Genomic DNA, 144,179 nt, shown 5'->3' on the forward strand with positions numbered 1-144,179 from the left:
ACTACACCACACTGGCTTCTTTGCTCAGTGCAGTGGCAGCGCCACAAGATCTTCCCTACTTTTTAGTCTCGACTTCTTTTTTTCCCACCCTCAGAGAAACAGGTCAATCACGTCTCTCGCTTGTTTTCTGAGTGGGCCAACAGGTTGCAAAGAGACAGGTGGTCTAGATCCCAAAAGTTTTTGGTCCCCTGCCCCCTTGGTTTCATAAGCTCCTCTCCAGAGGGCCCCCCCCCCATAAAAAGCATTGCTAACGGTAGTGGTTTACACAATCCTAAGGAAGGTGACAACACAATAAAATTCAAAGCTAACAATACAGGCTGGGATAACTCGGTCGGTAGAACATGAGACTCACTCTCAAGAAGTGTGCATGCACACGAAAGCTCATACCAAGAACAAACTTAGTTGGTCTCTAAGGTGCTACTGGAAGGAATTTTTATTATTATTATTTTTCGACTATGGCAGACGAACACGGCTACCTACCTGTAACTCAATCTCAAGGGTTCAAGCTCCATGCATGGAGGTAGCCAGGGGGTGCAGCTGCTCCCCTCACTAAATCAAGCAAATAAATAAAAACTGACCAATTGCATCATAGATAACTCTGTTCTGCCCCCCCAATAAATCCTGTGGGAGGGCAGCCTTCATTTTTTTTTGGGGGGGGAGAAACTCAGTTAAGTATTTTTACTGATTTACTTGGTGGGGGGCAGCTGCTGCCCTCCCCCTTGGATACACCCAGGGCCCCATGTTGGGCAAAATATTCCTGCACTGTAAGGGGTTTGGTCTAGAATTCAGTGTTTCCTAAACTTGGGTCTCCAGCCTTTTTTGGACTACAGTTCCCATCATCCCTGACTAGTAGCTAGGGATGGTGGGAGTTGTCAGAAAACACATGGAGACCCAAGTTTGGGAAACGCCAGACTAGATTATCCTAGTGGTCCCTTGCATCTCTACAGTTCTATGAATTAATTGCACGTTTAATTCAAAATCCAATTCAAACTATTTAAACCGGCTCCATGTCCCTGCCTGATTTCATTCATAAGAACATGAGAAGAATCTTCTGGGTCACAGCGGCCAACCAGGTGCCGAAATAAGAAACCAGGGATACAGAACATGAGCCCAAGAGCCACTCGCCTGGTTTCAAACAACTGGTACCCAAAATCATCACCGCCTCCAGCTGTAGAGCCACGGCACCATAGCCATCATGAAGCCGTCTAAGCTGGCGGCCACCCCTGCCCAAGGCGTGCGTCTTTGGTGCTTTAGCGGCGGCGCACTCTGCACGCCCTCAGAGGCGCTCTCGCGTAGGGAGACTCCTGGGTCTAAGGCAGGCAGCACCCTCCGTTCCCCCGAAGCGCCTCGCCGTCCGCAGCACGGAAGGCGAGGCGCACGTGCCGGAGGCGCCCCCACCCCGGGGCTGCGCGGCGCGGCGCGTGCGTAATTGCGCCCGCCCGCCCTTCCTACCTCTCCCGGGACGCGCGCTGCATGCAGGTACCGGCCGAAGGAAGCGGCTGCCTCTCCGCCCTCCGGTCCGACGGACAGCCAGGCAGCCGCTGCAAGGTGGAAGACCGCGAGGCCCAGGAGGGCCTGCCGCCCGCTTGCAAAAGCGAGCATCTCTTGCTGGCCGCTGCAAGGATGGCGACCGACAGTAAGTGCGCTCCCTGCAAAACGGGGGGGGGGGGAAGAGCTCTTGTTTTTGCAAGCTTGGGGACCCGGGATCCCTGCTCCCTTGCTTGCTAGACGTGCGGGTATCTCTCTGTTATCTCCCCCTCCTCCAATTTCTTTGCGAGATGCACGAGCCTCGCGCGCTTCCGCGGAACCTTCCTCCCCCTATCCCCAATCCCCATCCTCCTCTTCTGCTTGCTTCGCTGCGAGGCCCACCTGAGCCGTCGCTCTCGCCTGCCCTCTTCCCCGTTGCCTGCGCCTCTCTGCAGTGAGCCGAGCGGGGCTGCTGCCGTTGCTGCATCGGGAGCCTTCCTCGAGGAGCTCTCGGCCCGGCAGCTGAATCCAGAGGCTTTAGCCAACGTCCCCGCCCCCATCCCAAATCCTTATCCCCTATGTTGCTGTGTGGGGCTCTGGCATGATATGTGCCGAGGTCTGTGGGGCCATGGGCTGGGGGTGTGACTGCAAGGAGCTGGGGCGAGGCAGTGGGTCCACCCCCCCTCCCGCCCCCAGGGTTTTGTGCACCTTGTATATTGGGTGTTTATATACTTAAAGGATGCACACAAAGTAATTTATGTATTGGAGCCTTGTGTATTTAAGAGGTCACCAGTTATGACCAAGAGGGAGGCGTTGACCTGATCAAGGGATCCCTGAGATTTGGGAGAGCTGCAGCACATCTTTAAGGGGCGCAGAAAGAGAATGTAATAGAGAAGCCTTCTACAAAACCCCAGTGGGGACAGAGCATGTTGGTTGGTTGTTGGGGGGGGGGGCAAGAAAAAGGAAAACTGGAGGAGGGGAATGGAATCTCCTGGAATTGGGACATCATGGCTGGCCGGCTGGCCAGCTTGGACCCTGAACAGGAGCTGGCCACAGTGCAAAAGCTTTGCTTAAAATCCCAACTTCTTGATGTCCAAAATACTTGCACAGCTGGCTGTGTGTGGTCGCAGCCACTAAGGTGGGATAGAAGTCCCTTTGTTAGCATTGGATGTGTGTGCATATTATGCGTGTCCTTTTTTGTGGTGGTGGAAGAATTGCATTTGTTACCCTGTAACTACTTTGTTTGTGTCTGTCAATTTCGTGTTTGCATAGGGATGTAATAGTACCACCCTATTATGCCTTGGTCAAACCACACCTGTAGTAGTAGTAGTAGTAGTTGTTGTTCAGTCGTTCAGTCGTGTCTGACTCTTCGTGACCCCATAGACCAGAGCACGCCAGGCACCCCTATCCTCCACTGCCTCCCGCAGTTCAGCCAAACTCATGCCAGTCGCTTCGAGAACACTGTCCAACCATCTCATCCTCTGTCGTCCCCTTCTCCTTGTGCCCTCCATTTTTCTCAGCATCAGGGTCTTTTCCAGTTCTGGGTGCCACAATTTAAGAAGGATGTTGACAAGCTAGAATGTGTGCAGAAGAGGGTGACCAAGATGATCAAGGGTCAGGAAACTGAGCCTTATGAGGAACGGTTGAAGGGGCTGGGTATGTTTAGCCTGAAAAAGAGGAGACTGAGAGGAGATAGGAGAGCCATCTTCAAATATCTCAAGGGCTGTCACATGGAAGATGGAGCAAGTTTGTTTTCTGCTGCGGAGGGTAGGACCTGAACCAATAGCTTCAAGTTACAAGAAAGACGACTGCAACTAAACATTAGGAAGAACTTTCTGAGAGGAAGTGCTGTTTGACAGTGAAACCTGCATCAGAAGGTGGACACTCCTTCACTGGAGGTTTTATTTTGAAACAGATCATCTGGGTGATCATCTGTCTAGCTGTGATCACCATAGATAGTTCAGTCGGTAGAGCACGAGACTCTTAATCTCACGGTTGTGGGTTCAAGCCCCCCATGTTGGGAAAAAGATTCTTGCATTGCACAGGGTTAGACTAGATGACCCTCATAGCCTCTTCCAACTCTACAAATCTGTGATTCTATTATTTCCTGCATTATAGCTGGATGAACTAGATGAGCCTTGGAATCTCTCCCAAATCTACAGTTCTGTGCTTCTAATTAGCTGGTGAAGTTGGGTCGCCCAAGACAAGTGGACTTTGTGTTTTTGTTTATGGCATTTATAGACCATCTTGTCTTCCATCGCACATAGGCTTCTCTCATCCAGGCACTGAACAGACCCTGATCTGATTTGCTCCATTAGATATGAAAATTTGCCACCAACTCTTAACCCATTTTTTGTTTCTATGAAAGCAGAAGTGGCGGCAGTCAGATCCTAGTTAACATGACCACATTCATTTCATTTCATTTCATTTCGCTTTTAATTTTTATACCCTCAGGGAGATGTTCTCCAGGGTTTCAGGCAGGGTGCTCCCCAGTCACACCTGGAGATGGGCGAGAATTGAACCTGGGACCCTCAGCATGCAAGGCTCCACCACTGTCAGGAGCCAGCCAGCCATAAATCACACGGAGTTAGTGAAGTTAACTGTTTATTAGAAGAAACAAGATCAGCTCAGGAGTGCCGGGCCTAATGAACACAACAGCGCTTCTTTGGTAGGTCTTGCCCCTGTGAGGCAGCTGCCTAAGGCTCCTCCTCTCGGGGGTCCTTCCCAAGCAATCTGAGACTGCGCCGGTGTGCCTGCCTTTGCTCCTTCTTCATGCCTCTCCTGGTCCTGGGAGGCCAGGGAGGAGGGGAGCTTGCTGTAGCAGGAGCGGGAGGCAACCTGACTTCTTCAGCAGCCTGACTTATCTCTGTCTCCTGACCTCCTTCCTCTCCTGCTTCAGCTTCTGCCTCTGATTCTGGACTGCTCTCTGCCTCAGCCTCTTCCTGCTCACTAAGCCCTGTTGCCTCTTCAGCTTCCAACACCTCCTCTTCCCAGTCTCCCCCCTCTTCTCCCCCTTACCACTCACCTTCATCCCACCACCAACCCCCGGGTTCTGAGCCTTCTTCCCCTGAGGGTTCCCCAGCTGGTGTCTCCCACCCCCACCCCCCTGCATCCAGCCAGTCCAAGACAACCACTGAGCTGTGGCTTATGAGCAGGAGAATCGCCCTCCTTTGGCCGAGTCAATGCACACATCTGAACCCTCGCTGCAGCTTGCAAAGAGCTTTTACCGTATTTTTCGCTCCATAGGGCACACCGGACTATAGGGCGCACCTCATTTTTAGAGGAGGAAACAAGAAAAAAATATTTTTCTGGTTTTCCTCCTCTAAAAGCCGTGGTTTTTTTTTTAGGATCAGCTAAAAGTTTTGCAGCTTTTTTTTGCAAAGGGAAAAGCCCTGGTTTTTTTGAGGATCAACTAAATGTTTTGCAGCTTTTTTGCAAAGGGAAAAACCTTGTTTTTTTGAGGATCAGCTAAAAGTTTTGCAGTTTTTTTGCAAAGGGGGAAAAGCAAAGATCCTTTTGCAAAGGGGGGAAATCTAAGAGGAAAAGCTCTGTTTTTATGGGGTTCAGCTCACATTTCTGCAGCTTCTAAAGGAAAGGGAGCCTTTTCTATAGTTTCCAGACAGATAATCTAATCAGCCAGTCACATGTAGCTGGGGAAACAAACAACCTCCCTCTGCAGCGCATTCAACAAAGGAGGGCGGGGTTGAAAGGGAGCCGGGGACTCTTATCTCTCTCCCGATCTCTTGCAACACCCCCTTTTCTCTTTGTAAAATAAAAAGCATGATCCTCTTTTGGCCCCTGGGCAATTCAACTCCAGGGACCACCATTTGCTCCATAAGACGCACAGATATTTCCCCTTACTTTTTAGGAGGAAAAAAGTGCGCCTTATGGAGTGAAAAAATGCGGTACTTTCCTTTAGATATGGGGAAAGGCCCCTGTTGCCACTGGAGGGTGGGGGGCTTGTGGAAGTAGGTGGGGCGGTGAGTTGTGCAAAAGCCCTGGCAAAATTCTCTTGGCAGCATGAGCCGTTTCACTGTTTTTTGAGCCCTTGCATCTTGGTAGCTAGGCAGGCCAAGGGGGGGCATAGTGGCACAGCACACTCGAATTTAAGCCATAATTTGGTGTTCAGATGTAATTACATACGGCAGTTATTGTAAGCCAAGATTCACTTGTGGTTTCAGATTATGGTTTCCTGGCTGCAAACTGACCATCGTTTTGGGAGCTCGGTTGGGTTTGTATATGCAAGGAAGGCAGAGTTAAGCTAAACAGGCTGTGGTATCATATTACGCCTAATCCAGCCTCTGTATGAATATTATGGAAAATTTTAATTCACAATTATTGCATTCCATGCTGAGTGTATTTAAGCGCAGTAGGGGGTCCTGACCTTATCATTTTTGGTGCCTACAGCTAGTTGCAGCTAATAATTTTGCTGCAGCTAATAATTTTTGGATCAACTTTTTATTTTCTAATACTGTTTTCATTCCCGATGTCAAGGCTACCACATGGGTTCCAATTTAAATCGTGCCGTGTGCTTTCTGTAATAGTGGCCTGTCTCATTTCTAAGCTAACTTAGATGCGACTTGGATGCGAGGACCCGTCCATCAAAAAAATGGAAATGCCTGCCTGCCTCTAAATACAATTTCTAACAATTTCTGTTTCCAGAAGAAGTGTATCTGAAGAAGTGTGCATGCACACGAAAGCTCATACCAAGAACAAACGTAGTTGGTCTCTAAGGTGCTACTGGAAACAATTTTTTATTTTATTTTGTTTCCAGAATGTTATGGCCTAGTCAGGATCATAGCTGTCAAGTTCTCCCTTTTTTAAGGGAAATTCCATTATGCCGAATAGGATTCCTTGCAAGAAAAGGGAAAACTTGACAGCTATGGTCAGGATCCACAATCATTCCTCTCCTCTTGACAAATGCTGGGTTCACTGCAAAGCCATAGGCCTGTGTAAAGTCATAAGAATTTAGGAAGATCCCATGCTGGATCAGGCAAGGGGCATCATCTGGTACGGCATCCTGGTCCAGCGGCCGACCAGATGCCTCCAAGGGGAGCACACAAGCTGGACCTGAGCTCAAGAGCATTCTGCCCCCCCTGTGATTCCTAGCAACTGCCACTAGGAGGCATACAACCTCCGGCAGTGGGGATAGAACAGCAGGGGGTCGGTCCACTGTCCCTCAGACCATGGGGGGGGGGAGGCAGACTATATTTTTTTTTGGGGGGGAGAAAGAACGAATTCCTACGCCCGACAAATAAGCCAGAGATGCATTTTAAATAAAAGGACACATCCTACTCATGTAAACACGTGCTGATTCCTGGACCGTCCACGGGCCGGATTGAGAAGGTGATTGGGCCGGATCTGGCTCCCGGGCTTTAGTTTGCCTACCCACGAGATAGAACATGGACATCCCTGGTTGGACTGAATTCATCCAATCCACTTTGAAGGCCATCCGCACTGGGAATTCCGGCTTTGATGTTGGTTAATGTAAATTGGGTTTGTAAAGCCTGGAATGATAATCTGAACTGGCCTGCTAAATGTGCATGTTTGCATAAGTGTAACACACACACACACACACACACACACACGTATAAATGGAATTCTAATTCTAATAATGATAAATTAACCAATTAACCAAGCAGAGGGACTTCTCGGTAGTGGCACCCACCCTGTGGAACGCCCTCCTATCAGATGTCAAGGAAATAAACAACTATCTGACTTTTAGAAGACATCTGAAGGCAGCCCTTTTTAGGGAAGTTTTAAATGTTTGATGTTTTATCATTTTTTTAATGTTATGTTGGGAGCTGCCCAGAGTGGCTGGGAAAACCCAGCCAGATGGGCGGGGTATAAATAACAAATTATTATTATTATTATTATTATTATTATTATTATTATTATTATTATTTAATTAACTAATTACATTTTTATACCTCCCTATACCTGCAGGTCTCAGGGTGGTTCACGGGATAAAATTGCAATATAAAATCACAACATACATAATCAAAGTCAAAACAAAAACAACCCAATAATACCCCCAACCCATTTTAAAATGGCATTGGATGTTAATCGACCAAAGGCTTGGTTAAAGAGGAATGTTTTTGCCTGGTGCCGAAAGGTGTATAATGAAGGTGCCAGGCAAGCCTCCCTGGAGAGAGCATTTTTCAAATGGGGAGCTGTCGGGGTTTGGGTGCTGGAGCTCCTCGTGCACGGCCTTAGACTGGTTATGCACGAGGTACCAGTTGCGGGGAAAGCGGCCAGCGTTCCGCGTGCTTTTGGGCACGGTCGCCGGCCAAGCCTCACAGTCTGAAGGATGTTGAGTAAGCCAATTGACGACTCCGATGAAGTGTGAGTTCCTAATTGCCTTCTTTAATGAACGGTTGCCTCGTGAAATAAAATATATACCCTGACTCTGAATAGACGGACCAGTTTAAAGAAATTAAAATTTTTACTTTACTCCCCCCTTTTAACCCCAAAGGAAGACAGACACCGGTTGTATCTTTAGTGGCTTCGGCAGAACCCGCATAGGCTCGTCCCCTAAGCTAAGTTCTCCTAAGCTTAAAGTCCCTGCGCGCCCAATCTTCCGCGAGGCTAACTAAATAAACTAAAACCGAAATATCTTCCGTGGGCCTAACCCTAGGCTAACCTAAAAGAACCTATCTAAAACTAAAACCGAATGATCTTCCGCGATCTAACTCTAACTAAAGAAAACCCATCCAACCCATCCAGCCCGCTCCTGGTCCCTTAAACTAAACTTGACTTCAACTAAAACCCAACTAAAAGAACATAAGAAGAACGTGCGGTCTCTCTCTCGCCTAAGCGGGGTGCCTCTGCCTTTTATTAGGGAACAAACGTGACATCATCAATAATGCCTTAACCAATAAAATCACTGTTGCTGCCCTCCAAAAGGGCGGGAAGCAAGTTTAACGCTCATTAACAACTTTGAACATGGCCGGATCTATAAAATAAAGGCGGATTAATCTCGTAAGTGAACCACACTATTCATTCATGCTTTCACTTTCACTTTTGCGCGCAATTATACCAAAAGTAGACCTCGAAAAACTCATAAAATAACCAAATAAATATGAATCCATGGCGGATCCGTGAAACGTATTCCGACATATCATCTTTCTTTTTTTGTTTTAAATTAAATTAATTTTGTTTTAGTTATATAAAAAAGAAGAAGGTTAGAGATATCACAAGTATTTATCTGACACAAACATTACCATTTGCTTCGATATAGACCTCGACATGAAAAGGCAAACGTCAACAATGCCGACAGTGTCCACATCAAAGTCTACATCAAAACTGCAATATAAACACCAGCAAAACCATTAACATCCACCCCCTTCATAAGAGGAAATACTTGTACAATAATGTAGCAATAAAGTCATGAAAATAACAAACCACTAGCCGAACATAAAAAGTGATCGATCCGATACACTGTAAACCTTTTAGGCATATATAAATACTTCAATATGTAGTGTAACACAACAAATCACCTCATAAGCATGTATACTTTCGCGTGCAGCGTAAAACAACAAATTACTCCCCAAACGCAAGAGAGGACCTGATACAGGTCCAAAATTAAAAATAACGGATAACGACTGCCCAAACATAAGAGAGGTCCCGATCCGGGACCCAAAATTAAAATATAACTAGAGCTGGGGCTACATGGCCTACCCAAACCCCTCCCCCATTTTTTTTATTTTTTATTTGGAAAACTGAGGAAAAATGGATAAGGTAACAGAAAAGGGTTGTGGCTCTGAGGCTACAGAATCAAGGGAACTTTAGATTCTGGACTTACCACAGCGACCACAGGTAACGGGGAACTAGGGTCCGATTCCAGAGAGGGGATTTAAGGCACCTAAGTACAAGTGGTTTTCGCCACAAGAGGGGATTTAAGCTACCTATATAAAGGTGTCCCAGCCAGGATGAGGATTTAAACCATCTACGCAAGGGTTTCCAGCGAAACGAGATGGGATTTAAACCAGCTACATAAGGGTCTCCCATCAACAGCAGGAAACAGCGTGAAGGGAAAAGCTGGGAACCTGGTTTACTGCCAAAAGGTAGCATATAGAGGGGGATTCTTCAAAGAAAATAGGGGTACCAAAAGGGTAGGACGCCACCAGACTTGACATATATATCTAGAACAAATCCGAGAATGACCAATTCTTTGACCAAGGAAATATTTCAAATAAGGCATATAAGTGTTACCACATTTTGAACTACAACTTTTGCAAGCACAACGTGGAGATTTAGGATTATTGAAATAAAACATATATATATAAATATGTCTATGACTAGAACTGCACAAAGACGATGCTTTGACCTTACATAAACATTTCCATATCATCAAAATTGTGACGCTCTAAATGGAAACCATTTCAGAAAAGTTTCATATATATATAAACACCCATATCATTAATTACCAAGCTATATGGAAAACACATGTAATATGCGAGGCGGATATTTCAAGAAGCATACAAAGGTAAATATGCAATTTTTACAAATACGATATAAAGTACAAGACAGGTTTAGAACTGCAAAATGGTGTTGGAGAGGAGGATGAAGACGATGAATGAGTTGCCGGTCGTCTTCTTCTCCGATTACACACGACCATGTAGAAGAAATAGTCCTGGAGCTCAGGAATAGTTCATAGAGCTCAGGAAAGTACTGAAACATCGAGTTCTGAAGAAACAACGATACCTGTAGAAGAAAGGAGGTTAAGCAAGCAAATCAAGGTGATCTGCTAGTGAATGCAGGTATGGGAGTAACTGGAACAAATCTAGGCAGCCAGGGACCAAGGGGCTGCCCAGAGACAAACAAAAGGCCTAGGCAGTAGGAGGGTAAGGCAAACTGCCTAGAACTCAACTGGTGCTGTTAGTTGAGCACTTTTGAAAAGTTGCTGCATTTGACACTGGAAACTGGTGCAGTCAAACAACGAGATGGATATTCTCAACTTGGTTCCTTAGCTCTCCAAGGGCGCACACACCTGGCAGGCACCCAAACAGCCTTTTCTTCAAGGGCAACTGCAGCGTAACCACGACCCCAAGTGATGAGTGGAACTGGTCCTCGCCATTCGATGTCAGGCAAGAGGCGATAAGAGACCAAAGGTCGAGGAAGCTGTTCTTCTTTCTTGAAGTGGAGATCCACTGGGGAATGAGGCTTGTTATGTGGAAAGAGAAGAAAATTTAAGGTGAACAGCACCTTTGCAACTGCCAAAGGGATCTCCGAGGCTGGAAGGTGACGTCCTGCGGTCTGTTTGTGGAGCAGAGTTTTGAAAGTGAGGTGTGTCCTTTCAATGAGAGCTTGGCCTGTCGAATTAAACGGAATCCCGTGAGATAGGGAAATGTTCCATTGCACACAAAAGTCATTAAAGGCCTGAGAAGCATAGGCCGGGCCATTATCTGTTTTAATGGCTTGAGGTTTTCCCATAACTGAAAAGGTTCTCATGCAGTGTTGTATGACGTGCCTCGTAGTTTCTCCCTTCAGTGCTGTAGCCCAAATGAAACCTGAAAAGGTGTCCACTGTGACATGCAACTTAGACATTGGAGCAAGCGCTGGGACATGTGTCACATCCATCTGCCACAGCTGATTCGCCTCCGTGCCTCGAGGATTTACAGCATCAAATGGCAAGCAGATAGGAGACTTGGAGCACGAAGGGCAGCATGAAATAATGTCCCTTGCCTGTGACATCGGAATGTTGAAGGTCTTGTGTAGAACCTTTGCTGATTGGTGGAAAGTTTCATGGCTTGTCACAGGATTGTCGAACAAGGAGAAAGCTAGAGTCCTGAGGGCAGCGTCTGCTACTGCATTTCCTTCCACCAGGAATCCTGGAAGGTTAGAATGAGAGCGCAAGTGTGCAGCAAAAAAAGGAAATGAACGTCTCTGTAATAGTTCTTGAAGCTGCGCGAACAAATTAAAGAGATTTTCATCCATGGATGGAGACAGATAAGCAACTGGAAGCGATGATAACAGTCTATATACATACTGAGAATCTACAACGAGGTTGAATGCTTCTGCAGTGAAAGTCTGAAAAGCGAGAATCACTGCTGCCAGTTCCGATCTTTGTGCTGAAAGTTGTTTCTCTGTAAACACAGTCTTCCATTGTCCATCCTCCTTCCATGCAAGGACACCATAGGAAGAGGAGCCATCTGTGAACAGAGTTTTTGCAGTGGGGATAGGCTGAAGCACCAACATGGATGAAAGATGATAGTTTACTTGCTGCAACAAAGTGAATCTTTTGTCCTTAGGGGGATTATACAAAAATGAACCGACAAAATCTGCAATAGCAATCTGGAAACTATCCGAAAACTGAATCAAAGTCAGCACTTGTTCTTGAGAGAAAGGAAGGTAGATGGAAAGCAGATCATTTCCACTCAGGCGAATTGCACGGCCTCTGCACTTAACAAGGAGATCAGCAACAGCGTCCATACTGGGGTACACATTCCTTTGAGGCGTGTGTGAAAGATGAATCCACTCCACGATTGCCACTTTTGAGGAAGTATCCGGAACATATAAAGCTGCCGTAGGCAATCTTGGTGTAGTGAAAATGGCACATGAAAGAGTGCAGTTAGCTGTTGGCACACGATCTACAGCTATCTGGTGCAACTTTGTGTTTACTCCTTGTAAAGCAAGACGCATCTCAGAGGTGCATGGAATAACATCCGAAGGAGATGTATGTCTCTTAAGAGCAGAAAACAATGGTGAGAGTTCAGATGTTGGAACTGCTAGAGACTTTCGAGCCCAATTTATCTGTCCCAAGAGATGCTGCAGTTGTGTCAAGGTAAAGGACTCTGGGATGACTATGCTTGGCATCTCTGGCAGGGCTGTGTCTTGAAGCAGTTTGTGACCCAAGTAATGAAATGGAGCAGTGCGCTGTACCTTTTCTGGGGCAATACAAAGCCCAAAAGAATTCAGGATGCGCGTAAGATGCTCGATATGATGCTCTGAGACCTTTTCTCCATGGATCAAGATGTCATCCATGTAATGGCAAACCTCTAAGGCTGGATATTGTGCTCTGAAAGGCTGTAATGCTTTATCCACAAAGTTCTGGCAGAGAGTCGGTGAATTCACCATTCCTTGAGGGAGTACTTTCCAAGAGTATCTGGAAGCTGGTCTGGTGTTATTGAGCACAGGTAGAGTGAAAGCGAACTTTTCTTGATCTGCAGGTGCTAGCGGGATAGTAAAGAAACAATCTTTGAGATCGATGATTGCAAGCTGATGGTTTCTAGGAATGAGGTTAGGGTTAGGAAGTCCACATTGAAGGGGACCCATTGGAACAATTCTCTCGTTGATCTTTCTCAGGTCTTGAAGTAAACGCCATTTTCCACTTTTCTTCTTGATGACGAAGATTGGAGTGTTCCAAGGGCTATTAGAGGGTTGCACACGATCCTGGTGTAGTAGCCCTTTGATTAGGGCCTCTGCTGCAGCGAGCTTTTCTGACGTCAGCGCCCATTGGTCGACCCATACAGGGGGTCCTTCCTTCCATGTGAGTGGAAGAGCATGTACTGGCGCTGATGCAAAGGCCCACATCAAAAATGTGTATGGACAACAGTTCTTGCTTTAGACAATAAGTCTCTACCCCAAAGGGTGATAGGCACATCCATAACAAGTGGACGGAGCTGCACCATGGAGCCTGAGTCTGACTGGAAGGTAATCGGATGCACGCTCTGGTGGGCGGGTTCGAAACCTCCGACTCCGAAGACTTCCTGGGTGACAGTCGTTGCCCACTGGTCAGGCCAATCCTTTCTGGCGATCACTGTGACATCTGCGCCTGTATCAAGAAGACCCTTGATCTTTCGTCCACCCATTTCTAAGACGAGATGAGGGCGTTCTTCTGTAATCTTGATTAGCGCCATTGCTGCCTGAGGAGGCAAAGAGTCTACAGGAGCTGTAGGTGTGGAAGTAAGCAAATAGAGTCTGGCAATTTCCAAACCTTTTGTTAGGACACAAGGAACAGTTGAAAATCCTGGAATCAGCAACTGCGATGAATCCGTAATTCGAACTAGGCCTGCAGTCAGTGTGACTGTGGCAGGGAGGCGATCCATCCTAGGCAGGATAAGGCAAATCGAAGTGTCTGGGAATGGACCACGAATGGATGTTGGCAATTGCTGAGCAAACCATGGATTTGAAAAGTAACAGTCCTCTGTTAAGAAGAGTGGTATACCTGGGACAGAAGATTCTTCTTGTTCTTCGTTGGCAGTGTCTGAAGACATCTTTTTGGCTTCGGGTTTTTTGCACTGCTGAAGTTGGCAACTCTGAAGCTGCTTGGCGTTGAGTTGGCAAACTTGAGGTTCTTCCGTTGGCAAAAGTTGCTGATGCTGTTGAACCTGCTGGCATTCAGTCAGTTGTGCATCAAAGTGACAGGATGGAACTTCTTCTTTGACACGAGGCAATCGAAGTTGTTGTTCCTGATAATTGTTTGATTGCGGCGGGCTGAGCTTAAAAGCTGGAGGTGACACAAAGGTGTGGACATTGTTAACTGGAGTGATGTTTAAACTTCCACAAGAGGGAGCTGGCTCACTCACTTGTATTCTTTGGCCACATGGAAAGTGATCATCAGCTGGGTTGTCACCTGGATATTGCTGTTTCATCAAGGGCAAATGTCCTTCAGCGATAGGTTGACCTTGATTTGAAGGTGAATAAAGCTCAGGTGCTGCAAGGTTGACCTCAGTAGGATGTCTTCTCAACGTTGAAGGTAATTCTGCGATCAGAGACTTGACTGTGATTGCTTGCTGTGAAGCGGGGTTAACATCAGCAGGAACTGAAGGGCGGTTAGCAGAAGGTGAACTGAATGCTGTATTCTCTACTGGAACCCTTTGAATAGGTAAGGCAGATGATGAAACCTCTGGAACCTGAATGCTTGATGAGGTCACATCTTTTCTCTGGACATCTGGAGAGTAGATATCTCTCTGGATCACTCTTTTTTCCTGATGACTTGGATAAGGAGTAGCGTTGTTCACCTTTCTGGGATGGTTGACCTTCATGATGTTCTTGAACTTGCACCCTATTGTTTTACCGGGGCCGGGGCGCGGCCCGCAGAACCGTTTCCCTGAACTGGAGATGAGGTAGGTGATGTGTTTTGTGGATTCAAGCGACAATCATTCGCCCAATGAAATCCTTTCTGACAGATGGGACATCTCTCTGGCGGCTTGGCAGAAGGCCTTGGCGTTGTTGTGCACTGCGACCGGAAATGCCCATCGCCTCCACACCCATAGCACTTCTTGACTGGCGTAGAGCTGTCTTGACGTGGCATCTGTACCGCAGCTGCCAAGAGTTGTGCTTTGTAGGAGTGGGTACCAACATTCTGGCAGACGCGTAGCATCTCAGTCAATGTGGCATCTGGACGAGCTGCAACTGCTGTTAGGGCATTCTTGCAGTCATCATTGGCATTCTCAAAGGCGAGTTGTTTTGTCAGCATGTTTCTGGCATGACGATCTTCTATCTGGCGTTCCACTGCAACAATCAGGCGATCCACGAAGTCCCCATAAGGCTCCTTTGGACCTTGCCTAACTGCAGCGAATCCTGATACTGAGCTGGCATCTGTGCGATTGGGTAATCTGCGCCAAGCTTTGACTACGATGTCTGCTATGGTGACGAGTGCAGCATCAGGTATGGCTAGCTGTTGATTGAGGTTGGAGTAATGTCCTGATCCTGTGAGCATATCTTCTGTGGCGAGTGGCGTTGCACGTCTGGCTGCTACTTCTTTCCACTCTTGCAGGCACAGAAGAGCATCTGTAGGCGACAGGAAGGTGCGAAGAATCAACTTCCAATCAGATGGCAGAAGTCTACTAGTGGACAGTCCTTCAAGTAAACTTCTAGTATAAGGAGCTTGAAGTCCATTTTCGCGTATGGCTTTTCGTAGTTCACGTAGTGTTTCAAAAGGAATGGCTTGATATCTTGCAGGTTGTCCTCCATTGGCACGAATCACTGGAAAGATGTGCATTGGATCAGCACTAAAGTCTATTTGTCCCAAAGCTGCTTCCAAAGCTTGAGTTCTGCAAATGGGTTGCATTGCTGTTGGATCTGTAGGTGGCATCAGTGAGTTTAAATCTTCTTGATGCTTTCCAAATGATGAGCCACTAGATGGTGCTAAAGAGTCTTTGACATCTGGATGCCTTGAAGATGGCTGACTATGAAGACAAGATGGCTGACTTGAAGTTGGATGAAGACAAGATGGCTGACTTGAAGTTGGATGAAGACAAGATGGCTGACTTGAACTTGGAGCATAAGGTTGTTGGCTCTGTACTGCAAGTCCTGGCATCTGGATCATCATTGTTTGGCTTTGCTCTTGTCTTGGAATCTGCATTGGCATTGGAGGTGCTGAAGGGTTGATAAATTGCTGTTGTGCTGCTTGCATTGAAGCTTGGATTGCTGTTGATTGGAAATCAGCTTGCTGCAAAACTGGAGCTGCTGGCTTGAGCACGGCCTGCAGGGCAGCAGGGTTTGCTGGCAAAAAGGCTGCTTGCTGCTGCTGCTGCTGGATCGCTGGCAAAAGCGCGGCTTGCGATGGAGGAAGCGGGACCGTTGCTTGGAGCGAGGTCCGCGGCTGTTGCTGACTTGAGATCGCTGGCTGGTAAAAGGCCTGCGATGACTGCTGAGCGACTGGCGGTGGGGCAGTCCGCGGCGGGGCTTGAAAGGCCGACGGCGTCTGCTGCACCGGCACAGGCGGCAATGAATCTGGCAATGACAAATTGGACAAGGGCGAGTGCGTGTACGACAACGGGGCCTGAACTGGCTGCTGCGAGGGGGCCGAAAATGGCACAACCGCAAGCGGCAGCACAGGGGCACTATTAAAAGCAGTATTTCCCAAATTCACTGTTCCATTAAGCAAAACATTTCTTGGAGCGATTTGTTGAAAGCAGTTTCTTACTTTGCTCCATACTAATTGTACAGGAATTCCGATTTTCGGGTTGGCCATAAATTCTAACCCGATCCTTTCCCATGAAGCGAGATCTTTCGTTCCCTCCCTAGGGACCCAAGGGCAAACTTCCCCAATAGTTTTAACTAAAAGCTCTACTTCTGATTCAGAGACAGGGTGACCATTTCTTTTCAAAAGGTACAATAAATCTTCACAAAATTTAACTTGAGCAGTTGAGAGTGAGGAGCCCATTTTTTAACACTTTTCCAAAACTTTTCCTCCCCCACCCGTAGGCTTCTACTAGGGGACACCGGTTCTACCCGTAGGCTTTAACCGAAAAACCTGGCACCCGTAGGCTTTAGCCAGAAAACCTCCGCCCCCACCCGTGGGCTTCTACTAGGGGCTACCGGCCCTACCCGTAGGCTTTGACCGAAAAACCTGGCACCCGTAGGCTTTAGCCAGAAAACCTTTCCCTCCCACCCGTAGGCTTTTTCGGGAGACACCGGCCCTACCCGTAGGCTTTGACCGAAAACCCTGGCACCCGTAGGCTTTTGCCAGAACCCTTCCCACCCGTAGGCTTTAGGGAAGACCTTACTCTGCCCGTAGGCTTACACTAAACTCCTTGCCGCTCTACCCGGGGACCCCTTGGGGCAAAATATACGCGCGCAACTTCTATTTACAATACTTTGGGCAAGCGGTGGATTCGCGCTGCTGCAGCGAAATCCTGGATAAACCGGGCCGTTATACCTCACCTCTCAATGTCTGTTTCCGAGCCACTTCCGATATGTTGCCTTTAACCGGAGTCTTCGTGGAAGCGATTTTCGACTGCGCTTTGCCTCAGAGAGGGCACCACTTGTCGGGGTTTGGGTGCTGGAGCTCCTCGTGCACGGCCTTAGACTGGTTATGCACGAGGTACCAGTTGCGGGGAAAGCGGCCAGCGTTCCGCGTGCTTTTGGGCACGGTCGCCGGCCAAGCCTCACAGTCTGAAGGATGTTGAGTAAGCCAATTGACGACTCCGATGAAGTGTGAGTTCCTAATTGCCTTCTTTAATGAACGGTTGCCTCGTGAAATAAAATATATACCCTGACTCTGAATAGACGGACCAGTTTAAAGAAATTAAAATTTTTACTTTACTCCCCCCTTTTAACCCCAAAGGAAGACAGACACCGGTTGTATCTTTAGTGGCTTCGGCAGAACCCGCATAGGCTCGTCCCCTAAGCTAAGTTCTCCTAAGCTTAAAGTCCCTGCGCGCCCAATCTTCCGCGAGGCTAACTAAATAAACTAAAACCGAAATATCTTCCGCGGGCCTAACCCTAGGCTAACCTAAAAGAACCTATCTAAAACTAAAACCGAATGATCTTCCGCGATCTAACTCTAACTAAAGAAAACCCATCCAACCCATCCAGCCCGCTCCTAGTCCCTTAAACTAAACTTGACTTCAACTAAAACCCAACTAAAAGAACATAAGAAGAACGTGCGGTCTCTCTCTCGCCTAAGCGGGGTGCCTCTGCCTTTTATTAGGGAACAAACGTGACATCATCAATAATGCCTTAACCAATAAAATCACTGTTGCTGCCCTCCAAAAGGGCGGGAAGCAAGTTTAACGCTCATTAACAACTTTGAACATGACCGGATCTATAAAATAAAGGCGGATTAATCTCGTAAGTGAACCACACTATTCATTCATGCTTTCACTTTCACTTTTGCGCGCAATTATACCAAAAGTAGACCTCGAAAAACTCATAAAATAACCAAATAAATATGAATCCATGGCGGATCCGTGAAACGTATTCCGACAGGGAGCCACTGCGGAAAAGGCCCGTTTTTGTGTTGCCACCCTCTAGACCTCTTGTGGAGAAGGCACACAAAAGAGGGCCTCAGATGATCTCAGGGTAAGTTCATATAGAATGAGGCGGTCCTTGAGGTACTGTGGCCCTGAACCATTTAAATTTCTAGAAAGTAGATTCTGACTGAACATCAGGAATAGCTTTCTGATGGTAAGAGCAGTTCAACAGTGGAACAGACTCCCTTGGAAGGTTGAATGGCCACCTGTCCTGCATGATCTAGTTGAGATTCCTGCATTGCAGGAGGTTGGACTAGATGACCCTCGGGGTCCCTTTCAACTCTGCAATTCTCTAATATATATTATTGTATGTTTGGCAACTTTTAAAAAAAATAATTTTTATTGAATTTATTTTCCCAAAACAAATATCCAATATCATTGCTAAGCATACATTTCCCAATTCCCCCCTCCCTGTTGACAGATGGCTGTGAAGCCTCTGCTTAAAGACCTCCAAAGAGGGAGACTCCACCACACGCCATGGCAGCAAATTCCACTGTCCAACAGCTCTTACTGTCAGGAAGTTCTTCCTAATGTTTAGGTGGAATCTTCTTTCTTGTAGTTTGAACCCATTGCCCCGTGTCCGCTTCTCTGGAGCAGCAGAAAACAACCTTTCTCCCTCCTCTATATGACATCCTTTTATATATTTGAACATGGCTATCATATCCCCCCTTAACCTTCTCTTCTCCAGGCTAAACATACACAGCTCCCTAAGCCGTTCCTCATCAGGCATCGTTTCCAGGCCTTTGACCATTTTGGTTGCCCTCCTCTGGACACGTTCCAGCTTGTCAGTATCCTTCTTGAACTGTGGTGCCCAGAACTGGACACAGTATTCCAGGTGAGGTCTGACCAGAGCGGAATACAGTGGTACTATTACTTCCCTTGATCTAGATGCTATACTCCTGTTGATGCAGCCCATAATTGCATTGGCTTTTTTAGCTGCTGCATCACACTGTTGACTCATGTCAAGTTTATGGTCTACCAAGATTCCTAGATCCTTAAGTCCTTAAGTCGACCCTCTGCTTCTCTTTGGAGCCCAGCCGAGGGCAGGATTGTCCCCAGGTGTATGGAAGAGCTGCAGCTCGGTAGGAGAGCATTTGCTCAGCATGTAAATAGCCCTTGGTTCAATCCCCAGCATCTCCAGGTAAAGGCTGGGATGTCCTCTGTCTGAACTCTGGACAGCTGCTGCCACTTAGTGCAGACAGTAAGCGCAAATGCCATCCTTAGGCTTTTCAGAAGGAAAGGCGCCAGCTTCCACCCGATGGCCCTAAAAGTCTTCCAGGCAAAATCTCTAGCCCAACTCTTGTATGGCTCTCAAATTAACCCTTCTGCTAATTTCAAGATCCTCGAAATCGTACAATCAAAATTCTTAAGATCTTTATTTGGTACCCCAAAGAGTACACCTAATTCAGTGTTAAGGCAAGAGGCAGGACTCCCCAGAGTGGAATTAAAGGTATGGGAACAAGCAATATCCCTCTGGTTGAAAATCCATTACAACCCAAAGGGATTGTTACCTCACTTCCTGGCCACAGTCCCCTACCCCCCTGGCTTATGCAAATAACCAATAAGATCAAACAAATTGGCCTAAACCCAGAATATCTTCTTAACGGAACTTTAAATAAGGCAAAAATTACTATTACTCAGAGACTTCATGATGTCGAATTACAACAAGAAACTGCCTTACTCCCGGAGAAGTATAGATGTTTAAAATCTTGGCCTAACTTTGCAGCGGCCCCTTATTTAACTAATATCACTAATGAAGCCTATAGATGGGCCTTCTCTAGAGCGTGTTTCAAGACAATGCCCTCAGCAGTGCTGTATGGCAAATTTATGAAGGTCCCAATGCATGTGTGTCTCTGCCCCTGCGTGTCTAACAAGGTAGAATCCGTTACTCACATCCTTTTATTTTGCGAATTCTATAGCGAAGAACGCGCTCGATATATTTTACCCCTTTTAACAAAGTTTACACCCTTACAACACTATTTGGAATCCTCCCCCCGAAATTTTACGAAAATATCTTCTGGAGGATTCTTCAAGTCTAGTATCATATGATGTAGCTAAATTCTGCACTTTAACTATTGAGAAGCGTAAATCTCTTTTATTGAACAACACATTGTAAAGTTCCTTTGTGTAATTGTTTTATCTCTGGTGATGTTGTAGCCGATTTTTCTGTTTGGATTTATGATTTTCTGTACTGTTGGCTTTTGCCGTAATAAAACTGACTGACTGAGTGCAGACAGTATTGAGCTTACAGGGTCTGTCAGCTTTCTGCGTTGCTATTTATCCTCCCAATTCAGCTGGGAGGTGGGGATGGAGAGGCCTGTCTCCTTTAGCCAACGTCCGGAAAGATCTTCGGCTAGTTGTTTTCTGGGGCGACCGGTCAACCCGGCGTAAATTTATCTAGAGGCGTAACTTAGCAAAGAGACTGCTTTGAGCTCTTTAGCAGGGTTTTCTGTATAATCCCATTTTGCGGATAAAACCACAGGCTTTGGGGAGATTCTGCTTATAATATCCAGACTCACTACCCGTCCACCCCCGGTTGGCATCTGTCCATCTCGGGAGACAATGGAAGAATGTGTCTTCGGGGATGAAGTCAAATCGATGGAGAGTTATAGCCCCTGCTGCGACTATAGAGATCCTATAACACTATTGCTCCATCTTAGAAATCAACAATTGAGGTGGGGGTGACGTGGGCGGGAAGTGACTTGCCTAGAAGCCGCCTACTTAATCGTATCTTTCAGCAGAGATTTGAATGGAAATCGTTTGATAGTGCTTAAAATCCAGCATTACTGGTTGTTGGTTCGCATTAGGTTTCACGTGCTACAAATGGGTTTGGGTGTTGTCAGACTACAGATCCCATCTTCCTGAGTCAGCTTAGCCAGTTGTCGGGGATGATGGGTGTTGTAGTCTGACAAATCTTCGGAGACCCAAGAGCGCTGATCGTAAGGCTGAGCTGTGACGGGATGGGAGGAAACCACTTTTAGGGTTAAATGCCCCCCACAAGGTGGAACCTCAAGAGAGATGGTTCGTGAGGCTATCCAGTGAAATAGTGAGGGATATTTACTTCTCCTGAAATTAAAATATTGAAATGGCTTTGTTCCTCTATTTTGGCTCTGGCTGTGGTTGCTTAGTTACAGAAATTGTTCTGCTTTCAGGGCCTTGGATGAATATATATGCAAATATGCAAGAGACAACTTCTGTTGCCAATTTGGGTCCTTCTGGTGTACCATCCAAATGTTGCATGAATGAGAAACATTCTGCTTATGTCTTGTTTTCATCTTCTGCAGCCCTCTGCATGCTGTTACACACTGTAGTTGCCACTGTTTTTTTTGAGTACTGTACAATATTTCAGGTGGCATTGATCTGAATTTGCGACATATCAGAGATGGGCCTAGGAGAAATATCGCCCAATATGCAAACAGGAACGGAAGAGAGTCTGGCACGCAGATCTTGTTGCTCTCGCGTTTGACCCGCAACATCCGTCCACCACATTCAGATGTGATCCTTTAGAGCAGTGTTTCTCAAACTTAGGTTCCCCAGACGTTGTTGGACTACAACTCCCATCATCCCCAGCTGGCAGAACCAGTGGACGGGGATGATGGGTGTTGTAGTCCAACATCAGATTTGGGACCCAGATTTGAGAAACACTGCTTTATAGAGACTCGTTCAAAGGTGTGCATGCAGTTGGGAGGAGGCAAAATGAAACTCGAGTAAACTGTGAGTTTTGGAGAAAGGTTGCATGGACCCTGCAAATGCTGGGGATTTCATATAAGCAGAAGGTTTTTTTTTAAAGGATTGAACAAATGGCGCTGGCTTTATAATAAAGGTGGCACGTTATTTCTTTAGAATGCTTCAGCGGTGTCCTGCTGACATTGACTATGTTTGCATGTAAGCCAGATTTTGCCCACTGAGTGCCCTGCATATGTTTTGCACTACAACTCCTATGTGGTCCAAAACGTCTGGAAGGCACCGGGTGGGCAAATGCAAACCATGGTTTACTGTGTGTGGGTAGCACGCTGTCGAGTGGTCCCCGTTTCACTCCTCCGTTCCTCAAGCTGGTGGCAACAAACCCTGGTTTTTCATGCCGGGCAAACCAGCGTTCATGGTTTGTTTCTGCCGAACAAACCGGGACATGAAGCCAAGGTTTTGTTCTTGGTAAATCAGTATACAATAAGCAGCACAAAAACGGCGCACACAAATCTACCAAACCACTCCACATTCTGAATTCTATATTGGTAGTCCAACCAAAGAGATAACAATGCAAAAAGTCTAACAAAGAAGCCACAAACAGAAAACTCATTCAAGTTAGTGCAACAGGATTCAGAATGAGGAGTGGTTTGGTAGATTTGTGTGCGCTGTTTTTGTGCTGCTTATTGTATACTGATTTACCATGAGTATTGGCAGCATAGGTTTATTTTTTAAGGTTTTGTTCTTGGCTGACCGATCATTTTGAACAAATGAGAGCTACATTCTACCCCCACTATTGGAGGCAGAAAATGCTTCTGAATACCAGTTGCTGGAAATTGCAGGAGGGGAGAGGGCTCTTGTGCTCGGTTCCCGGTTGCGGGATTTCCGGTGTGGCTGGCCACTGTGAGAAGAGGATGCTGGATAAGATCAGGCTGTTCTGATGTCATTTTTGTTGCATCACAGACAAAAAGAACTTGGCATCAAAAAGGTTGATGTTGGTGGCTAGAAATTGAGGGCAGGGGGAAGTATTATCCCTCTTGGAACAAAATAGAAAATTCTTTCCAGTAGCACCTTAGAGACCAACTGAGTTTGTTCTTGGTATGAGCTTTCGTGTGCATGCACACGAAAGCTCATACCAAGAACAAACTCAGTTGGTCTCTAAGGTGCTACTGGAAAGAATTTTCTATTTTGTTTTGACTATGGCAGACCAACACGGCTACCCACCTGTGTATCCCTCTTGGGTTAGGAAAGAGAAAAATGCCAAGTGTCTTTGTACCTGTGGAACGTTTCTGCTTTCTCATCCTTTTCTCTGTGGCACTTTGAAAACGTCTCTTGCCTTTTTATTACTTTTTTTTTTTTTGCTTCAGACAGGCTAGAGCAGGTCCCTAAGGAAAGATGAATGCACATATGGCAAAATCCCAAAAGGCACCGGATATGCAGAGCTTTTATCAGAGCTGTGGGCAAATTAGGCCAGGACTTGAATTATTGAACATTCTCACAATTCTTGAAGTTGACTTAATGGAGCATTATCTCAAGTGTAGCCGGAGAGCTGCATGAATCAAGCTTGAGATGCTTTTACGACCCACCCCGTGCCACGCAGATCTGTAAGTAAGTTCTGTTCTGTTGCAACAGGAGGGACTTTCAAGTATGCATACTTAGGATTTCAGCCCTGCAGCTCTGTTCTCGCCATATTTTTGTTGGCATCTGCCTGCCTCGTGAGACAAATGGAGCGTGTCTCCGGGGGTGAAGTCAAACCGCTGTGTTAGCGGCAGCGAAGTGAACCCCCCCCCCCCAAACCGGGTGTGCAAGCTGTGGCGGAATAATGCCTGCTGATGATTCTGGTTCATCATGGGTTAACCTATCACTCCCATGTTAGGTAGGTGTTCCCTGGGAGGCGGAGCTAGTGGGCATTCTAAAAGGAGGGGGAACAACCTTGAAAGGCAGTTGGGGGTTTGGCAGTTGGGGGAGGAGGGTTAGAGAGAGAGAAAATGGGAGGTTAGGCTTTGGGGAATGGGAGGAAAGGTCATTACCATTGCTAAAGGGAGGCAGGAAATATTATAACAAAGCTGAATTACATGAGAAGAAGATTTGTACCAGTAATAACCCGAGACATCCATGTTTTCAAGTTACCTAATAAAGTTAAATGTGCTTAAACGTTCGCTGACTGTGGCAGTGTATCAGTACCTTAAGAGGTGTGACTAAGAGGAGAGAACAAAGCTTTCCTGTGGAAGAGGAAACCGTTTGCTTATTCTCCTGTCATACAGAGGGCTGGACAGTGAAGCCCAGTGTGCCATTTATTTGCCTAAAGGGGAGGCAAACTGCAGTAGTTGGGAACCCTGGTAGGGAGATCCCATAGGTGGCAAGAGGTTTTCAAACGTAGAGCCCTGAGGTACCCCCAGAGACAACTCCCATATGAACACTGAAGGATTCATCCTAGTTGTCAGTGAAACTTAGGGAGAGTCACTGTTGGGGAAGTATCGAAAGGGGAGGGAATTGGATCCCTCACACAAGCCTGGGCATCACCTCCCTCATGTGGTCCAAAGGAAAGCAGAGCTAGCTAGATGTTTGGCCCCAGCTTGGCTGCAGGAGTTGCCGGAAGGAGGCGTACAAAGCGCCAGCCGACCACCTTAGAGACTCCACTGTCTTCTTTTTATTTTATTTTATTTTTTCCCATGCTCATTTCCATGCTTATTACATACAAGAAAAACAAAACCGAAACGGGGTACAACTTAAGAGGGGAGGGAAAAGGAAAGAAAATAAAATTCACGCAATCTGTTAATAAGATAAAAATTGCCACAAAAATTTGTGATTGCAATTTCATGTTACAATAAAAATCTCATTATCTTTTACACCCAACCTCCCATTTATTCCTTAATTCTTTTTCATAGATTTACTGCCATATCAAAATACTATTTTTATATTAATATTTTCACACTTTATAAATGTTTATATTATATAAGCAATTAATAAAAACTGCTGGGATCACTCAAAAGCTGCTACAGATGTTAACATGGTATAATTTTGTTTAAGGTTTGTTCTGAAGGCCTCCCTTTTTGATACAAATTCAATTCTCAGTTTATTTTTTATTTTTTTCAGATAGACTATCTAATTCAGCATATTTAGTCAATTTTCGTATCCGCTCTTGTCTAGAAGGAATTATGTAGAGACTCCACTCTGGATTTGTGTAGGGCAGGCTTCCTCAACCTCGGCCCTCCAGATGTTTTTGGCCTACAACTCCCATGATCCCTAGCTAGCAGGACCAGTGGTCAGGGATGATGGGAATTGTAGTCTCAAAACATCTGGAGGGCCGAGGTTGAGGAAGCCTGGTGTAGGACACAGGTAGGCAAACTAAGGCCTGGGGGTTGGATCTGGCCCAATCACCTTCTAAATCCGGCCTGCGGACAGTCCGGGAATCAGCATGTTTTTACATGAGTAGAATGTGTTCTTTTATTTAAAATGCATCTCTGGCTTATTTGGGGGGCCTGCCTGGTGGTTTTACATGAGTAGAATGTGTGCTTTTATTTAAAACGCGTCTCTGGGTTATTTATGGGGCACAGGAATTCATTCATTTATTTTTTCAAAATATAGTCCGGCCCCCCACAAGGTCTGCGGGACAGTGGACTGGCCCCCTTCTGAAAAAGGTTGCTGACCCCTGGTGTAGGCTTTACTTCTGAGGCTCTTCTTCTCCTGTCCCACATGGCAGCTGAGGTTTAGGATCAGTTTTTGTTCTCCTAGGTGAATTGCCTTCCCAGGTGGATGACCCCCACCTGGCCCTCACTTCCCTCCACAGCATATGCAGAAAACACCTTCTTGACCATTGGGCCCAATGAGAGCTGAGTGCAGGGTGGGGACCAAGGGTGGACAAATTACCCAAGAAATAGCACTGGATGCACTGCCCCTCCCCTGACACCCCATTAATTGAGTGATTTATTAATTAATGATTCACGTAGGTAGCTGTGTTGGTCTGACGCAGTTGAAATAAATAAAAAATAAAATAAAAAATTGTCCAGTAGCACCTTAGAGACCAACTAAGTTTGTTCTGGGTATCAAGAAGTGTGCATGCACACGAAAGCTTATACCCAGAACAAACTTGGCCTCTAAGGTGCTACTGGACAATTTTTTTAAAATTTTGAAATTAATATTTACATCCCACCTTTCCTTCCAAAGAGGAACCTGGGGAAGCAAGCACGTCTGTAATGCAATTGAAAATAGCAACGAAAGCCCAATTTGAAAATTTCAAAAACGATCTAAAACTGTGAAACAGCTGTAACAAATTTAAGAACAGGTGTAACCAAATCCTGGGTCTGGATAGGCCCTCTGGACCAGAGAAGTCTTCAGTGGGCATCTAAAAGATGCAGTTGTAGCAGTAGCACTTGTGGCTTGTGCAACAGAACCACTCGGTGGATTGTGCCCCAAGTTCACCTGGGTCAGCATAGCAATGCTATTGAATTCTCTGGATATCTCTTTCAATGCAGGTGGAGAATCCACTTGCTATTAACCTCTCAGAGCTGGGTTAAATGCACTGCTTTCTAACAAGGAATCTCTCTCTTTTTTCTCTCTCTCTCCATCATCGCTGATAATGCTAAAAAGCTGAAAAGCACTGCAGATTTATTATTATTATTATTATTATTATTATTATTATTATTATTATTATTATTATTATTATTACATCCTGGGTTTGTATGCGAGCTCCTGTTGGAATACGTAACAATTGATTAAAACCCCTGAGCTACATTGTGTCTTAATTATTGGGCTGTTTCTGCAGGGTTTTTTTTTTTAAAGAATTTCTGACAGCAAGGAGTCAAATGTTTTAATAACGTTTGGGTTTTCCTTTTGTCTTTCCGGTTGGAGTCTGCTCCTCTCTAATTGCAGTTTTTGCATTGTATAGTAATCAGATTTTTGAACAAGGGGAGGACAGCTTGTCCTCTGGAATAGTTTTCTGAGTGATTTGGGGGGGGGGGCATGCCTTTGAAACGAATTGACTGAGGAAATAGTTGGCAAAATTACAAATTTGTGACTTTGGGAGCTGTAATTATTTCACATTTGTCCCCTCCGGCAGCTTCTGATATTTATAGCGGTATGCAAATGAGCAGTGCAATCCGAACCATGTTTACTGAGAAGCAAAGAAAGCTATGCTGTTTTGCTTGAACTATGAGTTCCATCAGCTGGAACCGGGTGCAGATCAGGGGGGGTGAAGGTGTGGCCCTTAATTTTCCCCAGTTGTGGGTGAGGGCTGTGAGTAACCCGATGTAACCAGAGACTGAACTCATTTTGCAAAAGCAGGTTTCAAATATGTTAGCAGGACAACCAGCGGACACATTTTAGTTTAGGAAAAAAAGTAACATCAGCCACAAAGATTTCAAAGGATGGTTGTGGTACGGTTCACACATTGTTTCAAAAAGTTTGACAGATTCCTCTTTAAATGCAAATGGAATTGGTGACAACAGCTGTAAGGATGTTATTAGCCCAGGGCTGGATCTACACAGATATAAAAAAACGCTATTAAAAAACCTTGTAAGAGTCCCTACCAGAGAGGAATGGCAAATCAAGCTGTTGGAGTAGTTGGAGTATGCCGAAATGGCAAAATTGACCAGAAAGCTCAGGAACCAAGATGACAAAAACTTTTAATAAAGAATGGGAAAAAGAGACCGCTGTAAACAGATGAAAACATTAGAAGGATTCCAATAACACTTGTAATGTAGCAGATACTATGGACAATATGGAGAGATATAAAATATGGATTATGAAATAATATGCAGTAGAAAAGGTTGGCAGTAGGACCCAAGGATGGGAGGGCGGGAAGTCGGGAGATTGTGAGAAATCTCTAACTATGGATATGTATTTTAAATTGTTATAATACTACACTTGTAAAATCAAGTGAAAATCACTTCAAATAAAATTGAAATAAATGCAAACGGAATCGAATTGCAACCCCAGCCCTAGCTACCTATGAGTATTCAACACTCTCTGCACGGGGCTTTTCAGATCCCAACGCCACCCTTCTGTGTGCAAAGAGAAGAACAGATTTTGAAACCCCGCACCCATCTGTCTCTGTTGAGTAAAAAGTATTTTTGTCCTTCATCCTTAATCCATTCAATTCTAGCGCAAGCCAGGGTTTTTTTTTGGAATAAAAAGAACCTTGCAAGTATCAGTTTTGTTTGCTCTCCTTTCGGGAGGGTTGCAAGATTGCAAATGCTCGCATTTGATGGAAGGCGGTTTCTCAATCTCCAGGGGCACCTGCAGCTTCTGAGAAGTCAGGCAACCTGGAACGTGTGCCCAGATGATGCAGCCCAGATGATGGAGGGTCTGATAGCCAAAATGTATAAGGAAAGATTGTGGGAGCTGAGTATGTTTCGCCCAGAGAGTCCAGCAGCGTCTGGGCATGGAAGTAGTCGGGATTTATGTAATGGGGGTGGAGAGCAGGGCAAGCACCTGTCATCCTCTGTCTGGCTCTGTCTAGCAGATTTGGAATGAAGTGTCTCAGCAACAGTTGTTTGGAATTACTGCTCAGAAAAAAGAATCTTTCAAAATCCCCAGCCATTTGAAAACTAGGAAGCTCAATAAAACATGAACACCAGGGAGTGCCTTTCATGCGGTTATTGAGTATATTTTGCAAAACTACAAAGAACACACCCTTTTCCATCTTGTTTTTTTTTTTTTTTTTACAAAATCTAAACTAAAGCAAGTTGCCTTGGATTTGCTGAAAGCTTTTCGCAACATCGTCCGAGTGACCTCAGCGAGTGTTTCAATTTCAAATACTCTGATTAGTTCTTGTTCAGTCGTTCAGTTGTGTCCGACTCTTCGTGACCCCATGGACCAGAGCACACCAGGCACACGTATCTTTCACTGCCTCCCGCAGTTTGGCCAAACTCATGTTAGTAGCTTCGAGAACACTGTCCAACCATCTCATCCTCTGTCGTCCCCTTCTCCTTGTGCCCACCATCTTTCCCAACACCAGGGTCTTTTCCAGGGAGTCTTCTCTTCTCATGAGGTGGCCAAAGTACTGGAGCCTCAGCTTCAGGATCTGTCCTTCCAGTGAGCACTCTGGGCTGATTTCCTTGAGAATGGATAGGTTTGATCTTCTTGCAGTCCATGGGACTCTCAAGAGTCTCCTCCAGCACCATAATTAAAAAGCATCAATTCTTCGGCGATCAGCCTTCTTTATGGTCCAGCTCTCACTTCCATACATTACCTGATACATTATCTGATTAGTTCTACTTTTAGTTAAGTATTTTTATTTATTGGCTTAATGGGGGGGGGCTGCTGCCCCCACCCCCCGACTACACACGTGCGTCTGGAAAGCCAAAAATTATCCAGCTACTTTCCGTGTTCAGTTCAAAGTGCTCAGCTCAAAGTTTTCTGAGGCTCAACACCCCCAAGGACTGCCTCTCCCCACAGAAACCAACCGAATCACTGTATTCATCATCCCAGGCCATAAATTGCATGCCATCTATAAGTGGGGTGCAGACACGAGAAGAGGCCTTTTCAGTGGTGGCTCCTGGTTTTTGAAATGTTCTTAACAAGGAAGCACACCTGGAATCTCTGTTTTTAGGCTCATCTTTATTTCCCCCAGGCTTTCAGATTTTAATTGAGAAGAGCAGCTTGAATAGCTCGGTCGGTACAGCATGAGACTCTTAATCCCAGGGTCATGAGTTTGAGCCCCACGTTGAACAAAATATTCCTGCATTGCAGGGGGTTGGACTAGATGACCCTCGCGGTCCCTTCCAACTCTACAAATTCCATGATTCTATGTTAGTTATGACAGTGGCCTTTGGTGCTCATCGTTTAAGTGGGGTGGGTAGGGCTTGCCCCTTTTAATTGTGTTTTAGATTCTGTTACTTGTTGCTGCTACATCTGAATATAGTGCCTTTCATAGTTCTGTTTTTAATGTTTTGAGTTGCTCTGAGATATATCTAAGTGCAAAAACGCAACTAGTAATAATAATATTAATGAATAATCCCTGAATGGCAGAATTTTGATTTTTTTTTTTTAAGAAAAACTCCGGCAAGTTACACAATCGTGCCACTAGAGGGGGATGCAGTCCTTCTTTTCCGAGCCTTCCGAAACCAGAACGGTGGGCGATTTGATATTAGGCTCTCTATATGGTACTGTTTTGTACTGAACAGATTTGGAAGGCAGTCAGCAGGAATCGAGGCACTTTACTCCTGGTCCTCTGGGGATCCTAGACCTCCCTCTCTTGATGTACTTGGAGGTTATGCCGTAGCAGCCTGTCTGGTCAAGGCTGCCTGGCCCTTCCCGTAAATTGCAAGGATATTGAAGAATAAATGAATAATCTCATGGTGCAGGCAATTGCGGGCGAGTTCCTTGCTGAGAGCAATCGTCTCCCTCTGCAGCAGCAAAAGGCTTTACGTTCCCAGCATAAGCATCTTTGCATTGATTGGAAGCGGCAAAACAACCACTTTGCGTCGTTTGAAAGGAAAACCGCCCGGCTGCGGCTCTGGAAAGCCCCAAGCGCAACATTAAATTGACTCAACGGGCGTAATGCTCACTGAAGGTTTAAGAGAAAGGGTGGGGAGCTCTTTGCCCCAGAGCTACAGGAAGGGTGGGGGCGGGGGCTCAAGGTCTGTTTTTTTTTTTTTTAAATTGCATCTGCAACAGCTTCTTTTGCACCATCTCTTGCATTTTATCGTGAAAATCTGTGGCGCAATTGGTCAGTGCGCATGGCTGTCAGCCAGAAGGTTGGTGGTTCAAGTCTGGTCCACGCAGGGACGGCAGGATTCCTGCTTTGCAGGGGTGGGTGGGTGAGTGGGTGGGTGGGCTCGATGATCCTCGGGCCGCCTTCCAACTCTACAATTCTACGATTCTGTGAATTGAAATGGCAATACAGCAAAAGCCCTAAACGGCCTCGGTCCTGTATACCTGAAGGAGCGTCTCCACCCCCATCATTCAGCCCGGACACTGAGATCCAGCGCCGAGGGCCTTCTGGCGGTTCCCTCACTGCGAGAAGCAAAACTACAGGGAACCAGGCAGAGGGCCTTCTCGGTAGTGGCGCCCGCCCTGTGGAACGCCCTCCCATCACAGGTCAAGGAGATAAACAACTACCTGACATTCAGAAAAAAACCTGAAGGCAGCCCTTTTCAGGGAAGTTTTTAATGTGTGATATTTTTGTATCTGATTTTTGTTGGAAGCCGCCCAGAGTGGCTGGGGAAATCCAGGCAGATGGGCGGGGTACAAATAATAAATATTATTATTATTATTATTAAAACACAATGCATATAAAATAATAATAATAAAGGAATAAAAATGCAGCCGAAAGCTGTTTAGCATCTAGCACAGTTGCTGCAGCGGGCAGAGAAATCACCAGCAGTTTCCAAGTAACCACTGGGGGTCAAAAAAGTTTGGAGACGGCTGTGTTTCGGCAGTCCTTGAAACTGACAAGCATTTCCTCTGCCCTTGATCGTTTCAGAAGAGCGTGGGGAGAGTAAGAAGCCCGGATAGTTCAGTTGGTTAGAGCGTGGTGCTGATAACACCGAGGTTGCCGGTTCGATCCCCATAAGGGACAGCTGCATATTCCTGCATTGCAGGGGGTTGGACTAGAAGATCTTCAGGGTCCCTTCCAACTCTGCAGTTCTATGGTGAACTGGCAAAGCTTGCCCTTCATCTCATCTGTTTCATAGGAAGCTGCTTTCTGCTGAGTGGAGTTTTCTCACTCAGTACTGTCTACATGGAGGGGCAGGGGTTCTGCAGCTGGCGATGGAACCTGGGACTTTCTGCATGCAAGGTAGATAGATGCTCTTCCACCCAGCCGCAGCCCTTCGCTGCAGACGAAAGGGACGTGTCACCAAGGCTATCAGTGTGATGCAGCAGCGGAAAAGGCTAATGCCATTCTAGGCTGGATCAGCAGAAGTCTAGTGAGCAGATCAAGGGAAGTCATAGTCTATTGCTCCGTTCTGCCTTGGTCAGACCCCGCCTGGAATACCGTGTCCAGTTCTGGGCGCCACAATTTAAAGAAGCTAGAGAACTACATAGCGACATTTGAAGCAACGAGAGACAGCCCTTATGTGAATGGTGGTGATTAGCTGGAAGCAGGGGGGGGGGGAAGATTCTCCCATGCTCATTAAAGCACATACTTGAGCATTAAAAATGAATGCGCGATTCAGGGCTTAATAGGCTTGGCATGACTCACCCGCAATTGCCATTGATCGCTTATGAAAGTATCAGCTGATCTGAGTTGTGGATGGGAGCAGGGGGAGGTCTGAAGCTATTCTCTGCCTTGGAATCTCATTTCCATTTATAGTTTTTATTTAGGCGACTTCTCGCTTGCTGCCTGCATTGCAGGGGGGTTGGACTGGATGACCTTTGGAGTCCCTTCCAATTCTACGGTTCTGTGATGCTACCTGCTCATGCTGTCTGTTTTACCCCATCAGCAGAAGCATCTTCTAAGAAAAACAACTCTTTAAAATGGCCCTTGGACTACCCATTGGAGTGCACATTCCTATATCCGCCAAAGTACGTGGGCAATGCCTGACGAAGTCTCATTCAGCAACAGAGAGTTCGTAGAGGCACATGCCTCTTTGCCTTAACACGTTTTGCTTAAGACCCCAAAGTACAGCTTCCATCATCCCTGAACCTAGGCCTCAGCGGGTGGGACACATGGGATCTGGAGTCTAGACACATCTGGGGGTGGGGCGTAGGTCCCCAGCTAATCGTAAACACACCATGAATGAGTTGATGTCATTGCATTTTCATGGAATCATAGAATTGTAGGGTTGGAAGGGTCCTCAGGGGTCATCTAGTCCAACCCCGGAATCTCAACTAAAGCATCCAAGACAGATGGTCATCCAACTTCTGCTTAAAAACCTCCATGAAAGGAGAGCCCACCACCTTCTGAAGGAGTCTGTTCCATGGTCAAATGGCTCTTACTCTCAGAAAGTTCTTCCTGGTGTTTAGTTGGAATCTCCTTTCTTGTAACTTGAATCCATTGGATTGGGTCCCACCCTCTAGAGAAGGAGAAATCAAGCTTGCTCCATCCTCCATGTGGCAGCAATTCATATATTTGAAGATGGCTATCATACTTTGGCCACCCCATGAGAAGAGAAGACTCCCTGGAAAAGACCCTGATGTTGGGAACGATGGAGGGCACAAGGAGAAGGGGAAGACAGAGGACGAGATGGTTGGATAGTGTTCTCAAAGCGACTAGCATGAGTTTGGCCAAACTGCGGGAGGCAGTGGAGGATAGGGGTGTCTGGCGTGCTCTGGTCCATGGGGTCACGAAGAGTCGGACACGACTAAACGACTAAATAACAACAGTCATATCTCCTCTCAGTCTTCTCTTTTCCAGGCTAAACATACCCAATCCCCTCAACCGTTCTTCATAAGGCTTGGTTACCAGACCCTTGATCATCTTGGTCGCCCTCCTCTGCATACATTCCAACTTGCCAAAATTGTGGCTCCCAAAACTGGACCCAGAATTCCAGGTGTGGTCTCACCAAGGCAGAATAGGGTGGGACTATGACTTCCCTTGACCTGGACCCTATACTTCCGTTGATGCAGCCTAGAATAGCATTAACCCTCCACCCCCCTTTTTTGCTGCTGCTGCATCACTCTCCACTGAAGGAGAGCTCACAATCTTCTGAGGGAGTCTGTTCCACTGTCAAACGGTTCGTACCACCAGCAAGTTCTTTCTGACGTTTAGTTGGGATCTCCTTTCTTGCAATTTGAATCCACTAGTTCAGTTCCTACCCTCCAGAGCTGCTTGTTGCATCTTCCGTGTGACAGCTCCAGGTACCTCTCAGATTTTTCTTCTCCAGGCTGAAAAATACCCACCTCCCTCACCTGTTCCTCAGCTTGGCTGCACAGCGATGTCACAAACCATTCCAGGGGTGAGGCCAGAGTACATGCTTTCAGTGGAAAGGGAAGTTGCTGAATTGCAACTCATTACCAAAGTTGAAACCATGGAGAGACCTGGTCTGAACAAAGACATTGGATTCTTATCTCATTATACATGACAAAGCTATCTTTAGCCATCTCACCCCTTGCTTTTTCCTGTAAGACCAATTGCAGTCGTTAACAGTCAACAGGCTCCAGTACTTTGGCCATGAGAAGAGAAGACTCCCTGGAAAAGACCCTGATGTTGGGAAAGATGGAGGGCACGAGGAGAAGGGGACGGCAGAGGATGAGATGGTTGGACAGTGTTCTCGAAGCGACTGGCATGAGTTTGGCCAAACTGCGGGAGGCTGTGGAGGATAGGCGTGCCTGGCGTGCTCTGGTCCATGGGGTCACGAAGAGTCGGACACGACTGAACGACTGAACAACAACAACAGTCAACAGGTTTCCCACACCTATCAGCCGATCACCCATTCCCACCACCCTTCTGAGTAATACCCCTCCCCACTCCCTCACTATATTTAAGGGTCTGGTGACTTCTGTTTCAGTGTATCTGAAGAAGTGTGCATGCACACGAAAGCTCATACCAAGAACAAACTTAGTTGGTCTCTAAGGTGCTACTGGAAGGAATTTTTGTTTTGTTTTGTTTTGTTTTGACTATGGCAGACCAACATGGCTACCTACCTGTAAGTGAAATACCGGGAGACTTGTTGCGAATATCCCTACCCCGCTATTCCTAGCTCTCTTAAAAGGTGTGTGTGTGTGGGGGGGGGATAATATAAAATGTCATGCCGTTTCACCTCGGCGCTAGTGACAACCCCTTAAAAAAAGATTCTTGGCAAACTTAACAAAGAAGAAGAAAAAAAAAACAGAGGAGAAAATGCGAAGGAGAGAAAACAGAAAACTCCCCCAAACGCCACCAGCTCACCTTAAGGATACAATAACCACCAGTACATCCATTGTAAATTAAAAATGCAAGTCAACCGAAGCCTTCCAGATAGGTATCTATGTGAGATTAATGTTTGTATGAAACATGATAAAATGTAGCATGGGCTCTGAGGTCTTCAGGCCATTGCATAATAGATGGGGGGGGGAGTGTTTACCTTTCCAGGCTTGTAGCAGCAGTCTCTTAGTGGTCATAAGTGCTCACAAAATCCACTTTCTACTAATCTTTTCCATTGATTCAGTGCAGCATGTTCAACATAAGGGTAACAAGAAAAAAAACAACGCAGCTGCATGTGGAGGAGCGGAGACGCGAACCGGGTTCACCAGATTACGAGTCTGCTGCTCTTAACCACTACACCACACTGGCTCTCATCCAGCAGCTTAGGAACAGCAAAACGCTTGCACAGGGCTATGCTTGTACACTTTGATTTCCACTTCCGCTACGGTGCTTCTAGCAGGGCTAGGTGAAACCTAGTACATTTGTGGCTTCTTTACTCAACTCTTACTTGTCAACCATTAACTAAACCACGAAAAAACAATAATTTAAAAATCAGCTTCTATTCTTGGCTCCTGTGAAATGTCAAGCTGCTAATTCCTCTTCAGAACTCCTTCCCTGTAGCAACGATCCTCTCGAACCTTTGCGCTGTTTCTGTCATTAAAAAATATATAAAATAAAACCCAACCAAACATCTTTTCACTGGAGAATCACAGAGGGGGCGGTTACCCCGGCAACGCCGTTTCCTTGCTTCCCTTTCAGCGGAATGGTTATAGTTCCACGGGTTCATGGCATGCGCCGGCGATTTGCGCAGGGAGTGCAACACGCCCTCCTTGGAGAGCCCTATAAAAAGGTCCGTTGCCAAGGTGTCGTCCCTGCGAGATTAAATGGACATCTAGCGGATTGATTTCCTGTTCGTCCTTCTGAAAGGTATCAAAGTTCTCAGACTGGCCTCCCTCCAACAGAAGCAGGTGTGCTGTATAAACTGCCGTGTTTCTATCTTTCCTTGCTTTTAGAAATTTGAAAACCAGCCAGATCTCTTGGTGAACATGCAAGGATTTTTTTTTTAAAACCCAACCAACCTGCAAGCAAGTCATATACAGTGGTACCTCTGGTTACGAACTTAATTCGTTCCGGAGATCCATTCTTAACCTGAGGTACCACTTTAGCTAATGGGGCCTCCCGCTGCCGCCACGCGATTTCTGTTCTCATCCTGGGGCAAAGTTCTTAACCCGAGGTACTACTTTCGGGTTAGCGGAGTCTGTAACCCGAAGTGTTTTTAACCCGAGGTACCACTGTATAGAATCACAGAATTTGTCACAGGCCTGTCCGAGCCCAAGGCTGTTTAGGGCTTCAAAGGTCAGCACAAACACTTTGAATTGTGCTGGCAACATACTGGGAGCCAGTGAAGATTCTTTAGGGCTGCCCGGCAGCCACTCCCAGTCACCAGTCTAGCTGCCACATTCTGGATTAGTTGCAGTTTCCGAATCACCCAGATGTTGTTGTTGTTGTTTATTCGTGTCCGACTCTTCGTGACCCCATGGACCAGAGCACGCCACGCACTCCTGTCTTCCACTGCCTCCCGCAGTTTGGTCAGACTCATGTTAGTAGCTTCGAGAACACTGTCCAACCATCTCGTCCTCTGTCGCCCCCTTCTCCTTGTGCCCTCCATCCTTCCCAACATCAGGGTCTTTTCTAGGGAGTCTTCTCTTCTCATGAGGTGGCCAAAGTATTAGAGCCTCAGCTTCAGGACCTGTCCTTCCAGTGAGCACTCAGGGCTGATTTCTTTCAGAATGGATAGGTTTGATCTTCTTGCAGTCCATGGGACTCTCAAGAGTCTCCTCCAGCACCATAATTCAAAAGCATCAATTCTTCGGCGATCAGCCTTCTTGATGGTCCAGCTCTCACTTCCATACATTACTACTGGGAAAACCATAGTTTTAACTATACGGACACGACTGAACGACTGAACAACAACAAGACAAGGGATTTGATGGTTCCAGACCAGTCAAGCTTTGCCCATCTCCCAACAGCTTCTTGTGTCAAGGAAGACCACCTTATGGACTGAGCTGTTTGTGCACTGCTTTTCTTAAAGTCGAATTAATTATTATATATTATGTGTATAATACACACAGGTATAACTCACAACTTGCTCACATTATACTTGGGAACATTCAGCTTTGTACACTTGGCAAAAAAAATCAAATCACATCAAAGGGGACAGGGGTCAGGATTTTTGTCGTCGTCATCGTTGCAATCCATTGAACCCAATATGATTGGATTGTTCACGATTTTGGCTTTAGGCACTGTCTCTGGAACATAATTGAGGCCATTTTAATCTCTTTCCGTATTTAAAAGTTCGGTATGTTTTAAAGTAGGGTTGTCAGTCTTTCTTGATTTTACTGTTGCATTTGATGTACCGGTAAACCGCTTTGAGGTTGTTGTGGTTGTTTTACAAAAAAAGCGGTGTATAAATTTTATGAGGTAAATAAATAAATGCTGAAGTTTAGGTCTTGAGATCATATTGAACCTTATTCAGCATACTTGCTACCAATTTTGGTCCTGGCTGGTACACCAACAGCGGGGTGCCCCAGACCAGTATCCTTTTGAAAGGTACCAATGATGGAGGCAGGTGTAAGCAGCCTAACTGCATCACAGCGGAAACAAGTTAGGCCGGTTTCTCAGCAATCTCTTTGGCTAACATTCCTTGGGTGATACTCACATGTTTACAGACCCGCAAACTTCCTCCTTTCCCCGGGACGATACTGCACATTAGAGAGAAGTTGCCACTCCCTACCTTCTAAACCCACGGGGACATAGAACTTTTCCTTCTCGCATCCAGCTGACTTAAAATCACCAATAGCTCCAGTAATAAGAAATAAAAATCCACGTTGAGAGTACTCTGTCCTGCAAGGGAGAAATCTGGAATTTCTTTGAGGGTTACAGCATTCTCAGAATCCACCACCTGCAAATGATAAAAAAGAAGCGACTGGGATTACTTTGTGGGTGGAACTAATGGGTGACCTCTGAATTACTACTCAGCAGAAGCGCAAACTATGTAAGTCATTTTGCTCTAAATGTTTCTTTCATAATAATTGCATGAATGAATGCATTCTGCCTCTCTCTCTCTCTCTCTGTTCCATTGCCATCAAATCTTGTGTTTCAAATGTGTTTCTGTAATTTTCCATGTTAGAATATTATACCAAGGTCTGCTGAGAAATCTGCTGCTGCTGTTTATGTGAGGAGAACGGGGTCCCCATGACAGGGTCGGATTTACTATGAAACTAATGAAGCTTAAGCTTCAGTGCCCCAGAAGCTACTTTAGTCTACATGGCTTAAAAATAACGGGTTTAGTAAACCCAATTTGAGTCACATGGCTAAAAAAACTATAAGGCATAGGGATTTTTTTATTCACACCGGTGACTTTGACATGTAAGATAAGCCAGTAGAGCAATTTTAATCAGTCATGGAACAACTTCACAGTGGTTACCAAGACCTTGTTGCTGGTTGTGAAGGGGGCCCCTTAACAGCTCAAGCTTCAGGGCCTCAAAAATTTTAGCTCTGCTAATTCCCCATGGTGTCTCGCAGTCTGTCACTCCTGCATGCCGCTCTCTAGTCTTCTCGTGTAGAGTTGGGAGGTTCCCCAGGGGTCATCTAGTCCAACCCCCTTGCAACGCAGGAATCTCAACTTCAGCATCCATGGCAGATGGCTGTCCAGCCTCTGCTTAAAAACCTCCAAGGAAAGAGAGAGAGTCCACCACCTCCTGAAGGAGACCGTTCCACTGTCAAACAGCTTTTCCTGTCAGAAATTTATTCCTGAAGTTGAGTCGGAATCTTCTTTCTTGTAACTTGAAGCCGTTGGTCTGTGTCCTACCCTCTGGAGCAGCAGAAAACAAGCTTGTTCCCTCTTTCACATGGCCCCCCTTTAGATATTTGAAGACGGTTGTTACACCACCTCTCAGTCTTCTCTTTTCTAGGCTGAACACACCCAGTTCCCTCAACCGTTCCTCATAAGGCTTGGTTTCCAGACCCTTGATCATCTTGGTCGCCCTCCTCTGCACATCTTCCAACTTTTCAATATCCTTCTTAAACTGTGGTGCCCAGAACTGCACACAGGACTCCAGGTTTGCAATAAAGTAGTACTATTAGTTTGCTATTACTTTCTTCCCTCAGAACATGGCAGAAACTTTATTCCAGTTTGGTGTAGCGGTAGACTCGTCGTAATCTGGGGAACCGGGTTCGCTTCCCCTCTCCTCCACATGCAGTTGCTGGGTGACCTTGGGCTAGTTACACTTCTCTGAAGTCTCTCAGTCTCTCAGCCTTGCTCACCTCACAGAGTGTTTGTTGTGGGGGAGGAAGGGAAAAGGAGATTGTTAGCCGCTTTGAGACTCCTTCGGGTAGTGATAAAGTGGGATATCAAATCCAAACTCTTCTCTTCTTCTTCCCTCAGAACATGGCAGAAACTTTCTTCCAGTTTTGTGTAGTGTGGTGTAGTGGTTAAGAGCGGCAGATTCATCGTAATCTGGTGAACCGGGTTCGAGTCTCCGCTCCTCCACATGCAGCTGCTGGGTGACCTTGGGCTAGTCACACTTCTCTGAAGTCTCTCAGCCCCGCTCACCTCACAGAGTGTTTGTTGTGGGGAAGGAAGGGAAAAGAAGAATGCTAGCCGCTTTGAGACTCCTTCGAGTAGTGATAAAGCGGGATATCAAATCCAAACTCTTCTCTTCTTCTTCCCTCAGAACATGGCAGAAGCTCTGAAGTTAGTCCAACTGTTGCAGGGTTGGATTTTGGGGGCACAAAGCCAGGGAGGTGTGACCAGCACGAAGCTGCAGAGATCTCTAAAATTAAGGAGAAGCCTCTTGATTTGCTGATAGGACGCTGTTCTGAGAGTGCATGTTAGTCTCGTAATTTTTTCCCCCTGCCTGCTGATCCTGAAATAGCTATTAGCTATCCCTGCCAAAACACGCACTCTCACACACAGAGGACAGAAAGAGTGTCTTCAGGGCAAGCGTTAAGTACATCTTGGCCTACATATTCGTTTTACGTAACCGTTTATTTATTTTATTTTAAAAGCGTGTGCCCCGGACAGAGGCTGAGATAAATAGCCGTAGGCCAGACCTGCGAGAGGCCCCTGTTTTGTCTGGGCAACCTGCTCTGCGGACGGGAAGTCCTGTTACTGTGAAAAGGACAGGGGCTGATTAAATGGAAAGCTCTTGTTGGCAGTAATGGAGGTCAGGCCGGTTGCCAAGGAAACGCATTCAACCTTGAGAGGAAGGGCTTTGAGCTTCATCACCTGGAGTCAGTTTGATGGGGGAGCTTTTGGACCAGGGCTTGGGAAAGGGGGCAGTGGGCCAAATTCTGGATGCAGTAAATCGCCACGCAAGGGATCTAAAATGGAAGGGCTGAACTGAGCGGAGTTGCAGGAGAGGATGGGGGATGCAGGAACGGAGAGCGGGAAAGCTCTGAACCTTTTCTCTTATGGGGTGTGTGGAAGCTGAAGGGCCTGTTTTGAGGTAGGAGACGATGTCCTCGTTTTCCTGCATAATAATAGTGTAATGTTGTTGCATTGGGCAAATGGCCCTTCTTCTGAGCTACGCCAATAAAACTCAGAGATTAGAGGAGCTAGGAGTCCATTTTGTTTTCTTTATTGCAAAGCAATAAGGGTTACAGTCGAATCATTTCCGCAAGCCTGCAACCCCGCCCAAAGGTCTGGGCAGGGGTATTTATAACATTTCAGACAAAGCATTTCAAATTAACCAATCATATTTCATTACATCATTTCAGTTTAGTACGCATGTACATTACCTAATCTAATACGCATGCGCAATACGCATTGTTAACTAAACCTTGATTCTCAGAGATTGTTACATTTTCGTTAGTTTGCGTGCATGGGAATCTGTGTTAGGCCTTTGTTCTATGTATCAACTTATGTTCTAGCTTATGAATGTGATTGACGTAGCATTGCCAATAAGCAGGGCTGTCACCTGCTTAAAGAAATTTTTATTGATCGAATCATATGAGTTTTAGGCAATAGAATCGTACAACTGTATAGTTGGAAGGAATCACAAAATATTATTATTATTATTATTATTATTATTATTATTATTATTATTAAGACTTCTTAGAAAAGACCCTGATGTTGGGAAAGATGGAGGGCACAAGGAGAAGGGGACGACAGAGGATAAGATGGTTGGACAGTGTTCTTGAAGCAACTAGCATCAGTTTGGCCAAACTGCGAGAGGCAGTGAAGGATAGGCGTGCCTGGCGTGCTCTGGTCCATGGGGTCACGAAGAGTTGGACACGACTGAACAACAACAACCCCAGCCATGTGGCTGGGTTTCCCCGGCCACTCTGGGCAGCTCCCAACAGAATATTAACAATATGATAAAACATCAAACATTAAAAACTTCCCTAAACAGGTACAGGTAGGTAGCCGTGTTGGTCTGCCATAGTCAAAACAAAATAAAAATAAAATAAGATAAAATAAAAAAATAAAAAAATCCTTCCAGTAGCACCTTAGAGACCAACTAAGTTTGTTCTTGGTATGAGCTTATCTGAAGAAGTGTGCGTGCACACGAAAGCTCATACCAAGAACAAACTTAGTTGGTCTCTAAGGTGCTACTGGAAGGAATTTTTAAATTTTATTTTGTTTTCCCTAAACAGGGTTGCCTTCAGATATCTTCTAAAAGTCAGATAGTTGTTTATTTCCTTGACATTTGAATGGAGGGCATTCCACAAGGTGGGCGCCACTACCGAGAAGGCCCTCTGCCTGCTTCCCTCTAACCTCACTTCTCGCAGGGAGGGAACCACCAGAAGGCCCTCAGAGCTGGACCTCAGTGTCCGGGCTGGATGATGGGGGTGGAGATGCTCCTTCAAGTATAAGTCCAACCCTTTAACCCAACATGGAATATTTCACCCAACATGGATCTCGAACCCACGACCCCTGGGATTAAGACTCTTATGCTCTGCTTACTGAGCTATCCAGGGGGAAACTGATTGATTAAATCTGAATCAATTTCCACATTAACAAGATTTCTGAATGAGGGAAATTCATCCTTTTCTGACAAGAGGGAATGCCCAATTTTACTACAGCACTTTTTGTATTTGCATTAAAATAGTTGTTGTTGTTTTTAAAGAAAATCTGCTGCTTGTGTAATAAGGAACACCTGTTCACTGTTTCATAAAGTTCTTGATGGACGAATCTAATTGATTAAAAAAAAAAAGTTTCGGCCCTGCAAATAAATCAATACATGTTACCAACATCCATACCTATATGTATGTATGAACCTGCTCACACCCTCACTTTAGGCCTTGTTCCAGGTCTTGCTGCTGTCAGAGGAATGCTTAGTTGGGTCTATCACTTGTGACAGCCATCTTCAAATATCTGAAGGGCAATCACACGGAAAATGGGGGCAAGCTTGTTTTCTGATGCTGCTCCAGAGCATAGGACCCAAACTCATAAAGTCAAGTTACGAGATGGAAGATTCCAACAGTACATTGGGAAGAACTTTCTGAAGGCAGGGGCTGTTCAAAAATCCACCTTCAGAAGGTGGTCAACTCTCCTTCCTTGGAGGTTTTGGAGCAGAGGTTGGATGGCCATCTTTCATGGATACTTCAGTTGTGATTGCTTGCAATACAGGGAGATGGACCAGATGACACTTGGGTCCCTTCCAGCTCCACTGTGCTATGATTCATTCAGTATTAAAAAATCTGAAAGGTAAAAGTTCAGCAGGGTTTGACGTCTCAGTGCTATCATGTCCAGGCACATGTTAGCAATTAAGCACTCCTTAAAGCAGGCATGAAGGGACCCAGGTGGCGCTGTGGGTTAAACCACAGAGTCTAAGGGTTGCTGATCAGAAGGTTGGCGGTTCGAATCCCTGCCACGGGGTGAGCTCCCGTTGTTCGGTCCCAGCTCCTGCCCACCTAGCCGTTCAAAAGCATGTCAAAGTGCAAGTAGATAAATAGGGATCGCTCCGGCGGGAAGGTAAACGGCGTTTCCGTGCGCTGCTCTGGTTCACCAGAAGCAGCTTAGTCATGCTGGCCGCATGACCCGGAAGCTGTCTGCGGACAAACGCTGGCTGCCTCAGCCTATAGAGCGAGATGAGCGCCGCAACCCCAGAGTCGGACATGACTGGACCTGATGGTCAGGGGTACCTTTACCTTAAAGCAGGCATGGGGCAAATTAGGCACAAGAGGACTTCTTATTTAGCTTGTGAGGCCATTTCCTCCAAGCCATGTTTACCTGCTTCACACCTGACATGATTATCTGGTTACATCCTGGCCGGTGGAACGCTCTGCCACAAGAGATCAGGGCCATGCGGGATTTGACATCTTTCCGCAGGGCCTGCAAAACGGAGTTGTTCCGCCGGTCCTTTGGTCGGGGCTCAGCCTGACTCCCCTTCTCTTTTTGTATAAGAACTAGTATGAAAGAGGCCTCCCAGCATTCTCACAGGCCCATCCGTATAAGAACAGCGTAAAGAGTTGGGCCTGATGAGCATTTCCTGTTCCCAACCCTAATCCTGCGGACTCCATCTAATTAGATTTAAATTTGATCCTGACTTGTTTTTAAGATACAGGTAGGTAGCCGTGTTGGTCTGCCATAGTCTGAAGAGTATCTGAAGAAGTGTGCATGCACACGAAAGCTCATACCAAGAACAAACTCAGTTGGTCTCTAAGGTGCTGCTGGAAAGAATTTTTTTTTATTTTGTTTTTAAGAGGTGATGTAATTATTGTTTGATTTTATACCACTGTTATATACCGGTATTTGATGTTAGCCGCCCTGAGCTAACACCTCAGTCCATAGCTGGAATCAGGGTGAAATGAGGGTTTGTCTGTTCCTCTGACTTCTGATTTAAGGGCCTGCTGGATTTTGTAGACATCTCAGGGGAGGAGTAAGAACTTGCTTTCTTTAGAAGATGACTGCAGATGCGAGGTATTCTAGCAGCGATGTAAACCATCTTCATTGACTCAAAAATATTGCATCCAGGTGTTGCCATAGTAACAAAGATGATCCCATATCTCTTATGGGGAGGGGAGGGGTAAGAAGAATTCCAGAATGATATGGTTCATGAGACTGCAGTCAGCTGTTTGCCAGGCTACAACATGCAATCTAAATTTTGGGGAAAGGACAGAATGACAGGAGTGAATGGAGGGATGGCTACAGAGGTGGCCCGAGATTGATGCTTGGATCAGTGCAGCAAACACAGCTAAGGTTCCTAACTGTATTTTGTGGGTGCGATTCAGGCGCATACCTTAAATTTACATTTTTGCAGTTAAAGGGGACTTAAAGTAGGATTGCCATACGTCTGGAATTTCCCGGACCGAGCTTGTATTCGGCCCTCGTAAACAGCGCCTGGGTGGAAATTGCTTAAATGTCTGGGAGAATCCAGATAGATGTACAGCAACCCATGTCGGAAGCGTAGATTTTGGGGAATTTCCCCCAAAAAAGCTCCGAAACGCAACAGCTTTGGCCAACTTCTTTTGTGTCCAGATTTTCACTTTTTGAAATATGGCAACCCTAACTTAAAAGGGCTCACTCAACAAATCCACTTACAAAAGCACCAAATGATGGTCTTTTTGTGGTCGGGGAAGTGATGGGGGTCATGCGTGGAAAAGCACGAGATGAATGAATGGGAAGAGGTTAGAACCAGCTCAACAGGCAAATCGGAACCAATTCAGGATGACGGCTCATTGCCTAATAACCTCCCCACAATCGAATTGGGGTGAACGCACAAAAAACAAGTCATCTGGGTGGGCCCAGAGGGTCTTGTGAAGAAGAAGAGTTTGGATTTGATATCCCACTTTATCACTACCCGAAGGAGTCTCAAAGCGGCTAACATTCTCCTTTCCCTTCCTCCCCCACAACAAACACTCTGTGAGGTGAGTGGGGCTGAGAGACTTCAGAGAAGTGTGACTAGCCCAAGGTCACCCAGCAGCTGCATGTGGAGGAGCGGAGACACGAACCCGGCTCCCCAGATTACGAGTCTACCGCTCTTAACCACTACACCACACTGGCTCTCTACCACTGGTAGCTATGGATGATGGGAGTTGTAGGCCAAAAACATCTGGGGACCCAAGGTTGAGGAACACTGGTCTAAACCACAGAGCCTAGGGCTTGCCGATCAGAAGGTCAGTGGTTCGAATCCCCACGATGGGGAGAGCTCCCGTTGCTCGGTCCCTGCTCCTGCCAACCTAGCAGTTCGAAAGCACGTCAGAGTGCAAGTAGATAAATAGGTACCGCAACATCTCAGCCTATAAAGCGAGATGAGCACCGCAACACCAGAGTCATCTGTGACTGGACCCAACAGTCAGGGGTACCTTTACCTTTAGAGGTTCTGTCCAGGGACCCCCAAAGCTCACCACCATCCTGTAGTTCCCCAGATCCCCTGCCTTCAAACTCATGGCTTTTTGCCCAGTGCTGACAGCACATTTTCAAGCTTATCTCTGCAGCGCGTTGGGGTAGAAGAAACGGGCTTCTGTGCAAACTCAGAGAAGCTCGAGCGGAGGCTTATTAAAGCAAACTGAACAGCACGCAGCTGTTTTAACAAAATGTGGGTCACGTCAGAGCTGCCGGAGCGTCGCTTTTACAAAGCGGCCTGCTGTTGCAGCGAGCGACTGATACAGCGCATCATGAGCCACAGTTATCGGCCTCAAACAGGTGGCGCTTTTATTCATGTGTGAGGCGCACACAATGTGCAAACACTCCAGAAATAAAACGTGTGTGTTTTCGCAGGACAGAAGCTCTCTCGGCTGATTATCTATTTCAAACAAGCCGGAGATGGAATTGTTGCAATCGCCTCTCGCCTGCTGCAGGGGAACGGGGCGGTTGTGTGACTCCCTCTGCCGTCCCCAAAGGTGACCCTGATAATCGCAGTCACACAAACACACAAATTGGCAGGGAGGAGAAGAATGGGCTGCGAGTCTTGGATGGGGAGTAGGCTGCAATTTTCACTCAAGGAAAGAAGCTTGACTGAGCATTGACTGAGCACTGACTGTGCTATTGTATGCCATGCACAAAATAGAAAACCTAGCCCTTATGCATGCATGCCTTCGAATGCAAAGGAACGGGCAGTCCGGTGTTAGTCATTCCCATTGAGGTCAATGGGAACTTTAGTTGAAGCCATGGGTAGGCAAACTAAGGACGGCGTTTCCGTGCGCTGCTCTGGTTCGCCAGAAGCGGCTTTGTCATGCTGGCCACATGACCCGGAAGCTGTACGCCGGCTCTCGGCCAATAAAGTGAGATGAGCGTCGCAACCCCAGAGTCATCTGCAACTGGACCTAATTGTCAGGGGTCCCTTTACCTTTAGGCAAACTAAGGCCCGGGTCCCAGATCCGGCCCGCAGGCAGTCTGGGAATCAGCATGTTTTTACATGAGTTGAATGTGTGCTTTTATTTAAAATGCATCTCTGGGTTATTTGTGGGGCATAGGAATTCATTCATTATTTCCCCCCCAAAATGTAGTCCCCCCACAAGGTCTGAGGGACAGTGGACCGGCCCCCTGCTGAAAAGGTTTGCTGACCCCTGGTTTAAGCGCTAACCTGCAGGTTTCCCTGGGGGATAAAAGCAGGGCAAATGCAAGTGTGGATGAACTCTGTTGGCGCGGAGTTTAAGCCGTAAATATTGTACGTGTGAGACATTCAGAAAAACTTTCTGACATTGAGAGCTGTTCGGCAGCAGAACAGACTCCCACGAGAGGTGGTGGACTCTCCTTCCTTGGAGGTTTTTAAGCCGAGGTTGGATGGCCATCTGTCATGGATGCTTTACTTGAAATTTCTGCATTGCAGGGGGTTGGACTTGATGACCCTTTGGTCCCTTCCGACTCTTAAGATTCTATGAAATCCCATCTTTTTCTGTCTGGATATGTCTGGCAGGGCCTCAGAGTTTAATCAATAAATTGGTTTGAGGAATCAATCAATCAATCAGCTAAAACTGCCTGCATTTAATCAGGCAGCATAACATTATTATTTGTTTAAAAAAATATTTTTAACTAGCTGGCCCGGCCACGCGTTGCTGTGGGTTTTTTTTTTTCTTTTTAAAATTCTCCTGACCCCGAGAGTATTCTGGAAGCTCCTGTTTTCATTCTTCCCTGTCCCTTTAGAGCAGGGGTCAGCAACCTTTTTCAGCCGTGGGCCTGTCCTCTTTCCTTCAGACATTGTGGTAGGCCGGACTATATTTTTTTGGGGGAAATGAACTAATTCCTATGCCCCACAAATAACCCAGAGATGCATTTTACATAAAAGAACACATTCTACTCATGTAAAAACACCAGGCAGGCCCCACAAATAACCCAGAGATGCATTTTAAATAAAAGGACACATTCTACTCATGTAAAAACACACATATTCCCATTACATAAAAGAACACATTCTACTCATGTAAAAACAGCATGGCGGCCATTTTAAGTGAGGGCACTGGAGACCTTAAAGAGCATTCTCCCCCACCCTAGTCCCAAAATTACACACCTCAGCGACACAATCCCCTCAGAGCCGGTCTTACTCAGTGCGACCTCTCAGGCATGCCTCCTGCTCTGTCTTTTTTTTTTTGCACATGCGAAGCTGTGGCGGCCATTTTAGGTGAGGGCACTGGCAACCTTAAAGAGCACTCTCCCCCACCCCAGTCCCAAAATTACCCAGTCCCAAAATCACGCACCCCAGCGACACAATCCCCTCAGAGCTGGTCTTACTCAGTGCGACCTCTCAGGCATGCCTCCTGCTTCGTGTTTTTTTCCCCCCTCGGCGCATGCGAAGCTGCGGCGGCCATTTTAGGTGAGGGCACAGGCATTGTTGCTCTGGCCAGGTCTGATGATGTCGACGGGCCATCTGCCTTTCTATTGGATGCTGTTGGAGTCTTCATTCCTTTTGCTGGTGAGGTATAATAGGCGTGCCTTTTTGCCTTTATTCTATATTTTAGGCATGATAGGTGTGGTTTTTTCAATTTTTTATGATGCCAGATCCTTACTTGATGGTCATGTTACGCTTTGTACTAATTTGATGCTGTTTGGTGCAGCGGTTACGGAGAACATCTGTGTCCGCCGCGCACACAATGGGAACATTTTTATATATACAGATACACGACTTTTAAAAACGGCAGATGGCAAGTACTATTGTAAAAGTGTTCCCCTGTTTCTCTTTGACACAGGAAGGAAAGCCTTTTCTACAAATGCTGGTAAGTTGCATGTGTGCACCCTCTTAACACTGCATGTTTCTTTCTTCAGAATGTTTGCTTTTACTCATGTACCTGCACTATTTTGCAGGTACTGATTTGTTCCAGCCTGATCACCCCCTGCTTTTTAGTAAATGAATACAGGATCAACCAAATAAGCTTTTCCAATTGGGTGGATCTTTTGTTTGTTTTTGTTTTAAAGTGTATATTAGAATTAGGTTTTAAAACCTGTTATAATTGCTTCTTGTATTTTTTTTTAACTTAAGTTAGTTCATTGCAGGATTATAAATCTCCTTGAGACGTGCAAAAGGCAATTCATAGATAAACAAAACAATTTTTAAAATATATCATTAAAAAGGTGGCAGACAGCACAGTTTCTGTTTCATTTGAAAGCAGACGGTGCATTTTTTTAGGGCAGTGATGGCCAACAGGTCGATTGCGATCTACTGGCTCCCTAAAAACTTTGGCTCCCTAAAAAAAGATCAACAACTTTGGTAGATCACTGTGCCTGTTTTCTTATGCTGGGTGTAGATCGCAGTCTCTTGAAAGTTGGACCTGCCTGTTTTAGGGAATTCACCTGTAACTGCAAACACACAGGTTTCAAAAAAGTAGGAATTTCAGAGTCATTTCATATTTTAATTATGATGCAAGCACCACTCACCACCCATTTAAAGGCGCAGAGGCCACTTTTCAAGGAGAAGGTTTGTGTGCATATGCCCAGCTCTTTCTTCTTGACCTTAAATAAATAAAATGATTTAAATGCCTGCTTCAAGGATGAAGGGAAAAGTGGGCTAATTGCACATCATTTCCCCACATGCAGCGCTATTTGTTTATTTAGAGAACTTATATACTGCCTTTTGCACAAGCCAGCATAGAACAAATGGGCCAAATTCATAAAACACCACAATCCTTAAAAACAGATCACAAATCAGCAAAGCACAGTTACTTATAGCCCCAGCCTTCAAGTCCCTCTTCCTCCAAACAGTTCCTAAAAAAAGGTGTGTCTGAACTAGCCACCTAAAGCTATATAGAGATGGAGCTAGATGCACCTCAGAAGGAGCTAGTACCTCATTGGGGAGCCACCACTAAAAAGGCCCTTTTCTGGACTCCACACCACCTACCTCATACTGAGGAGGGATCACCTTGAGGGCTTCACCTGCTGATTTGAGAGAACGGGCTGGCTGATATTGCACAAGGTGCATCACGTTCCTTATTCGAGCATTAACTAACTAAGCAGTGCTGTTTCTCAGCTTGTTCCAGATTGAACAGCGCTGGCTTTGGCACACAGTGCCGGGCTGGGATCCGGTTTGCTCTCTGCTGAAGCATTAGCCACCTTGCCGTTCGTTGCTCAGGTGTGATCCACAGAGCCTGACATCACGCCAGTTGTTCGCACCTTGTTTTTCAGACGGCTAATTGCTGTTTTCGGGACACACTCTCCCACAGCCGTGAAGGCGCGGTTTTTCTTTTCAGGAAGTAAAAATAACATACGTTCAGTGCAGACCTATACCACAGAATCATAAAATTGTAGAGTTAGAAGGGATTCCAAAGAGTCGTCTAGTCCAACCCTCTGTAATGCAGGAATCTCTGCTAAAGCATCCGTGACAGGTAGACACCCAACCTCTGCTTAAAAAACCTCCAAGGAAGGAGAGCCCATTCCACTGTCAAACAGCTCATACTGTCAGAAAGTTCTTCCTAAAGTTTAGTCAGAATCTTCTTTCTTGTAACTTGTAACTCCACTGCCTCGAGTCCTACCCACCAGAGCAGGAGAAAGCAAACTTGCTCCATCTTCCATGTGGCAGCCCTTAAGTTACCCGAAGATGGCTATCCTATCTTCTCTCAGTCTCCTCTTTTCCAGGCTAAACATACCCAGTTCCTTCAACCGTTCCTCATAAGGAACGCTTGGTTTCCAGTCCCTTGCTCATCTTGGTCGCCCTCCTCTGCACATCTTCCAGCTTGTCAACATCCTTCTTAAATTGTGGCGCCCAGAATTGGATACAGGACTCCAGGTGTGGTTTGACTAAAGCGGAATAGAATGGCACTATGACTTCCCTTGATCTGGACGCTATACTTCTGTTGATGCAGCCTAGAATAGCATTTGCTTTTTTTGCTGCAGCATCACGCCGTTGACTCGTGTTAAGCTTGTGGTCCACCAAGACCCCTGAGATCCTTTTCACATGTACTACTGGTAAGCCGAAGAACTTGGGCCCACCATTCAAATCATAGAATTGTAGAGGACCCTGAGGAGCATCTAGTTTAACCCCCTGCAGCGCAGGAATATGCAGCTGTCCCAATACAGTGATCGAACCTGCAACCTTAGCGAACCATCTGTCCTGAACTACCCTGAATGCACTTGTCTTAGAGCTTTGGGTTAGGGGTAGAGCATCAGTTGCTGGCATGATGGATGAGACTTTGCAAGACAACTTCCTCTACTGCTAAGAGTGAACGCTCAGAGAGGGCCAAGTGGGGCTGCAAATGCGGTCACTATGAGTTTGTTTCAATGCCTGCATTGAGCCTGTGGCACATTCAGCTTTTTTTGTACTGAACTCTGTCCCCATGCAGCCAATCGCCCTGGATAAATATTTCCAGAGGAGTGGCCTTCTGCAGCAAACACAGCAGAGTCCTGCCGCACCTCAAAGACTAACATCATATAACTTGCCTATATGTCAGTTACTCTTTAAGATGCCCGCAAGACTCTCTTGCTGGTTTTTCCTTTCCAAACGACAACTGGAGATGCCGGGGATTGAACCAGCGTAACAGCTGGGGGGGGGGGGCTGCATATCTGCTTTGCATGCAGAAAGTCCAAAGCTGCATCCTTGGCATCTCCAGTTAAGGCCTAAAACCCTGGAAAACGGCTGCCAGTCAGTGTAGACAATACCAAGCTTATTGGACCAATGGCCTGACTACTTTATAAAGCAACTTCCTGTGTTCCTGGGAACAGCAGATGGTTAGCAAGGATTTCTCCCAGGCCTTCCTTCCTGGAGATCCCAGGTATCGAACCTTCGGCTTTCTTGTGTGCACGGCATCCGAGCGACAGCCCTTCCTGGTGTCTCCTGCGCACAGTTTATGCTGCTGGCAGGGGGCGTTGTGCATTAAACCCTGTGCGAGATTGCCCAAGTCTGTTCCACGCAGCCTTTCCTCACAGCTACGGCCCACACAACGTTCTCTTGGTTTGCAGTCGTGTGTGTGTGTGTGTGTGTGTGTGCATGCAAATGCATACGCTGTATAATTAGCCCCTAGTTATGAAGGGTGCTATAGGAACCAGCAGGGAAATAATGTGTTGCTCCAAATGTATAATGAAATTCAATTAGCGCAAACGGCATAAGAGCAGACAGTTTATGGGCCGCTGATTGGGTGGTGGTGGTGGGTTTCTAATTGGAAAAGTACCAGTAACACGAGCTTCCCTATTATCTTTGCTTCGCCTCCCACCCCAAAAGTCGGGAATGAAACTGGCATTAAAAGGAGTCTCTGCTGAGAATGGTGCTGCATCCCCAAGTTAACTGTGCATGGATTGAATCTCCCTCTGATGCAGTTGAGGAATTGCTTTGTGGGCACTTAAAAAGGTCTTTCTTTTTTCTAAAAAATGAAAGCTGTGGTGGTAGCAATAGACGGGAAAGGCTGCCACCGATGATTGTGCCTTGCATGCCTCCGAGACCATCTCCTTTGCTGAACGAGCGAGTGCTGCAAAACACAGGGGTTTCTCTGCAAAACGCTGCAAAAAACCCTGCAAAACGTTGGCACGGGTTTGGAGAGGATCCCAAATTTTGGGGTTCGCAGTTAATTTTCCTAGAGTGAGCCATCTTTGGCCATGTTGGCTAGCAGCTTTCTCCCACTTCTGCACCAGGAAAGGCTGGTTTCTGCAACCTGTAACAATTGTGGAATTCTAGCATGGTTGTGTAACTTCTCGCTTTGCATAATTCATTCTGCAGAGTTTTTAGCTTTCTCTCTTTTTTTGCATAATATATTTAACTGCTTGCCTGTCCTGAAGAAGGCTGATCACCGAAGAATTTATGGACCATAAAGAAGGCTGATCGCCGAAGAATTGATGCTTTTGAATTATGGTGCTGGAGGAGACTCTTGAGAGTCCCATGGACTGCAAGAAGATCAAACCTATCCATTCTCAAGGAAATCGGCCCTGAGTGCTCACTAGAAGGACAGATCCTGAAGTTGAGGCTCCAGTACTTTGGCCACCTCATGAGAAGAGAAGACTCCCTGGAAAAGACCCTGATGTTGGGAAAGATGGAGGGCACAAGGAGAAGGGGACGACAGAGGACGAGATGGTTGGACAGTATTCTCGAAGCTACTAACATGAGTTTGGCCAAACTGCGGGAGGCAGTGAAGGATAGGCGTGCCTGGCGTGCTCTGGTCCATGGGGTCACGAAGAGTCGGACATGACTGAACGACTGAACAACAAGTCCTGAAGCAGGACAAGAAACTCATTGGGTTAGGGCAGTACTTCTGGCTTCTGTAATCCTCGCTGGGCATTACATTTAAGCACATCCCAGGGGGTGGTCAACAGCCACAACCTGGGAAACTGCTTCAACTGGCCGGCTAAACCAGGTGAGGGTAGCCGACGGGTCTCGAACCCTTGATGAGTTAGGGGTTTCCCTTCATGCAAAGACAGGCTCTAGCGGATTGAGCAGACAAACCAATCGTGCGTCCAGCGGTCAAGAAGGCGGTTTCTGCATGTGCTGTAGAGGGAAGTGAGGGGCAGGTGGGGCTTATCCACCTGCAAAGGTAACCCATCTAGGAGAAGGAAAACTCTGATCCTAAACCTCTGCTGCCTTCCCGGGAATCTTCGGGAGTAGAAAAGGCTCAGGAGTAAACCCTACACAAATCCAGAGTGGAGTCCTTAAGATGGTTGGATAGCGCCTTGAATGCCTCCTTCCATCAACTCCTGCAGCCAAGCTGGTGCCCAACGTCTTGCTCTGCTTTCCTTTGGACCACATCAGCCAGGCTGAGAGGGGGGGTCTCGTCGTCTGGGCAGCCGAGGACCTCCATAAACACCGCCTAGGCGCTGCAGGGGGTCACTTTGGTGCTGCCAATGCAGTGGTTTGACTTCACGCCCGTAGGCGCACTCCATGGTCTCTTGAGATGTGGGGATTGTTGCAACCGACGCCTCACGTGGTGTAGTGTGGTGTAGTGGTTAAGAGCGGCAGACTCATAATCTGGTGAACCGGGTTCGCGTCTCCGCTCCTCCACATGCAGCTGCTGGGTGACCTTGGGCTAGTCACACTTCTCTGAAGTCTCTCAGCCTCGCTCACCTCACAGAGTGTTTGTTGTGGGGGAGGAAGGGAAAGGAGAATGTTAGCCGCTTTGAGACTCCTTTGGGTAGTGAAAAGCGGGATATCAAATCCAAACTCTTCTTCTTCTTCTTCTTCACGTGTAGCCTCACACGGGGCACCGGTTGTGGGGCAGCCTGTGGCCAGGACAGCCGGTAATCCTGGAGCCCGCTCCCACCGCGCCGTGAAGAAAGGGATCCGCTGGCTGCAATCTGAGGGTTGAGTTTGTGAGTCCGTGAAGATTCTGCCTCGTGAATGGTTGCAAGCGTCTGTCTGGTCCAAAAAGGTTCCGAAGAGGAAAATAAAGCTAAAAGTTGGCCAAAACGAAACGGCCAATTAAAAGACTTTTAAAACAAAAGTGAAAATAAAACAACTGAGACTGCAGTCTGGTGGAGGAGCCTACCGCTGCCCTGCGTGGTTGGTTTCGCTTTCTGTTTGCAACTGGGCTTGTCACGCATCGATGTTCTCGTGCTCACTCCTCGGCTTTCTCCACACCACAAACAGGGAGAGGCAGCTATTTATTGAGCGAATAACCAACGTCATAATGAATACAACAACCAATTACAATTCTGTTGCTGCCCTAAATTGGGCGGGAAGAAGATTAACTGACCGTTGCCTAATTCAAAGTTTGGAGCCACTTTTTCCCCGTGGAGGGATCCCAGCAGTGAATCGCCTGCCGGATCCTACTGCTACCTTTCCTGCCAGGGCGGAAGGATACAGTAAAATTAAGCACAAATAATCACAAATAACCACAGGTGCGAGCGCACCTGCAAAGTATATTCCCACATTGAGATAGACGGATGCCAACCACATGAGACCACTACTTTGCTTAAGCTAAGCCAGGGGCTAGCGACCCTAGGAGGCACATTTGGAATTTTGAGAAAGCGCCTTGGCACCAGTGGCAAACTAGCTGTCGCATGTATGTGTGTGTGTGTGGGGGGGCGCAACACAAAAGGGGTGCCACAGCTAAAATAGCAGAGAAAGAGAAGGACTTCTAAATGGTGCAGGCATGCCCCCCATTGCCTCAAGTCACATCGATTGGGTGAGGGGAAAGGCACCTTAATCAGGCACTCTCTGCTCCCAGAGAGGAGCTGTTCGCGCTGTTCCTTTTGGGTTGACATCCTCAGTCCCTTTCTATCTCTAAGTGGGACAGAAGGCAAGGACTCAGAATAGTGGGAACATTTTCTCTGCCTCGGCAAATGCAAGGTGGTTCTTTAAAAATGAGATTCAGAAGTAAAAAAAGACACAAGTGAGTGAGAAGATTAAAGATTTTGTTCTAAACTGCAAGCAATATATACATACCAAGCTAGCACTTCCATTTTTCACTTGGAAGCCCTCAAGAAGTGTCAAAGTGACTTCCCCAGGTAGCCTCAGTTTGCACGGCCCCGCAGCCGGAGCACGAACTTCTCAAAAACTCTGCCTACAACCATCCGATTTATAGATAGCTAGCCTGTGTGGCTTGCCCAACTGGCTATGTGCAGATCTTTCATTAGCCACCCCCTCCCAAAGCCTCACTTTCTCAAAACAATGTCCAACATCAGAGAAGGTACCTAGCGGTATCACTTCCAACTGATTTAACAGGGGTCAGCAAACTTTTTCAGCAGTCCACTGTCCCTCAGACCTTGGGGGGGGGGGAGGCTGGACTATCTTTTTTTGGGGGGGGGAAATGAACAAATTCCTATGCCCCACAAATAACCTAGAGACGCATTTTAAATAAAAGCACACATTCTACTCATGTAAAAACACCAGGCAGACCCCACAAATAACCAGAGATGCGTTTTAAATAAAAGGACACATTCTACTCATGTAAAAACACGCTGATTCCCGGACCATCCATGGGCTGCATTTAGAAGGTGATTGGGCCGGATCCAGCCCCTGGGCCTTAGTTTGCCTACCCATGGATTAGGACATTAAAGGTTGTTCTTATGCCATCAAAGAGCTTATCAAGAGACAGGTATTGGGAAGGAACAGAGGCAGGAACTCATTGAAATACAATTCATCTTCTTCTGGGTAGATTGCCCGTACACCTCCTGGAGCAGTAGAGCAAATCAAAGACCAGGAAGCATATAACACCTGTCAGGCTGCCATCCTAACCTTGCCGAGAACCATAGGAAACTGCCTTTTGCTGAGTCCGGCCATTGGTTCACTTAGCTCAGTATTGTCAACATTGCCAGACAGTGGCACTTCAAGATTTCAGGTGGGGTTCCCTCATAGCCCTCCTGAGAGGTGCCAAGGATTGAGGCCGGGACCTTCTGTGTTCAAAGGAGTTGGAACACCATTCATGCCTCTTACCTGGGAGTGAGAGCCATGGAATTCCATAAGACTTCCTTCTGAGCAGACATGGTTACAGTTGCGTCGTCAAGTTGCGCACAAAGGCAACAGGCCTGTTCTTTTCCTACCCTTTCCTGTGGCTCCCTCCGGAATCATGCCTCTTTTTGTTGTTGTTTAGTCGTTTAGTCATGTCCGACTCTTCGTGACCCCATGGACCAGAGCACGCCAGGCACTCCTGTCTTCCACTGCCTCCCGCAGTTTGGTCAGACTCATGTTAGTAGCTTCGAGAACACTGTCCAACCATCTCATCCTCTGTCGCCCCCTTCTCCTTGTGCCCTCCATTTTTCCCAATACCGGGGTCTTTTCCAGGGAGTCTTCTCTTCTGGTGAGGTGGCCAAAGTATTGGAGCCTCAGCTTCAGGATCTGTCCTTCCAACGAGCACTCAGGGCTGATTTCCTTCAGAATGGATAGGTTTGATCTTCTTGCAGTCCATGGGACTCTTTTACAAATGCTTAATCCCTCTGCGTGTCACCGTCGCTGCAAATACACGTCTGGGAACCATAGCTGTCAAGTTTCGGATTTGAAAATAAGGGATCAGCAGTCTCACCTATCCCGGGGACAGTCACATGTCAGTGGTGGGCGGAGCCAGAAGCAAAAGTGGGCGGAGCAGCAATGTAAACTCCAAGCGGGCTCGGGCTCGGAGCAGAGCAAAGAGGAGGGCAGCCAGCAAAGAGGAGGGCAGCCATGTGCTCCGTGCAATGGAGCCCCATTGTCTTCTGGTCTGATCCCATCAAAACAGACAGGAAGCAGCAGCTGCTCAAAGGCAGCCAGGCTCCGCCCGCCAGCTAACCCTATTGGCCGGCTGAGGGGCTCGGCAGCAACGGATAGGGGCTGATGCAGGGGGAGGAATACACCCCCCTGTAAGCACGGGAAACGGCTCCCACTTGCTTTGAGGGCTGAGGCTTTTCTCTCCAAGTAGGCGAGGTCTTCCCACCCAGCCCCTGGCCAGCAGGGGAGGAGCTGCTTCCATTAAAAACGGGAAATTTAAGGGAAATAAAAAATAAGGGAGAGCAGCGGGAAACTGCTTAAAATAAGGGAGAATCCTGGGGAAAACGGGATACTTGACAGCACTGCTGGGAACGTGCATTTGCCGACATGACCCCGCAAAGCACCAGCTTAACACCTGCCTTTCTTCCTTGTGCTTTTCCTCGCCAGTTACTCCTGAAGCGATTGGGTTCCTCTCAGCTGTCGGGGTCTTCGTCGTCCTCTTTGCGGTCCTCTTCCTCTTCATCAACAAGAAGCTCTGCTTTGAGAAGATCGGGGGCCTCCCCTGCTTGGAACAACGCGGGAAACGGAAACGCTACAAAGAGAAGTCGGCCGTTCACGAGAGCCTTGGTAAGTACCGCCACGCTCCCAACTCCTTAAATGAAATCGTATCTGAGTCATTTAAGGAATAAATTGAAATCTCCTGCTTTTAGCGAAACTTCAAATTGATTGGAACTGCTATCTTTTGCTTTCTGGCACCCGTTGGCTACATTTGCACGTCACACGAAAGAGCCAACATTTAGCCAGGATGGGGAACCTTTTCCACCTCGGGCCTGAATGATTAGCTTGGATTCCTGTACTGCAGGGGGGCATAGGTGCCGGCTTCTAGAGGCTGAGGCATTTGCCCCCCCCCCCAAGTTTTTTTTTTTGAGGGGTGGGTTCAGAGGGTGTTTGGCTCCACCCCCCTAGCTCCTTGTGATGTTAGGACATCCCATCAGTTCCCCTCAATCAACTTGAGAAGATGGCGCCTCTGGGCAGGGGGATTGGAGTAGGGGTCCATTTGGACCCCTTCCGATTCCACAGGTGTATGATTCCGAGGGCCACATTTTCCTGTGGGCAACCTTCCAGGGTCCACATGCTTGTGGGGGGGGGGCAGAGGTAAAAGTGGGTGGAGCAAAAAAGGTAAGGGAAGATAAAGAGGTCAGGATAATGGCATTCAGCACCTGGGCTTGAGCTTCCTCATCCTGTTGTCTATGTTTTTAGATATGCTGTAAGCCGCCCAGAGTGGCTAGGGAAACCCAGCCAGATGGGTGGGGTATAAATAATAAAATTATTATTGTTGTTGTTACTGTGTCATGCAGAAGCTGGAACGATCCCATGTGAGTCTCAGGCTTGCACAAATTCTCCAGGAAGAGAACTCCCAACAGCATTTTGCTTCATTGCTACTGAATATTTAGATTAATTTTTTTTGGATGCAAATGGGGGTTTGTGGTTTATTACAAACTCAGGTTCGTTTAACCGAGGCTTGGAGTTGACTTGCTTCGAAAGTGACCAGAGTATTTTATAAGCCCCGCCAATGACAAGCCGAGAGTTTCATGAAAAAGAAGCATGGCTAAAGTCCTGCTCTGGACCAGAGGGGGAGACAAAAGGGAAGCATCAAAGGGCAGGTGGGTCTCACTTCGGCTCATTCCAGCTTGTGAACGCCACACTAAACTATGGCTTACTGTGACGTGCCAATTCAGCCATTAGGTTTGCTTTGACAACAATGAGTCTTGCGAGAATAAATGGCGAAATATCGTAATAATGCTGGAATAATAATTCCCATATTTTATTCCTTTCTTCTGGGGTGTGTCTTGGGTGTGAGGCAACAGCCACCTGGGAAATTGATGGGGCTTCCTTTTGGGTGCTTTCTACTTGGTGATGGCTGTACTCCTCCTGCTTCTTTGGCATTGAGAGGTAGGGTTAGGGTTAGGGTTGGGTTTAGAGTTAGGGTTGGAGGTAGGGTTAGGGTTAAGGTTAAGGTTAAGGTTAGGCAAGATCAAATGCAGGGTTTCCAAAACTTGGGTCTCCAGCTGTTTTAGGACTACAATTCCCATCATCCCTGACCATCTTTGATAGGGACGATGGGAGTTGTAGTCCAAAAACAGCCAGAGACCCAAATTTGGGAAACCGCAATCTACTGGGAAGAGTTACTTGGGCTCACTAGGCCTGAGCTATTTGGTTTCTTTTAACAAAGAATGGCCTAAACCACAGAGCCTTTGCCGATCAGAAGGTCGGCGGTTCGAATCCCCGTGGCTTGGGTGTCGCGCTGGGGGGGGGGGCGCCCAGAGTGTAACCCCCTCCAGTCTGGAACACGGGGCGCCCCACCACCTTCGCCCCCCCCCTGTACATCACTGACTTGTGGGGCTTTCGTTAGGTTCCTTTTGTTCTCCGCCAGGCTCTCAGCGTTACACAAACACCGATATCGCTCTGTTGAAACGTTCCCTTTGTTGAGAGTGTTGCAAAGTCTTTCTTTCTCCTGACAAGTATTGCAATGCAAAGTCCTTTAAAAAAAAAAAAAAAAAAAAGAATAATAAAAATGACAACATCTCTCCTTCGCTGCGTTGTGGGCGTTGGTGCTTTTTGGAACTGCCACAGACGGCAGCGCAAACATATATTTACCAAAGCTTTTAAAAATGTGAATTATTAATAAACAGGGTAGGTTTTAAAAACTGAGGAAAGTGGGAGGCGAAGTGGTGGTGGTGGGGGGGAGAGCTGAGAAGACTTACTTGCACACTGTAGTGATTTGCATTTGAAAGTAATTCTTAGATGATTGACAAGTAAATCCTTTAAAATGTGGTATTTATAATGGAAAGGCTCATATTGCCTTGAACCGCAGCTTGTACTGTGGGAGAAAGATGGCATTTGTGTTATTGTAGTCTTGGGTGTGTATATATAGAGACAGTGCTGCTACTTATTAATTATACTGGGAAATTCAAGTAGGAAACAGCTTTTTCCTTTTTGCTAAAATGGGCAAGGTGGTGTCAAAGATATTTAGAACATTTACCTGTTCGCTCTGTTGTCTTGGGGTGGGGGTTGCAATGGATGTACCAAGATGAAGTGGAATTTGCCCCAAACAGCCTTTGTGCTCATGCATGCCCTATCTTGAAGGAAATTTGACACCTCTTCTGAAGCCACAAATTGAGTTTGGGGACCACTTTTAGGATGCGATGGGGCGCTCCCATTTGTTCGTCCGCCTCTGCTGCATTCACCTATCAAAAGGGAAGTGGCAAGAAAAGGGTGTGCAGTTTAGGGGAGCGAAATCTTCCCTGCTTTGCATCCTCCACTCCAGCCGCTCCCAGTTTCCTCCCAGTCAAACTCACTTCTGGTATTTGAACCAGTTTTTTATTTGGGGGGGGGGGGAATGGGCCATAGTGACAAACCGCTAGGAGAGCCGGCGTGGTGTAGTGGTTAAGAGTGGTAGACTCGTAATCTGGGGAACCGGGTTCGCGTCTCCGCTCCTCCTCCTGCAGCTGCTGGGTGACCTTGGGCTAGTCACATTTCTTTGAAGTCTCTCAGCCCCACTCACCTCACAGAGTGTTTGTTGTGGGGGAAGGAAGGGAAAGGATATTGTTAGCCGCTTTGAGACTCCTTAGGGTAGTGATGAAGCGGGATATCAAATCCAAACACTTCTTCTTCTTCTTCTTCTTCTTCTTCTTCTTCTTCTTCTTCTTCTTCTTCTTCTGGCAGGGGAAATATTCGCCCATGTGCAACTTTGGGAAAAAGGTTTAGTCCCCGTCACTGTCAGCGGGGCAGATCCGTGAACGAGGTTTCCCCAACCCAATGTCCTCCAAGCGTTGAAGGACTGCTGCTCCCATCCTCCTAATGGCTGGCCATGCATTCTGATGGGAGTTGTAGCACTGGGTTAAGGAAGGCTGAAATAAATAAACGTGGGCGCCATATCCAGTTGGTTCTGAATTAATAGGCTAAAGAGCTCATTCAGACATGTATGTTTACCCTCCAAGGGTCCCTCTTTTCCAGGGACAGTCCTGGAGTTACGAAAGCCATCTCGGTTTCTGATTTGATCCTGGAATGTGTCTCCATTCCCCCCGCCAGTGCCGCCGAGCTCAGGGAGGCTTTTGATGGAACACCCTGTTGCCTCTTTATGGCCGCCGCTGCCGGCCTCCTCCCTTGGGCAGCTCGTAGTGGCTGGTGGAGAGTGGGCAAAGAGGAGGAGAAGTTGCCAATGCTGAGGCCCAGCCCCGTGTGACGTGCCAGCTCTGAGGGGCAGGCAGAAGGCAGGGCCTCCCTGAGAGGGAAGAAAGGACAAGGAGTCTTGATTTAAAAATAAAATAAAATACTTTGTGTATCTATGGCTAATCTTGTTGTTTAGTCGTTTAGTCGTATCCGACTCTTCGTGACCCCATGGACCAGAGCACGCCAGGCACGCCTATCCTCCACTGCCTCTCGCAGTTTGGCCAAACTCAGGCTAGTCACTTCGAGAACACTGTCCAGCCATCTCATCCTCTGTCGTCCCCTTCTCCTTGTGCTCTCCATCTTTCCCAACATCAGGGTCTTTTCCAGGGAGTCTTCTCTTCTCATGAGGTGGCCAAAGTATAGGAGCCTCAACTTCAGGACCTGTCCTTCCAGTGAGCACTCAGGGCTGATTTCCTTGAGAATGGATAGGTTTGATCTTCTTGCAGTCCATGGGACTCTCAAGAGTCTCCTCCGGCACCATAATTCAAAAGCGTCAATTCAAAAGCATCAGTTCTTCGTCTAATCTTGCCCCATCCTAAATACATTAAAACAAAATTGGGATTAAGTGGTTTTATCAGGGCGCGGGAGGGCTTGTGTGCTGTGTCCCGTTGGTGAAGTGGTGGCGGCATTCAGCCTTCTTCTGACAGAAAATGCTCAGTCTGTAGGCAGGGGAGGGACAAAAAATGGGGGGGGGGGTCAAGGAGGGTCATTTGCAGGGAGTGAGAAACGTCCCTATTTTTCATCTGAGGAAAGTTGAAGGGTATGTGCTCATCATGTGTTGACCGTCTGTTGAATGTACAATTAGTTTCCATTAAAAAAAACCCCCTGGTTGCATTGAAACTGGGTGATTATAAAAGTTCTTCTTTTGATGGCTCCAGAGATCCAGAGCGGGGTCTCTCCCTGCCCTCCTTAGAGGGGTCTGAGGATTGAACCAAGGCCTTCCGCATGCTCTTCTATGGAGCTATCCCATTCAGCCTGCAAGCCTAACTCATAGATCCCATCCCTGGGTTGTTCGAGTTTCTATCAGCTCAGGCTGAACAACGTTTTTGCATCTGCTTTTGCAGGCAGGAAGCCTTGCTTTGTGCTCAGGTATTCCAGAGACTTCTGCGATTGTGCTTTTTGTATCGTTCCAGCACATTTGTCCTGTATGGCAGCCTTGCATTTTAGAACCTGCTCCTAGCTGTTAATAAACAGTGGGTGTCAGATTTATACGATATAGAGTTTGCTTCCTTTTATTTTTAAGGCACCAGAAAAAAATGGAGAACTGCAATTAATTGTTGCCGTTCCTTTTCTTCCAAGGCAAAGCACGTGTTCTTAAAAGGGTTGGGATAAAAGTAAAATCTAAATGAGGAGCATGATTAATGGGAAACAATTATTTGGTGGTGAGCCACTTTGTTTCGGATTCCAAGACAGTTTTATTTGAAATTACAGTGGTACCTCAGGTTAAGAACTTAATTCGTTCTGGGGGTCCATTCTTAACCTGAAACTGTTCTTAACCTGAGGTACCACTTTAGCTAATGGGACCTCCTGCTGCCGCCGCGCCGGCAGAGCAGGATTTCTGTTCTCATCCTGAAGCAAAGTTCTTAACCCGAGGTACTATTTCTGGGTTAGTGGAGTCTGTAACCTGAAGCGTCTGTAACCCGAGGTACCACTGTATGGGGAACTTCATACCAGAGAATTAGAGATAGCAAATAGAGTGGTACCCCGTGTATTGCGCTACGTAACACGGGCATGTGTAACATGAACGCCCCCCCCAAAGAAAAACCCCGGAGGTAGCGTGATTTAAGCGCTTCTGCGCATGCATGAACTCATCCGGGGGTCGCGCACGCTCCGGAAACGCTTCCGGGTTGTGGGTGTTCTTAACTCAAACGTCCGCAACCCGGGGTGTGCGCAACCCGGGGTTCCACTGTACTGTAGCACAGTGTTTTTCAACCACTGTTCCGCGGCACACTAGTGTGCCGCGAGATGTTGCCTGGTGTGCCGTGGGAAAAATTGTGTTTATTTGATTCCTATTCAAGAGAATTACTTTATATATAGTCAATATAGGCACAGAGTTAATTTTTTTAACATTTTCTAACGGTGGTGTGCCTCGTGATTTTTTTCATAAAACAAGTGTGCCCTTGCCCAAAAAAGGTTGAAAAACACTGCTGTAGCAAATACTGGGTCAGCTGGCATGAAAAGGCATTATGCGGTTGAGCCTTAGGTTCCTTCCTTCACGTGCTCACTCACTGATCAATGCAAGCCATAATTTGCTGTTAGAACCAACCTAGCAAACTGTAATTTGCGCCCAACCTCCATACCAGAATTTAAAACGATGGTTTGCAGGGTAAATGCAAACCCTAGTTTATTGGTTTGGATGCAGCGGCAAACTACTGTGTCTGCTAAACTGTGGCATTCCAATTACATCAGGAGCGGAGGATGGGTTTTGATCACCCTTTGCCAATCCTCTGCTGGCCACATGCCAGGAATGGCACAAACACTCACAAACATACACAGACGTGTATAGGCACATGCAGACATCCCAGCCGATCAACAAACTGTTGAATGGGGAGTGTACGATTTACACCCCCCCATCTGCTGTGTTCAGTGGGGGAATTTAAACCTCTGCATCCACCCCAACGTTGTCTGCTTTATTGTTATTTGGGGAACCTGTAAACATGGTTTGAACCATCGCTTGCATTATGTAGTTATAAATTAACTTTTGACATTCATCCTGTGCTTTTGGTTTGGTGAATCCCTGGTTGTGTTGCAAATTTGGGTGAAAGCATTCTCTCTTTCTGGTCTGTGGTGTGTGGACACTTCTCCTTTCTCTTTTCTGTCCTCTCTTTCTTTCTCTCAGCTTGGATGATTTTAGTAGTTTAACAAAGAGGTTAAAAGAGAGGGGAGGCAATCTTTTGATAACCTTTTGCAATGCTTATTCTGTAGCTCACAGACCTCTGAGTCTGGCATGCTGGCAGAGATGAACAGCTGGAGTTTATGACCCTTCACTTTACTTGTTCATGGTGTGCAAAAAAGCATGTCCTCCCAGGATGTCCAGAATTTCTTCCAGCCCTTGTCCTCATGGATGTCTCGGGTCTATGAGGCTGTCCAAGAGGCAGGCGACTCCATATCTTCTTCCTTCGCCAACCTGGGAAGCAAAGCGGATCGCCATCCCACCAAAGAAGGAGACGAGGGCTTAGAAGACAGCGATGACGGGTCTTACGAACGCTACTCTGAAGCTTCAGACGATGAAAGCACCTTTAGCCAGGAGAGTGGAGAATCTGATGACTTCTCATCATCTGCTCATGACCCTACTTCTCTGGAGTCTTCCTGTGCTTCAGACCTGGGTCCTCGTTGGCACGAAGGAGACAAGAGCAGCCCCACCTTCTCAGATCAGTATCTCGACGATGACCCCTTGACATCCCATGGACCCTATCCAAGCTACAAGGGCTACCAATTGATGGAGACCATCCCGGAGGAAGAGGAGCATTCTAAGCAGAGTAAGAATCTTCTCCGTAACTGTGATGGTAAGTTGGTGTCCTCCTACCTGATAGCAGCCCTCTTTATTTTGCACCCACTCTCCAAGAAGAAACATGGGGTGGCTGCCCCAAAGGGTGATCCATTTCAATTTCTACCACATGACTTCCTGTTCTTACAAAGTGCATTTCTTCTCCCTCTACTTTATATCATTGGTAGGCAGGGAAATACAAGGTGTAATGACATTGGGATATGGGGCAGGTTACAGGGGTGGAGGGAGGCTCTGCGCCGTCCAGGATGGCAGCGCGAAGGAGGCACCCCCCTGGGGGCAGGGCGGCCTGACGTTGCGTCATGACTGAGTGCGCATGCGCAAAATGTCGCGCGTGCGCACTCTCTCTGGGCCAGCGCTGCCGCTTCCGCAGCGCCGTTGCGAGCCCTCTGAGCGAAAAAGCGGCTTGGGGGGCTGCCGCGCGTGATCGGCAGCTGCCCCCAAGCTGCCTTTTCACCCGGCGGGCTCGCAACATCGCCGCGGGACCCCGCTGGGCTCCTGCCGCTGCTGCTGCTTTCGCGGCGATGTTGCGAACCCTCTGAGTGAAAAGGCGGCTTGGGGGGCTGCCACGCGCAATCGGCAGCTGCCCCCAAGCCGCTTTTTCACTCAGAGTGCTCGCAACGTCGCTGCAGAAGCAGCAGCGCCGGCCCAGGCGCAGTGTGCATGCGCAAAATGTCGCACATGCGCACTCGCGCCTGGGCCGGCGCTGCTGCTTCCGCAGCGGCTCGTGCAGCAGGGGAGGGCAGCCCAATAGCAGTGCCGGCAGGTGGGCCCTGCACGAGCTGTGGGGCGGAGCAGCCTCGCTCCGCAGCTTGCTCAGGGGTTGCCAGCGGGGCGGGGTGGCCCAAGTGTCACCCCACCCTCCCCTGGAACCCGGGGCGGCCCGCCCCCCCACCCCCCTAGCGACGCCCCTGGCAGGTTATGTCAGAAGTTAGGAAAGCAGAGGCAGCCATTTCCCCTCCGTCTCCATGCTCACCTCCATACTTACTTGCAGGCAATGCTTCGTAGAGGATAAAAGTTATTAGCTACTCCTTACGGCAGATTATGGTCCCTAGGGATTCCAGCTTTATCCCATGCTAATCCTGCATCTGACAGCGTTGGAGAAGAGATGCGTTCTGCATCACTGAAGCCAATGAAGTTAGTTGACCCAGAATGCTGGTTCTAAAAGTAGTGGCAGTCGTGCATTATTACAAGCTAGGGTTGCCCTACGGCAGGACATTTCCGGACACAGCAGGTAATTCCCGGACATTAGCAGCATCTGGACAGAACGTAATTTAAGATCAACAGCTTTTGGTGTCCGGATTTTCACTTTTTGAAATATGGGAACCCTGTGACAAGCCATTGCACAAAAATGTATTTGGGGCCCATTCTCAGTTTAGTTTTATTATGAACCAGCATCTAATTCCATGCCTTCCGACCAGAGGTGAAACATTTGTTATGAGAAGAAGAAATCTAATTTACTACGAAGTACATATATTTGGAATGCATATAAGTTATAGGTGAATACCGTATTTTTCGCTCCACAAGACACACTTTTTTCCTCCTAAAAAGTAAGGGGAAATATCTGTACATCTTATGGAGCGAATGGTGGTCCCTGGAGCTGAATTTCCCAGGGGCCAAAAGAGGATCATGCTTTTTATTTTACAAAGAGAAAAGGGGGTGTTGAAAGGACCCTGCTCAGCAGATGATCAGCAAGAGATCAGGAGAGAGATAAGAGTCCTGGCTCCCTTTCAGCCCGGCCCCCTTGTCCAGGCCTCCATTGTTGAATGTGCTGCAGAGGGAGATTGTTTGTTTCCCCAGCAACATGTGACTGGCTGATCAGATTATCTGTCTGGAAACTGTAGAAAAGGCTCCCTTTCCTTTAGAAGCTGCAGAAATGTGAGTTGAACCCCATAAAAACGGGGCTTTCCCTTTTTGCTTTTCCCCCTTTGCAAAAGGAGCTTTGCTTTTCCCCCTTTGCAAAAAAGCTGCAAAACTTTTAGCTGATCCTCAAAAAACCAGGGCTTTTCCCTGTGCAAAAAAGCTGCAAAACTTTGAGCTGATCCTCAAAAAACCAGGGCTTTTCCATTTGCAAAAAAGGTGCAAAACTTTTAGCTGATCCTCAAAAACCAGGGCTTTTAGAGGAGGAAACCCAGAAAAAATATTTTTTATCTTGTTTCCTCCTCTAAAAACAAGGTGCGCCCTATGGTCCGGTGCGCCGTATAGAACAAAAAATACGGTATTTATGCGTAATGTTAATTGACATGACAAAGTTTAGAATATATTGGCAGAAAGTTGGATGGCTTAAGATATACTTGCTGGCATCTCTATATCAGCACATGTCTTAGCCTTTGAGAAATTTCCACCATGACCTCTTGAATTGGTTAGCGGTGGGTGCATGCCTGTCAGGGGGGGGGGGAAGCTAATCAGAACTATAACATAACTGCCCCTTGTGTTGAAATTATTGTATATGATCATTTATGAAGAATTCTTGGTTTCTTGAGGCTGAGTTTATTTATTTATTGTTTATTTAGATATTTATAAAACACACTTTCATAAACAAATCAGGGTATAACATTAAAAACACATCACAATTACATCAATAAAAACCACCCATAAATATGGGTTGGTAAGACATTCACATTCCTAACAACAGAGTTTTCAGAAGATCACAAAAAGAAGGCAGGGAGGGTGGCTCCTTCTGTACCTCTAGCGGCAAGGAGTTCCACAGGACACCACTTGACATGCTAAAGACTCAGTCCCTGGTAAAGGCCAACTGAACCTCAGGGGCATTGGGGACCTTCAAAAGTACCCCAGTAGATCTCTGTGAATTGAATTGGAGCATAAGGAATCGGGCAGTCCTGCAGGTAGGAAGTTGTTTGGGGTTTGTGAATTAATATCTTGAACCAGGCTGGGCAGCTGGTTGCACTAACACACCTTTATGGCCCTTACATGTGAGCTGAATTCAGAGACATCTCTAGCCACGGGAGATTTCTGATTCTGTACAGTAGTTATAAAAACTTCCGGATGCAAGCTCTGATTAAGTTCCTAACTGCCACTGCAAATCCCCCTCCCTCCAATCTGCTGTGGAAATACCACAACAATTTTGATGCCTTCATGAGTGAGTCCACAAGCAATGCCTGCTCTGTACATGCCAATTTAGAGATCAGACTCTGTTTCACGGCACCAAGATTCTCAGGACGCCTCTTTGCTGCAAAAACGCCACATGAGAGCCAGTGTGGTGTAGTGGTTACGAGCGGTGGACTCATAATCTGGGGAACCGGGTTCGCTTCCCCGCTCCTCCACATGCAGCTGCTGGGTGACCTTGGGCTAATCACACTTCTTTGAAGTCTCTCAGCCCCACTCACCTCACAGAGTGTTTGTTGTGGGGGAGGAAGGGAAAGGAGAATGTTAGCTGCTTTGAGACTCCTTCGGATAGTGATAAAGCGGGATATCAAATCCAAACTCTTCTTCTCCTACATGGGAAAACCACACACTTCTCCATGCTCACCCTACGAAATGCTCCTAAGGTCTTCAGGCTGCCTCTCAAGACGTACTTGTTTTTCTGCCGGAGACATGAACTAAATCTTCCCCACGCCAGTTGGAGATACAACATGGACAAAGGGAAACAAGCGTTGGCTGGTGAAGGAGAAAGCGAGCCTTGATGTTCCACAGAAAGTCCAGTTTCTGGACACGGATTCTGAGACTGGATACGGATTCTCTCCAGGCAATTTGGATGTTTGTCACTTCGAAAGTGCCTCTCTGAAACACCCTTGACATCTCTGCAGCACACAGGGATCTTTCTCTCTTGTTTTCTCTGCCGGTTTCCTCTGTGTTTGGTGCTTTTCCACCGCTTCTTCTCTGCACGTATAAACCAGGGTTTCCCGAACTTGGATCTCCGTCTGTTTCTGGACTACAGCTCCCATCGTCCCTAGCTAGCAGGACCAGTGCTCAGGCATGATGGGAGATGTAGCCCCAAAACAGCCAGAGACTCAAGTTTGGGGGAACCCTGCCTTAACCATTAACATTTAGTCCCATCCCTTCGGAGTTCTGGGCTTGGCTTGGCTTCAGTGGGTCCTCCATCCCCTAGTCCTGCTCCGGGAACAGTTAAGCTGTTCCTTCTCCTGCTCCTCACTCTTTTGAAACTCATTGACGCAAGATCTTCAAGGAGAATAGCGCTGGCCGTGCATTGACAATTCCATTTCTGAGTGGAAGCGATCGTGGTGGCGAAGGGGGTGGGGAGAGGAGTCAGATCTTGTTTTGATTTTGGAAATAAAGCAAAGCGAGCAGATGGGCGGGCAGCCTGACATTCTGTGAAAGAAGAGAGAATCAATTTTGTGTGTGTGTGTATGTGTGTGTGTGTGTATCTCTCTCGGTGCGTGTGTTTTCCCCACCTAAGCAATTTGGAAAAATTGCCTCGCTGCCTTTTCAGCTCGGTGAAATTCTGGGGTTCTTTTGTGCCTCTGCATTTTTTTTTTTGAAAAAAATCTTTAAATGTTGCTTTCTTGGCTGTACGTATTCTTAATGCACCATCTTCCTCCCTGCTCCCCAAAATATAATAGAAGCTTTTAAGGATAAATTGGCACAAAACAAGAGCGACACTTGAATGCTTTTTGTTGCCATAGAAGCGCTTCGGGCGGATGACAGAAGGGCCCTTTTGCTAATAGTAAAGTACCGGAAGAAAATAGACACTCTTCATTTAGCAGTTGCTGATGATGGAAGAGTAAAAAACCCTTATGTTCTTATCCCAACATAGACTCTACTGTGTGCACATATGTTACCTTGGTGGGGCTTTTTCCTCCCCCTGTGCAAAAGCAACAGGAAAAGTAGTGTCTTAAGAACATTCTTGGGGTGGTGGGGGTGGGAATCCTAGCGGCTGAAGAAATGCATTTAAAGCACATCCAAAGTGCTTTTAAAGTGCACTGCTCTAACCCAAAGAATACCGGGAACTGTAGTTTCCCCCTTCACAGAACTATAATTCCCAGCATTCTCTGCTTTAAATATATTCTGCAGATCTAATCATGGGATCGTGGAGTGAAGACTGGTGTGATATTTGCATCATAGAATCATAGCATTGTAGATTTGGAAGGGCCCCCCAAGGGACATCTAGTCCAGCCCCCCCTGCGATGCAGGAATAGCAACTCATGGACACGAGAGCTTCAGGGCTTGTTTGGAAGCGCTTTTGCCTTTGCCCTGTTAGATCAAAACGTGGCTTACAAAATTGCACATGGTATGGGGAAAGTGGATGCAGAGAAACACTTCCCTCCTCTCTCATCGTCCGAGAACCTGATATCATCCAAGGAAGATGAATGTTGGAAGATTCAGGACAGGCAGAGGAAAGCACTTTTTCGCCCTTGCGCTTAGTTAGGCTCTGGAATTTGCTCCCACAATATATGGCCAGCAGCTTGGATGCCTTTAGAAGAGGATTAGACAAATTCATGGAGGGTGAAGCTCTCGATGGCTGCTAGCCACACTATTTGGGGGCCGTTTGCTGGGAATCAGAAATGGGGAGAAAGTGCTGCTGCACTCAGGTCCTGCTAGGAGGCTTCTCTTAGGCATCTGGTGGGCTTCTGTGTGATGCAGCAGCAAAGAATCATAGAATCATAGAGTTGGAAGAGACCACAAGGGTCATCCAGTCCAACCCCCTGCCAAGCAGGAAACACCATCAAAGCATTCCTGACAGATGGCTGTCAAGCCTCCAAAGAAGGAGACTCCACCACACTCCTTGGCAGCAAATTCCACTAGAAATGGAAAGAAAGCTAATGCTATTCTAGGCTGCACCTACAGAAGTCTAGTGCCCAGATCAAGGGAAGTCATAGTGCCACTCTGTATTCTGCCTTGTTCAGACCACACCTGGAATCCCGTGTCCTGTTGTGGATGCCACAATTTAATAAGGATATGGACAAGCTGGAAGGTGTGCAGAGGAGGGCAACCAAGATGATCAAGGGTATGGAAACCAAGCGTTCCTTATGAGGAACGGTTGAAGGAGTTGGAGATGTTCAGCCTGATAAAGAAGGTAGTGAAAGGAGATACGGAATGAGATTCAAACTAACCATCAGGAAAAACTTTCTGACGGTAAGAGCTGTTCGACAGTGGAACCGTCTCCCTTAGGAGGCGGTGGAATCTCCTTCCTTGGAGGTTTTTAAGCAGAAGTTGGATGGCCATCAGTCATGGATGATCTAGTTGAGATTGGTCCCTTCCATCCCCATGATTCTATGGTTCCAGTTTCAGGTAGGTAGCCGTGTTGGTCTGCCATAGTCAAAACAAAATAGAAAATTCCTTCCAGTAGCACCTTAGAGACCAAGTGAGTTTGTTCTTGGTATGAGCTTTCGTGTGCATGCACACTTCTTCAGATACACTGAAACAGAAGTCACCAGACCCTTATATATAGTGAGAAAGTGGGGAGGGGTATTACTCAGAAGGGTGGTGGGATTGGGTGATTGGCTGATAGGTGTGGAAAACCTGTTGACGATTGTTAACGGCTGCAATTGGTCTTGCAGGGAAAGGCAAGGGGTGAGATGGCTAAAGATAGCTTTGTCGTGAAACTTCTGTTTCAGTGTATCTGAAGAAGTGTGCATGCACACGAAAGCTCATACCAAGAACAAACTTGGTCTCTAAGGTGCTACTGGAAAGAAAATTTTATTTTGTTTTGTCATGTATAATCATAGAATCATAGAGTTGGAAGAGACCACAAGGGCCATCCAGTCCAACCCCCTGCCAAGCAGGAAACACCATCAAAGCATTCCTGACAGATGGCTGTCAAGCCTCCGCTTAAAGACCTCCAAAGAAGGAGACTCCACCACACTCCTTGGCAGCAAATCACACTGTCCAACAGCTCTTACTGTCAGGAAGTTCTTCCTAATGTTTAGGTGGAATCTTCTTTCTTGTAGTTTGAATCCACTGCTCCGTGTCCGCTTCTCTGGAGCAGCAGAAAACAACCTTTCACCCTCCTCTATATGACATCCTTTTATATATTTGAACATGGCTATCATATCACCCCTTACCCTTCTCTTCTCCAGGCTAAACATACCCAGCTCCCTAAGCTGTTCCTCATAAGGCATTGTTTCCAGGCCTTTGACCATTTTGGTTGCCAAACTTAAAACCATGGAGAGACCTGGTCTGAACAAAGACATTGGATTCTTATCTCATTATACATGACAAAGCTATCTTTAGCCATCTCACCCCTTGCTTTTTCCCGTAAGACCAATTGCAGTCGTTAACAGTCGTCAACAGGTTTTCCACACCTATCAGCCAATCCCCCATTCCCACCACCCTTCTGAGTAATACCCCTCCCCACTCTCTCACTATATATAAGGGTCTGGCGACTTCTGTTCCAGTGTATCTGAAGAAGTGTGCATGCACACGAAAGCTCATACCAAGAACAAACTTAGTTGGTCTCTAAGGTGTTAACTGGAAGGAATTTTTTATTTTGTTATGATTCTATGGTGTTGGATAAGTTCTATCACGGCCCTCCTTATGGTCTTTTCCCAAACCATTTTGAGGGCAGCAGGGCAGAGAAGGATGAGCAGGGTGTTGTGAGGAAAAGAGTTATCAAGGCCCCGCTCTACACCTCTGTGTTGTGCAATTCTGCCCGGAGAGTATGTCCTTTCTGGCAGATCTTCCTCCCTGCATGCTGCGAGGTAAATGTTTACTTGCACGCTGCGAACAAAGAGAAGTGTTCTGTTGACAGCTGACAACATTTGGCATTTGCAAGCGAAGAGATAATCGTTGGAATACGGGAGAGGCGAATGAGACGCAGTTCACCTTGAATGGTTTAGATTAGCATCGACGCTTCCACCCCCAGCGTTCTGTACTTTTAACTCTCGTGTTTATGAAAACGGAAGGCTTCCGGCCTCTCGGCCTGACACTGTGTTCTTGTTGTTTGGAACATAAAGGGCCTCGATACATATATGAGAGAGAGAGAGAGAGAGAGAGAGAGAGAGAGAGAGAGAGAGAAGTTAAAACGGCAGACAGCGAAGTCTTGCTTTGCAACTGTCAAGACTGAAATCGGGGCTAGCCAATGACTTTATTTAGGTTCCGCTGAAAAACATGGATTTTTTTTTTACTGCATTTCGGTTAAAAGATGCAACCATGCTTGGAATACCGTGTACAGTTCTGGTTGCCTCGCCCCATGAAGGCAGGAGATAGGGAGAAGATGGGCCACTGGCCTGATCCTGCAAGGTCTTTTCCTGTGTTCTTATTATCCCTTACCATTAGCCATGGTCAGGAATGGAAGTTGTAGTCCGCATTATCTGGGGGGAACCCTGCTGGCTTGTTGTTGTTGTTGTTGTTCAGTCGTGTCCGACTCTTCGTGACCCCATGGACCAGAGCACGCCAGGCACCCCTATACTCCACTGCCTCCCGCAGTTTGGCCAAACTCCTGCCAGTCGCTTCGAGAACACTGTCCAACCATCTCATCCTCTGTCGTCCCCTTCTCCTTGTGCCCTCCATCTTTCCCAACATCAGGGTCTTTTCCAGGGAGTCTTCTCTTCTCATGAGGTGGCCAAAGTACTGGAGCCTCAACTTCAGGATCTGCCCTTCCAGTGAGCACTCCGGGCTGATTTCTTTGAGAATGGATAGGTTTGATCTTCTTGCAGTCCATGGGACTCTCAAGAGTTTCCTCCAGCACCATAATTCAAAAGCATCAATTCTACGGCGATCAGCCTTCTTGATGGTCCAGCTCTCACTTCTGTACATTACTACTGGGAAAACCATAGCTTTAACTATACGGACCTTTGTCGGCAAGGTGATGTCTTTGCTTTTTAAGATGCTGTCTAGGTTTGTCATTGCTTTTCTCCCAAGAAGCAGGCGTTTTCTAATTTCGTGACTGCTGTCACCATCTGCAGTGATCATGGAACCCAAGAAAGTGAAATCTCTCACTGCCTCCATTTCTTCCCCTTCTATTTGCCAGGAGGTGATGGGACCAGTGGCCATGATCTTAGTTTTTTTGATGTTGAGTTTCAGACCATATTTTGCGCTCTCCTCTTTCACCCTCATTAAAAGGTTCTTTAATTCCTCCTCACTTTCTGCCATCAAGGTAGTATCATCAGCGTATCTGAGGTTGTTGATATTTTTTCCGGCAATCTTAATTCAGGTTTGGGATTCCTCCCGCCCAGCCTTTCGCATGATGAATTCTGCATATAAGTTAAATAAGCAGGGAGACAATATACAGCCTTGTCGTACTGCTTTCCCAATTTTGAACCAATCAGTTATTCCATATCCAGTTCTAACTGTAGCTTCTTGTCCCACATAGAGATTTCTCAGGAGACGGATGAGGTGATCAGGCATTCCCATTTCTTTAACCCTGCTGGCTACCCTGACCATAAATGCACCAAACAACTTAAATATATTTGCTTCTGAACGTGGTTTCTAAAAGGGATGTCCAGGCTGCAGGTGCACCAAAGCGTTTCTTCTCTCTGTGCTCCTCCCAGCAGCCATTCCTCCTCTGGTCCTTGCTGTGGATGCACGGCCTGTCCATCTCCAGGCACTGCGGTTGTCCGGAAGGGATTCCCGCATGGCAGGGCGGGTGGTGAGCTAGATGGAGCAGTGATCTGCCTCCATATTAGGCAGCCTCCCATGTTACAGTTTCCAGAGAGGTAGCTGTGTTGGTCTGCTTCAGGTGTCGATAGCACAGACATCCAGCCATTGGTAAGCCAATGGAGACACAAAGTGTGCTGATTAAAACAACAGCACACCTTAGTTCTTATTCAGTCCACAAGAGATGCCTCTCGAATTGTAACCCAGTGGTTCTCTTTTGCAGTTAATGCTTCATTTTGGCTCTGAGTTTGCCAGCGAACATTTATGCAGCAAGAGCCAATGTCTCAGATACGTCTGAGGTTCTGGACAGTCTATATTTGTAAAGCTTTCCGCTCTCTAGTTTGGCTGCCAAGATGTGCCGATTTCCATGAGATACATTGTTTACCAAACAGAAATATGCAGCGCGAATATTGTATGCAATGAAGCGTCTCGTTCTGACACTTGCCTCTGATTTGAGTCATAACCTTAATTAATCCAGCGTCTGAGTAGCCTTTTTGGGGATAGTGAGATCACAAATCTGATAATAGCTGAGGATTGGCAGAGGAGCCAATTTTCACCAAGCAAAAGACTAGGTCGGACCACTTGACTGTCTCGCCTGGGTAGTTTATACAGAATAAAGCGAAACACGAGATGAGCACATTGGAGAGCAGCCAGCCAGTTCAAAGATGGAACTTGGGCTTTGCTTAGTGAATGCAGCAGCCAGCAAGGTGGCTGCAGCACGACTTCTCCAAACGGCACGAAGCGAGGGAAGCTTGCCAAGTATTTCCAAAGAACCTGGAAGTGATGGCAGATGGATTGCTTTCTTTGTGCTTAGTATAGAGTGTGCAACACGTATCATATATGTTGGGAGGTACCAGTAATCTTTACCATGCGTGCCGTGGTCCATGGGGTCATGAAGAGTCAGACATGACTAAACGACAGCAACAACAACAATCTTTACAACAGCCATCTAAGGTAGGCCCGGGCTTTACAACAGTCGCAGGACCTGCCAGTGTCCCTATTTTCCAGGGAAAGTTTCTGATTTGATCTCGGAACGTCCCGCTTTTCCTCAGGACATCCCTATTTTCATCGGAGAATTTTTGGAGGGTATGGAGTTATGCGACCCACGAGCTGAGGAGATACGTAACTATGCAACCTTTAGACATATGAAGGCAGTCCTGGTGTGTGTGTGTGTGTGTGTGTGTGTGTGTGTGTGTGTGTGTTGGATGCTGCCCAGAGTGGCTGGGGCAACCCAGTCAGATTGGCAGGGTATAAATAATAACATTATTATTACAGTGGTACCTCAGAAGTTGAATGGAATCCATTCCGGAAGTCCGTTCAACTTCCAAAATGTTCAGAAACCAAGGCGTGGCGTTTGAGAGCCAAAACGTTCGAGCCGCAAGGCGTTCGTCAACCAAGGTGCACCAAGAACAAACTTAGTTGGTCTCTAAGGTGCTATTGGAAGGATTTTTTATTTTTTATTTTGTTTTGACTATGACAGAGCCACATGGCTACCTACGTGTAACTGTATTATTATTATTATTATTATTATTATTATTATTATTATTGACTAGGTAAAGGTAAAGGGACCCCTGACCATTAGGTCCAGTTGCAGATGACTCTGGGGTTGTGGCACTCATCTCACTTTACTGGCCGAGGGAGCCGGCGTACAGCTTCCGGGTCATGTGGCCAGCATGACTAAGCCACTTCTGGCAAACCAGAGCAGCACATGGAAATGCTGTTTACCTTCCCACCGGACTGGTACCTATTTATCTACTTGCACTGCTTGCTTTCGAACTGCTAGGTGGGCAGGAGCAGGGACCGAGCAATGGGAGCTCACCGCCGACCTTCTGATCGGCAAGCCCTAGGCTCTGTGGTTTAACCCACAGCGCCACCCGTGTCTGACTGTTGTTGTTGTTGTTCAGTCGTTCAGTCGTGTCCGACTCTTCGTGACCCCATGGACCAGAGCACGCCAGGCACGCCTATCCTTCACTGCCTCTCGCAGTTTGGCCAAACTCATGTTAGTAGCTTCTGACTAGGACATCCCTATTTTCACCAGAGAAATGTTGGAGTTTCTGGTTTTCACCGGGTTGATCCTTTTCCCTATCTAGCGCCAAAGAGCAGGCTTTCAGGAGAAAAGTGGCAAGGCAGAGGCAGAACCGCTCACACCCACGCTTTCTAGGTATGGGACAAACAAACGGGTGGCTGAACCCTTCGTTTTTTTCTGAAGTTGCAAGGAACAAAGCCTTGTGGAGCCTTAATTGCCTTGCGTTGCCAACTGGCTCTGAAAGGCTGTGTCATGGCTCAGACCTGCTCCTTCCACCCCTGAAACCACTTGCTTGTCAATCTTCGTTCTGGAACCCGAACAATGTGCAAGCGGTCGAAAGGTCTGTAGGTTTCCAGGCTACCGTGATGTAGCTGCTGTGTGGGAGGAAGGGAGAGAGAGTATTTTATCTCCCTCTGCTTCTCAAGAGGGTTTGCAAGTGCTGTTTTCCTTCATAGCTATGGAAGTGTGTGTGTGTGTGTGTGTGTGTGTGTGTGTGTAGAAAGAGACTTTCATAAAAGAACCTTGCTGAATCAGGTACAGGTATTTGGTGTTCCGCTAGATCAGTGTTTTTACAAAATTGGGGGGGGGAAGCTGTTTTTGGACTACAACTCCCATCATCCCTAGCAGGGGCGATGGGAACTGCAGTCTGAAAACACACCCAAGTTTGGGAAACACGGCTTTAGATTAATCCAGGGGTGACCAATGTGGCACCCGCCAGACGTTGCTGAACCCCGACTCCCACACCATTGATCAAGCTGACTTGCGCGGGAGCACGACTCTGAAAGATGCACATCTCCTTCCTTGGAGGTGTTTAAGCAGAGGTTGGATGGCCGTCTGTCTTGGATGCTTTAGCTGAGATTCCTGCATTGCAGGGGGTTGGACTAGAGGACCTTTGGGGTCCCTTCCAACTCTACAGTTCTATGACCCCTTGGAATGCTGGAGGGTATGCCGTTGATGCTGCTTGCAGCCCGGACTCTCCCAAATTCATGTGTATTTCCCTGCCGATGGGATCAGTACGGTGCCCTTGGTTTTACGTTGTCGTTGGCTCTCCTGGCTCCCCTACCTTGCGCCTGAGCCCGGAAACTTTGTGCTCCCTGTGTCGTCCTTAAACGGCACCTCCGAGGTACTTCCAGGGTGAGCTCTGGCCTTGGGGAAAACAACCTTGTGAGCCCAGTGCAGATCCTTGGTTATAAAAGAACAGATGTTCCGATGCCACCACCCCTGCTAATTGGAATTAAAAAAAGAGGCGCTGTGCTGCATCTCAAATTTCCCAGCCATCTGCGCCAGGGGAAAACAGAACGGGAGGAAGCTTTCCTTTGGGAACTCGTGGAGCGGTGGGTGCGAGGGACAGCTGGTGTGTGTGTGTGTGTGTGCGTGCGCGCTAGAAAGGGAGAGCATGAGCATATGAACACACCAGCTGTCGGGCGTGTTACTATTTTGTGTTGCTTACCCTTGGGAATAAAGGAACACAGTTCTGGCACCAGCCGAGGCCGGTTGCAGCAGTTTTTCAGCACAACCAATGCCTGCGACGTTGGGGGGCCAGTGTGGTGTAGTGGTTAAGAGCGGTGGACGCATAATCCGGGGAACCGGGTTCGCGTCTCCTCTCCTCCGCATGCAGCTGCTGGGTGACCTTGGGCTAGTCACACTTCTCTGAAGTCTCTCAGCTCCACTCACCTCACAGAGGGTTTGTTGTGGGGGAGGAAGTGAAAGGAGAATGTTACCGGTAGCATAAAACATTGGGGACGGGAGGGGCAAGACTGAAACAGGGTTTGAATTGCTGGTCTGCATGGCTGTCATTTCAGCTGCAGATCCGAGCTTCTTGCCCAGATGAGGGCCTTGCTGCAAACTCTTTTGCTTTGTAGATCAGCTGGAGAGCATCTGCTTTGCATTCAGAAAGCCCCAGGTTTCAATCCCCCAGTGTTTCTGTCAGGTTTTCTGGGCATCTTAGAGTTAATGATGCAAGAGGCGTTCTGATCCTGGGAGTCTAGCCTTGCCCACTGTAATACGGGCACTTTTCCTTTGTCTAGAAAAGGGGAGGTTTGGTTTCACTTTCCCCTCTGCCTTCTTCTCAGCCTTATTGTTTTGTGTTACTGCTGAATGTTAGCTTGCTGCAAGCATGCAGCTCAAGTCTGTAGGACATGTGTGTGTGTGCTACTAAATAAAGCCTAGTTTAGTTTAGTAGCACTGGCGTCTGTCAAGTTATTTCACGACGCCACGGAGCAGACCTCAGCAAGCCATCCCGACGCTGCGATTTAACTCTGCTGGACTGAAGAACGCTCAGGGCGCAGCAGAAGTGTGCCTGGGCGCCATTGATGTCGGAGACGATCGTAAAGGTGATTGATTGCAGTGCCGGCCAGCAGCACTACTTGGGTCAAAGGTTTTATGACCCAATATCAATATCTAGAACAGTTTCTCAAACCAGTGTTCCCAGCTGTTGCTGGACTCCAGCTCCCATCATCCCTGACCACTGGTCCTATTGGGAGTTGGGGGCCCAAGCTTGAGAAACACTGGGGCCTAAAGGCATCTTGAGGCAGGTCTGGGAGAGACTCCATGGCTGGAACCCTGGAGAGCTGCTGCCAGTCAGTGCAGACAGTACTGAAGTAGATTCACCCAATGGTCTGACTTAATAGAAGGCGCCTTCCTAGATCCTCTGCATGTTCCTTGGTGCTTGACAGAATAAAAGAGGATTAGAAGCTTGCTCAGCAGCAGAGGCTCTCTGGATTCGATGCTCTCTTGCAGGAACGTGTCACATTTTTATGTGCATCAATAATCCTGAAACAAAATAAAAAATAAAAAAATTCCTTCCAGTAGCACCTTAGAGACCAACTAAGTTTGTTCTTGGAATGAGCTTACGTGTGCATGCACACATCTTCAGATAATCCTGAAAATACAGTGCTACCTCGGTTCTTGAATGTAATCCATTCACAAAGATCGTTTGACTTCCGAAACGTTTGAAAACCAAAGCATTTATTTACAGAAAACTCAATACGGAAGCCGCGTGGCATGTTCGGCTTCTGAAATGTGTTCAAAAACCGAGGTACCACTCCTCCTCCTCCTCCTCCTCCTCCTCCTCCTCCTCCTCCTCCTCCTCCTCCTCCTCTTCATTGAATTTATATACCACCCGATACCCGGTATATAATCACCGCTTTGACAATTATTTTAAATGGAAGCAAGTGAATGCAAACTACCATTGCAACTTCTCTCCACCGAAACCCATCCGGTTCATTGGAAAGGAAAGGAAAAATTGATTGGGGTATAATGGGGAAGCGGGAGTGAAATATTTCTTGTTGATTCCGCCAATAGGAAGGGACATAGAAAGTCAAGGGAAGTCGCTTAGAGGAGAGGCTATTGATGGCTGCTAACTGGAAACCGGGGACCCAGGTGGCGCTGTGGGTTAAACCACAGAGTCTAGGGCTTGCTGATCAGAAGGTCGGCGGTTCGAATCCCTGCCACGGGGTGAGCTCCCGTTGCTCGGTCCCAGCTCCTGCCCACCTAGCAGTTTGAAAGCACGTCAAAGTGCAAGTAGATAAATAGGCACCGCTCCGGCGGGAAGGTAAACAGCGTTTCCGTGCGCTGCTCTGGTTCGCCAGAAGCAGCTTTGTCATGCTGGCCACATGACCCGGAAGCTGTCTGCGGACAAACGCCGGCTCCCTCGGCCTATAGAGCGAGATGAGCGCCGCAACCCCAGAGTCGGACATGACTGGACCTGATGGTCAGGGGTCCCTTTACCCTTTTACTAACTGGAAACCACCAGAGGGGAGAGGGCTCCTGTACTTGAATTCTGCTTTCTGGTTTCCCATAGGCATCTGGTTGGCCACTGTGAGAACAGGATGCTGGACTCACCCAGCAGGTCTCAACTTATGTCCTTACATTCACAAGACACTCAGTAACCAAAGCTCCAAGTGTCTTGTTTCTCATTTTCTGAAAGCCACTTTCTTATGTGGGAACTGTCATTTTCTCTGCATCCCTCTCCACGAGCTGTCAAAAATTCCTCCTTGTACGTGTTTTGTGTGTGTGTATGCTCTTTTTTCCCAGTGAATAGCTACGGGGAAGACGAAGACCTGACCACCTCCTCGGACAGCGACGACGAGGTGATCAAGCAGTTTGAGATCTCCGTTTCGCGCTCGCAGAGCTTCCGTTCGGGGGTTTCCGAGAAAGGGACACAAGCCGGCTCCGAGCGCAGGCCCAAATTCAACCGCTTGCTGTCGAACCACGAAGAGTACAGCTCTGAGGCCTCCGAGTGCGAAGGTATTATCCAGCTCTGTCCAAAAAAGAAAAAAAAAAAAAGCAGTCAAACGCAAGAGATGGTTTGCTCCGAGAAGTCCAACAAGGATAGACTCAGTTTCTGTGGCTTTGCAGGAAATGGCAAAAGCAGTAAAAAAATGAACTGATGTGCTGGTGTGCGCACACCGTCTTCCCCAGACTTGAAAGGATTCTGCATTTTGAATCTCAGTTGAAAGGCGCAGCCTCTCATGACGAGAACGTCAAAGGTGTAACAAAACAGTCCGTAACCCGAGAAAAACACATCTCCCAAGACTCCTCTGTGGATCAACTCCCCAGAGAACCTTGCGAATGGCAGAGGATTCTGGGCAGCATTCTACAGAACCCACTCACTTTCCTGCAGGACATTTCCTAGGTCTTACTTTGCACCTGAGGATGAACCTCAATGCTCCCCTTCCTTGCAAGGGAAAATCTTTTCAGGAAAGCTTGTTCGCCATTAGTGAATTTCTCCCCGAGGAACCCTGCAGTCATAGGCTCCCCCACATTCCTGTATAGTGGTATCTTGGTTCCTGAATGGCTTGGCTTGGCTTGGCTCCCAAACAAACTGGCTCCTGAATGCCGCAAACCCGGAAGTAAGTGTTCCGGTTTGCGAACGTTTTTCAGAAGCCGGACGTCCGTTTCGGCTGTCGGCATTGTTTCCGGGGCTCATCAGCCACTCAGAAGCTGTGCCTTGGTTTGCGAAGATTTTGGAAGTCGAATGGACTTCCAGAACGGATTGAGTTCAGGAACCAAGGTGCCACTGTACAAAGCATAGCTGTCAAGTTTCGGATTTGAAAATAAGGGATCAGCAGTCTCACCTATCCCGGGGACAGTCACATGTCAGTGGTGGGCGGAGCCAGAAGCAAAAGTGGGCGGAGCAGCAATGTAAACTCCAAGCGGGCTCGGGCTCGGAGCGGAGCAAAGAGGAGGGCAGCCATGTGCTCCACGCAATGGAGCCCCATCGTCTTCTTGTCAGATCCCATCAAAACAGGACAGGAAGCAGCAGCTGCTCAAAGGCAGCCAGGCTCTGCCCGCCAGCTAACCCTATTGGCCGGCTGAGGGGCTCGGTGGCAACGGATAGGGGCTGATGCAGGGGGAGGAATACACCCCCCTGTAAGCACGGGAAACGGCTCCCACTTGCTTTGAGGGCTGAGGCTTTTCTCTCCAAGTAGGCGAGGTCTTCCCACCCAGTCCCTGGCCAGCAGGGGAGGAGCTGCTTCCATTAAAAACGGGAAATTTAAGAGAAATAAAAAATAAGGGAGAGCAGCGGGAAACTGCTTGAAATAAGGGAGAATCCCGGGGGAAACGGGATACTTGACAGCACTGGTACAAAGTTGCCAAGCGAACCCCGAGATTTTACAGAACACAGTTTTCACCCACCTAGTCTGCAAGATTCAACCATCGCAACTGAATCCCTCAAACTGCATTCCTTAATAATAGCCAATATCCTGGCTGCAGACCAAATCCACAAGGCACGGTGGGGAGGCAAACGTTGTGTGGGAAGTGTGTAATGTAACATCTCACTAGAGAGGCATGTCTTCTATTCTGAAAAGCCTGCAGCGCTTTTTTACTTACTTCTTTTTACATTTATAAAACCTGCCTTTTCAGCCCACCGCTCCGACATGCCCCAAATGTATATATATCAATTGTGTCCTTGTTGATTTTGGAGCTGCAATCTGCTGCGTGAGCCGAGTCCTGTTTGATTTTAGCAGAGCTGGGAGCCTTCATGAGCATAAGCCATGGTTTGGGGAGTGGGGAAATGCCATCTGGACTCGTTCTGTGCATAAGAACTGGACCGTGTGGTTTTAAACCTAAACGCACACTTTCAACTTGGCTGGAAGCCCCGTTGAACCGACTCGTGAAGATGCACAGGGCCAAACTGTAAAGCTGTGCTGATTTCAGCAGGGCTTTCATAGGCTGCAGACTTGAGCGCAGCTGAAACGTTAAATGTCTTGTCACCCCTGCAGAGTTTTGCCCAAGGAAAGGCTTCCCATTATTCCCGGGTGGCTTCTTCCATCTCCCTGACTTGTCCCTCTTCTCTAGCAAATGAAGGGTGGTAAACAATTTCAGGGCTGCTTCTGGGCGACTTCAAAGAACCATTGAATTGCAGAGTTGGAAGGGACCCCCCAGGGTCATCTAGCCCAGCCCCCTGCAGTGCAGGGATCTTGCCCTAATTGGGACTCGAACCCGCAGCTCTGAGATTGAGAGCCTTGTGCTCTACCGACTCAGCAAAGGCAAAAGCGGGCAGAGGAGCAAGTGTACATCTTACCTTAGTAGAGCACGCGAGTTTCTGCACTCCCCTGCCTCCGTCATAGAATCGTAGCGTTGGAAGGGAACGCCAAGGGTCATCCAGTCCAACCCCTTGCAATGGAGGAATCTCAGCTAAAGCACCCAAGACAGATCTAGCCAGACAAGCAAGAGACATTATCTGAGTTCAAGGGCACATCTAGCCAGGCAAAAACACGGAAGGAGGGCCAGTTTGGGATGTGGTCTGGAGAGAAGTCCAAGGGCCAAGTGCAGAGGTCTAGAGGGCCACATTCGGCCTCTAGGCCTGAGGCTCTCCTTCCCTGATATAGAGAAACAGGATGTTCTGATTAGATCCATATCCCGCCTTTTCTCCAAGGAGATCAAGGTGGTGTACAAATTCCTTCCCCTCTCCATTTTATCCTCGAGACAACCCTGTGAGGTAGTATGATAGTGGCTGGCTCAAGGCCACCCAATGTGGGGATTTGAACCCTGGCCTCCGGGTTCTAGTCAGTCACTCTAACCACTCCTGGCCTGTTGGCATCATAGAATCATAGAGTTGGAAGAGACCACATGGGCCATCCAGTCCAACCCCCTGCCAAGCAGGAAACACCATCAAAGCATTCCTGACAGATGGCTGTCAAGCCTCTGCTTGAAGACCTCCAAAGAAGGAGACTCCACTACACTCCTTGGTAGCAAATTCCACTGCTGAACAGCTCTCACTGTCAGGAAGTTCTCTGTCTTGAGAGACAATGGAGTGCGCCTCCAAGGGTGAAACCAAACTGCTGTGTTAGCAGCACCGAAATGACTTCCTTGCGGTGCAAGCCTGGGCAGAGTGTCTGGAGGTCCTGGGCTGCCCAGACAACAAGACCCTCCTCTCGGCCTCTCTGATGTGGTCCAGAGGAAAGCAGGGCAAGACGTTGGGCACCAGCTTGGCTGCAGGAGTTGCCGGAAGGCAGGCGCGATGGGTTGTGCCCAACAACTTGCAATCATGGTGGGAGAGCCTGGAGGGTGGGAATTGTCCTCTTCGCCTCCCGCCCCTACCCAGTGGGCCAGTGCTCGCCTGGGGGCGGCGGAGGATGGTGGCTCCCTCAGTATTGGAGGGAGGGCTCAAATGTTGAGGGGGCTGGAGCCCCTTCTGCCCCCTATAGTTGGCATCCCTGCCAGAATGAGGCGTACAAGGCGCCATCGCACTATCTTAGGGACTCCACTCTGGATTTGTGCAGGGTTAATAATAATAATAATAATAATAATAATAATAATAATAATAATAATTATTATTATTATTATTATTTGTACCCCGCCCATCTGGCTGGATTTCCCCAGCCACTCTGGGCGGCTTCCAACAAAAATCAGATACAAAAATATTACACATTAAAAGCTTCCCTGAAAAGGGCTGCCTTCAGGTGTTTTCTGAATGTCAGGTAGTTATTTATCTCCTTGACCTGTGATGGGAGGGCGTTCCACAGGGCGGGCGCCACTACCGAGAAGGCCCTCTGCCTGGTTCCCTGTAGCTTTGCTTCTCGCAGTGAGGGAACCGCCAGAAGGCCCTCGGCACTGGATCTCAGTGTCCGGGCTGAATGATGGGGGTTCACTCCTTAGCCTGTTCTTCTCCCGAAGATGTCACGCAAGGGAGCAGAGGTTCTCCACACTGACTTTCACGTACATGATGCACATGCTCTCAAACAGCTGCTCGTCGCTCACCCTACATTTTCAGGTGTGCACTTCAAAACAAAACTCCTTGGGTTTTGTGCGAAGAGGCCCTTTTGTGCGAAGAGGTTGGTTCTCAAGGGAGAAGCATGTTTGGCTCTTTCGTTGCCATTCTGTTGGAAGGAGGTGTTCTTCCTTTGGGGGCTCAGGATTCCCAAGTCCCTCATGCATAGCTATCACTTCTAGGCCCTGCGCTGCAGTGGATTAAAGCATCTGCACACGTGAGGGATAAAGAAACGGCTGGTCTTAATCCCCCCCCCCCCCGAAATGATTTTCCTCTCTGCTCTTAAAATGTGCTAGATCTCGATGGGTTCAGCCAACTGAGTTACCAAGACAACCTCTCTTATCACGAAGATGACCATCTATCCCTCGACTCCAGAACGGCGTCGGAGAGCAGGGGCTCTGGGCAGCCCAAAAACCCCGGGGTGGAGGTCAGCGCGACGCCCAGCCTCAGCCGGCAAGAGACGGAGGGGAGCTTGGAAATGGAGACGGCTTTTAGCAACCAAGGGTTCGAAGGGAACGACGCCACGGACAGCTCGTCGGCCTGGAGCCCGGAGGTAAGATGAAAGCAGTTGTTCTTGCAACATGGATGTTGTTTCATTCATTCTCAGAGGCTTTCTGGTTAATGTCACGGAATGAGTTAATCAATGAAAGAGCACTGTAATATTGGGATACCTCTCCCTTTTAGGAACGTCTTGTGCGCTCACACCCTGAAGGTTGTGGGTGTTAAGTCCATTTGGTATGAACGGATCACAGGTGATCATGCCCAAAAATAATGTAAGGCAGCTGCAAACCCTGCCTGCTCTGCCCCCGAGAATGTGGCTTCCATCACTTTGATTCATGCAGTCACTCTTACACAGGCACAGGCAAACTTGGCCCTCCAGTTGTTTTGATACTACAATTCCCATCATCCCTGACCACTGCTCCTGTTAGCTAGGGATGATGGGAGTTGTAGTCCCAAAACATCTGGAGGGCCGAGTTTGCCTATGCCTGCTCTTACAGAACACGTTTGCCTGCCAGAATCCCTTTCCAGATAAGGATGTCGTAGCAATCGCTATGAAGGGGATTGGGAAACGAGGACTTTTCAAGGCTTTATAAAATCCTGCAGCTGCAGATACTTCTCCTCTCCCCTTCACATTCTTGGCAGCTATTATTGAAATACATCAGTTTGCAATTTTTAAAAGATCGACATAAAATTTTCTGGCCGATTCAGAATACCAAACAAAAGTATGGTCTGCTATACATAATGCTAAGCCCATGGTTATCATCAACCATAGTTAACAAACCACAGTTGAAACTGCAGCACTTGGCAGAGGGCTGCCAGTTACTTAGAATTTGGTTTGTTCCCCACAAGCTGGGAATATCTGCTTTTCACTAGTTGCTCTGTAGGTTTGAGACATAGTTAAGGCAGTTACAGGTAGGTAGCCGTGTTGGTCTGCCATAGTCAAAACAAAATAAAAAATTAAAAAATTCCTTCCAGTAGCACCTTAGAGACCAACTAAGTTTGTTCTTGGTATGAGCTTTCTTGTGCATGCACACTTCTTCAGATAGTTAAGGCAGTTGATAATCCAGCACCCCCTAGTGGCTGGAACTTCTGCCCCCCCCCCCCCTGAATGCTGCCCTGGTAGCAAGGTGGCTGATCAGATATCTTTATGTCCTTCTGTACTCAGCTCTTCCTCCTCCTCCTCTTCCTTCTAAGTCGATAGATTTTTCTTGTACCTGTAGCAGCCACAAGCAGTCTGAGAAGCAAAGCTACAGGGAACCAGGCAGAGGGCCTTCTTGGTAGTGGCACCTGCCCTGTGGAACACCCTCCCAGCAGAGGTCAAAGAGATAAATAACTATCTGACATTCAGAAAATACCTGAAGGCAGCCCTGTTTAGGGAAGTTTTTAACCTGTGATATTTTAAATGTATTTTAATATCTGTTGGAGGCCGCCCAGAGTGGGCGGGGTACAAATAATTTATTATTATTATTATTATTATTATTATTATTATTATTATTATTAATGTTTCAGATCCACTCTGTTTCATTCCAGTTCAATCTGTTATTCGGGTCTGAATATGCCCTGTTAAATCTCAAGTTCTGTTTTGACCTCAATGACAATAATGGGGAATCTAAAACAGCGGCAACGTCTTCCTTTTTTACTTAAGTGGATGAAATTTGCAGGCAAAGGAGCACTTGGCATTTGTGTGTGTGTGTCAGATCCACCCAGAGGTCTTTGTGCAGGAAAATATACACCCTGACTAACTTTTTTTTAGTGCCTACCACAGTTGATGAACACTGCGGGCCTGGTTGCCCTTTCTGAGGGGATGAAGCCTACAAACAGTTTTGAAAGATGAGTGCAGCAGTTCTCCTGCAAGGGCTCGTGTTACAATTTCAAAGCAGGAAAATAGAGATCCACGTTTCTTCCTCTCTTTTTTGCAAGGAGACATGGGGCCTCCCACCTGTTGGCATATTTCTGTGGCTTTTCAAGTCTATTTTTTTTTTAAAAAATTATTTATATCCCGCCCATCTGGCTGGGTTTTCCATCCAGGTGGCTTCCAACAAAAGATTAAAAATACATTAAAACACCAGTCATTAAAAACTTCCCTAAACAGGGCTGCCTTCAGAAACGTCAGATAGTTGTTTATTTCTTTGACATCTGATGGGAGGGCGTTCCACAGGGCGGGCGCCACTACCGAGAAGGCCCTCTGCCTAGTTCCCTATAACTTTGCTTCTCGCCGGGAGGGAACCGCCAGAAGGTCCTTGGCACTGGACCAGTGTCAGAGATTTAAAAAAGGAACACGGGGAGACTTGCAAAGCACTCTTTGAAGCAGCCTCCACCCCTCCCTTAAAGGAGCCTGTTTCAAAGGCTTTGCTTGCAAAATATGCCTCTTTTTGTCCCTTCCCCTTCCTTTGAAAAAGGAGGGGATTTATCCAGTCCTCTGCCTTTGCTTGAGATTAGGAAATTAGAAGGAGGAGACATGCAAAGACCTTTGCATGTCTCCCCCTTCCCTTCCCTTCCCTTTTAAATCCTCACCCTCTCGTGGATCTGCTCCCATCTCTCAGCCAATGAGCAGAGATTAAATCCTGCTGCCTAGGCTGCAGGATTCTGTTCCTACGATTCATTATGAATTATAAGATGCACAGGTGTGTGTGTGTGTGTGTGTGTGTGTGTGTGTGTTTAACCAGCTTGTTGTTGTTTAGTCGTTTAGTCATGTCCGACTCTTCGTGACCCCATGGACCAGAGCATGCCAGGCACTCCTGTCTTCCACTGCCTCCCGCAGTTTGGTCAGACTCATGTTGGTAGCTTCAAGAACACTGTTCAACCATCTCATCCTCTGTCGTCCCCTTCTCCTCAATCTTTCCCAGCATCAGGGTCTTTTCCAGGGAGTCTTCTCTTCTCATGAGGTGGCCAAAGTATTGGAGCCTCAGCTTCAGGATCTGTCCTTCTAGTGAGCACTCAGGGCTGATTTCCTTAAGAATGGATAGGCTTGATCTTCTTGCAGTCCATGGGACTCTCAGGAGTCTCCTCCAGCACCATAATTCAAACGCATCAATTCTTCAGCGATCAGTCTTCTTTATGGTCCAGCTCTCACTTCCACACATCACTACTGGGAAAACCATAGCTTTAACTATACGGACCTTTGTCGGCAAGGTGATGTCTCTGCTTTTTAAGATGCTGTCTAGATTTGTCATTGCTTTCCCCCCCCAAGAAGCAGGTGTCTTTTAATTTCGTGACTGCTGTCACCATCTGCAGTGATCATGGAACCCAAGTAAGTAAAATCTCTGCCTCCATTTCTTCCCCTTCTCTTTGCCAGGAAGTGATGGGACCAGTGGCCATGATCTTAGTTTTTTGGATGTTGAGCTTCAGACCATATTTTGCGCTTTCCTCTTTCACCGTCATTAAAAGGTTATTTCATTCCTCCTCACTTTCTGCCATCAAGGTTGTGTCATCAGCATATCTGAGGTTGTTGATATTTCTTCCGGCAATCTTAATTCCGGTTTGGGATTCATCCAGTCCAGCCTTTAGCATGATGAATTCTGCATATAAGTTAAATAAGCAGGAAGACAATATACGGCCTTATCGTACTCCTTTCCAATTTTGAACCAATCAGTTGTTCCATATCCAGTTCTAACTGTAGCTTCTTGTCCCACATAGAGATTTCTCAGGAGACAGATGAGGTGATCAGGCACTCCCATTTCTTTAAGAAGTTGCCATAGTTTGCTGTGGTCGAAACTTCTTGATGTCTTCTGCTTAATTGTACTCAAATCTTACAATACTTGTCTTTTTTTGTTGTTCAGTCATGTCCGACTCTTCGTGACCCCATAGACCAGAGCACACCAGGCACGCCTATCTTTCACTGCCTCCCGCAGTTTGGCCAAACTCCTGCCAGTCGCTTCGAGAACACTGTCCAACCATCTCATCCTCTGTCGTCCTCTTCTCCTTGTGCCCTCCATCTTTCCCAACATCGGGGTTTTTTCCAGGGAGTCTTCTCTTCTCATGAGGTGGCCAAAGTACTGGAGCCTCAACTTCAGGATCTGTCCTTCCAGTGAGCACTCAGGGCTGATTTCTTTAAGAATGTATAGGTTTGATCTTCTTGCAGTCCGTGGGACTCTCAAGAGTCTCCTCTAGCACCATAATTCAAAAGCATCAATTCTTCAGCAATCAGTCTTCTTTATGGTCCAGCTCTCACTTCCATACATTACTACTGGGGAAACCATAGCTTACTTGTCTGTTTATTTATTGCTATATATCCCACCTTTTCCTCCAAGGAGCTTCTTGGTGGCATACATGGACCTTCCCCACCTCCTCTAATCCCCCAAACACCCCTGTAAAGTAGGTCATGCTGAGAGCCCGTGACTGGCCTAAGATCACCCAGTGAGCTTCATGACTGAGCAGGGATTTGAACCCAGGTCTCCTGGGTCCCAGTCCAACGTTCTAACCACCCAGCCTTTTTTTTTTTTTTTTAAAGAAAAGTTTGCCGTAGGTTTAAGTGCTGCGTACAGTCCTGGCTTGTAAACTAGGATTGAACTGTGGGTTGCTGTCTTGATTTGTAAGTAGAGCTTAAACCAGTTCCCTGGTTTGGATGTCGCAGGGACCTGCGATTTTAACAAACCGAGAAGACGAGCCACAGGGAGAGCCCTGAAGCTTGTTGCTTGTTCCATCACCAGCACACAATGGTTTGTTGGGCTGAATAAGAAGCAGCGAAGTCGTGTTTGCCTGGGTTTCATTCAGCCTCTTCTGAGTAGCTTGTCTGTCTGCATTGTGGGACAGAGATAAAAGGCTGGCTCTGCTATTCTTACATTCTAAAAATACACCCGGTATCTTAAAACTCCATTCAAACACCCACTTATTTGGATTTTTACGTTTTTATATTTTATAAGAACCCTTCACTTTTGATGGTGGAACCACAAAAAACCATTTCAGGGCCATTCCCGTAATTGCTTGCTTTGTTAGATGGATATTGCTTTCCCCCTTTTCCTCTTATTTTTTTCCCTTCCACCACACGTATATAAATTCAGTTGTTGTATTGGGAGTGGATTGCAGTGAAGGACATATTCAGCTAAATCTAATGCTGATGACATCATTCCGCTGGGCTCAAAGGAGGAACATTGTTTGAGCTCGGAAGAGAGTTATTCACTCTGCACAGCCTTGGAAAATGAATGCGTTCAGCAACCATTTCTAAGGAGCAGAATTATGAAACAGGATGGGAAGAATGCCAAGCGTTACGGTGCTCCAAGCAGAAGAGGCAGGTACTTCGGGGACAGGTTGTCTGTTCCTCACATCGCAGGTAACTCTGGCCAGAAGGAAGGAGCCGCTCACAGCCAAAACCCAAATTCCTTAAGCCAATGAGTTACGCCGCTTCCAGATGTGGCAAAATACAGTGGTACCTGGGGTTAAGAACTTAATTCGTTCTGGGGGTCTGTTCTTAACCTGAAACCGTTCTTAACCTGAGGTACCACTTTAGCTAATGGGGCTTCCTGCTGCCGCCGCACGATTTCTGTTCTAATCCTGAACCAAAGTTCTTAGCCTGAGGTACTATTTCTGGGTTAGCGGAGTCTGTAACCTGAAGCGTCTGTAACCTGAGGTACCATTGTATTCACACGCCTCCCCCCATGTGATGGGGAGTCATGGGGATTTAGGGGTAGTAAGAAGAGTACTGCTGGATGAGACCAAAGGTCTCTCTCTCCCTCTCTCTCTCTCTCCCCCTCCCTCCCTCCCTCCCTCTCCCTCTCCCTCTCCCTCTCCCTCTCCCTCTCCCTCTCCCTCTCCCTCTCCCCCTCCCTCTCCCTCTCCTTCCCACCCCTGCAGGTCAACACAGACTGGTGGGCAGGACAAGTGCCCTGCCAAAGTCCATTGTCAGTGCTCCCCAAGTGCCTGGCAAAAAACTTGCTCTTGGGCATTTGGGTACTGCAGAAAAAGGGACTTGGCCAACCCCATGTTTTATGCTTGAAGAGCTTATACCCTTTTAACATTCATCAGATGAAAATAGGGACGTCTCTTCCTCTTTTTGCATAATTTTTTATCAATTTTCTGTTTTACATTTCAGAATATTCATTTAAACAACCTTAAAATATCAGTGACTTCCCTTCTTCTCTTTCCATGGTTCATTTTGCATAACATAAATCCCTGCATGCAGTTGTACCTCGGAAGTCAAACACCTTGCGAGTCGAATGTTTTGGCTCCTGAACGCTGCAAACCCGGAAGTGAATGTTCTGGTTTGCGAACGTTCTTTTGGAACCCGAACGTCCAGTGCGGGTTCCAGTTGGCTGCAGAACCCTCGGCCAGTGTCCGGGCTGAACGATGGGGGTGGAGACGCTCCTTCAGGTATACTGGGCCGATGCCATTTAGGGCTTTAAAGGTCAGCACCAACACTTTGACTTGTGCTCAGAAACGTACTGGGAGACAATGTAGGTCTTTCAGGACCGGTTTTATATGGTCCCGGCGGCCGCTCCCAGTCACCAGTCTAGCTGCCGCATTCTGGATTAATTGCAGTTTCCGGGTCACCTTCAAAGGTAGCCCCACGTAGAGCGCATTGCAGTAGTCCAAGCGAGAGATAACCAGAGCATGCACCACTCTGGCGAGACAGTCCACGGGCAGGTAGGGTCTCAGCCTGTGTACCAGATGAAGCTGATAGACAGCTGCCCTGGACACAGAATTGACCTGTGCCTCCATGGACAGCTGTGAGTCCAAAATGACTCCCAGACTGTGCACCTGTGTCCTTCAGGGGCTCAGTTACCTCATTCAGGACCACGGAGAGGCCATGGGATGCTCCTTCACTGCCACCAATGTTGCAGCCGCTCAGGGCAAGGGCCGGCTCATCCTCCTCCTCCCTGAGCTCGACGATACTGGCAGGGGAAATAGAGAAATTCTGGACTCAAATAAGAAGCCAGGAATCGAATGGTTTTTGTAGTTCCGGGGCTGTTCCTGGAAAATAGGGACACTCGGGAGGTATGACTGCTCTGAGCACAGGGCTTGCAAAACCCTTAGAACATCCCTTCCCAAACACCCGACGGACAGCTGGCAATCAAGGCAACGTGCAAACAATTAAAACAGCAACCACCAGCAGGAAAACATCAAGATGATTTTTTTAAACAAATCAAGGTTAAAAAGGATCAGTGGAAGCAAAAGCCGTTAAGCTTGGGTAGGCTTTCTCCAGTCCTTGAATGTCCTGTTCTTTTCAGCGCGTGCTCATGTTTAAATAGAAAGGAGGGGTCTCTATAGCAACTCTTTCTAGTCTGAGATTAAAGAGCACCTTCAAACAGGAAACACATGCACCCAGGAAGCTGAACACCTGTCTGTCTGACTATGTCTCTCTCTCTCTCTCTCTCTCTCTCTCTCTCTCTCTCTCTCTCTCTTCCCTCCCACCCTGGTTTTGTTTCATCAAAATAAATGTTCTGCAAAAAGGCAGGAGGGTTTGCCTGCAAGACTCACTGTAAATTACAAAAAGCTATGGCTCGATTTCACATTTAGCGAGAAGATGCTCATGTGCAGCTCAGAGAGGAGGAGGTGGAACGCATTAGTGTTGTTAACAAAAATTGGGTGCCCCCCCCCCGCTGTCTGCAAGATTCTATGGGGTCCCAGGCACTCAGCCAGGTTCTGTGTTCCTTTGGAGAATCGAGACACAGCAGAGACTGTCATCGCTTTAAGAAATATGGTTTATTCACCTATTGCCACCTTCAGTCTGCATGGAGGGAGTCCAGATCTTACAGCACGGTCATTTCAAGATGGGCTTGTACCCCACAGCAGTGCAGTCCTGGGGTCCAAGGCATCTCTCTCAACCAGCCTTCCGCCAACCTGCCCAAGATGGATCCCAGTCCCCCCCCCCAGGGGCGTAGCAAACCTCTGCGCTGCTGGGAGCGGCGGCGGCGCAGAGGCACCCCCCTGGGGCAGGGGAACGACGTGTGCGTCGTGACGTCACGACGCACATGGATGCCGCTGAAAGGGGGAATCTCCCCCTTTCCGCGGCGTTTTTCGGTGGGGGGGCAGCGAGGAGGGGGCGTCACGCTTGTCCTTGGCATGACGCCCGCTCCTCGCAGGCCCACCCTCCTGCCGAAAAAACCACCGGGGGGGGGAGGGAAGCAGAGAAGGCGCCTTTAGGCGTCTGCTTTGCCTCCCCCTTTCCCCCTCCCAGTGGTTTTTTTCGGCCCGAGGGGCGGGCCAGCGAGGAGGGGGTGTCACGTTTGTCCCTGGCACGATGACCCCTCCTCGCTGGCCTGCCCCTTGCACAGAAAAAAAAGCTGCTGGAAGGGGGAAAGGGGGAGGCAAAAAAAGCCGCTGCAAGGGGGAAAGGGGGAGGCTCTGCTTCCCTTCCCCCCTCCCAGCGGTTTTTTTTTGGTGGGGGTGGGCCAGGGAGGAGGGGGTGTCATGCCAGCAACAAGCCCCCTCCTCGCTAGCCCACCCCTCGCGCTGAAAAATAGCCGCTGGAAGGGGGGAAAGGCGACATGCTCCCCCGGCGGGGCAGGGTGGGGAGGGGCTGGCCAAAGTGTCACCCCCCCTCCCCTGGAACTCAGGGCGGCCCCCCCCGCCCCCTTGCTATGCCCTGCCCCCACTTCTTCTTCCCAGCACACCTTGCTAAAAAAAAAACCTCTCTTTTCCTGTCACCCCAGGACAATGAGGGAGGACAGTTCTCTATCTTTTCTTGATGGCCGGGTCATTTTGCATAGGCTAGCTGAGGTATTCCTCTGCAGTTTTTTATTTCTCCCTTCACACCCCAAATTTATTAATTTCTAGGGTTTATTAATTTCTAGGGTTTAGGGAGTCGTCGTCCCCCCAAAAAGAACCTTCAACAGTATTTATGCTTTCGCTTTGTTAGCCTGAAGGCATAAGAAAGATGTTTGCAGCACAGTTGGCTAGGAATTAGGCCAGCCTCCCACACTGTAATTTTCATTTCACAATACACTTCTGTATTGTACAAATGTATTGAAGGGTAAATTATCGCAGGTTGAAGCGCCTGCAGAAGGCCATGGGTTCAAGTTGCCAGAAAAAGCTCACCAATATTCATGCTACTTTTTTTTTTTTTTGCAGCTGTTGTGGTGGCTTTCAGGGTTTAGCCTGTTTTAAACTGGGAACTCGTGATTCTCTCACGTTGTGCCTCAATGCTTTCTCCAGATTCCTGCGTTTTCTTTCCCTCCAGTCCCTAAACTGGGGTTTTCCCCCCCCTCAGTCGCATTCTCCTTGTTCCTTCCGTTCCTCAGCTGCCATCACCATCCACCCCAATTCCTCCCAAGCTCTTTCTTCCTCCATCTGTTCCTTCCTGCTTCTCAGACCACTGTGTAAATACCAGTGGCTACTGTTTGCCTCTGAATATCAGTAATTGGGACTCACAAGTGGAAAGAGCACGGTTGCATTCATCCAGTTGGACTGCAATCCTATGACCCATAAAGCCTTAAATGGCTCAGGACTCCAATATCTCAAAGACCACCTCTCCATGTGAACCTTTCCCAGACATTGAGACCAGCCCTTTTCCACGTGCTTCATATATGAGAAGGGACACGGGTAGCTCTGTGGGTTAAACCAAAGCCTAGGGCTTGCCGATTGGAAGGTTGGCGGTTCGAATCCCCTCGACAGGGTGAGCACCCGTTGCTCTGTCAGAGAGCCAGTGTGGTGTAGTGGTTAAGAGCGGTAGACTCGTAATCTGGGGAACCGGGTTCGCGTCTCCACTCCTCCACATGCAGCTGCTGGGTGACCTTGGGCTAGTCACACTTCTCTGAAGTCTCTCAGCCCCACTCACCTCACAGAGTGTTTGTTGTGGGGGAGGAAGGGAAAGGAGAATGTTAGCCGCTTTGAGACTCCTTCGGGTACTGAAAAGCGGGATATCAAATCCAAACTCTTCTTCTGTCCCTGCTCCTGCCAACCTAGCAGTTCGAAAGCACGTCAAAGTGCAAGTAGATAAATAGGTACCACTCCAGCAGGAAGGTAAATGGCATTTTTGTGCGCTGCTCTGGTTCGCCAGAAGCGGCTTAGTCATGCTGGCTAAATGACCCGGAAGCTGTATGCCAGCTCCCTCGGCCAGTAAAGTGAGATGAGCGCCGCAACCCCAGAGTCGTCCGCGACTGGACCTAACGGCCAGGGATCCCTTTACCTTTACCTTTTACATATATGAGCGGTCTGGAAAGTGGCAACACGATGATGGGCCTTTTCTGCACCGCCTCCCCATTTGTGGAATGCTCTCCCCAGGGAGGCTCTCCTGTCACCTTCATTATACAAAAATTGTTCCTTGATAACTTGTCACCCCCTCCATTATGGAACCCGGGGCGCCCCCCCTTGCTACGCCCCTGATCTGATGCGTAGAGATCTTTCCTATTCTAATTAATTCAAGAGGGTTCTGGAAGCTTCTCTGTGTGAAAGAAACAAGCAGAAGGTTCGTGATGTTTGGGTTATTCCTTCCGAGAAGCTGGTTTAAACTGTTTCTCTTATCTCTTCTCTGTCAAGGCCATGCTGACTATACAATAAGGCCAGAAGGAGCCTGGTTTTCACCTTTCTCTTTCTATCTCTTTCCCTTCTGGTGTGGTGTTCTGTACATAGTATGCTTAGTGTTAAGTTTTATAAGTTATTTTAAGTTTTAGTTGAGTCTTCTGCAACTGGATTTCTTATGGACAGTGCCAATCCTGAATATATTGGATTTGTGACCATTATGCTCATTTGCCTTCAGTAGCAGTAAAGCTCTGCTGGATGGAATATTGATTTCCTGATTGGCAGGGGGTTGGACTGGATGGCCCTTGTGGTCTCTTCCAACTCTATGATTCTAATTGCCTCTGGTCTTTTTTTTTTTTTTAAATCCTGCAACACGTTTAAGTTTTTACTCTGCCAACTATGCATTGGAATCTGCTCTGGATCAATACTGAGTAGAATTCCATGGCAGAAATGTTGGACGGTATGCTAGGACGTCCCTATTTTCATAAGAGAAACGTTGGAGGGTATGGAGTTGTGAGACTCCTGAGCCAAGGAGATAAGTAACTTATACAACCTTTAGGAGACATCTGAAGGCAGCCCTGTATAGGGAAGTTTATTAATTTTCAATGTTTTATTGTGTTTTTATATATGTTGGAAGCCGCCCAGAGTGTCTGGGGCAACCCAGACAGATGGGCAGGTTATTATTATTATTATTATTATTATTATTATTATTATTATTATTATTATTATTAATGCAACAGGACATGCCTATTTTCGCCAGAGAAATGATGGAGGGTATATAGTTGGTCACAGTGAGAACTGCAGAACTTTTCTTTTTTTATGTCTCTTTAACCCAAATTTCCAACTTGATGTTTTATTCTGTTTAATATTCTGTTGGGAGCTGCCCAGAGTGGCTGGGGAACCCCAGCCAGATGAGCGGGGTATAAATAATAAATTATTGTTGTTGTTGTTCAGTCGTTCAGTCGTGTCCGACTCAAGCTTATTAAAAACATTTTTAAAAGATCATATAAAAAGCTGCAAGTGTTAAAAAATATAAACCATACAGGTAAGAATTGTTGTTGTTTAGTCATTTAGTCATGTCCGACTCTTCATGACCCCATAGACCAGAGCATGCCAGGCACTCCTGTCTTCCACTGCCTCCCGCAGTTTGGCCAAACTCATGTTGGTAGCTTCGAGAACACTGTCCAACCATCTCGTCCTCTGTCATCCCCTTCTCCTTGTGCCCTCCATCTTTCCCAACATCAGGGTCTTTTCCAGGGAGTCTTCCCTTCTCATGAGGTGGCCAAAGTACTGGAGCCTCAACTTCAGGATCTGCCCTTCCAGTGAGCACTCAGGGCTGATTTCTTTAAGGATGGATATGTTAGATCTTTTTGCAGTCCATGGGACTCTCAAGGTTGTTGTTGTTGTTGTTGTTGTTGTTGTTACAACAGGACATGCCTATTTTCGCCAGATAAATGATGGAGGGTATATAATTGGCCACAGTGAGAACTGCAGAATTTTTCATATGTTATTTCTCTTTAATCCAAATTTCCAACCTGATGTTTTATTCTGTTTAATATTCTGTTGGGAGCTGCCCAGAGTGGCTGGGGAAACCCAGCCAGGTGGGCGGGGTATAAATAATAAATTATAATAATAATATTATTATTACTTATTTTTCCCACCCACATTTATATATCTCCTCCGCAGGATCACGAAGGAGCGAGTGCGCTGCCAGCTCCCCCCAGCAGCCACGTGCCAATTTCCAAGTGCGGCGACCTGGACGTCCTCTTTGAGTACAAGCCCTCGAGCCAAAAGCTGCTGGTGACCGTCCTGGAGGCGAAGGAGATCCCCGACAAGGACCGCAGCGGAGCCAGCTCCTGGCAGGTTCACGTGGTCCTGATGCCCAGCAAGAAGCAGAGAGGGAAGACGAGCGTCCAGCGAGGCCCCAGCCCCGGGTTCAAGGACAAGGTGACCTTCAGCAAGTTGGCGCCTGAGGAGCTGAGCAGATACGCCCTCCGGTTCCGGCTCTACTCCGTGCGCAAAATGATCAAGGAGAGGATGATGGGGGAACACCTGTTTTATCTCAGCCACCTGAACCAGGAAGGAGAAATGAAGGTCACGCTAGTCCTTGAGCCGCGGAGCAACTTGTGTGTAAGTTTTTAGGCTGGAAGAAGCCACCGAACGATGTCCTTTCCCCCCCCCCCCCATAAATTTTATTGAGACTTTTCATCATGCAATACAATAAGTAACAAACTAATCTAACCATGCGGGTGGCACTGTGGTCTAAACCACAGAGCCTAGGGCTTGCCGATCAGAAGGTCGGCGGTTCGAATCCCCGCGACGGGGTGAGCTCCCGTTGCTCTGTCCCAGCTCCTGCCAACCTAGCAGTTCGAAAGCATGTGAAAGTGCAAGTAGATAAATAGGAACCACTCCGGCGGGAAGGTAAGTGGCGTTTCCGTGCGCTGCTCTGGTTCGCCAGAAGCGGCTTGGTCATGCTGGCCACATGACCCGGAAGCTGTACGCCGGCTCCCTCGGCCAGTAAAGTGAGATGAGTGCCGCAACCCCAGAGTCATCCGCGACTGGACCTAACGGTCAGGGGTCCCTTTACCTTGAATTTAACCACATTTAGTCTTTTTGCAGTGGCTCCCCATCTGTGGAATGCTCTCCCCAGGGAAGTTTGCCTGGTTATGTACTTTGTGGTTTTATATTCCGGTTTTATCCTGTGAAGCGCCCTGAGACCTGTGGGTATAGGGCAGAATGTAAATTCAAATAACAACAACAGCTTATACCATATTTGGGTTTGAGGACTGAAGGTAATATTGGTTTATAGAAAGTGTGTATGTGGCCAGCATGACTAAGCCGCTTCTGGCGAACCAGAGCAGCGCACGGAAATGCCGTTTACCTTCCTGCCGGAGTGGTACCTATTTATCTACTTGCACTTTGAAGTGCTTTCAAACTTCTAGGTGGGGAGGAGCAGGGACCGAGCAACGGGAGCTCACCCCGTCTCGGGGATTTGAACCGCTGACCTTCTGATCAGCAAGGTTTAACCCACAGCGCCACCCGCGTCCCTTCTCCAGTGTAGACTTACAAACCATTAATAAAAAAAGATGTTTTCATTGAGAATTTGAGCTCTTAAGTGTCAAGGAAAAGAAATAAATTACGCAACCTGTTTAGGTGGTGATAACAAAAAGGAAATCCAACCATCTAAATACTTTTATTAAAAAAATAAAATAGAAATCCAGGCTTGTTATAAATCTACTGTGCCCCACTAGGTACAGTGCAGTTAGATTATCAAATGAATCAGCCCCTCCCTGTACAGCACACCCACATTCTCTTTTCTGCAAAATTCCCCCAGATTCCAGCTACAAACATATGCCGACTACTGCTACTTTATTGGTTCTGAATTTGTTTACCTAAATACAACAAAAGACAGCTCAGATCTCCTGCAAAACAGATGGAGGATGGATATTTTGTTTTTAATAGGTGCGCCAAGGATATTTCACTCTCGGAGGCTGGTATGAAAGGCATTTCTGGGCAACGAATTACAGCCCCCGACTGTTGTGCATGCATTTACGTAATCCCTTTTGCAGCAGGATCAGTGCATTAAATGCTTCTCTCCAAGGCAGATCTAGGGGAGTGCGGCTGGTTCAGAGCTTGCGGGGTGCACAGCAGGCTGTGCAACTATGAGATCCAACGGAAGGCGAGAGGTTGGGGGGCTGGGGCGCTGGATTTTGGCGTTGCACAGGGCGCCACTTAAAATTTGAGGTGCCAAGGAGTCTCTGACCGCAGAAAGCTTGGCTTGCTTGCACAGAGCTGTGTAGGACCTCTTTGTTTGCTGAATAGTTTAGTCCCATTCGCCCTCTTCAGATGCCAAGTCTGCACATGCCAGGGCAACTGTGTTGTGGTGGGCAGGGGGGTACAAGAAAAGAAGAAGACACTTTGTTTTGCCCTCCTCGCACCATATTTTCATTTACAGCTCACGTTTCCTCCAAGGGCTGAAGGTGACATCCATGTTTTCCCCCTTCCCTGTTTTATCCTCACAGGAACCCTGCGAGGTAGGCCTGGCTGAAAGACTGTGACTGGCCCAAAGCCACCCAGCTTCATGGCCGAGAGTTGACTTGAACTCTGGTCTCCCGGGTCCTAGTCCAACACTCTAACCACTGTACCACACTGCCTGGGGCACTGGCGCCATCCTAGCCCTCCACTCCCATCCTTCACCCCTGTGAGGAGCCAAAAGGGGCACTGAGATTCTTCGCTCCCCAGTCAGAAACCCTGCAATACCAAGAGTAAAGAGTTAGACGCTCTTCCCTCCCTGAAGTTTCTCTGATCCAAGGCACTCTCTCCAGTAACTGCTTTTTCCTTTGTGAAAAAACCCCCCACAAACAGCCCATAGATCATAGAAGAGTTGAAAAGGAACCTGAGGATCATCTTGTCCAACCGGCTGCAGTGCAGGAATATGCAGCTCTCCCGTACGGGGATCAAACCTGCAACCTTCTGTCCTTTTGTGTTAAGCGCATAATTGTAGCTTCTATTTGCACCCTGAGTCACCGGCAGCCGTTTAAAAGTGGAAGGTGCAGGCGCTGAGGCTAGCTAACCTAGTTTACTGGCAGATTCCTTTATGTCAGGCTCCAGTTTGGACTTCGGTTGGCTTGAGGTCGCTGTAAACGAGGTGTTTATAGACAGACACCTGGCTGAATTTGGCCAAATCGAGTCCGACATCCTGTTTCTCACAGTGGCCAAGCAGATGCCTCTGGGAAGCCTACGAGGAGGACCTGAGAGTGCAGCTGCTCCCTCCTGCTTGTGTACTTCAAAAAACTGGTATTGAGACAGAGGCTCCCTTTGAGATACAGGGATTGTGTGTGTAGAGCAGGGATCAGCAAACATTATTAAATTTATTTATTTATTGCACACACACACAAAAGTTTTCTGTTTTACAATTTAAAGTACTCATTTTTACATCCTTCAAATATCAATGACTTCCCTTCTTCTTTTGCCACAGTTCATTTTACATATCATAAATCCCTGCATATTTTACAGAAACTATACCATTCAGCATTCCATTATTGCATCCATCATAACTTATTTACACTGCTGAATTTATGTTAACGCTGCCAACGTTTTCAGCTGTACACAGTTCTTTCCCATATATTCAGTAAACGTTTTTCAGTCTTCTCTAAATGTATGTTCTTCCTTTCCTCTTATTCTATATGTTAAGTCTGCAAGCTGCGCATATTCTGTCAACTTAAGTTGCCATTCTTCTTTGGTTGGGACCTCGCACGTTTCCCCTTTTTGGGCTAACAAAACACCGGCCGCAGTAGTGGCATACATAAATAACCTTTTTTGACACCTGGGAATTCCAGTCTGAATTATCTCCAACAGAAAGGACTCTGGGTTTTTTGGGAAAGTACTTTCAAACATTTTTTGCAATTCATTATGAATATCAGGGTGCCACTGTGGGTTAAACCACAGAGCCTAGGGCTTGCTGATCAGAAGGTTGGCGGTTCGAATCTCCACGACGGAGTGAGCTCCCGTTGCTCAGTCCCTGCTCCTGCCAACCTAGCAGTCCAAAAGCACGTCAAAGTCCAAGTAGATAAATAGGTACCACTCCGGCGGGAAGGTAAACGGTGTTTCCGTGCGCTGCTCTGGTTCGCCAGAAGCGGCTTAGTCATGCTGGCCACATGACCCGGAAGCTGTACGCCGGCTCCCTCGGCCAGTAAAGCGAGATGAGCGCCGCAACGCCATAGTCATCCGCGACTGGACCTAATGACCAGGGGTCCCTTTACCTTTACCTATGGATCATTTCCCTATACTCTTTTAACCTTTTGCGTGGCCAGGCGGAGTCCCCCGAACCCCGGGCACCCAACTGCCAGGAGCTGCACCGTGATCACAGGAGGCTACTCGCGATCACGCAAAATGCACATCCCGTTTGATGCGGGGAGCGGTCATTACAAGTCCACCACATATGAAAGAACGTTCCCTCCACCTCTTGGTTAACGCTTACTCTCTGCTCTCCATCCCCAACAGAGCGGAGGCTCCCAGATGAGTCTCTCGGCCATCTCTCACAGCGACAGTGCTTCTTCGACCCAGTCCCTGTCACACGGAGGGGTTCCAGAACTGCTGGTGGGCCTATCCTACAATGCCACGACGGGGCGGCTGTCTGTCGAAATGATCAAAGGCAGCCACTTCCGGAACCTGGCTATTAACAGGCCGCCTGGTATGTAAAAGCGTTTTTGTTTTGTTTTTTGTAGCCAGCATGCAGAATCTCCTGGCTTAGCAGATATGGCTGGGCCTAAATTCAGAAGCTTGCGGTCAAGGGCAGGGGGGCTGCGGTCTAGTTGCCCTGGGCATTTTATATAGAAAGGAGGGGTATAAATGAAGCTGGAGATATTTCTCCAGACAGTGGAAGGCAATTTCAAAGAGATATTTGTGCTTGAGGGCGTGTTCACACATCCCCACTCGCACCTAAAAATGTCTTAAGGATTCCGATTTAAACAGAAACAGGCTGGAAATTATGTATTCCCCCCCCCCCCATGTCTGGGACAGAAATCAATCCAGCAAATATAACCGGCATTCCGTGGCGGCCTTCAGTCTGCAAACAATATGTAATTAATTACGCCACCTCAATTTGAATTGCATTTCCATTGCATTGAAATGAACAAGGGTGGAATAATGTTTTGAGGACATGACTTTTGCTAATTATGAGAGTCACACGATTTTGCCACAAAGGACAGCGAGGCAAATAACAGAGTTTTTGGTGGAAGACGAACTGTAGCAGAATGGAAACAGTGGAACAGAAAACAACGCCTTTTGTGCAGGTTTATTGTGTTGCCTGAAAAAAAACAAACTTGCAACACCTGTTTGATTGGAGGCAGCAACAGGGCGAAATAAATAGGTGACACTCATGAGAAGCGGTGCTTCCTAGGTTTCTAGATCATCAGAAATGTATTGGATAAGGTGCTGCTTTTCAGAGAAGGTTTCCTGGTGACATAGGAGGAGCGTAGCAAACAAGGGTGGGTTGTCCTGCCGCAACGCTGATAGTGAAATGATTTAACAACTCTCGAGCTTTGGCCTCCGCCCTGCAAAGCAAATTCCATCTCCTCCATTTATTTTATGGTTTGTTTGGTTTTTGCTTGGGCCGATCACATCCTTGGAGACACCTTTTTGTGTCTCATTAACAAGCCATGGGCTTAGCACTGAGCCCCAGTCAATGGTTCCTGCTGGTGAGAATCGAGCTCCATCATGCTGACTTGCAGAACTTCTGATTGTAGCTTTCAAAGCCCCTTATTCCTTGGGAAGCACCAGGCAGAAATTAATCGTGTTAATTATCCATATGGCTGAATCATAGAACTATAGAGTTGGAAGGGTCATCTAGTCCAACCCCCTGCAATGCAGGAATCTCAGCTAGATCATCCAGGACAGATGGCCATCCAACCTCTGCTTAAAACCTCCAAGGAGAAGGGGAGTTCACCACCTCCCGAGGGTGACGGTTCCACTGTCGAACAGCTCTTACCGCCAGAAAGTTCTTCCTGGTGTTTCATCGGAATCTCCTTTCTTGTAACATGAAGCCATGGGTTCGAGTCCTACCCTCCAGGGCAGCAGAAGACCAGCTCGCTCCATCTTCCATGTGACGAGCCCTTGAGATATATGGAGATGGATCTCATATCCCCTCTCAGTCTCCTCTTAACCAGGCTAAGCTCCCTCAACCGTTCCCAGACCCTTGATCATCTTGGTCACCTCCTATGCATTTCCATAGAGTCGGACAGCAAATCATTTTCCATGTTCTTGTTTTTCTTCTGACCTGAAATGGGAACAGTATGTACGTATTTTAAATAAACAAGTAACCTGAGGGTGAAGGACAGCGCAGGTACCGATTTATTATTGTAATTGCTTTTGTATCCCACATTTGCCTCCAAGGATATCGAGGTGCCGTAAATGGTTTCCCTTCCCTCCCATTTGATCCCCACAACAAACCTGTGAGGTAGGTTAGACTGAGAAACAATGACCAGTCCAAGGTCACCCAGTGACCTTTATGGCTAAGTGGGGATTTGAACCCTGGTCTCCCAGGTCTGGGTTCATCACTAGAGGATTGAACAGCCAGATAACTAGCAAGGACTGGTGTGTGTTTGTGTGTGTAGTCCGGGGGGGGGGGGGGAAAGCTACAATAAATAAAATACTAAAAGAGAACTCTAAAAGAGATCGCTCTCTCATTTCCCAAATCGCTTTGTGTCTTGTCTATTTAGATTTTTACGTCACTGGAAAAAAAAACCCCACCGCTTAGGTTTACATAAAATAGTATAAAATATTCATTTAAAAAGCAATAAAAGCAGACTTTTAAAAAGCAGCTGAATAAAAAATATAACAGTATTCAAACGAACGTTCGTAATAGAATTACATGCCTGGGGGAGGCTTGCCTGTATGTTTCACATGCACGCTGATGTGTTCATCCTAGAACTTGTAGCAAAATGCCTGAAAGCTGTTCATTCAAAACGTGCACAGAAACACAGGCACACATGACAGGAGCAGTGACAGAGGAGGAAGCTGCCTGGAGAGGAACTCCTTGCTTCTGAGCAGCATACAAGTGTTTTCGCGCCAGAAGCGAGACATTGCACCTTGTTTCTCAGGCGCAGAGGTGTGGAAAAGAGTGCGTCACAAAGAGAAAGGAGCGGGGCGCTCTCAGGGGAAGATTGAGGGTTGCCGTTCCAGTTGTACTCAGCTAAATTCCACGCAGAGCAGACCTAACGAAAGCTAGGTTCGTTAATTTCAACACGTTCACACTGGGCTGTTGATGTTTGGTGTTGATTCTGCCCATGATATTCAGGTTAGTATTGTGGCCGTCCTTCCTGCTTAGAAAGTGCCTGTTTATCTCCAAAACAGCCCTAAGGGGTAGCTTGAAAACAGAGATGACCTAGTGCTTACATTCCCCCCCACCCCAATTACAATAGAATAGAATAGAATTGTAAAGTTGGAAGGGACCCACAAGGGTCATCTAGCCCAGCCCTCTGCCATGCAGGAATCTCAGCTAAAGCATCCATGACATATGGCCGTCGAACCTCTGCTTAAAAACCTCAGCACCATCATATCATCATATCATGAGGAACGGCTTAGGGAGCTGGGTATGTTTAGCCTGGAGAAGAGAAGGTTAAGGGGTGATATGATAGCCATGTTCAAATATATAAAAGGATGCCATATAGAGGAGGGAGAAAGGTTGTGCTGCTCCAGAGAAGCGGACACGGAGCAATGGATTCAAACTACAAGAAAGAAGATTCCACCTCAACATTAGGAAGCACTTCCTGACAGTAAGAGCTGTTCGACAGTGGAATTTGCTGCCAAGGAGTGTGGTGGAGTCTCCTTCTTTGGAGGTCTTTAAGTGGAGGCTTGACAGCCACCTGTCAGGAATGCTTTGATGGTGTTTCCTGCTTGGCAGGGGGTTGGACTGGATGGACCTTGTGGTCTCTTCCAACTCTATGATTCTATGATTCTATTACTTTTACTCCCAGGGAAACACAGTGGGATAGCTGCCCTAAGCAGCTTGCTAGGCTCCCCACAGCTGCCATTGTGGTCTCTATGATTCTATATTATCATATCATTCCTGCATTGTGGGGGGTTGGAATGGATGACCCTCAGGTCCCTTCCAGCTCTTAAGATTCTATAAATGACACATTTAGAAACAATAACCTGCGCCTCCCCCTTCCTTTACATGTTCATTTCTGTCCTGCAGACACTTACGGAAAGCTCTGCCTCCTCAACTCCGTTGGCCAGGAGATGTCGCGCTGCAAGACCTCCCTCCGCCGCGGGCAGCCGAATCCCGTCTACAAAGAGACTTTTGTCTTCCAGGTTGCCTTGTTCCAGCTGTCGGATGTCACGCTGATGATCTCCGTCTACAACCGCCGCAGCATCAAGCGCAAGGAGATGATCGGCTGGCTCTCCATGGGGCAGAACAGTAGCGGGGAGGAAGAGCTGAGCCACTGGCAGGAGATGAGGGAATGCAAGGCTCAGCAGGTGTGCCGGTGGCATACTCTTCTGGAATCCTAAGGGGAAGAGCCTCCGAGGTCCCGGCATGGCGGTTGTCTCCTCCCAAGGCCCAAGGGGGGTAGGCCAACCCTCCCTGGCATTCGAAACACGAAGGACTGCCAAGTTCCTGTTATGAACTGGACTTCTGACGATTTTCACTAGTCACAGTCGTACTTGCACTCTTCCCCTCCCGAAAAAGGTCTCTCAAAACGACAGCCACGCCGTTGGCAAAGGCGGAGCAGATCCGATTGGCACTCGGATCCGGCCCCTCAGAGAAGTAGGCCAGGGCTGATGAACCTTTTCCGCTCCGAGGGCCTCGTTCTGCTCTCGGCAACCTCCCGAGGGCCGCATGTGACTGTTGAGCAGGGCCAGAGGCAAAATTGGAGGGTGGGGGCAATGGAGGAGAATGTTACATTTGTCCAGCAGGCTGAATTTCTAGACACCCACAGCACACAGCCCTTCCGATGCGTTGTCCACACCAGCAAGAGACGTTTTTAGGGTTGAAAGGATGCATTCCGGCCAGGGCATTAAGTTTTGAGGACCATATTGCAAGGCCTGGGGGGGCTGCGTCCAGTCCCTGAGATTCCCCACTTCCAAATGAGGCTTTCTTTGTCTTTGGCGATGCCAAATCTGATTGGTTGGCCTATGGAAGAGGGGCTGCAAACGGCAGCAACTTGTCATGCGAGAAGTATGCTTTGAGGGCACAATTTTCCTCTTCAAAACCCTCCCGTCCCCCCTTTTTTTTCCACGCCAAAAATAATGCTTGCTGGAGAACATTTGGCCCAACCCCAATTTGCTTATACGATGGCAGTCGCTGAGATGACGTTTGGAAGAGGATGCTTGGCAAAGAATGGAAAGGAATGGATGGTTCTGACGGGAATGTTTGGTAGAAGCCATGGAAACGGGAAGACAGTATCTAGAAGGCTGGCCTTCAGCACTATAGCGTAGGATGGTCAGAGAAACTGGGTGTAGATAGACCCTGCTCAAGTCTTCCTTTTTAATTTCTCAGCCTCCTGCAAGTGTGGTCCCTGTGTTTTCTAAACTGAGTGCGGCTGATGTGTTTTTGCTGAGCCACTCCTCTAATCAGACCAAGCAGTCACAGTCAATGATCAAGAGATGATGGGATGGCAATCCAACGATACTTGGAGGGCCACAGACGCAGAATTCCCATCATAAGCCCACGAGGGCTAGAAACTTAAAATAAATTTGTTTTAACAAGTTGAGGTACAAAGCCCACACAGAAAAATGTAACTTCTGGCGAAGCTTGGCTTGTGCACTCAGAACGTGGAGGGTGTGTGGATGGTGCCATTTGAATGGTTTAGCTAATGGATGGTTTCGTTACTGGAGTTTGTTGAATCTGGGTGGAGTCTGGGGGCAGGGGCTGCAAAGGTTTTGTCTAGCTTCTAGACTGGTGCGTCCTCTACACCTCCCGTGAGGAAAGGAGAATCGTCTGAAAGAAGCGGGACCTGCATGTGCAGGACATTGGGTCAGGACTCAATGGAACACCAGTTAAGTTTCCCCCCACCCAAACAGCTGAAATCAATCCCAACCTTGGGAACAAGGGCCCAGGAAAAACCAGCAGAGACAAAAATGGCCTCTTTTAAGCATCAGTGACCAGTCAGCGAAGCATGCTCCTTCGGTGCATGGCCATCTTTCGGGGGAGGCTTTAGCTAGGATTCCTGCATTGTCGGGGGTTGGACTAGATGACCCCTGGGGTCCCTTCCAACCCTACAATTCTATGATTCTGTGACACAGCCAGTGAAGGGTCCCAAGAGCCAGATACACTGTTGTAATAAAGCAAGCATGCGTCTTCAGAACGTAGGAGCCAACTCCTAGGGGCTGTGGGGCTTTGGCCCCACAATAAAATATTTGAGCCCCCTCCCCCAATTTGGTGGGTATTGCCATTCAAATGCTTTGCATGCACCATGTAATATGATTGATTATGCGAGGCAGAGATTACCTGCCCCCCTATGTAATTTATTCAAGTTGGCTGCCCTGCTTAGGAACAAATATAGGCAGGTTTTAGGGACTGATCAACCAAAACTCATGTTTTTGTTTTCCTTAACACCTTTTTATTTCAAAGGACTACGGGGGGGATGGGAGCTGGGTGCAAGATTTGTTTGAAATTTTGCAGATGAGGTCATTAGTCTAGCACTGCATATTACTCATCTATTCTTATTTTTTTAAAAAGAAAGAACTGGGGTTTTATTTTCTATTCCTGAGATAAAACATCGTTTGCTGCAGCTCCAGGTTTGGAAAGGGGTTGAGGGGCGATGACGAGTTGAAGCAGGTGGACCAGCAGATCACCTTTGGGAGAGCTGTAGATCCCACCCACCCCGCCCTTTAAACTTCCAAGTGCCTATAGGCTGCGCTCAAACTTGGATATGTGCCAAGAATAGCAATGGATCCAACATGAGCAAACATCAGTAGTTGGGGAGATGCTAAACCTTGCAGCATCTCGGACTTCCGGCTGGCGACGCCATAGCGGGAGGTCGGGGCTGCTTCGGCTCCGAAGCGCCCGATCCATCCCGGGGGTTAGGAGCCCCGCAACCGCAAAGCGGGGCTCCGGTTGGGGTGCGGGAAGAGCGTCCCGCACCCTGGGCTCCCCGGCGGCGCCCGTAGTGCTCCGAACCCTTCCCCCGCTCCCCCTGTAAGGGGGGAGTGGGGGTGAAGGGACCACGGAGCCGGGCCATAGGGGATATGCCCCAACCGGGATGCAAATGCGGCGACCAATCCCGAGATGAGCGTTGAAGTTCTACCTGCGATGTTAGGTCCTGAAGAACCTGGTGGTCGTGAGTACGAGATGGGATTAAATACTATACTGTTTGGAACGATCCGGGGGAAGAAGAAAGGCAGCCTGCTTCTCTCCCCTTGGCTAATAGAAGTTAACCAGCTTGAATGACTGTTGCTACCAAATGGATTACAAAGTAATTAAATTTTGGAGAGTGAGACTGTTACAATTTCCCTTCGGGGAGTAAAGGAGTGGAAGATATCTCAGTTTGAAAGTTTCGGTCTTTGCATGCTGATTTCATGGAAAAATGGCGACGAAAAGTTCCAACCGAGGTGGAAAACAACCCTCACAGAGGAAAGGACATAGAGACAGGAACTGTAATATGATACTTACTCCTACCCCTCTTTCTACTGTGCTGGACTTTGTCTGCAAACTTGTTTTGAATTCCACTTTGACGGATGAACAAAGACTCCTTGAGCTGAGATTGGAGATTCTTTACTGGAAAGTGAAAGCCTTGTGTGGGGGCCTGATAAGAAATGAATTCCCTGCAGAGGAGGCTGCTGATCATTTTGACACTTTGGAAGGACGCGTCTGCAGCGAGCTGAGAGGGTGGATAGGAGGATGGGAAGAAGAGATAGGGCTGCTCCAAAAGGGAAAAGACTCCGTTTCTGGGGGTGGCAGCCCCAAAACGGTGGCAAGTTTTATTATATCCAGCCCCCGAGGTGTGAGCTCGAGGGCATGGGACAAAGAATGGAGCTACTTTCAAGAAGAATGGTTTGGAGAAATGGAGCAGCCGGAAGACCGTGGGAAGGACACCCGGGAGCTCGCTGCAAGGAGCGCTTTGAATTGTGCCTGCCTCTGTGACTTTCAGGGAAGAAAAGACAATGGGAAATTCGGCTCTGGCACTGCTAGGAGAAAGACAATGGACAGAAGGGGTGTGGGGTGAAGTACTAAATAGAATCTAAAACGGCTGGATATGGTAATATGAAATTGGAATGTGAAGACTCGATGGTGTATTTAGATTTTTTGATTTCTAAATGAGATATCTGAAGATTTATGTGATTAGCAGCAGACTTTAGGTTAGAAGAGTAAGTAATGTACAAGAATAAGATAATGAATAACAGAAGAGGATTTAAGATGAGGTATGATCATATTGGGGTAGAATTAAGAAAACTAGAATAAGATGAATTATAGATCACGTTGAGTAAGATGATTATTGTATTTTATATATAAAATTATGTTTAATTTTGTAAAGAAGGGGTTAAAAAAAATAGATTAGGGGTAAAACCAAGGGTGAAAAGGCAGGGGAAGTCGCGTCAAGATATGGAAATAGAAATTTTTTTTTTCTGAGAAGAAGTTTAAGGAAGAAGGAGAAACTTGGCAATGTTTTTGTTTGTATTATTGTTGGTGTGGGTGGGGGTTTCTGTTGTAATAAGAAAAATGCCAATAAATTCTTATAAAAAAAAATAATAATAAACCTTGCAGCATCTCCCCACCCTCCGCAATGTTCAAAGGGTTGCATGAGAATGTGACTGACGGATGCAGCAATTACCGTATAAGGAGGCTAGACCTCTGTGTTTCCTTTCCTTGCCAAATCCACCAGTGGGAATGCCAAAGCATTCTGCAGCTCCTTAATTTCCGAGGCAAAAGGCCCAATTATCCATTTGCCAGCCTTTGCACACAGAGATGGGCATTTCTGTGCAAAGGCTGGAACACACGCACTTGTTTGCAGCACAAAAACTTAACCCCTCCCCCCGAATCCAGAATTTCCCCCACTTGTCCTCAACAGGCTCCTTTCAATTCAGATTGATACTAGATCCTGCCATCCACAATGATGAGTGTGCTTACTTGAGAAGCAATTGGAAACCCTAGGTCATCCATGCCTTTCCATCCCTGAACCTGCCCCAGGTGAATGAAGATGGAAGTGGTGCTTATGGCTCTCACATATCATTGGGCAAAACGAAATAAAAAATAAATAAAAAATCCTTCCAGTAGCACCTTAGAGACCAACAAAGTTTGTTTTTGGTATGAGCTTTCGTGTGCATGCACACTTCTTCAGATACACATGAAAGCTCATACCAAGAACAAACTTAGTTGGTCTCTAAGGTGCTACTGGAAGGAATTTTTTTTTTATTTTTGACTATGGCAGACCAACACGGCTACCTACCTGTAACATATCATTGGGCAGGCTTGGATAGACACACCAACACACTGCAGGGACTGCCTTACACAGGATTTCATCATTTTTTAAACTGGCACACCTGCATGCTAATGCAGACTCAATCTGGCGCGAGCTTTTCATGTTGAAACCTGATCCTCCAAAAGTGCTGTTGAGAGATCAGAAAAATATGCAGTAGGTCTAGATTGCATGTGGACTATGTAGAGAAAACAAGTACTTGGTCTCCATTGAGTCTAGAATAAAATGTTGTGTATGCACAGCCAAAAACGGGCACCTTGTACGCACTGATCTCACTTTGCTACACACACTGGTGCTGCATCACTCCTGCACGTCATGTGTGATGAGTTGCCACTTGCCTGATGTCGCTTCCGGACAACGTGTTGATTTAGCATTTATCTTGACTTGTTTGGACAGGTTTTCCAGGGAATAAAAGGAGCGTTCATTCCGTTTTGCTCGCTGGGAGGTTAGACGTAGTCATCCCAGGAAGTGTCATATGTATTTGCAGGCATGTGCCCCTGTGCAGCCACAAGAAGTGTGCACCAGGCCACTGGGGAGGAGCCTCAAGATCCAGCAAACAGCCTATGAGCCCCATAGCACTGTCTGATGTGTGGAGTGAGTGCAGCAGGGGGTGGGATTTGGGGTGCTTCTTCCATGTCAGAGGTGAGGAACCTGCAGCCTATGGGACACATTTCAGCCTGCAAATACATTTCCCCCCCCCAAACCATGCCCACCTGCCCCGCACACCAGATGCTGCATTTGATATCATGTGTGGGGCAGGCAGAGACCTGGCTGGATTGGCAAGTTCTCTGTGGGGGACACAACCCCTGCAGAAAGCAGCTTTGCCAGCCCTGTGACCAGTGATTGAGAAGTGCTGAGCTTAAAGGTAAAGGGACTCCTGACCATTAGGTCCAGTCGTGTCTGACTCTGGGGTTGTGGCGCTCATCTCACTTTACTGGCCAAGGGAGCAGGCGTACAGCTTCCAGGTCATGTGGCCAGCATGACTAAGCCACTTCTGGCGAATCAGAGCAGCGCACAGAAACATCCTTTACCTTCCCACCTATTTATCTACTTGCACTTTGACGTGCTTTCAAACTGCTAGGTTGGCAGGAGCAGGGACCGAGCAAAGGGAGCTCACCCCGTCGCGGGGATTCGAACCGCTGACCTTATGATCGACAAGCCCTAGGCTCTGTGGTTTAACCCACAGCACCAACTGTGCCCCAGGTGCTGAGCTTAGGGCATCTCAAATTGGCTTGCAGGGCTGGGAAGAGATCACTGGAGCCGAAAAGGACCTCTGTCAGTAGATGGCCAGCTCTGCAACAGCGTTCACCCCCAAAGTCCCTTACGCAGCGTGCCTGTCCCTAAGCATGGCAGTCTGATGGGTGCATGAGCATGGAATCAACCAATCAAAGGAGCCCCCTTTTTAGACTTGCTAAACGCAGAAGCACAGTTCATCAGAGTAGCTGATTGATAAGAATCGGGATCAAAATCTTCAGGATAAATTAAGCACAGTTTATGGGCAATATCTAATTATTATTATTATTTTTTAAATCTATATAATTGTTGTTTTGTTCTTGCATCAGAGAATACCCTTGATTTAAATGTATGCATTGTTTTAGTTTTTACCGATAGAAACAAAATGTACACCTTGACTGTTTTCAGATACTTAATTTTTGTGTGAGATGCATCTGAATGTGCAACATTAAACTTGCAACATTTCTCTTAACTGTCTTGTGCAAGTGTAGAGTGCTGTCTGCTTTACAGCACACACACACACACACACACACACACACACACACACACACACACACGTACGAAACCACCCAAAGAGGTGATGGGATGCAGAAGGGATGGATCTTATTGATGCGGAGTTCAGAAACTACCGGTACTTGCAATTGCCCAAAGTGTTGATCCCAAGCAGTGAAATACTTCCTGTTTCCCTTTCATGTGCAGTGAGAATTTCAAAGCAACACAGCAAAGTTAAAGGGGGTTGCAGGAGGCGGTTTGTGGGTTTAACTTGTGGGGTCACAAATGTGGAGGTTGACAGGGCACAGTACTGCTCCCAAAGCAATGCAAGCACTTTTTAAAAACCAATGGTCTCTTCCTCTCTCTTTTGCCAGTCAGATCCAGATCTGACTGTTCTTATCCACTCTGTTCACGCAAGCTAGTATTCAGTCCCACTCTGCTAGTTAGGTTGCAATCTGAAGTGCACTTAGGTAGAAATAACTGCCATTTGAGATCACTCCTGTTCCTTGGATTGCATTGCGGAGACTTTGGCTGGATCTAGACACATAAAAAAAAACATTTCGGGAAAACATATCATAAACCTTGTAAGGGGAAAATCATGTTGCGGAAAGATGGAACTCCACAGCGCCATCTGGTGTCACAGTGCTATAATGCATTTAAAATACTTTTAAAAATTAGTATTATTATTATTGATGCAGCAGAGTCCTTTCTTTCTAGTGACTGGGACTGACAGTATCCGTTGCTTCCCTTAGTGACCAGGCCACACCAAACCTTTGGAGGAAACCATTTCCACTTTGCACAGATCGGGGAAGGTTACAAAAGTTGCACATGGGGGTTGCTTTCATAATCCAGAAAGAACCTTTCCTTAAATGTTTTGAGTCTCAAGCTGTCGGTGCAGAGCAAAAGGGCTCTCGCATCGCTGCAGACTGGCGGCAGCGGCAACGCACTTTTCCAGTATTGCAGCCGCATGACTCGAGCAATTAAAGACGTGTGCATGGAGTGCCAAAGCCACAATAGACTTCAGGGTGCAAATACAGCATCCAATTGCAGACTCTGCCTGTGCATTGAACTTGACCAATTACCTGGTTTCTCTTGGGTCAAGTGGTAAGCAAAGTGCCCTTGCATTTTTCCCTTTGCAAAGCACGCTCTTTGGGTTGGGGACATTCAGGAATTATCCTTTTGCTCCTCTACAAATGCAGCAATGTGCTTTGCAGTTGGAAAATTCTGGCTCTTGTAATGCATGGAGTTTGCATTACAAGATTCCTCCCCCCTCCCACCCCCAAGGAAAGAGAATTTTAACTGGATAACCATCGATCCCGTTCCATCCTCCAATCTTGATAAAGGAATACGAAGCCGAGCCAGAGCTTTTTGTCTATCTGTTCCAGGATTGTTTAGCAACAGCTCCCCAAGCCTGAGAGAAGGGCCTTTCCCCATCACCTGCCACCTGACCCCTTAAACTGGAGAAGGATAGAACTGGGACCCTTCCACATGAAAAAGCATGATTCCGCCACTGAGTTATGGTAGAGGTTTATGTGAACCGCGCAGAACAAATAGGGTCACACAAACACCATACATTTAAAGCACATTTGATGCACATTTAAAGCACACGACTTTCTCCAAGGAATCCTGGGAGCTTAAATGGTTGTTGGCACACCCAGTTGGTTAAATAAATCAAATATCTCCAATGGGTCTACTCTGAGTAAAATTTTAATGAATACAGACTTCTTCTGTTGTCACAGTGGCCGGCCAGATACCTCTGGGAAACCTCAAGCAGGACCTGAGTGCCCCGCACTCTCCCTACTTCCCATTCCCAACAAATAAGCTCAGCCTGGATAGCTCAGTTGGTTAGAGCATGGTGCCGATAATGCCAAGGTTGCAGGTTCGATCCCCGTATGGGACAGCTGCATATTCATGCATCACAGGGGGGTGGACTGGACTGGATGATTCTTGGGGTCTCTTCCAGCTCTGTGAAAATGAGAGTTGTAACTCTGGAACGACCTATTTCTTTAATGCTTTTTTTTTTTTTAAGCATATATGAGGTAGAATTTTTGCAGCACGTTTTTGGCTTGATTGCTAGTGCAGTTTCCACTTCCAGCATTTATGCTTCTTTTCATCTGCGATGCCATTTATCCTTGCGGGTTCTCCCTCACCCCATGTTTAACTTCACCCCATTGACTATTGATGAGCTCTTTTGGGGAGGACGCGTGCGATTATGCAGCAGCTGCATTCCACCACCTGCTCCTCACAGAAATTGTACATATCTCTTCAAACCAGTGACTGCTGGCGCTTGTAAAAACCATGCCTCGCAATCACCCTTCTGTCTGATGCAAAGGAAACTGCAGATGCACAGTAATTTGTGTGTGTTTTCTTTTCCCACACCCCATCACGCCTTTTTGAGATCTGGAGCGGAGGTGAACCTTCAGAAACATTTCCTCTGCTTCATTGCCACAGTCTCTGGTTTGTATTCTGCCTGCATCTCCAGCCTGGCATTGATCTGGGCATAGATTTCTGTGAAGCGCTAGGCTTTGAGGGCTGTGAATGAGTCTTGTGTTATTAAGAGGAGGAGAGAAACGAGCAATCATTGATCCTGTTGGGTGACGCAAGGTCAGGAGGAAAGGCTTGGAGATAACTGCAGAAGGACATCGGATGGCAGGCATTTCCGTGTAGCGAAAGTGTTGGGGCCTTTGCACTCTGGTCTCCAAGGGAAGGATTATATTGACAAAGGGGAACCCGAAGCTCTCCAGATATTGATGGACTACAAGCCACATCATCTCATGCTGGGCGATGGGAGTTGGAGGTCAACATCTGGAGAGCCACAAGTTCCCCATTGTTGAAGTAATAGTGGAATAGTGGTATTTTCCCAAGTAAAACTCCACCCCCTCTTCTCTCCCACTTCTTCATTCGTCAACAGCACCGACACCCTTACGGTTGCCACTTAGGGCCATCTGTCTTTGAGCTCTTTACTCTCCTACTTTTAAGGCTCGCCGGGTTCTGGGAGATGGTGGATCTGGAATGCTTTCTAGTGATAACGTGTCATCCAGCTGCTCCAGCTCTGCCTCCTCCTCCTCTCCCATTATTTCCCAACTTCTCATCTTCCTCTGAGCTGTGACCTCCCTCAAACCCCTGCTGTAATTCTGAACTGTCTTCTTCTTCTCTGGAAGGGTCAGGCTGGGGAGGCAGTCTCCACCATTCCTCCTCTGCCTAGTCCCCGACACCACCCGAGTGGTCAGGTTCCCTGCCTACTCGGCCATATACCACCCTCTGCCCTCAAAAGGGACTAGTGCACCTCACCTATACACCGCTGCAAGGCTCCACCTCCTGAGTCCGAAGGGGGTGGGGCTCTTGGAGTGAGTTCTTAATCCTTGAAGGAGAGGTAGCAACTGGCTAACTGTTGTGGAGGTACTGTAGAAGAAGAAGAGTATGGATTTGATATCCCGCTTTTCACTACCGGAAGGAGTCTCAAAGCGGCTAACATTCTCCTTTCCCTTCCTCCCCCCAACAAACACTCTGTGAGGTGAGTGGGGCTGAGAGACTTCAGAGAAGTGTGACTAGCCCAAGGTCACCCAGCAGCTGCATGTGGAGGAGCGGAGACGCGAACCCGGTTCCCCAGATTACGAGTCTACAGCTCTTAACCACCACACCACACTGGCTCCATCCCACAGGAGCTCAGGGTTGGGCTGTAGACCCTAAGGTAATACATAACTTACACTCTAAATCGAAAGCTACTAATAAAGCAGAAGATAGAATTTTATTTATCATATGCACCTCTCATAACTTTATTTTATTCCAGTTATGAGTTTCCTATAAAACATCTCAAAGTGATGGAAGAATAAAAACAATCTCATGTTTGGTGCCTCAGTGAAACCTGTTTGCTTTATGTGGCACAATGGCTCTTGTCGTTGAAAGGCCTTTTTAGTATTTATCACGAAACATCTTTATAAGACTCCTAGCGGTGGGGCAGGCAGAGGGATGAAGAAAACTGTCTTGTCGTCCCCGTCCCCCGTCCCCAGTATGCTGCACAAGTAAATATTCATAGAATCATAGAATCCTAGAGTTGGAAGAGACCACAAGGGCCATCCAGTCCAACCCCCTGCCAAGCAAGAAACATCATCAAAGCATTCCTGACAGATGGCTGTCAAGCCTCCGCTTAAAGACCTCCAAAGAAGGAGACTCTGCCACACTCCTTGACTTCCTCTCCTCTGAATTTTAGCCAAATCATAACTTTCTGAGAAAAGTTGCTAAGAAGCCACCGTCCCTCTGCCCTCTCCCCACCCCCACAAGCAATTCGAACACTTCTTGAGAATTTCACCTCATTTTCTAACACTGTTCTGGATTAGTTTAGCTCTTTGTGTTGCCTCGGTGCGCTCAAGTTAATTACTTTGAAGGTTGTTCCATTCTGCCTTCACCTTAATTGCTCCTGGGACCGCACGAGTCTCCTGTTTGTGTTTCTCTAATATGGCTTGAGTTTTTTGAAATGCCTCCCTTGTGGGATGCTGCTCCTTGCACAGTTTACCGTGTCATGGATACACAGACAGGGCCCTGATGTAATTTTAGCTCCTGCTGACCTTACGCAGCTTTACATAATTGGCTGGTGTTCAGCAGGGAACGTGGTGCATTCTGGAGAGTGTAACCAGCTGCAACCTGCATCCATCTGAGCCAAAAGCAGCAACTTAGTGTGGTCTCCCATAGGCTTGTCAGTTTGGCTGTCCCAGCCAGACAAGAAGCAAAATGAAGAGGGGCCACCTTCTTTTTTTTAGTCCCAAGGGTGCTATTAATGGTCAGCCACCCCTACTAGGGTGAAGTAGCCAATTTAAACAAAATAGAAAATTCTTTCCAGTAGCACCTTAGAGACCAACTGAGTTTGTTCTTGGTATGAGCTTTCATGTGTATCTGAAGAAGTGTGCATGCACACGAAAGCTCATACCAAGAACAAACTCAGTTGGTCTCTAAGGTGCTACTGGAAAGAATTTTCTATTTTGTTTCGACTATGGCAGACCAACACGGCTACCCACCTGTAACTAGCCAATTTAAATTAATGCTCACACACACATAAAGACCTTTTATAACCAACAGATCACTCCTGCGTTCTGAAGTAGAGGGCATCCTGCAGATACCATTTTATTAGGAGGGTCATTCCACACCATGTCAGAACTGGTCCTTTAGGGTGGTGGAATGTGTCTTTTAAAACTGCTTCCCATTCCGCGTTCCTCCTCTAACATCTTTGTGGTACCTGCTACAGATGTTCCTCTTTCAACAAGCCTTCTAAATGGAGATTTGCACTGGATTTGCATCGATGTTATTTATGTGTGCTGTTGTTGTTTTAAACTGTTTTCACACACATTGGGTGTTTTTTTATTTAAAAAATGTTTTTATATATGCAGTTCAAGATATGTTACTGTTATGGATTCATTTTTATTATATTGCAAATTGCTCCAGGGTGCCTTACGGTAAGCACACAAATAAATGAATAAAAGACATGCAATATACTAGCAGCACACAAGCACACATGCAGAAGCGCGCGCACAAACACACACACAGATATGTTTAGCCTGGAGAAGAGAAGGTTAAGGGGTGATATGATAGCCATATTCAAATATATCAAAGGATGTCATATAGAGGAGGGAGAAAGGTTGTTTTCTGCTGCTCCAGAGAAGCGGACACGGGGCAATGGATTCAAACGACAAGAAAGAAGATTCCACCTAAACATTTGGAAGAACTTCCTGACAGTAAGAGCTGTTCGACAGTGGAATTTGCTGCCAAGGAGTGTGGTGGAGTCTCCTTCTTTGGAGGCCTTTAAGCGGAGGCTTGACAGCCATCTGTCAGGAATGCTTTGATGGTGTTTCCTGCTTGGCAGGGGGTTGGACTGGATGGACCTTGTGGTCTCGTCCAACTCTATGATTCTATTACTTTTACTCCCAGGGAAACGCAGTGGGATAGCTGCCCTAAGCAGCTTGCTAGGCTCCCCACAGTTGCCCTTGTTTCCCTGCCGTTGACCCAGAAGTTGAAACCGCGGATCTCTTTGCCCTTGTCCTGCAGGAGGCGCCTGTCAAAATTGCAAGGTGACATTCCTTCTTGAATCTGAGCCAAGGCTAAATAGCGCGAGCCTCGGAACTCAATGACATGGTTCTCGCAATGGGCCAAATTGCCTTTCCCTTCATTATTCAGACCTAACGCTCCCTTGTGAAATACTGTTTCCTGGATGAGCTTGAATAAACTTGGACGGAAACGATGAGCAGGGAGGTGGTAAGAGGTGCCACCTGCTTCTTGTGCTTCGCTGAGTGTGTTTCTGGAATGGTCTACATGGGTGAAAATGACACTAAATGGGGTGAGCAAAAAGATTCTTGCATCGCAGACTAGATGACCCTCATGGTCCCTTCCACCACTACAGTTCTATGATTGTAGATGCTGCCTGCTCTGGGAGTGAGGGAGTATTTTCATTCCACCTTTTAGGGTGAGCTTAATTTGGGGAGACGGCAGTAGAGGCAAGAGTGCTATTGCTTCCTACAAACTGCATATTTGGTGTGGGGGACTGCTTGCATTCCTGTATTTTGGAACTGCTCGTAGTTATCGTGGCCACCATATATTAGCTGTTTCAGTTTACGGTCATGTCTTAAGAGGATGTATAATCGATCTGTGCTGCTTTAAAATATGGATTTGTAAGTTGTATTTATTTGTGGTGTTTTTACGATGCTGTAAACCACTCAGAGATTTGTTTGAAATATTCTTATTTATTTATTAATCACCTTCCTCACGAGTCCCAAGGTGATGTACAAGATGCAGTAAAAACAGCCCGGTAACCCACACCGAAAATAACATCGTATAAATTTAAATACTGAGCAGAGACCAATTTGTCTAGCTGGGAAAGTTTACCGGAACAAAAAAGTCTTCGGTTGTTTCCGGAAGGTGCCAATAGTGGATTCCTGTCCTACCTCAAAATATGAAAGGGAGAGGGTCTCTCTTTAAATGGTAATGTGCAGAAGTATAGGGTTCAGATCAAGGGAAGTAATAGTCCCACTCTATTTTGCCCTGGTACAGTCCATGCCTGGCGTTCCGTATCTAGTTCTGGGTGCCAGTTTAGGAAGGATGTTGACAAGCTGGAAAGTGTGCAGAGGAGGGTGACCAAGATGATCAAGGGTCTGGAAACCAAGCCTTATGAGGAACAGTTGAAGGAGCTGGGTACGTTTAGCCTGGAAAAGAGGAGATACGATGGACTCTCACAGGGGAGCAAGCTTGTTTTCTTCTGCTCTGGAGGGTAGGCCTCAAACCACTGGCTCAAGTTACAAGAAAAATGATTCCAACTCAAGATCAGGAAGAACCTTCTGAGAAGTAGGAGCTGTTTGACAGTGGAGAGGACTCCCTCCGGAGGTTGTTGAGTCTCCTTTCTTGGAGGTTTTTAAGCAGAGGCTGGATGGCCACCTGTCATGTATGATCTTGTTCTGATTCCTGCATTACCAGGGGGTGGATGTTGTCCCTTGCAATTCTACAGTTCTACGATTCTGCGATTACTTCCCTTCCTTCAACATGTGGCAAGCTAGCCTTGCTGCGTTTGGAGGTCCTCCTGTTCCTTCTGCTTAGCAGGACACGAGACACGTGCCCTAAAGATTTACCCTGGCAACGCCACCACTTCACTACTTCCCGCCATTGCCTTCTTCCCAAGCAATGATTTGATTCAACCTGCATTCACGTGGGATGTAACTTTTTATCACCAGTTTCCAATGTGTAAATAGTTTTGTTTAAGTCGTATGTAAACCTTGGTATCTAAATTTATTATGTCCACTGTTTCTAAAACCTGTTTTTGATAAATGTTTTATATCATTCTATTTAAAGAGAGACAGTGTGGGGTAGTGGTTAGAGTGTAGGACTGGGACCTGGGAGACCAGGGTTCAAATCCTCACCCAGTCATGAAGCTCACTGGGCGACCTTGGGCCAGTGACTGCCTTTCTGCCTAACCCAACTCGCAGGGTTGTTGTGGGGAGAACCATGTATGCCAGCTCAAGCTCCTTGGGGGGGGGGGAAGGTAGAAAATAAATGCAATATAAAAAACAAACTGCTTTGGAATTATTATTATTATTATTAAGCAGTATATATATATATGAAAGTAAGCATGGAATGTCTACTATTTTAAAGTCTGTTTTAATTGCTTTAAAAATTGTGTGACATTTTATGATAACCACTTAGATTTTTTTTTATAAAAAAAATATTCAGCATATAAATCTTACTAGAGAAATATAATGGGTGGAAATCGGAATCATTCCCTCTGCACAAGCATTTCAGCTTTCCAGATGGAACAATTCCCTCTCTCTCCTCCTACACTATGTTCTGTTCTGGGGGTTGTCCTGATTTTTGGGGTTGCCAATTTCAGGGGACTCAGGGAGCACGTGGGAGGAGGCGAGGGGTATTTGTGCAAAGCTCAGTTGGACGTGCAGAAATCCTTGCTCTGCTGATGGGGCTGGTCATGTGAATCCCACCCATTACATCTCCTATTTTCATAGCTTTATTGCTATTTTAAGAATAATTTTGAAAATACCAATTTCATGTAAACAGGATATTTTTTAATAATAATAATAATAATATTGGTAGATAAATCTGTTAAATAAATAAATGTGAGCAAAAAATAATAATACACCTGAACACATCCACCCGCCCCATAGTAATGCCCCTCCCCCTTTCCATATCCCACAAGCCAAGCCCACTTTTCCTGCATTACCGGGGTTGGACTGGATGACCTTTGGGAGACCCTTTCCAACCCTACAGTTCTGTGATTCTGCCTCGCTGGCTCCATCCCCACAACTAACCATCCCCTCCCCTCCCCTCCCTCCCGCCTCCCACCGTCCCTCCCTGCGCTCCCACTGGGCTGGGGGTGGAGTGTGCTCCCCCCCCACCTCCTTCCCCACCTCTCGAGCATCTCAGCAGGACATTCGGCTAGGGCCCTCTGGAGCCGCTCCGGAGATGCTGCGAGAGCGTCACCGCCTCTTAGCAACTCGCCTAGCAACGAGCCCAACATCTTTTCCCTCTGGACCAATCCGGGAAGGAAGGGAACATCTGGGCGACCGCCTCCCTGCTTCTGGGGAGAGAGGGAGGCGATGAGCTCGACAGTGACTGGAGGGACCCGCAGGAGCTGGGCTGGCTTGTTGCAGCCACGGGAGAGGCTATTTTTTTTTTTTGCCGAAGGGAGCGTGGGAAAGAGGAGACAGCCCCCCACCGCCCCAGCCAGCACCCCGCACCTCTTTGGCATGTGCGCTCCTGCAGCGACTGGGAAGGTAAACCGGGAGATCCCGACTTCTTTTTCTCCCCGTTTTCTTATTCTGAGCTTTAGGCTAGGACTTTGCCTGCTTTGTCCTCACCAGGACCGAGTCTCCTCCGTCTGCTTCCTCGTGCGCTCCCGGAGCTCGGCGCTGGCGAGAGTGCTTCTGTGCATGCACAGAGAGACTTCCCCAAGCTCCGCCGAGGAAGCGTGCAGCGCGGGCAAAGCTTCCAGGCGCCTGAGGGTGGGGAAAGTAGCATCGAGGCGAAGAAATGGAGCTGGCTTGTGCCTAACTGCGCTACTGGACCTCTCAAACCCAGTTTGAGTGGGGCGGGGAGATCATTTCCCCTGGCACGGCTACCTGAGATCTTTTAGGATAGGATAGGGACTGAACCTGGGACATTTCCCCTGCAAAGTGTGTGCTCTTCTTCTTCTCAGCAAGGCCGAAGCTTCCCCCAGCTAAGAACAGGGTGGCTTCATGATCCACCCAATAACCCGCCCCCTCTCCTAGTTACCTAGTTCAATGTCCAAGGATGTATCTTCAAGTCAGCTATGACCAGGGCCAGCCCATGCATGAGGCCAGGTGAGGCGACCGCCTTGGGCGGCAGAGCCCCAGGGGCAGCGGATCGCAGTGTTGATCTCCCTACTGCCTTCTTCCTGATGTCAATCTTCACTCACCCCTTCTTCCCTAGCAGGGAGGGGGCGCACCCCAATTTGGGGTTTGCCTTGGGTGCCGAAATGTCTTGGGCCAGCTCTGGCTATGACACCCTGTGACCAGCATCTCAGTCAAAATGAACCCCCTCTTGACAGATGAGGTAGCTTTCCTTCTCTCCCTCGTTTTAACCTCGGTGGTCTTCCTGTAGCCTATATATTTGCTGGGAGGTGTTTGCTTGGTGGCTTGTGCAGGAAGTTTCTCTCTTTGCCCCTGGAGAGATCCAGTCGTATGGGGAAGAAGGACAAGAGAGGTGGCGGCAAGGAGAAGACCAGATTTCAGGAAGAGAATTGTGTGTGTGTGTGTGTGTGTGTGTGTGTGTGTAAGTGTGTAAATTCATACTCACCCTGGTGCCAATTTGCAACTCCTCGCTCACCCCACCCGGATACTCATTACTGTATTATTATTTTTCTGGAGAGTCCCCAACACAACCCCACCTTGCAAGCCTCTGAGTGTTCGAAACTCTGAAAAGTAACCATAGAAACACTACTAAAAGTTCTTCTCATCCATGTGAAGCAGCCTCCTCCCTGGATGAAATAACTGTCTATATATAGAGAGCTCATATACGTGCCAATATGGAGGGATTAGGCGCAGATCAAAATACCCGTTTTGTGACTTGGAGCTGAGGCTCATTCTCTGGCGGTGTTTAGAGATGGTGCCTATTGCCCGGGCAGTGCGTTCGATTCCTTAAGATTTAATCTTCTATTTTATAATTTTAGATTCCAATCATTTCCGCTGCGGTCATTTGTTGTCGTTGTCCTTGCTTTTGCTGCACGTGCCACTTTTTAAATATATATATATATATATATAAACTATAAAGGCTCGCCGTAACACTTCTCAGAGAATTAATGAAAAATAAGCTAGCTGTCTGCAGTTTTTCTCTTGGCGCCTTTGAATTGACACTATCCTGTGTTTCTGTGCTTTCTCCATTCGGCAGGCATTCTCTGCACTTATTTGTAGGGATCTATCTATACCTACACGAGAAATTAGATAGATAGAGCAATTATGATTCAGTGCCTTAGAGTGTGTGACTTATTGGGGAAAGGCTGTAGCTTAGCAATAGAGCATCATTGTTGATGCAGAAGGTCCGAACTTCAATCCCGGGCATCTTCAGGATAGGACTGGGAATATCAGGGAGAGCCACTACCAGGCTACAAAATATTAAGCTAGATGGATCCAGTTGTTTGACTTGGTATAAGACCTATGAGCTAGGAAGTCCCCTTGGCAATTAATCATAGAATTGTAGAGCTGAAAGGGAACCCAGGGGCCATCTAGTCCAACCCCCTGCAATGCAGGAATCTCAACTAAAGCATCCATGACAGATGGTCATCCAACCTCTGCTTAGAAACCTCCAAGGAAGGAGAGTCCACAAGCTCCCGGAGGAGACAGTTGCACTCAGAAGTTGGCTTTAGCCAAACCTTCGTTCCTCAGACCCTCATCTGCAATAGGATAATAATGCTGACCTACCTTGCAGGGTTCTTGTGAGGATTACTGAAGATAATGCATGTGCACTATCCCCCCCATCGTTCAGCCCGGACACTGAGATCCAGCGCCGAGGGCCTTCTGGCGGTTCCCTCATTGCGAGAAGTGAGGTTACAGGGAACCAGGCAGAGAGCCTTCTTGGTAGCGGCCCCTGCCCTGTGGAATGCCCTGCCATCAGATGTCAAGGAAATAAGCAGCTATCCTATTTTTAAAAGACATCTGAAGGCAGCCCTGTTTAGGGAAGTTTTTAATATTTAATGCTGTATTATTTTTAACACTCGATTGGGAGCCGCCCACAGTGGCTGGGGAAACTCAGCCAGATGGGTGGGGTATAAATAAATTATTATTATTATTATTATTGTTATTGTTATTGTTATTACTATTATTATATTAAACATTCATAAATCATGGGGATTTCATCAATATTGCTATTTGATCAATTGAAAAAGCAATAGTTTAACAATTATACACAAAATGCAATCCATCAAGACCTTCTGCAGCATGGTGCATGAATAAAATCATTCAAAAACACAGCAAATTTTCCAAGTTTTCCAAGCCAGTGTGGTGTAGTGGTTAAGAGCGGTAGACTCGTTATCTGGTGAACCGGGTTCGCGTCTCTACTCCTCCACATGCAGCTGCTGGGTGACCTTGGGCTAGTCACACTTCTTTGAAGTCTCTCAGCCCCACTCACCTCACAGAGTGTTTGTTGTGGGGGAGGAAGGGAAAGGAGATTGTTAGCCGCTTTGAGACTCCTTTGGGTAGTGAAAAGCGGGATATCAAATCCAAACTCTTCTTCTTCTTCTTCTTCTTCATCCTTTGCCGGAATCCTTTGCCGCTAGAGTCCTTCATTGGTGCCTCTTAATTGTTTTGAATTCTGGCAGGTATCAATTATGAACTTTCATCAGGTGTCAAATGCAAAATGCCATTCCATATTGCACGATAAATACTGACAGAGACTAAATTCTACTGCAAACCATCAATCAAAAACAAAATGCCTCTGCATTTTGACTCTCGGAGACTGTCAAAAATAAAATATGCTGTGATTTCAATCTTCACATCCTACCAAGTTTCAAATGTTGAAATAAAAACAGACCATCTTAGCAAATGCAGATATCTGGGGCTTGATCCCTCTAGGGGCATAGTTTTGACATGCTTATCTGTAGCTGCACAGATGAGAGGCTGTATGCACAACTAAATGTTGTTTGGCATGCAACCAACAGTGCGGGACCCCTTATGAAAAACACTCAAATCCACTGTTGGGTTGCTGGAGGCCGGGGCGGGGGGAGAGTGTCTGGATTCAGCCCTTCCCACTCTCCTTTCCTGAGCAAACAGCTGATTGGCAGGGTTTTAAGCTCCTTCCTGCGTGCTCCAATTGGGATGACCAAGTTTCCTGAGTATATGCGGAAAAATTTCCAAAAGTGGAGAGGGTGCCTGCCCAATGCTCCACCTCAAAGTTTGCAGAGGGTAGAATTCAGAGGTATTTTTAAGAAAAGGTCGGACGGCCCTCTGTCGTGGACGCTTTAGCCGAGATTCCTCCATTGCAGGGGGTTGGACTAGATGACCCCTGGGGTCCCTTCCAACTCTACAGTTCTGTGATTCTGTGAGATACTTTGGAAGGCATGCTGGTGCACTTAAGAAACCCAGACTTTTAATTTTTTGTTTTAAGAGACCGTGCTAGTAAAGGAAAACACGTTGTGATGCTTTTGTCTGGATGGTCAATGCAGGTTATCAGCTGAGGGTCTTCTAACAGCCTGCCAGAGATCAGCTGGCCCATCAACCAGCCCATCACAGAATAATGTAACTGTAAGGTCTGCGACTGGACTTAACTGCCAGGGGTACTTTACCTTTACCTTTTACCTTTAAGGTTGGAAAGATTCCCCACACCTGTCTTAGGGGAAAGTGCATTCGGCAGCCACCACATCTCAGAGCACCCAGATCTTTAATCCATCTGTCGACATGGTCTCCGGAACATGAGTGGCGGCACTACGGTCCTCATCCAATGCTCTAGAGGTGTTTAATAGACTCCCCCAAATCGTCCTCTCCAGTGGAAGACCGAGAGATGGATTGTGGAGCCGGGTCTTCTATGGCCCTCTGCAATTAGGATTAATTATGTATATGCAGGGTTTCGCCCCCCCCCCACAGCTGATTTCCTAACCACACTTAAGTGGTGCCATCGAAATCAATGGGACTTACTTCCAGATCAATAGGTTTGAGGTTGAACAGTTCATTCGCCAAGCACTTTTGCAAAGATCCCTTTTCACAGTTACCGTATTTTTCGCTCCATAAGACGCAATTTTTTCCTCCTAAAAATTAAGGGAAAATATCTGTGCGTCTTATGGAGCGAATGGTGGTCCCTGGAGCCGAATTGCCCAAGGGCCAAAAGCAGATAGTGCTTTTTATTTTACAAAGAGAAAAGGGGGGTGTTGAAAGGACCCCGCTCAGCAGCTGATCAGCAAGAGATCGGGAGAGAGATAAGAGTCCTGGCTCTCTTTCACCCCACCCCCTTGCCCAGGCCTCCATAGTTGAATGTGCAGCAGAGGGAGGTTGTTTGTTTCCCCAGTGACATCTGTCTGGAAACTGTAGAAATGGCTCCCTTTCCTCAGAAGCTGCAGAAATGTGAGTTGAATCCCATAAAAATGGGGCTTTTCCTCTTTGCTTTTCCCCCTTTGCAAAAGGAGCTTTGCTTTTCTCCCTTTGCAAAAAAGCTGCGAAACTTTTAGCTGATCCTCAGAAAAACATGGCTTTTCCCTTTGCAAAAAAGCTGCAAAACCTTTAGCTGATCCTCAAAAAAACCAGGGCTTTTCCCTTTGTAAAAAAAGCTGCAAAACTTTTAGCTGATCCTCAGAAAAACAGGGCTTTTCCCTTTGCAAAAAAAGCTGCAAAACCTTTAGCTGATCCTTAAAAAAACAGGGCTTTTATAGGAAGAAAACCAGAAAAATATTTTTTTTTCTTGTTTCCTCCTCTAAAAACGAGGTGCGCCCTATGGTCCGGTGTGCCCTATGGAGCGAAAAATACGGTACCCTGTGAGGGACCAGGCCCTGGCTATGTTCTCTTTTAGGGATGGGGACCTGCCTGAGGCTGATTCCTGCCTGAGGTCACATTTGAACCCAGGTCCAGGTTTGTAAAAGAGTCGGGCCGGGGTGTAGTGGGGGAGAGAAATCAACGCTGAAGACCAGTGTGAAGTTTGGGATGCGCCATGTCGAATGCACCCCGCTTTCCGTGTTTGGAACTTGGTCAACTGATGGGTTTGGGGGCCTTGTCTGGTTTGGCAAATGTAAGGGAGCCTTTGAGCATCTCTTAGGCCACACAGCACCTGCCGGATGGGGCCAGCCTTGTATGCAAACGTAGGCTTCATATATTGAAAGAGGTAACCTGTCCTTATGAACCTGAAATGGCACTTCCCACGCAGAAGTTTTAGGGGAGCCCTGTGGGTTGCAGAGAAAACGGATGAATACTGAGCATGTTCAGTAGCCACGGAATGCTGAACACAGGGGAGGAAAATGGGGGGAAGAAGGGGGATGCAATGGAGTATCTTGGGCCAGGGCATGGCTGGCTGGCGCTAGAGTAATTGCATGCCCTGCTTTGCAGAGGACAGTTCTTTCTCTGAAAGAATCCTCTATCAGAAAGGCTGTATCTACTGTGATCGCCGAAGAATTGATGCTTTTGAATTATGGTGCTGGAGGAGACTCTTGAGAGTCCCATGGACTGCAAAAAGATCAAATTTATCCATCCTTAAAGAAATCAGCCCTGAGTGCTCACTGGAAGGACAGATCCTGAAGTTGAGGCTCCAGTACTTTGGCCACCTCATGAGAAGGGAAGACTCCCTGGAAAAGACCCTGATGTTGGGAAAGATGGAGGGCACAAGGAGAAGGGGATGACAGAGGATGAGATGGTTGGACAGTGTTCTTGAAGCTACTAACATGAGTTTGGCCAAACTGCGGGAGGCAGTGAAGGATAGGGGTGCCTGGCGTGCTCTGGTCCATGGGGTCACAAAGAGTCAGACACGACTGAACGACTGAACAACAACAACAACAAAATCTACTGTGAGTCTGGCTTAAGCTGATAGGGAAAAAGAAATGGAAGGAGTGAGAAATGGGGGCAGGGTCTTGAACCAACAGTTAGCAGCACCTGGAGAGGTGAGTTGCATTGCGTTGCTATTTAAATCCTAGAACCCCTGTTTCTAAATTTGCATCCGAATGTATAAATTAGCAAGGCAACCTCCACAGAATCACAGAACTGTAAGGTTGGAAAGGACCCACCAGCGTCATTTAGTCCAGCCTCCTGCAATGCAGGAATCACTGCTAAAAAAATCCCTGACAGATGGACATCCAAGCCTCTGTTTAGAAACTTCCAATGAAAGAGAGTCCACCACCTTCCGAGGTTATCCGTTCCACTGTCAAACAGTTCTTGCTGTCAGGAAGATGTTGAGTCAGAATCTCCTTTCTTATCATTTGACTCCTTTCATTCGGGCCCTACCCTCCAGAGCAGTTGAAAACCAGCTTGCTCCATATCCCATGGGACAGCCCCTGATGATGGTTATCCTATCTCCTCTCAGTACCCTCTTTTCCAGGCTAAACACACACAGCTCCTTCAACAGTTCCTCATAGGGCTTGGTTTCCAGACCCTTAATCATCTTGGGTTCCAGCTTGTCAACTTTTGGCCAATCGCTGGAAGACTCTTCTGGTTCCTATACGTTTTAAACATCTCTCTCTCTCTCTCTCTCTCTCTCTCTCTCTCTCTCTCTCTCTCTCTGCCACATTTTACCATTTTTGTGGCAGAGTTGGGAGTTTTAGAAATTGAGTCATGACCACCTGTGCACTCTAATTATTTGGGGTTCTGCCCCATGGCCTGGGACCTGAGAAGCTAAATCGCCAGGTGAGCTAAATCTTGGCAAACTTCGACAGCTGTCTTGAAACTTGCATGTCTGACGATGGAGAACTTCCCATCACACATGAACCACACAGGATTCTTCAGCTTCCTTCTGAGACTTGAATGCCATGCAGAGGTCCCCCCCAAAAGCCAACCCTGAAGGCTCCAGGAAGAGTGTGGCCTCTGGACCATCCTGCAGGCCCACAGCTGAGGTTCTTCTACTGTTTCAAAGAAAGATCTCCACAATTCCTAAACTAGTCTGCGCAGGCAAGGGGAAAGATTGAGGGCAGACAGAAGGAAGTACATTTTTAACCCAGCGCATAGAACTATGGAATTTGCTCCTGCAAGATGATGGTGTGGCTATCAGTTTGCATGGCTTCAAAAGCAGATGGGGCAAATTTATGGAGAAAAGGGCTATCAATGGCTACTAGCCACAACGGCTATGCTCCATTGCTGGAGGCAGGATGCTCTTAAAGGAGCAGGTTCTGCTTTCAGGTTTATACGGGCATCTAGTTGGCCATTTTGAGAAGAAGCTGCTGGACTAGATGGACCACCTGGTCCATACACTCCAACGTTCCTCAGATGAAAATTGGGACCTTTCTTACTCCCCCCTCCAATTGATCTTCCTTGAACCCTCATTTTTTTGTTCACCACCCTGCAGAGCATTTCCTATCAGAAGAAGGGCAACACATCCTTGGACCTAAGCCTTTTCCGTTGCTCCGAGACTTCAGGAAACGAGGCACCCGAATAGCAGGCATTTTCAGGGTATTGCTTTCCAGAATGTGGCACCTAGACTGGTGACCGGGAGCGGCCGCTGGGACCATAAAACACCGGTCCTGAAAGACCTACACTGGCTCCCAGTACATTTCAGAAGAATTGATGCTTTTGAATTATGGTGCTGGAGGAGACTCTTGAGAGTCCCATGGACTGCAAGAAGATCAAACCTATCCATTCTCAAAGAAATCAGCCCTGAGTGCTCACTAGAAGGACAGATCCTGAAGTTGAGGCTCCAGTACTTTGGCCACCTCATGAGAAGAGAAGACTCCCTGGAAAAGACCCTGATGTTGGGAAAGATGGAGGGCACAAGGAGAAGGGGACGACAGAGGATGAGATGGTTGGACAGTGTTCTCGAAGCTACTAACATGAGTTTGGCCAAACTGCGAGAGGCAGTGAAGGATAGGCGTGCCTGGCGTGCTCTGGTCCATGGGGTCACGAAGAGTCAGACACGACTGAACGACTGAACAACAACAACAACATTTCAGAGCACAATTCAAAGTGTTGGTGCTGACCTTTAAAGCCCTAAATGGCCTCGGCCCAGTATACCTGAAGGAGCGTCTCCATCCCCATCATTCAGCCCGGACACTGAGGTCCAGTGCCGAGTGCCTTCTGGCGGTTCCCTCACTGCAAGAATTGAAATGACAGGGAACCAGGCAGAGGGCCTTCTCGGTGGTGGCGCCCGCCCTGTGGAACGCTATTCCACCGGATGTCCACAAAATAAACAACTATCTGACTTTTAGAAGACATCTGAAGGCAGCCCATTTGATGTTTTATCATGCTTTTAATAGTCTGTTGGAAGCCGCCCAGAGTAGCTGGGGAGACCTGGCCAGATAGGCTGGGTATAAGTAATAAATTTATTATTATTATTATTATTATTATTATTATTATTAATGATGAGAGTTTGTCCTGGGCTGATGTGACACATCCAGGTGTATGCTCTGACATGCATCCCTCTCTTTCTCTCCCTCTCCCCTTTCTATCCTCTTCCCTACTCCTCCCTCTCTCCTCGATTCACTCAAACAGGTGTTTGTTCAGCAGAAACGCGTGGGAAGCAATGCGAGCAGAGCCTGTGCAGAGGGAGAAACTCATCAGGGCTGCTGAAAACACCGTAGAGAGGCGCTTCGCGGACTGATTCGGCATTACGAGGTACGACAAATTGCTTCAATGAAAGCGCCGCGCTGCAGAGCGACAACACTGTAACCAGCTGTGCTGTAGGCAAGACTCCTGTCTCAGGGATCAGCTTCCTTAGTGCACTCACTTGATGGTCTCCTCTCAGCTGCTCTGCAGTGCCACCACTGCAGGTGGGCATACGGTGGTACTGCAGGCTGTACCCTAGCAGTGATCAGGTGACTCAGGAGAGCCAATAAGGTTCCACCTGCCCCTTTAACGTGACCGACTCTGTCCCGGCTCCTCAGTTTGTAGGATTTGTTGCTTCAGAGGCACTAATGGGTGCTGTGCATTGATAGCCTTCCCGTTTCTAGACTCCCTGCTGGGTTTCTGCTTTCTGCTTTATTTATTTGGTATATTTATAATCACTTTCTTACTTACAACACAGAAAGCTGCTGCCTTGTGTCCAGCCAGACCATTAGCCTATCTTGCTTAGAATATAATTAATATTATATTTGATGCTCCAATAATAATAATAATAATAATAATAATTTATTTGTACCCCGCCCATCTCCCCAGCCACTCTGGGCGGCTTCCACCAAACATTAAAATACATTTAAAATATCACAGTTTAAAAACTTCTCTAAACAGGGCTGCCTTCAGGTATTTTCTGAATGTCAGGTAGTTGTTTATTCCCTTGACTTCTGATGGGAGGGCGTTCCACAGGGCGGGCGCCACTACCGAGAAGGCCCTCTGCCTGGTTCCCTGTAGTTTTGCTTCTCGCAGTGAGGGAACCAACAGAAGGCCCTCGGCGCTGGATCTCAGTGTCCGGGCTGATTGATGGGGATGGAGACGCTCCTTCAGGTATACAGGATCAAGGCCGTTTAGGGCTTTAAAGGTCAGCACCAACACGGTGTTATGTGGTCCCGGCGGCCACTCCCAGTCACCAGTCTAGCTGCCGCATTCTGGATTAATTGCAGTTTCCGGGTCACCTTCAAAGGTAGCCCCACATAGAGCGCATTGCAGTAGTCCAAGCGGGAGATAACCAGAGCATGCACCACTCTGGCGAGACAGTCTGCAGGCAGGTAGGGTCTCAGCCTGCATACCATATGGAGCTGGTAGACAGCCGCCCTGGACACAGAATTAACCTGAGCCTCCATGGACAGCTGTGAGTCCAGAATGACTCCCAGGCTGCGCACCTGGTCCTTCAGGGGCACAGTTACCCCATTCAGGACCAGGGAGTCCTCCACACCCACCCGCCCCCTATCCCCCCAAAACAGTACTTCTGTCTTGTCAGGATTCAACCTCAATCCGTTAACCGCCATCCATCCTCCAATAAGCTATGAAAGAATGCCAAGTATTAATTGAATTGGTTTTTCTTCCTCCCCAAAGTTTTAAATAAATCACGGCAGTCTAGCTTAAGCTCAGAGAATCCCGAAGTCTTCCGAACCCACTCCTATAAAAGGGCCCTCTTTTGCTGCCAATTTTTGTGGTGGTGATGCGATTAGGTTAAAAATAGTTCAGATATCCTTGTATGCCGCCCCTTTTAAAAATCTGAATAGAAAGAGCAAGTCAGGGAAACAGCCCACCGCCAGACCAATCTTAGACATTTCTGCTCAGACATAAACCCACACCGAGCTGTGGTGGTGGTTGTTTTTGTTAAAATTTGTCTTTCCGTAGATCTCAGGGTGGTTCACAAAATGAAATTACAACATAGGAAACTCAAAATACATAATAAGGAACAAAAACAAAACAAAACCAATAATCCCCTCTCCCACAACACATTTGAAAGGGCATTGGGTGTCAACCAGCCAAATATCTGGTTGAAGAGGAATGTTTTTTCCTAGAACCCAAAGGTTTATAATGAAGGTGCCAGGTGAGCTTCCTTAGGGAGAGCATTTCGCAAATGGGGAGCCATCACAGAAGATGCCCGTTCTTGTGTTGCCAACGTCTGGACCTCTTGTGGAGGAGACACATGAAGAAGGGCTTCAGAGGATGATCTCAGGGTCCATGTAAGTTCATATGAAGAGAGGCAGTCCTTCATATGGACCTACCCGGTTCAATGGGTCTCTGTCCCAGAATATAGCAGGGTGAATGGCAGAGGCAGGTTAGACTCTGTGGCCCAGCAGATGTTGTTGGACTACAATCTCCCATCTTCCCTGGTCATTGACCATGCTGGTTGGGTCTGATAGGAGTCGAAGTTTCCCTCCCATCTGCCTGCTCCCTGATGAGTTCTTTAAGGGGCAACCTGTGTCACCCTCCGGACTGGTTGTCAGAAGGCAGATGGTGGGGGTGGGGTGGGGTGGGGCAGGTTGAAGATGGTGGGGCCATTTCCTGTTTGCGCTACTAGATCAGCCTTCATTACCAGGGCTGGATCTACACAGATATAAAAAAACGCTATCAAAGGTCCCAAAGCAATTTACCATTCACTTTGGATTGCATCTCTATAGCACCATCTTGTGTCACATTTTTATAATGCAGTTATAACATTATAATTGACCCGTGTAGCTGAGTCCCAGATGTCTCAGGACCGCAATACCTCAAGGACCACCTCTTTCCATATCAACCTACCTGGACCCTGAGATCATCTTCTGAGGCCCTCCTCCGTGTGCCTCCTCCTCGAGAGGTCCAGAGGGTGGCAACAGGAGAACAGGGCCTTCTCTGCAGTGGCTCCCTGCTCCCTGTCTGTGGAATGCTCTCCTCAGGGAAGTTTGCTTGGTGCCTTCATTATACCACTTTAGGCACCAGGCAAAAGCATTCTTTTTTAACCAGGCCTTTGGTTGATCTGATTTACATACTATGCCCTTTAAAAATGTGGCTTTTTGTGGGGGGGGGGGCTATTGGGTTGTTGCTTTTCTTTTTATTATGTAATTTGTGGTTTTATCTCTTGATTTTATTTTGGGAACCGCCCTGAGACCCCTGGGTATAGGGCGGTAAAAGTTAAAGGAACCCCTGAACATTAGGTCCAGTCCCGGACGACTCTGGGGTTGCGGCGCTCATCTCGCTTTACTGGCCGAAGGAGCCGGTGTACAGCTTCCGAGTCATGTGGCCAGCATGACTAAGCCACTTCTGGTGAACCAGAGCAGCACACGGAAAAGCCATTTACCTTCCCGCCGGAGCGGTACCTATTTATCTACTTGCACTGTGTGCTTTCAAATTGCTAGGTTGGCAGGAGCAGGGACCGAGCAACGGGAGCCCACCCCGTCGCGGGGATTCGAACTGCCGACCTTCTGATCAACAAGCCCTGTGGTTTAACTCACAGCACCACCTGCTATATAAATTCAAATAATAATAATAATAATAATAATAATAATAATAATAATAATAATAATAATAATAATAATGTGTGTGTGTGTGCCTCACACAGTTCAAATATGCATGTTAAAGAAAAACGTTTCTGTTGACTTTTCCTTCAAAAATCTGGCATCTGCACATGGATTCTGACTAGAGGCCCTGAGGCCAAACGAGCAAAGAAAGAAAATAGAACCCCAGTCCAACCATTTTATCCCCGGCCATTTGGCAACCTTACTGTTCACGCACCAGAGCAGGAGAGAAGGTTTCACCCTTGCTCTATACTTCCTGCCCCAAGGGAAACTGGAAATGCAAAAGTGTAACAAAGACGGATGGTTGGCAACAGATTCGACGCCAAGGGCATTCTGCAAGTGCGCACACACTTCACTTTAGGTTATGAAGCAGAGGCTGCCAAGAACATCACCATATATCCCATGATGTCAGCCTCGTTGTGCCTCCTGAAAATCAATGTCAATTTCAGCTTGGCTCCAAGCCCTCCGGAATTGGTTTGTAAGAAGCTGCCTCTCGCTTCGCTCCACCTTATCTGGTTGCATATCGATTGTTTTTAAAGACAGAGATAGTAAAAAAACCACACCACCGAACAAAACAGGAGATAGTTGCCTTGGCCTTTCTAGGAATCCCAACAAACCAGAGAGCGAGATAGCAAGCAAATTCCAATTCTGGAACTCTGTTGGGGGGTGGGGCGTGGGGGGAAAGAGAAATCCCAATAAAGACAAACAGGTTCATTATTGCGGAGTGTCAGGTGCTTCAGAAATGCAGCACAAAGCACTTTGCAAGACCTAATCTTGGCATCTGGGAAGTACCTATTACTTTGCATGATGTTTCCCCAATGCCCCATAACCAGCTGATTGTCTGCGTTTCGGGTTTTTTTTGTTTGGGGTGGGGGCAGGACCGGTGCTAGGGTTTCTTGCGCCCTAGGCAGACCACCTTCTGGCGCCCCCTGCCCCCGCCCAAGTCTGCTTTAGCGGGAGGTGGGGGGTGGTGGAGAGGCAAGCAGCAGTTTCTCCGCTGTAGTGGAGAAGCTGCTGCTCGCCTGCCCCGCCCCCTGCCCCCCCGCCAAAGCCTGCTTTAGCGTGAGCCAGGGGGTGGTGTAGGGGGCAAGCAGCACCTCTCCCCTACAGCGGAGAAGCTGCTGCTAGCCCCCCGCCCCCCCGCCCAAGCCTGGCCAGCGCCCCCTCCATTTTGGCGCCCTAGACAATTGCCTAGTTTGCCTTAATGGACGTGCCGGCCCTGGGTGGGGGAGTGTCACACAAACCCCGTTGTCAGCACATCCCGGCTTAAGCAGAAGGCTTCTCAAATGCACGACAACCAGCTTCCGAAAGCACTCTGAGACTAGGTTCTGCTCCGATCTCCGAGATGCTACGTTCCTTTGCTGCCATCGAGAGAGTTCTGCTCGAAAGGACAAAAGGAAGCGCCGTTGAATGCTAAATGTTTTATTGAATTTTTAAAATAAAATTTAAAAAAATAGCTAAACTGAATGTGATCGCGAGAGGAAATACTTTTATTTTGGTTCTGGCTGGAACACCTACTTAGGTTTTTCAATGTGTCAACACTGCCACCTTGTGCCGAAAGGGAAATCTATCTTTTAAAACATACAGCTGTGAGGAAAGTCATTGACTCTGGGGTTGCGGCACTCATCTCGCGTTAATGGCCGAGGGAGCAGGCGTACAGCTTCCAGGTCATGTGGCCAGCATGACTAAGCCGCTTCTGGCGAACCAGAGCAGCGCACGGAAACGCCGTTTACCTTCCCGCCGGAGCGGTACCTATTTATCTACTTGCACTTTGACGTGCTTTCGAACTGCTAGGTGGGCAGGAGCAGGGACCGAGCAACGGGAGCACAAACCGTCGCGGGGATTCGAATCACCGACTTTCTGATTGGGAAGCCCTAGGCTCTGTGGTTTAACCCACAGCGCCACCTGCGTCCCCTGTGCAGGGCTAGCACCCCACAATTACATTGCCTGAGGTGGGTGACTCTGCCTTCCTGGTGGTGACATAGTCCTCTCTCCTGTTGCCTCCCAATCCTTTCTCTTCCTCCCTTCCCCCCCACAGCATTAGACAGGGCAGTACTAGTGCTTTCTCGGCCGACACCTCCTGCTCCTTTTTGCTTTTATATATCCATTTCTTACATTAACATGTCACCTTTTTTCCCTCCAAGGAGCTCAGAGCAGTATAGAGTGGTACCTTGGTTCTGAAACTTAATCCGTTCCGGAAGTCCGTTCCAAAACCAAAGCATTCTGAAACCAAGAGAATGTAATGCAATATCGATTAATCTGTTCCAGACTTTTAAGATCAACCCCTAAAACAGCAATTTAACATGCGTTTTTCTATCTAACAAGACCATTGATCCATAAAATGAAAGCAATAAACAATGTAGGCCTACTGCAGTCACACAATCAATCAATCAATCAATCAATCAACCAATCAGTAGCTGAACTGACTGGGTTCCACACAGTCACAAAAACAAAACAAAACAAAACAAAACAAAACAAAACAAAAAGAGCTGCAAACACAAAAATGCAAAATAAATAGCGAAAAGAGACAGACCTCAGTGTGGCACTCAAAATGGAAGCGTACCACTCAAAACGGAGCATGTTCGGCTTCCGAAAAAAGTTCACAAACCAGAACACTTACTTCTGGGTTTGCAGTCTCTGAGTACCAAGGTATTTGAGAACCAAGGTACCACTGTGCATTGTTTTCCCCTTTCTCCATTTAATCCTCTGTCAGGAATGCTTTGATGGTGTTTCCTGCTTGGCAGGGGGTTGGACTGGATGACCCTTGTGGTCTCTTCCAACTCTATGATTCTATGAACAAGCCTGTGAGAGGGGGTGTCTTGTTAATTCCCCCAACGCTCCAGCAGATGACATTCCATTTCCTCTGGAAAAAGACCTGGGGTGGACCTCCCGTATTATAGACTTCCTGCACGGTTCTGCTGGGCTCCATACATAGAGCTGATCATTGTGCAATTGCTTGCAAATGGTTGTCGTGTGATTGTAGAAAGTTGCTGCCAAAATGCAACAAAAATTGATTTTACTTCTGAAAATAAAAACAAACCGTATTTCTTTCTTTGAAATATCTATAACTTGCTTTATCAAAAATGTTTCCTAACACAATAAAGCTGGGAATAAAACACAATTGAAGCCGACAGTCCAATGGAAACAGACACACGGAAAGCCAACAGCACAATTCCTAATGGCAACTCCTCCTTGTTTGCACAGCAGGTCCCAGCCAAGTATCGACAAATACCTTAACAACGTCGAAAGTAGCCTATTTTAAGAGGAAATATGCAGAAGAAGAAGAAGATTTACATCAGGATTACCAGGGGTATTTTCCAAAAGTGAGTATGTTTCTGAGATCGAAAAGAATTTACTCCCCACCCCGGAAAAATAATAACTCTCTGATAATAGATTTTGACAAAGAAACATAACTTACAACATTACTGTAGAGAGCTAATTTCAATCCAATAGAGAGACCAAATTTATTTATTTATTTGATGCTTTAATATACTGTTTTCTGTGACCTCCAAGTGGTTTGCACAGATCACGCAAAACGATAAAAATACAAGTTTTGAAATGCCTTTGTTACTCATAGCATTTGTTTCCCAATGAATTCAGAAGGGCCCCATTTGCTTTAATTTTTCATTCCGTCTGAAGTAGAAACCCAAAGTCCCATGGCCTTTCCCAAGCCGGTGCCCTCCAGAAGCTGTAAAACTTTATTTCCTATCTTCCTCTTTCCACCTGCCCAATGATCAGGGATGATGGGGGATTCGGAATAGGGCAACGAAAATGAACCTCTCAAGCCATGTGAGCTGTACATGTGAAAAGGATCTAGGAGTCTTGGTAGACCATAAACTTGACATGAGTCAACAGTGTGACGCAGCAGCTAAAAAAGCCAATGCAATTCTGGGCTGCATCAATAGGAATATAGCATCTAGATCAAGGGAAGTAATAGTACCACTATATTCCGCTCTGGTCAGACCTCACCTGGAATACTGTGTCCAGTTCTGGGCACCACAGTTCAAGAAGGATACTGACAAGCTGGAAGGTGTCCAGAAGAGGGCAACCAAAATGGTCAAAGGCCTGGAAACGATGCCTTATGAGGAATGGCTTAGGGAGCTGGGTATGTTTAGCCTGGAGAAGAGAAGGTTAAGGGGTGATATGATAGCCATGTTCAAATATATCAAAGGATGTCATGTAGAGGAGGGTGAAAGGTTGTTTTCTGCTGCTCCAGAGAAGCGGACACGGGGCAATGGATTCAAACTACAAGAAAGAAGATTCCACCTAAACATTAGGAAGAACTTCCTGACAGTAAGAGCTGTTTGACAGTGGAATTTGCTGCCAAGGAGTGTGGTGGAGTCTCCTTCTTTGGAGGTCTTTAAGCGGAGGCTTGACAGCCATCTGTCAGGAATGCTTTGATGGTGTTTCCTGCTTGGCAGGGGGTTGGACTGGATGGCCCTTGTGGTCTCTTCCAACTTTAAGATTCTATGATTCTATGGTGTGTCAACTCTCGTTTGGGCCTTTGTAGTTTAGAGAAAATGCGAGCAAGAGGTGACATGGTGGAAGTTTGTAAAATCAGGCATGGCATGTAGAATGTGGATGGGAACAATGGTTTCTCCCTCTCTCATAACAATAGAACTCATGGAAACCCAGAGAGACTGAATATTGGAAGCCTCAGGACAGAGAAGAGGAAGGCTTTTGGGCCAGATGACCATAACAGTCCCTTCCAGCTCTACAACTCTATGATTCATGCAGCACATAGTTAAACTATGGAACTCGCTCCTGCAGTGATAGCCACCAATGTAGATGAGTTTAAAGGAGGCAGTAATGTTTGAGAATACCTGTTGCTGGAAACCACAGGAGGGGAGAGGGCTCTTGTGCTCAGGTCTTGTTTTTGTGGGCTTCCCATAAAGGCATCTGGTTGGCCACTGTGAGAAGAGGACTAGATGGACCATTGACCTGCTCCAGTAGACGCTTCTTATGTTCTTAGGTTGTAGTCCAAAATCCACTGGGAATTGGACCAGGCTGGGGAAGGTTTTGAATCCAGTCTTCTTTGCCATCTTCTGGGAATGTTGTGGGTAGCAGGAGAGGATATATTGATTAAATATTATCCTTCCTAACACGCTAGCGAGTTTATTCATACAACAGAGTACAGTCCCCTATTTACACAGCAGGAAGCTAGTTGCAGATTCGTTAGAATCTCTTAAGTTCTGTTATTCCTGGTAAGACCCTTTTGATTCCCTCCTAAAAGAATACAGACACAACAGTCTTCTTTTAAAAGTAATAAGAAGTTTACTCACATTCAGTTCACAGTTGGATCCCTGAAGGCAGGCTTTAGCTTAGAGTTACAGAAGGGGGTTTGAGTTCATCTCATATGGGAACTCATCCCACATGCAGTCCAAGACAAGAAAAGGCATCAAAAGAGGAAGGTGGCTGCATGACTGGACCTTTTGTTAGGTCTGGAAGGGTCACGCCCACCTACCTGGTCACATGCAATGGAAGGATGCTCCAGACCAGGTGTAACAGGAAGTTCAACTGGCTGGACCAACATTCCCCTGCATGTCCACTCTAGGCAAACAGGAAATGTGGTATTTGACTGCTTATGTTGCACCCCACACATCTGATGTTTCTGTTATGTACTACAGGGGTGGCCAACTCCCAAGAGACTGCGATCTACTCACAGAGTTAAAAACTGGCAGTGATCTACTCCCTTTTTGGGGGTTCAGGTCAAATTTGTTGAGCTTTTTTAGGAAGGAGGAAGGGTTCGGGTCAAAGTTGTTGAGTTTTTTTCAGGGAGGAGGTAAAATGTTGAGCTTTTTTAGGGGAGTCACAGTTGTTCAGCTTCTTTGGGGGGGAGCAAATGATCTACCGGTGATCTATCGCAGATGTAGATCTACCTGTTGGACGATCTACCTGTTGGACGTACCTGATGTACTAAATCAGTTTCCTGCGCTAACGTTCTCTATTTATCCTTTAAACTCACCTCAGCACCTGATCCTGCCCGAAGACCGGACTTGTATCTTGAAACTTTCTCTGCAGAAGCTCCAGTTCCTCGAAGATCCCGAGATCTACCTCCGCCGGTCCGTCTTGATCAACAACCTGCTGCGGAAGATTCACCTGGAAACGGAGCGGGAACGCTATGAATACTTTAAGGGGAGTCCGTGCTGCCGGACTGCCTACGCGGATGCACGAAAACGGCTGAAGTTCATGGTCCAAGAATGCCGTTCTCAATCCCTTTATTACGAAGAGCTGCATTCGTATCATATCGTGCCTTACCCTACGGAGAATGCCATTTACGGAGTGGGCTACTCGAGCGGCCACCTGGAGCAGAATTCTCAGTTGCTTATTTATAAGATGGAGTGAAGGTCGTGCTTTCTTTTCTTGTAGACCTGCCCGTTGTTTCGCTTCTGAGCGGCTAGGAGAGCTTCTTAGCCTGCTACGGCAAGGCGCTAGCTGCAACCGTAGGGAGGGGTCAAAGGTTAGTTCGCCATCTTAGGCTGCAGTGATGGTAGCTCTGTCCGAGCTTTGGCCAGCTTGGTTGCAAACGTCGCTTGGTGTCCACTTGGAACTGTTGCAATAGGGAGGTTCCTCAGAAGCAGAGAGAGAGATCTTGCGCTCAGCGATCAGTGGCTTTTCGATTTGTCCGTTATGTATATATAGATGAATTAACACTAGCAGCTTAACTAGACCACCCTTGCTTAGGAAACGTAAACTGACGACAGGAGACTAATCCATTAGTGAGGTTTTGGTGAGAATCAGAAAGGGTGGGTGGGAATGACTTCTCAGAAGGGTCAAGAAACAAGCTTTCGTTTTAAGGGAGTCCTTCGGCACCGAAGGATTCTCTGCTGTTACGGATACGGATTCCTTTTCATGCTTTCTTTCTTTTTCTTAGGGTATTCCAAGCTATTAACTGTTCTGAGATTGTTATGCTTTGCCATTCATTTGCTGGCTCGCTGACTTTGCCGGCACGCATGGTTCCTTGTTTTGGTTGGCGCTTCTGGCTTTGTGTAACTTCAGTGAATTTGGTGAGCCGGAAAAAAACGCATTCGCCCCGTGATATCACCGCTTTCTAAGCGATCCTCTTTGAGTTCCTGTCAAACTGATATGACGGTTTGATGGCAGGGTGCTTATCAGTATTAATGCTTTGGCAGGTGTGTGTGTGTGTGTGTGTGTGTGTGTGTGTGTGATTTGGGGGACAAATATATGTTTGATTCAGTGAACCATATGAAGCAGTTGTCCCAGTGTTCACAGTTGATGAAGGCATCCAGTTGAAGCTTAGGAAATGTCTTCTACAACCCTCGAGCGTGTCACACAAAGGAAGATGGCTAACAGATCAACAGAGATTGGTGAGAATGCCATTGCAGCCCAAGGTGTGTGGTGAAATTGCCAAAGAGAAGCATTAGAGAGGAGGATTAAACCAAGTCCCGATTGGCACTGCAAGCTCGTGGCAGATTTGTGCCCAATTTTTACTCTGGACTTCCGCTAAAGTAACTTGGGAACTATAGTTCGCTGAGGTTTTCCAATCAGATCCTACTACAATTCTCCGCAAACTACAATCCCCACAGTTCCCTAGGGAGGCAGAGTCAGTAGGTGGCGGTAACGGGGCCTTTCCTTTGGGCTTACATCCAAATTAAACTCAGAGAAGGAGCGAGTTTAAGGCCAAATCCACACCACATATTTAAAGCACATTTATACCACTTTAACAGCCATGGCTTCCTCCCAAGAAATCCTGGGAACTGTAGTTTGTTACGGGTTCTGCGAGTTCCTAGGAGACCCTTGTTCCCCCGTGCAGAGTTATAAATCCCATAGTTCCCTGGGAAGAGGGCTTGACGGTTAAACCACTCAGGGAATTGCAGTTCAGAATAGGGGTCTTGGCACCTTTAGCAAACTACACTTCCCAAGATTCTTTTGGGGAAAGCCACGGCTTTTCAAAGAGGTCTGATAGTGCTTTAAATGTGTGATGCAGATGTGGCCTACATCTGCATTGTGGGTGTGCCTTCCAATCTAGGGAAGTTTCTATTTGAACCTTTGAAAGCTGCATCATTCAGCATCAAATGACACAACCCAGTGAGGCATTTTCCTGAAGATGCGCTGCCGGGATGAAGTCCGTATTGTGCTGTTTACATGGGAGAAGAATCCAAAGGATTGGGGCCTCATGGGATGCCATCACTTGCGAGCATATGGATCTCTTTGTTTGGATTTGTACATTAAAAAGAAAAGAAGAAAGCTTATGTTCAAGAAGGAACAATACTGACAGATGTTATACCAGGGTGCCCTCTTAATTTCCGCAAGCAAAGCCATTGTTCTTATGCAAAAGGCAGTTAAAGCCGCCTCTGAATGTTTCTTTTCTAGGGGGGCAAGTAAGAAAAATCTTTAGCGAAGTCTAGCGGGGGGGGGGGGGGAAGGGAAGGCACCCTAATTCCGAGCCTACTTAAAATGCCTCGTTTTGGCCTGTGCTTTTGCTCGTTTTTGCACACACATCATTAGCTTACTCTAGTGGTGCTCGTGAGGATTCCCAGCTGATCATGCAAATGGACTGTGTGTCTGCTGGCACCGAGGACAATGTGGAAATCCTGTTCTGTGATGCTCACTCACACCTGAATGCTGCAGCCAGCGAAGGATGAATGTGCTTGAGTCCTAGGGCTGGCTCCGACCCACGCACTTGCGTATTGCTCGTTTCACAGCATTTGTATGGCGCTCGGTTGTAAGAAAACCCCAAAGCGGTTTGCAAAGCGTCCGATGTCAAGGTCCGTTGAGAGCCAGGGTTAGAACCGTAGAATTGTAGAGTTGGAAGGGACCCCTGAGGATCATCTAGTCCAACCCCCTGCAAATGCAGGAGTATGCAGCCGTGCCATACAGGGATCGAGCCTGCAACCTTGGCATTATCGGCACCGTGCTCTAACCGACAGAGCTCTCCAGGGTAGCCAACTGGGTGCCCTCCAGATAGTGGCTCCTCTGCGCACTGTCAGCCTTAACTGACCTAAGACTTCTCGTGCTTTGATACCGCCTCGTGAGGACAGCTTTGCACAGAGGCTGCCTCTGTACTGCCTCTGCACAACTCAATAATGAAGCTAAGCACCGTCCTTTAGGCATCTGAGAGTGTATAAACAGTTTGCCACCTTGGCGGGTGGCACTGGAGACTGAAGTGTGCCTAGGAGAAAAGTGGCTTCAGCTATTTAACGTTCAGTGGAATGTTGCATGTTTTTTCCTGCTTTTCTTTTTAATGACTTGTAAATAAGGAACTTGAGGACATCAGCCTTTTCCCTACTGATCGCAGTGTGTTCGAAATATTGGTAATCCCAATGTAGTTAGAGTCAGCAGTCAAATTCACGCTGGCAGTAATCAGCCCTGGTGGTTTCCCTTTCTACCGCTGAATCAGCGGAGGCTGGTTTACTTAGGGCAAATGGGGCACTGCCCCACCAGCCTGCCTTCTTGCCTACAACCAGTCCAGGGGAGTGGCTGTGGCTGTCTGCTTCCTCCTCTGTGTTGCCCCTTGTTCAGCTCAGCAGACAGGAGGAGCGGGGGACAAAACTTAGAATCACTTGGCTCTGCCTGCCGTTGGCTCTGGCGCCACCTGCTGTTAGTCTCCTTGCCTTCCACCCTACCAGTCCCAATGGACGTCAGCCATCATTGCATTGAACGTATCTGTTGGCAGCTCTGGCATGTTCCAAGGAAAATTAAATGAAGTGTCCCAGGTCGTTGGCTTACATTGCTATTACTGTTGTGTACAACCCAGTTTCCAACCGGTGAGAGATGCCAGGGGTTCACCCAGGTTTCGGTTTCCTTGGAATGAAGGTCCATGGAGGTGATGGTGTCTTTGGGATGTATGGCTTTATTTACGCATATTTACAACCTGTGCATGGGATGGAATAGCTCATAGCAGCAGCAACCCAGCATATCTTGCTCCTCCATTAGGTTTCCAGGGAGGCCATGAACCATAGCTTTGGGACCAGCACAGATCTAGACAAGCCTCTGTGTCTCCAGCTTCCAGCGGGCCAAAACTCTGTCCTGGTTTGGCGCAGGGATACCAAAGAAGGCTATCAAAAACACCGGAGGGATCAATCCTAGTGCTTTATTACAAGAGGTCTAAACCAGGGGTCAGCAAACTTTTTCAGCAGGGGGCCGGTCCACTGTCCCTCAGACCTTGCGGGGGGCCAGACTATATTTTTGGGGAAAAAATATGAACGAATTCCTATGCCCCACAAATAACTTAGAGATGCATTTTAAATAAAAGGACACATTCTACTCATGTAAAAACATGCTGATTCCTGGACCGTCTGCAGGTCGGATTTAGAAGGTGATTGGGCCGCATCCGGCCCCCAGGCCTTAGTTTGGGGACCCCTGGTCTAAACTGACAAAACAGCCTGCAAAGTCTTACTGCCATTACAGACACAGGGCAAACACCAGAGCAGTAAATGGCCATCATGAATTGTCTACAAAGTGCTGATGTGCTAAGTATTATTTATACACAAAGCAATCTATGTAAGCTGGCATCAGTAGCCCTATTAACTCACCCCTGTCTTAGAGGACCCTTCCACCTCTCAGGTAAAGGAGTAGTTGAGGAGCAGCCAGCTTGAGAAGCTCCCTTGTCCCCACTAACTGAACGAAACGAAGGCTCCCAAGCAGACAAGCATTTGTGAGATATTCTTGCAGCGAATAACAGTTAGTCCCCAGCTTAGCTTGACTACCAAGATGGTGTTTGCAGACCTTCTGACACAGATTCGCCAGTGGTTCTGCCCAAACTCACAAGCAGAAACACACGGTCCCCTTTCGCCTGTTGTTCTCCCTTCTATAAGGATGTGGCATCCAATTAGGTGATGTGGGAAAACACTCATCCATTCTTGGAACCAGGGCAACCACTTTGGACATGTAAATGGAGGTACTTAACTGGCCGGATAAGCTCATTACCTTAACAAAGGAGCAGGTTTGGCTGGTTCAACAGGTTTCCTGTTACTGCTCCTAACCTCACAGATCACATGTTTGGAAGGGACCTGCAGGTGTCATTCATACTGACCCCACAAACCTATTATTATTATTAAGCACCTTGAAGCCATTTCATGATACAACAAAACATATGTAAAACAATTGCATATATAAAAACAGCTGAACCAACTCCATAGCCACCTCCTCTCTCCAATCATTATAAGATAACCCTTTAGTGTGGCTATCTACACCGATTTGTTGTGAACGTGTAGTGTGTTACCATCAGAATTGCATCTGAAATCAAATAGTCTGGCAGGATAATTAAGGGTTCCAGCCAACATTAATCCTATCTCATTGAAATCAATGGACATGGCTAACTTAGGTACATGGATTTCAGTAGGTCTACTCTGAGTATAAATCATAGTCTTATGGAATGCCTAAAAGACTAGGTGCAATCTCAGAGGGGGTTTTGCAAGTCTGTAGGAAGTCATCTGAAATGGAACTTGAAGCCTTTCTGGCAGTTCTTCCTTAGGGGAAACATCTGAAGAACTTCAAGGAAAGCTAAAATAGTTTCAAGAGGACTAGTGACATGTCTCCTTA

The 144,179-nt window shown here is 47.2% G+C and overlaps 1 protein-coding gene and 1 long non-coding RNA gene across 3 annotated transcripts; both read left to right on the forward strand.

The window, feature by feature from the left end:
- The first annotated feature begins 1,465 nt into the window (after window positions 1–1,465).
- SYT16 (synaptotagmin 16) lies at window positions 1,466–104,570 on the forward strand. Its single transcript, XM_033174339.1, is given in 10 exon segments — window positions 1,466–1,636; window positions 56,571–56,750; window positions 63,282–63,346; window positions 63,348–63,364; window positions 63,366–63,862; window positions 79,439–79,651; window positions 83,918–84,174; window positions 96,204–96,647; window positions 100,521–100,710; window positions 104,215–104,570. Coding segments are annotated over 10 exon segments (2,340 nt in total). The 5' UTR covers window positions 1,466–1,473; the 3' UTR covers window positions 104,529–104,570.
- Window positions 104,571–120,228: 15,658 nt separating this feature from the next.
- LOC117061553 lies at window positions 120,229–139,112 on the forward strand. Of its 2 annotated transcripts, none has more exons than XR_004428107.1 (4): window positions 120,229–120,420; window positions 129,268–129,390; window positions 135,882–135,997; window positions 138,645–139,112. It is a non-coding gene; the product is annotated as an uncharacterized LOC117061553 (long non-coding RNA). The 2 variants fall into 2 exon arrangements; XR_004428100.1 differs by having other exon boundaries at window positions 120,230–120,420; window positions 135,879–135,997; window positions 138,645–139,111.
- The last annotated feature ends 5,067 nt before the right edge of the window (window positions 139,113–144,179 follow it).

Source organism: Lacerta agilis, chromosome 1 (assembly GCF_009819535.1).
Source record: "Lacerta agilis isolate rLacAgi1 chromosome 1, rLacAgi1.pri, whole genome shotgun sequence".
In the NCBI taxonomy this organism is placed as follows: Eukaryota; Metazoa; Chordata; class Lepidosauria; order Squamata; family Lacertidae; genus Lacerta; species Lacerta agilis.